Source organism: Lactuca sativa, chromosome 3 (genome assembly GCF_002870075.4).
Source record: "Lactuca sativa cultivar Salinas chromosome 3, Lsat_Salinas_v11, whole genome shotgun sequence".
Lineage (NCBI taxonomy): Eukaryota > Viridiplantae > Streptophyta > Magnoliopsida > Asterales > Asteraceae > Lactuca > Lactuca sativa.
Window position 1 is genome coordinate 135,633,873 of NC_056625.2, and position 144,179 is coordinate 135,778,051.

Consider the following 144,179-nt stretch of genomic DNA (forward strand, 5'->3'; position numbering starts at 1 on the left):
TTATCAAATCATTATTTAATATTTCTACTTTAAAATAAAATGTTAGTAGTAAAGCAAACATATAGTTAACATATTAGCTTTATTAACATTATAGTTTTTTATTTTTAAGTCGTTTTGATATATATACAATTATTTGATAATTTTATAAACCGTTTAAAATTGTGTAAATTATATATCAAATGAATGATAATATAAAGGGTAACAAAACGTATGAACAAAAATATGAACTGCAACTTTTAGTAACATAAAAATAGAAAAACATTTATTATAACATTTGTATTAAAATATATATATATATATATATATATATATATATATATATATATATATATATATATATATATATATATATATATATATATATATATAACGAATAATAAAAAATATGAAAAATAAACATTCTAACTTTTGATAACATAAAAACGTTAAAACATCTATTATATCATTTATATTAACTCTTCATATTTAAATTACAAATCTCTTCAAATACATTAATGTTTTTAGAGAGCAAAACTTTACAACCCTATCAAAGAAAGGAAAATAAAAAGTTATTAGTGATTACTAATTAATAATCATAAGTTAAAAACTCTTGAGTTGTAACTAATAAATATACATAAATTAGAAAACTCTTGAGTTGTAGCGTAAGTTTCAAATGAATGCGGTACATGGAAATGTATATTTATTATTATTATTATTATTATTATTATTATTATTATTATTATTATATTCGTCTAAATAATTGGTTTTGATGCACCATTTTAATCCCTTCAATTATTAAACATAAATGTATTTAATTATAAATTTATAACATACATAGGTGCATATACATGTTAAACAAACCACATAATATATATATATATATATATATATATATATATATATATATATATATTCGTAAATGTCATATGTAATTATTGTCGTAGTAATATGGATAAGTTACTTTTATATAAAGAACATATCATGATAAGTCTATCATAATTACATATCAAATGTTCAAAAATATGTTATCTTTTAAATATTGTCTTTTAAATATGTTGTGTAGGATAACCTAACAAAAAAAATAGAAAATAAACATAATCAAAATAGAAAAACTACAATAAAATAAATAAGAGCATTAGGTGGTTGAATATAAAGATATTACATATGCATACATTTAAATCAAAAGAAAAAACAAAATTCGTCAACTTTGCTCAAACAAAAAAACCTATATCCATTTTATGGATCTTCTTTATTCATTTAACATCATTCAAGCATAGAAACTTGATAACAATTTTTCACTAACCTGTAATAAAATATTTTCCTTGAAAAAGAAGAATCAGAATGATATTCCAAGCAAAACATTCAAGATTGAGTAATACACACAAATGACATATAAAGATTAAATGAGAAACTGAATATAAATAAAGAATATAAAAGATTCATTTTGTTTTGGTTGAAAGAAAAAATCATATTACAAGTACCATTGATGCGACATAACCCATTTCTTCAATTCATCATATTTGGATCATGAATGTCTCAATTATATGAAAACTTTTGAATCACAATATCTTCAAATCCTTCATACATGTAAGATTTTATATAACACAAAAGACACAAAAGATTAGTCTTTTTATAGTAAACTTTAAACTAAATGCTAATTGAACATAATATAAGTTATAAAACTTTTGAATGTTAAATCATAATTAAAAAAACTTTTGAGTTGCATTAGTTAAAAAAGGAAGTTTTACATGAATGTGGTTTGAGCAAGTTAAAAAGGAGGTTTCAAATGCATGAGATTCAAGAAAAAATGCTATCTTTATAAGTATGTATGAAGTTCGTGGCAGGTGGTTAAATCTTAGATTTCATATTAATTATCACGGACACAAGTTGCATGCGAACGCACCACGCCCAAAATATTGTGTTTGATGTTTGTGCCATTGACGAAATGTGTGGTGAAAATTGTCCTCGCAGTTCTCACTAAAATTGAACTATATATATATATATATATATATATATATATATATATATATATATATATATATATATATATATATATATATATATATATATATATATATATAAACATTAATCAAATAAAAGTAAATATTTGGTAGGGGGATTAATAAATATACGATTTGCATGTTTTTTGATCAACCAACAAAATAAATGATTAGATATTAAAAAATAACATGATATATATATATATATATATATATATATATATATATATATATATATATATATATATATATATATATATATATATATTAGCCATTTACCCGCGCAATGCGACGGGCGGCAATAACTTTGTTTCAGCAATTAGTCTCATTTCGGTGAATAGTTTTTAAACGAAAGTTAAAAACTTCAATAAATAGATTTCTTGTGACGATTTGTTTCATTGCGGAAACATGTAAAAATCCATAAATAACACAATGAAGTAGACGATGATTGTGCATTGTTGGGTTAAAATTAAAATTTTATTATTATCTTTCGTCAAAAATAAAGGTACGATTTTTAGTTTCAAAGTATTTTGTATGTTGTTTTCTTTTAACATATAAGTTGCATTATTATTTTGTGTTAAAAATAAAATTATATTATTGTTTTGGGTAAAATATTAAAAATCAAAATATGTTCATATTTTCGATTTTTTTTTTACAAATTACATATCTAGTCCTTTTACAAGATTTTTTTTTCATATTATCCACATTTTTCTATTGTTTTTTGTGGTATACATATTAAGTTATAATATGAAGTTTTTGTATTTAATAATTTATTGGGTATTAATCAATATAATATTATTAAAGTAGTTGGTTTCCGGTCAATTTAAATTAGACATGTTTGATTTTATTGTCAAGAATTATTAATCATTCAGCTTGTTTTTTTAAGACTTAGTTTCTTGTTTTGTCACATATTTTCAAATATAAAAATAATAATAATAAACAATGTAAAATGCATAGTTTTATTTTCTTTATATTGAAATTATTTTTGATAATTCTTATTTTTAGATTTGATATAAATGACGTGTATATATGTATAATAATTCTTATTACCACTTTATTTAAAAAGTATAAGTTTTAAATTAAAAAAAAAAAACAATGAATAACTTTGTCGGTCATTTTCGCTTTATATTAATAATCTATATTAATAACTAACTTGTATTTTTGTGTATTTTGTATAATAAAGATAAATATTATAATCAATATTATTTGACATATTTTAATTTATTATCCACGTATTAACCTCAATAATAAAAGCAGAATTGTAACCTTAAATTTGAAAATTTGAATCGCCGTCTAGGATTTTCAATTTTCCACAATATATGGGACACGTTTTTTATTTGGTATAATAGATAAAGATTTATTAACTTTATTTTAGGCATAATATATTTTTAGTTTGAATCATTGCCTATTTTTTCCACCTAAATAGGGTTAAGTTATAAATTTAATATTATTTTATTGGTTGTTACTTGTACTATTGGCTAAATGGTTTGGACGTCTTAGAAAAATAATATTATTAAATTGATGTTATTTTTAGAAACAGTGAGATTTCCTTTATAATGTATTATATATATATATATATATATATATATATATATATATATACACACACACACACACACACACACACACATATATATATATATATATATATATATATATATATATATATATACATACTTAAGTTTAAATGAGAATAATTATGTAATCGAGAACGCGAGAACAAATCTCGGCCATGCATATTTTTTTTTCACCACAAAACGCTCTAGCGTACAGACACGACAGGGGAGAGATAATATTCATATGCAAATATCTAAGTATATTCACATATGAATCCATCACCCCCTCTTATCTGCCATCACCATGTCTGCTACATACCCACGATTACCTCCACTGCCAACGACCAACAATCCTACCATCGGTACCAACCACCACCATCGCCGCCATCACCTCCAACACCATATCTGCTACTGTCATCGCTCCTGTCATTTTCATCAACACCTCTATCACCCAAAGAAACCACCATCACAATCACCACCATCAATACAACCATTGTTACAGCCACCGTGAAACATCCCAAAAATGCAGTCCAAAAATTTTGTTTTGATTATTTATAAAAACCATAGATACCAATTGTCATCTCATAAAAAGAACATAAGTAATGTATATCAGATTATCATAGTAAAATGTTGTATCAAAATCATGTGCCAAATATCAGAGTCTAAACATCCTAAGTTAAAACAATAGTGTGTGCACTGCAATCATCCCGAGCTCTTCCACTTGCTACCGGAAGTACCTGAAACCAAAACTGAAAACTGTAAGCACGAAGCATAGTGAGTCTCCCCAAACTACCACATACCATACACATACATGCAACTAAGAGATACAGGCCCCGCCCACACTTAATAGTCTAGGAGATTCGGGACCGCCCACACTCCACTGTTTAGGAGATTCGAGCCTTGCCCACACTCCGCTACTAACATGCATACAAGTATCACACATACAACAAGTATATCTATTCCTATCAACAGTCACATTATTATACTCAAATAATACTAAGAGATTCGGGACCCGCCCACACTCGGCTACTATGAGATACGGGCCCTGCCCACACTTAGCTACTAACATATCACATATACAGGCCGACCTTGGTGCCTTAGACTCGTTCCTACTAAAGGAAACTCACCTCTCAAGCTTGCGGCTAAAATCTCAAGTGGGGAATCTTTGATGGCTGCTCCAATGAATCCCCGACTATAAATTCACAAGGAGCACTTGGTCAAAAATTGAAAATCCTTCTAAGGGTAAAATGACCATTTTACCCCTGGTTAAAGTCAAAGCTTTGGTCAAAGTCAACCTTCGGGTTGACCCAACTCATCGAGTTGCTCCATCAACTCGTCGAGTCCTAGGACCTGAAATCACGATCTAACTCGTCGAGTATCCCCCCGACTCGTTGAGTTCCCTGGCTACTCATAGTCGCGATCTACCAAATCCACTCGTTGAGTCCCTTCACCGACTCATCGAGTTCTACCTTAAGTTAAAATAGGACAAACCAACTTAACTCGTCGAGTCCCTTTATGGACTCGCCGAGTTCCTCTGTCTGATTGAGCCATCCCAATGGATTAAGCTCCTACCTTTCAGCTCCAAACCCCATACTTCATCAACACATTGTGAATACACTTTTAAGAGTAAAGTTTCCAACTTTACCTGCTATTAGTCCTTCTTAATGGGTTTAGCTCAAACCTTAACTCTCTAAAACATAGATCTTTGTCCACAAGCCATAATACTCTAAACCAAAGCACATTATAATAGATCTAGGCCTTGGACATCAGTTGGACACGTAAAGTTCCCAACTTTTGTTCCATGCATGGCCTTTTAGGGCTAAAAGGCCATAATAACGTTTTTAAGCTTGCATGAGTCTTCTATGGTCATAAAGTTTGCACCTTTATGCCATGGAACCCTTCTTGATCCCAGATCTGAAATGTAAGTCACTTGGGACGTCTAAATACCAAAGACCAAGGTTCATGAATCAAAACCCTCATAAAAATGGAAGTAAGTAGATCTAATAAATGAATGATCAAGTTAGAGACTTGATTACCAGAAAGTGATGAGGATGGAAGGAAATCCCTGGATCTACTATCTTCTCCTTGAACCTTCTAGCTCCTTCTTCTTCTTCTAGCTTCAAGAAAACACAAAATTACTCAAGAATGCCTCATACACTCACAAAATGCTCTAGGGTTTCGTGGATTAGGGTTTGGGACTTGGAGGCTGGAAATGAGGCCATAACGTGGGGATTAAGTTGCTTAAATAGGATGCAAAACCCTGAAATTAGGGTTTTATTCTGGCAGGCCTACTCGCCAAGTTGAGGGCTCTCTACTCATCGAGTAGATGGCTTAAAACCCACGTCCAATCTTACTTCTACTCGATGAATTTGAGGATCCCAACTCATCGAGTAGCTCTACAAAAATAAACAATTTACCAATAAATGCGTACCAGGAATGAGGCATTACAATTCTCCCCCACTTGACTTAGGCTTCGTCCTTGAAGTCTGCTGCATCTGGAAATAACTCCGGGTAGTGCTCCCTCATCTCCTCGTCGGGATCCCAAGTCCACTCTCAACACCTGCGGTGTTGCTACTACACCTTCACCAACTCAAACCTTTTGTTCCTCAACTTCTTTGTCTTTCTATCGAGAATAGCCACTAGTCTCTCGATGTAGTTCAAGCTATCATCAACCATGATGTCCTCAAGGGGCACAACCGTTGAGTCACCCACTAAGCACTTCCATAGCTGGGAAACATGGAAAGTGTTGTGGATTTGGCTGAGCTCTGTTGGAAGATCCAATCGGTAAGCCACCATGCCCACCCGGGCTATGAGCCTAAAGGGACCGATATACCTGGGACCCAACTTGCCCCACTTCCGGAACCGGATGACACCTTTCCATGGTGACACCTTCAGGAGGACCATGTCGCCCACATGAAACTCGAAGTCTGATCGTCACTTGTTGGTGTAACTCTTCTACCAACACTGAGCAGTCTAGAGATTGCTCCAAACCAGCTGGATCCGCTCTGTAGTCTTAAGTACTACCTCAGTACTCCCCATGGCTCTCTGACCGACCTCTCCCTAACAGATTGGGGTCCTACACCTCCTCCTGTAGAGCATGTCGATAGGAGGTCGGTCTATACTGGTATGGTGGCTGTTGTTATACGAAAATTCTGCTAACGAAAGATACGTATCCTAACTGCCACCTGTAACAACCCGTTATTTTAGGTCAATGTAATCACTAAAAGTTGAGTCTTGAAACCTCTTTGTAAAGTAATAAGAATATTATCGAAAATGAAATGTTAAAAAAAAAAGATCTATTTGGGTACACTATGTGGTAGATATCGTGATAAGGTTTCCAAAAATATAAAGAACGCTAAAACCCAAGTTATAACGAAGGAGTTATGATCAATCAAAGATTCGTAACGCTACCGATAAAGCGCTGTTAAGCATAAAATGAGAAATTTCAATAAGATACTTTTCAACCTTAGGTGTCTAAATGAAAGTCATAGATATCCCAAAACCGTGAACATACACAAAAAGAACGCCCCAATCTGACTTCGTATGAGGAAGTTATGATTTTTCAAAGTTTCTGACCTAACAGTAGACAACTAAAAACTCGAAATAGAGATCGAGCGGTCTTTAACCGACACAACCTAAACAAAAGTTGAAGACCCCGACGATAGTAGTACCACAGTAAAAAGTCTGACGGAAATGGACATCAGATGAAGGAGTTACGAAATTTAAATGGACTTTTCCAGGTCCGGGCTGTTAAAAATAATATAATAAAAATAAATTGAAAATTAGCTGACGGAGTCTAAACGAGAGTTGTAGAGCCTTTTCACACCTACGCGTGCATATAAAGAACTTCGAAATCGGAGCTCGTACACGAAAGTTATGCATTTTACCATTTCGAGACCCGAAATCCGAGGTTGTCAGGTTGGCCACGACATGGCACAGTTGGCTGCGATGTGGAAACATGAATGATGGTGTCTTGTCAATGGAAGAGGATAGGATTTCTAACCACGACGTCGCACAGTTGGCCAGGACGTGGCACCAAAAATATGACCCTATAAATAGAACTCAAGGGTTCCGGGTTTCATTGCTCAGTTCTCTTCTTTCTCGCGTCGAGGCTCTACGTTTTTCCACTCGAAGCCATCCCGACACCCCGATTTTCACACTCAAGTCCCGAAGGAAGTTCTACACTCCCGAGAGTCCTGAGAATCTCGAGATTTTCCCGCGTTTTCAGCTTTTCCTGTCGAAGTTCTGCTCGATTCTTCTCTCGACTACTTCAAAGCAACCACTTCAATCAAGTGAGTTCATACCCCTTTTATACACCTTCAAATAATTTATAATGTAATTTTAATACATTTCAGGGGAGAATACAAGTAAACACCCGGTTAATCCCGAGTGAAAACGTGAAAAATCTTGTTATATCTTGCATGCCCTAGGTTTATACAAAATGCATAATATTCAGGGTAGCCATCCTTGTTAAACCATTTTATGCATTCACAGAACTTAAGATTTATGCTTAGTCAAACATTGTTAAAGAGAATAAACATTGTATACAAAACTATCACCTTAATACAGACTTAGTTGAGAACCCGTGAGACATTTACATCTTCAACGCTACCTTTTTGCGAAAAGGTACAACTTAAAGTCCTGTCTATTATAACCAGAGTCTCCTGTTGGGAGAGCGTGTCAAATATGTATAGATCTATACAAGAAGTCATGATCCCGCGCCCTGACTGTTAGCTACAGTCCTTTGGGTGACAGTTTGTCATAAACGTTTCGACGCCTGAAGACCGTCGCCGCCAGCATATTATGTTTAGTATGGTTATAAAACTCATCGGATAAACAATTATTATGGTATTTTGATTTTATGATTGAGTAGTTATTAAAACTATTCTTCATCTAACAAGTGCAATCTTCTAATAACTTTATTATATAAAACTATGCCTCAACCTTTTAAGCATGTCGGTTGCTTGCGATTTTCGGTCTTCGATATTAGAGACTGCCTGCTACTTTAGGAAAATAAGGTATTTTCCTGGTGCAACTATTTACAATTCACAACATGAACATCCGTATGCATTTCATACTTTTGTAAGAAAATAAGGGATTTTCTTGGAAAACGTACAAACTTTGGAATGGCTTACATTTTTCTCAAACCGCTTATGAACTCACCAACTTAAATGTTGATACTTTTTCTTTGAAATAACTTGTATTCTCAGGGAACCGTTAAGTAGGTTTGGCAACCAACTTTTGGGGATTAACGCTCCGACGTTAATTACTTCTTTTGAAATATGTTAATGTATTTATCTTTTGAACATGTAACAAATACATTTATGTAAACATTTTGAAACCTTTATATGTATGGTGGTGTGTACTTTCCCTACTATGAACTATTATGATACTGAACATGACGTCCTCCACCCCCGAACGTTTCTTCCGTTCTGGTTTGGGGGTGTGACAGATTGGTATCAGAGCATTGTTTATAGTGAATTAAGTATATCAAAACCATTTTTGGTATACAATTATAAACACAACTGGGCAATAACACTCTGAGAAAGAGTCATACTTTTTAAAATTAAATTTATTTAACTTTTGTAAAGTAGGCATGCACTCATTTCATATTAATAGCAGTGTCATAGATAAATCAATATAGAAGTATTATAAATAAATTGTGCAGTGCAAGTGTGCCTTGGGATATATAATCGGAACTGGGATGAATATAGTCTGATCAAATATATTTGACCGAGAGCCGACTAACGTATGCCAGGGAGTGTCTGCAGTGGACAACACGTTTAAAACTTACCAAGAGCATATCATTAAGAATACTATGGGAGTATTTGGATATCTTCAACCGTCAAACATAAGGGCAAAACTTTACATGCTTTAGCTTATAGTCAATTCTTAACCCTATTCTCGTATAGACTCATTGGCTGGATTTCATCACCCCGACGACCCCTACTACCCCAACCAAGGTAACGAGGGATGGATTGTAGACGACCCCGAGGAGGAACCCATGGAAGACGAGGAAGAGGAAGACTCAAATAGCTCAGCCTCAGAGCCCAAGGTAATCAATCTGCCAACCGTCCAACCTCCATCTGTTCGACCTCCTTTCCGGATGGGATTTCAAGGACCAACTCCTGTCTGGGGAAGCCACATCCATCATTGGAGCCAGCAACAAGGACTGCACACTCCTTACGGTATGTGTCGGGACTTCTACGATGTTAGCGGAGGAAGTTCAGCTGATCGAGCACCCCCAGTTATGGTAGGCAAACTTGCCAATCAGGCTTAACAATCTGGAGTCCAGGAAACCCGAATTCACGAGGTTGACATGAGGATGGAGGATAATGCAGCTGATATTCGACGCCTTGACATGCTACAAGGGAATGCTCAACTCCACACCAACTCTCTCCAAGAGCAAATGACTGCAGCTCTCTCCGAAATGAGAGATTTAAAGGAGCAACAAGCTGCCTTTGACAGGCGTCTCATGGGAACCAAGCAATCGGATGCGGAATCGAGCTCCAAGCGCAACCCGCGCCGCAGGTAGTGCTCGCCTAACTCCCAAATTTTGATATAGAACAGGACCATCGGCTAAAAGTCTTACTTTCTTTAACTTTCTGTAATCGGAGACCTTTAGAAAGGTCAATTGTGTTCTAACTTCGGATGTAACACAACCATATGTTTAATATATATATATATATATATATATATATATATATATATATATATATAAGGCATATCTCTTTCGTGTGTTAATTCTGTGCATTTCTTTCAAGTTCATGAGTTTATCTATTGCTATCCAAACTCTATTTGTGAATCAAACTCAAAGCCCGGTGTGGTCCAAACCAAAATTTTAAAACTATTAAAGATAACTAACTCATTCAACCCTCGACCACCAAAACTAATGATCTTTCATTTTTAATTCTTAGCAGCGTGATGCCTCCTCGTCCAAACCTAAGACCCAGGCTGGGCATAATACCAACACCACCTCCACCACTAACTTATGACCCGTCCATGGTCCAGGCTACTATCACAGCAGCAGTAACCGCCACTCTCTCTCAAATAAACTCCAATGGAAATGGAGGGGCGGGAAGCAGCACGAATCATCCCAATCGTGGAACTGGTCATGGTCAAGTAAGGGAATGTACTTACAAGGAGTTCTCCAACACAAAGCCAAAAACATTTAATGGCACAGGGGGAGTCATTTCACTAATGAAATGGTTCGAAAAGACCGAAATGGTCTTTGAGATCTGCTCTTGCCAAGAAGTGAGCAAAGTCAAGTTCGTCGCTTGCACCCTCACTGATCGCGCCCTCACTTGGTGGAAAAGCCATGTGAAGTCCGTGACTCTAACCTTCGCCAACGCCTTAAGTTGGGAGGGCTTAAAGGTCCTACTACTAGAAGAATACTTCCCAAGGGGCGAGGTACAAAATCTAGAGCAAGAGCTCTAGAATATGAAGATGACTGGGTCGGACCTAGTAGCCTACACGACCTGGTTCAGCGACCTTGCCGCCTTGTGTCCTGCCATGGTCAACCCAGAACTGAAAAAGGTTGAAAGGTACATTTGGGGGTTGTCACCCCAGATTCTAGGTCATGTCTTGGCCTCCAACCCTATCACTTTCAATAGCGCTAAGCGCTTGGCTCAACGACTCATCGACCATGGGGTCAAACAGGGTACTGTTGGAACTACTTTCGATCCATCAAAGGAGGTACAAGGCCAGGGAAGGCCTTGGAACAAGAGAAGGGGGCAAACCCTACAGGGGAACCCCAAGAAATAACAAGTGGTAGTGGCTCTCGTTGTTACTGTTCCTGCCACCACTGCACCGATAAGTTCTTACAGTGGGAGGTTTCCGAAGTGCAACCAATGCAGCTTCCACCACCACGGTCTTTGCAGTGACTTCAAATGCACAAGGTGCAATAAGAATGGGCATACGGCCCGCTTCTGCAAGGAGCCATCCCAACAAGCCTCCCCCACTACTAATGCCATAGTAAGCTGCACCTTCTTTGAGTGCGGAGCCACAGGACACTACCGCAGGGACTGCCCGATGGCAAACAACAGGGATACCGGCGGAAGGGGCCGAGTGTTCGCAATTGAACAGGATGAAGCCGTTGCAGAACCCACTGTTGTTACGGGTACGTTTCTTCTCGATAACTTGTATGCATGCATTTTGTTTGATAGTGGAGCGAAGAGGAGTTTTTTGAGTCATAACTTTAAAGGCCTGTTGAAACAAACACCCCAATCATTAAGTGAACCGTTTATAGTAGAAATGGCCAAAAGTAAAATAGAAGGCACTAGGGAGATATATTTAAACTATACCCTAACTTTAAACGATAATCCCTTTCCAATCAGCCTCATGCCACTCTCGATTAAGAGTTTTCATGTCATCATTGGCATGGACTGGCTGAGTTCTCATCATGCGGACATTTTATGTTACGATAAGGCCGTTCGCTTTAATCTGCCAACCGGCGAAACCCTCATAATCTATGGCGACAAACCCAGTACCACTCTTCGTATTATCTCATGTATCCAAGCTCAGAAGTTCCTACGCAAGGAATGACACATGTTTTTGGCACATGTCGTGGATGTGAAACGTGAAGTCCAGGACATCAAGAGCGTGCCATACATATGCGAATTTCCCGAAGATCTTCCAGGAATACTGCTAGCAAGACAAGTCGGATTCAGAATCGATCTGATTCCTGGGGCTACCCCAGTACCCAAAGCGCCCTATCGATTAGCCCCAACAGAGATGCAAGAACTATCCAGCCAACTGAATGAGCTACTCAGCAAAGGATTCATCAGGCTGAGCATCTCGCCTTGGGGAGCACCAATGTTTTTTGTGAAAAAAAAGGATGGATCATTTAGGATGTGCATCGACTACCGAGATCTCAACAAACTTACCAGCAAGAACCGATGTCCTCTACCACGAATCGACGACTTATTCGACCAACTCCAAGGAGCCAACTACTTCTCCAAGATCGATCTGAGATCGGGATATCACCAGCTGCGAGTCCTGGAGAGTGATATTCCCAAGACGGCCTTCCAAACAAGATACATGTATTACGAGTTTGTAGTGATGCCGTTCGGACTAACCAATGCCCTTGCCGTATTCATGGACTTAATGAATCGAGTGTGTCGTCCATTCTTAGATAAATTTGTGATAGTATTCATAGATGACATGCTCACTTATTCAAAGAGTAAAGAAGAGCATGGCGAACATCTGAGACAAGTCTTAGACACAGTACGAGCTGAGAGACTTTATGCGAAGTTCTCAAAATGCGAGTTTTGGATTAGGAAGGTGGACTTCCTAGGTCACGTGATCAGTGAAGAAGGAATCCACGTGGACCCATCTAAGATCAAGGCTATCGAAAATTGGTCTTTACCAACTACACCAACGGAGATTCGCCAATTTCTAGGCCTTCCTGGTTATTATCGAAGGTTCATTCAAAACTTCTCCAGCATCACAAAGCCTCTTACCTCCCTAACTCAGAAAGGTGTGACCTACAACTGGGGAGAAAAGCAAGATGCTGCATTTCAAACCCTGAAACATGCCCTATGCAGTGCACCCATTCTTTCTCTTCCAGAGGGGATCGAGGATTTTGTGGTGTATTGCGATGCCTCGAACCAAGGGTTGCGATGCGTGCTAATGCAGCGAGGAAAGGTTATTACGTATGCCTCACGACAACTGAAAACGAACGAAGTCAACTACACCACGCATGACTTAGAACTTGGAGTTGTGGTCTTCGCTGTAAAAATTTGGAGGCACTACCTTTACGGTACCAAGTGCACCATATTTACTGACCACAAGAGAATCCAACACATACTCGACCAGAAGGAGTTGAACATGAGACAACGATGTTGGGTCGAATTGCTCAACAACTACGAATGTGAGATTCGATATCATCTAGGAAAGGTGAATGTAGTAGCTAATGCCCTTAACCGTAAGGAGTACTCTGGTCGAAGAGTGAAGTCATTAACCATATCGATCCATTCCCATCTGTCGACACAAATCAAGGAAGCTCAAATAGAAGCCTTGAAACACGAAAATGTGACAGGTGAAACCCTTAGAGGGATGGAAAAGAATCTAGAAATCAAGAGTGACGGAGTGCGCTACCTCATGGACCAAATCTGGACACCAAAGTTTGGTGGGTTCAGAGAGATAGTTATGAAAGAAGCACAGAAGACCCCATACTCTGTACACCCAGGTTCAGATAAGATGTATCTGGACTGCAAACAACTCTACTGGTGGCCAAACATGAAAGCATAAATTGCTATCTATGTGAGCAAGTGTTTGACTTGCGCCAAGATAAAAGTAGAACACCAGAAGCCCTCATTCCTACTCCAATAACCCGAAATACCTGAGTGGAAATGGGAATAGATTTCCATGGACTTCATAACAAAACTACCCAAGACTCAAGGTGGTCATGACACCATATGGGTGATCGTCGACAGACTAACCAAGTCTGCTCATTTCTTACCGATCAAGGAAACTGATAAGATGGAAAAGCTAACGAGAACCTACATCCGAGAGATTATGCGACTACATGGAGTGCCGGCGTCTATCATCTTGGACAGAGACAGTAGATTGACTTCCAAATTCTGGAAATCATTGCAAAAATCCATAGGAACATGGTTGGATATGAGTACAACCTATCACCCGCAATCTGACGGACAGAGTGAGAGAACGATCCAAACCCTAGAAGACATGTTGCGAGCATGTGTAATCGAATTTGAAAAAGCGTGGGATGTTCACTTATCATTAGTCGAGTTCTCTTATAACAAAAATTATCATACTATTATCAAGACTGCTCTATTTGAAGCCCTTTACGACCGTAAGTGCATATCACCTCTGTGCTGGGCGGAAGTAACCGACACTCAATTGGCAAAAGGTCTAGTCCCTGATAGCATTCTCACTGGTCTGGAGATCATTAGAAAAACAACTGAAAAGATCGTTCAAATTCGAGAACGTCTGAAAGCCTCACGGGATAGGCAAAAGAGCTATGCCGACAAAAGACGCAAACCCTTGGAATTTCAGGTTGGTGACCGCGTTCTACTAAATCTCTCACCATGGAAGGGCATGATACGCTTTGGGAAGCGTGGAAAACTAAATCCAAGGTACATTGGACCCTTCAAAATTACTTCAAGGATTGGTCCAGTGGCTTATAGACTTCAACTTCCGATCGAGCTTAACAAAGTACATCCAGTGTTTCACGTATCTAACCTGAAAAAGTGTTTGTCCGACGAAACTCTTGTGATTCCACTAGACGAAATCGAACTAAACGAAAATCTTAACTTTGTGGAAGAACCCGTCGATATCATGGATAGGGAAATCAAACAAACTAAACAGAGTCACATACCAATAGTGAAGGTCCGCTGGAATGCTAAGCGGGGACCTGAATTCACATGGCAGCGAGAAGATCAGATGCAACAGAAGTATCCGCATCTCTTCCCTAGTCCCTAAAATTTTATTTTGTAATTAATTTCGGGACAAAATTCCCTCTAACGGGGGGATGATGTAACAACCTGTTATTTCAGGTCAATGTAATGACTAAAAGTTGAGTCTTGAAACCTCTTTGTAAAGTAATAAGAATATTATCGAAAATGAAATGTAAAAAAAACGCTCTGTTTGGGTACACTATGTGGTAGATATCGTGATAAAGTTTCCAAAAATATAAAGAACGCTAAAATCCGAGTTATAACGAAGGAGTTATGACCAATCAAAGATTCGTAATGCTACCGGTAAAGCGTTGTTAAGCATAAAACGAGAAATTTCAATAAGATACTTTCAACCTTAGGTGTCGAAATGAAAGTCATAGATATCCCAAAACCGTGAACATACACAAAAAGAACGCCCCAATCTGACTTCGTATGAGGAAGTTATGATTTTTCGAAGTTTTTGACCTAGTAGTAGACAACTAAAAACTCGAAATAGAGATCGAGTGGTCTTTAGCCGACACAACCTAAACAAAAGTTGAAGACCCCGACAATAGGAGCACCACAGTAAAAAGTCTGACGGAAATGGACATCAGATGAAGGAATTATGAAATTTAAACTAACTTTTCCAGGTCCGGCCTGTTAAAAATAATATAATAAAAATAAATTCAAAACTAGCCGACGGAGTCTAAATGAGAGTTGTAGAGCCTTTTCACACCTACGTGTGCATATAAAGAACGTCAAAATTGGAGCTCATACGCGAAAGTTATGCTTTTTACAATTTCAAGACCCAAAATCCGAGGCTGTCAAGTTGGACACGACATGGCACAGTTGGCCGCGATGTGGCAACATGACTAATGGCGTCTTGTCAATGGAAGAGGATAGGATTGCTCACCACGACACGACATGGCGTCTTGTCATTGGAATGGCTTACGTTATTCTCAAACCGCTTATGAACTCACCAACTTAAATGTTGACACTTTTTCTTTTAAATAACTTGTATTCTCAGGGAACCGCTAAGCAGGTTTGGCAACCAACTTTTGGGGATTAACGCTTCGACGTTAATTACTTCTTTTGAAAGATGTTTATGTAATTATCTGTTGAACATGTAACAAATACATTTATGTAAACATTTTGAAACCTTTATATGTATGGTGGTGTGTACTTTCCTTACTATGAACTGTTATGATATTGAACATGACGTCCTCCTCCCCCGAACGTTTCCTCCGTTCTGGTTTGGAGGTGTGACACCACCAAAGTCCAAAACCATGCACGAAGCATGTCCTTGAGATTCTTAATCGTCCTCTTGCTCTGTCCATCTGTTTGGGGGTGGAAAGCGGTGCTGAAGTGGAGACGAGTACCCATCTCATTGTGAAACCGCTTACAAAATCGGGAAGTGAAACAAATATCTCGGTCTGACACCACGGAGACAGGCACTCCATGTCGTGCCACTACATCTCGCACATAAATCTCGACTAACTTCTCGGCCGATATGCTCTCTTAGATCAGAATAAGATGAGCACTTTTAGTCAACCGATCCACAATGACCCATACCGAATCCACTCCACGTGCTGTCCTTGGAAGATTAGTAATGAAATCCATAGTAATGTCTTCCCACTTCCACACATGAATATCTAATGGCTGTGTCTTCGCGTGAGGCCTCTGGTGCTCTGCCTTACCTTTCCTTCAGTTCAAACTTCTCTCAAGGTACCAGGCTACATCCCGCTTGATGCAGGTCCACCAATAATTGGGACAAAGATCTATGTACGTTTTCGTCACCCTGGGATGGATGCAAAACATGGACTGTGGGCCTTATCCATCAGAATCTGCCGCACTCCGCCCTAGTACGATACCCAGACCCTCCCATGCAGAGTCAACAACCCATGATTGTCGTAATCAAAGGAGGCTACCTGGCCTATGATCTGCTCGCAATTTCGACGCTCCTCCTTGAGGCCCTTAACTTGTGCCTCTCTAATCTGCTCCAGCAAAGGGTTAATCATTGTCATCCTCAGATAGATGTCTCGAATCAGAGCCGCTACTGCCTTGCGGCTCAGTGCATCGGCCACCATGTTGGCCTTGCCCGGGTGGTAAAGGATCTCGCAATGTTAGTCCTTTATCACATCTAACCACTGATGCTGCCTCATGTTCAGATTCGGCTAATCCATGAGGTACCTCAAAATCTTGTGGTCCGTGTATATGGTACAATGGACCCCATAGAGGTAATAACGCCAAATCTTGAGGGCAAAAATCACAGCCCCCAACTCTAAATCATGTGTCGGATAGTTAGCCTTGTGAGGCTTTAATTGCCTCAAAGCATAAGTTATCACGTGACCCCGCTGCATCAACACTGCACCCATGCCTATGATATAAGCGTCACCGTATACCACGAAGTCATCAATGCCCTCTAGAAAAGTTATAATCGGTGCCTTGCATAAATGTTGTCTGAGAGTCTCAAAGGCTGCCTGCTGCTCAGGCCCCCAACGGAGGGTCACCGACATGTTGGTCAGTCGGGTCAACGGAACAGAGATCATGGAGAAGTCCAGAATAAATCTTTGGAAATAGCCCGCTAGACCTAGGAAACTCTGAATCTTAGTTGGAGACCTCGGAATATCCCACTGTATCATGGCCTTTATCTTTACCGGATCAACCAGAATGCCCTTCTGGTTGACAAGGTGCCCAATAAATTGCACCTCGTGCAACTAGAACTCACATTTGGAGAACTTTGGAAAAAGTATCTGCCTCCTCAGTGTCTCCAAAACCTCCCTTAGGTGCTCCTCATGCTGCTCCTGAGTCTTGGAATTGACCAAGATATCAACGATGAAGACTATCATAGACCGATCCAACATCGGTCTACAAACGCGGTTCATTAGGTCCATGAACGTGGCTGGAGCATTGGTGAGCCCAAACGAAATCACCACAAACTCATAGTGACCATATCAAGCTCTAAAAGGTGTCTTCTGCACATCCTCATGACTGACTCACATCTGGTGATAACCCGACCGTAAATCAATCTTAGAGAGTCAAGATGCACCCTGTAGTTGGTCAAACAAGTCATCGTTCCTTGGCAGGGGATAACGGTTCTTTATCATTACCGTATTCAGCTCCCGGTAGTCTATACACATGCGATGTGACCCATCCTTCTTTTTCAAAAACAGGATCGGGGCTCCCCACGGCTAACTGCACGGCTTGATAAATCCCATGTCTAGCAGATCTTGCAGCTACGTAGACAACTCCTGCATCTCGGGAGGAGCCAACCGATATGGTGCTTTGGCTATCAGAGCTGCACTAGGGACTAGGTCAATCCTGAACTCAACCTGTCTCTCCGGAGGTACCTAGGTAAATCCTCCGGGATTATGTCTGGGTACTCTTGCACAACCAGTACATCATCAGTTGTCGCCTTACCCTTATCCCGCGTATCCATGACCTAGATGACGTAAGCCACTCAACCCTGGAGAAGATAGTGCCTCGCCATCGCTGCTAAACATAGGGTCAGTCCACCCTATGACCTCTCGCTCTGAATCACTAACCTCCCCCACTAGGAGTGCGAACCCTCAATAGCTGCTGCTTGCTGTAAATCACTGCCCCGTTGGGGCTCAGCCAATCTGTACCATCGATGACTTTGTTCCCTCGCAAGGGAATAGGAACCAAATCTACTGAAAACTACTCATCGAATAACTATAGTATACATCCCCTGTGAACCTTCGCAACCCTAACGGTCCTGTCATCTGCTATCTCCACATCAAGTGGGCAATCCATCTCCCCTGGAGCTCCTACGAATCGCTTGCTGAGTGGAGCGACACAAAATATTGGGTATCCCACGAATCAAACAATACTAGATTAGATATACCGTTCACAAGGATCAATTGTATAACAAAACACATAAACATAAGAAATAATCCATATAAATAAAGATATAAGGAGAAGATACATACCCGTAATGACATCAAGAGCTGCACCTGCCTCCTTTGCTGTCAAATGGAAGGCTCTACTCTTCGCCACTGGTGCCTTTGTACGGACCTGTCGGCCATCTATAATCATCAATGTAGCAAGAATGGGTGCCGCCACCTGTCTTGCTGCTGCCAACCTCGGACATTGGGACCGCTTGTGGCCCCTCTGATTGCACTAGAAGTAAACCAAATCAGATGTTGTGGTGTTGTGGTAGTTGTATAGTCCCTGCTCACATGATGAGTTCGGTGGCACTGAAAGCAACCCAAACTACCTGCCCTACACGGCCCATCGTGCCCCCTCCCACACTTGCTGCAGGGGCCTCGACCCTGCTGGACCTTCCCTCGGGAATCTACCTTGGGCTTTTTGCCCGAGCCCTCCATGCCAAACACCGACTCTAGATTCCTCTTCCTCTCCATCACTAAATCAATCTCTCTCACAAGCCCTAGCAATCATATACTCCAGCGTCTTGTAGCTGGAGCTGCTCACAAACTGCCGAATGTCACTCTTGAATATCTCATGATGTCAGGCCTTTTTCATCTCCTCATTTGCCACATACTACGGAATGAGAAGGGACATCTATTGGGGTTTGACCATTCTAACACTCCTAAGTGTACATACAACCCTAAATACCTTGGATCTACATTTTCTCTATTATACATGCAAATATGAACTTTCCAAGGTATTCATCCTAACTAGCATAATAACATTTATTCATATGAATATATCAAGTTAGAATTACATACCTTTTTGATGCAAAATGTCTTCATGAAGCTTGAGTGCCTAGTGCCCCAAGTGTGACACCTCAAATGGTTCACACAACACCAAATACACTTGGAATATATTAGAGAGAAATCCACACTTCATAAAAATCGGCTAGCCCTTTCTCTCACACATAGTGGCCGATTTAGTCAACAATAAGATACTTATATAGTTAGTGACAATTAGGTTAAACCCTAATTGTCATGGCTTTCCATTTCCTTGGATCCATGGGTTCAAATAAACCATGGAGCATCCATGGAGCACCCTATGGGTTTTAGCCCAACTTGATAATCCATGGAGTCTTAGCCCACTATATAAGTATGGATGATTTACACAATCAACCCATGTATTTAATTAGTCTTCTTTTGATCACTTAATTAGTTCTAGATTAATTCTTGATCAATACTAATTAAATAATCTTATTAATATATTAGAACTTATAATATATTAACAAACCTTAAGTGTTATTTCTCTCATTATAGTCTATCCAAATGCATGATGCCATGCAACCCAAATGGACCATGCCGGGTCAGGTCAAGTCTTACCAATTATAGTTATGGACTTAGACATTAATCCAACAGTCTCCCACTTGGATAAGTCTAAAATTATTATTGCAAGTATGACTTCAAAAACTGACTGGCAATCGTAGCTCTCAAAAGCTTCTGTCAAACTCTGACCTGCCGATGATCTCTAACCCTTGTCAATGACTTGTGCATTAGATAAGGGATCATATATTCCTCCATTCTAGGTATCATATGGACCGAGACATGGATTATAATCATTCTCTCTGTCCATTTGTTGTTTCTCTATTTCCGATTTATGACGACTAACTAATTGAACAAATCAAATCAGTCCAGGCTCGGCCGAGCACTTACATTTGTCATCACAAAATCATCGAATGGCCCACAAGTATCGCTTTTATCCTGAAGGTAAAAGGAATGGATAAACTTCGACTCACATGGCTTGTTCTACTACTTGTTGAATCATACACAAAGGCATGTTTTATAACATCGAGTTACCAATGCGTTTTCGTGCAATCAATGTATAACTAACTCATAGTAACAACTCATATCTCTAGGTTTGAAGAATATAAGATATTATCGTCTCACGATCACTCATGATAAAATCCATGAAGTGATTCCAATGAGCGTGGGTTGAATGTAATACTCGGAACTTATGAGCACTCATGAGTTTTGTAGCAACACCTTGTCCAACATCTTAGACCTCTACAAGCCCAACCCATGAAAATCTTGATTCGTATCTACTTCTAACATATGACCGACTGTTGATGGTTTGAATAACTTAGTCATTTAGAAAAATGACCTAGTTATTCTGGAAGTCAAAACATGCAAAGTGAAATACACTAATAATCGAATCCAATATGGTCTCAGAACTTATGAATATAAATTAAACACCTTTTATTTATCGCCATATGATTACACATTATTCATTGTATATTGTTTCTGCTATCAACTTTATTCTTGAATTAAAACAATTGTTGTCCCATGCTCCAAGCATGTACACTATGTTTTCTAAACAATAGTTTTGCCATACACCAAGTATGCACTCTATGTTTTTCTAAACATTAGTTATGCCATACTCCATGTAAGCACACCAAGTTTGTCTATGATCTTTACTTTGTGGAATAACCAATTGAACCATGATTCTAATTTCACACTCCCAAGTCCTTATGGCAAATGCAGGAATTCCAAATTCATGCCATTTACCGAAATCTGTTAGATTCTAAACTTATATGCACTGATTCTCTTGTAATGATTATGCACAAAGTCATAAAGACTTGGCAACAAACATTACAAAGCATTCCAAAGGAGATCAACTCCTTGGAAACATCCTTCTTGCATTAAGTTTCCTAATCTTACAAAGATTTATTGAACCACTTCCACCTATGAGATCATTTCTATATTCCCCTTTTGACTATCACTTCTGAACAAGAGTTGCCTCTTTTCAGAATATCTCAATATGGTCCTTCCAACAATTAACACTATACTTCCAACTGTCCCTGAGCAACCAATCTTTGGTAAACCTTAGATTGTCCTCAACAATTGCTTAATCCTTTTAGTCATATCCAATTCTAGAACTTTTCCCTTATTAATGCCCCATACATTTGGAAAATTTTAGAAAGGATGAATATAGCACATGTAATCGATCCTATATCTGAAGCATATGGGACACGATTCATGATGTCTCACATAAAGACTAAACTAGTCTTTTGCTATAAGATTTCCATTTCTATTTGCCAAGTTCTCATAATTCAGATTATGAAAAGGGAAGCCGTAATCATAATCGAATTTTAGAACGCAAATAATGAACCCATATATAGAATTTCCTTATGTTGATCCATTCCAACATGAAATTCATATATATTTTTGACTAAATTTGATTAACACCTCAATCTAAGCTTTTAGATTTGAGATTAAGTATAATTTCCTCTCCCTTAATTATAGCAAAACAACTCTTTCCCAATTCAAACCTTTTTTTCTATAATTAACATTGCTAACTTGCAACCTTTATCATAATTATCATGCTCCCACTAACATGATGATTATTAGCTTAACACTTATGCTCCCACTAGCTTTGACATGTACTCAAAAATCAGTTGGACTTCTAGAAATCAATACTTTATTGACTTTCTTACCAAAGTTCAGATTTCTGATACTAGATAGCTTACAGGTGTGTCTAAACAACTTTAAGAACTATGAAAAGGGATGTCGTAATCATAGTCTCGATTGTTTTGACCTTTCCTATCTGCTTCAAATCTAATTGGTGGAAGAGTTACCTTACGATCATTTTCATGAATCGGAGAGAAACCTTATGAGCCTCAGATTTTATGGTATATGTGTTCCTTTCTGTGTGAATTTTTGTCAAAACCATAGTCACAAGACAAGATTAGTGACAATTCCAAATTCATATGGACTGAAGTTGTGCAATCTTAAATTCTTGCCACCTGGCAGCTCAAGGGCCTACCATTGCTTCCAAGCTGTTATGAAACCAATTGAGAACTCTAAGAACTCATATGCAAAGCCAACTTTAACTGGAATGGGCACAAAAAATAAAAATATGTCAACACGATAGGTTATAAACCTCACGTCGTATGCTAGAGATAAATTTACAGGTTTTTATTCTTGATTATCCTTTTAGGATCTTTAAGACTCCCACTATCCTCTTGACACATAAGACTCACTTTCCAAATATTCAAGAGATAGTTTGGATTCTTTATCAAGACAAACACTTTACACAATTGGCCTTAGTTGGTCTTTGTTTTATCCAAAACATCAGAACTTACCAATTTCAAATGTACAAGAGTAGGACACTTTTACTCTTACATTTGACAAGTGTTTTAAACCTTTCCTTAAGATATGCCACTCAACTTATAGTTTTGGAGTATGACTCTAAGACTTGTTTTGGAACGAAGTATGACTCATCTTCTTGATTTAACTACTTCAATAATTCATAACTCCTCTTCTTAAGTATCAGAATCCACTTAAAGGATGAATTGTGATAAGGTATCAAAATCATTAAGATGGTTTTAAAACATGATACTAAAGTACTCTCCCATCTTTTCAGATTTGAGAAACTTTTATCTTTCTGCCTAAGTTGATTCTTCTTATTTACTCTGTCATTCATTGGAACCTTTTCCAATGTCTCAGAATTACACTTAAGCTTGTAACTATAACCATATTTACTGAGCTATAGTAAATTATGATGAATAGTCTTATCGGTATTTTTTGTGGACTTAACTAGTGCACAAGAATGTGTACTGGATCCCTTAGTCCTTTACTTGACTCACACATCCATGTGAACAAGTAATTAGTATTAATTTTTCCAATGCTTGAAAGTTCTCATCCATCATGCTATACAACTTGCATGATTCCAAGTTTCTATCCAACCGAAACCTTGGGTGATGAGAATCTTTCCTTATTTGGTAAATTTAGACATTACCACAAATGAGAAATTCTAATTCACTTTCCAATATTGCTATCAGTGGAATCTTATAAGCAACAATTTTCCACAAACGCCATTGTAAGGATATTTTAAAACAAATAAAATCAAAAATTTCCCTTTTATTTTAAAAACTTTGCGGAAAAACTATCCTTACAGTGCCAAAGCACATGAAAACTTTGTTGTTATCTATTCCTAAGCAATATATCAGAACTCCTAAGAAGTACCTCATGAATCCGATCTTCAAACTATGCGATAGAAATCCATCTACACGATCAGATTCAACATATTCTTTCTTTAAGTTTCTTCACTTTTCTTTTAGTCTTAAAACATCAACATGTGACCCAGTCACATCATGTATCAAGAATCTTAGAATTAAAACTTAGCAGAGTTAGATAGTGGACTTTACCTGAAGTAGAGTCAAAGTTATTGACTTTAACATCCTTAGTTAAATTTGGCAGCTTCGCAACCAATGCCCCTTTCTTTGGCAATGGACCCTTGATACTGGGAGTATCTCACACTTAGCCTCTCTCTTTACCATTTGGTCAACTAAGTTGACTATGGCCGATCCCTTTCCATTGGGAAGAGAGCGCTTTACTGGATATCCAATGTCATCATTGTCAATGTCCATAAAGTTTTAGGAAGTTGATCTTAGCAAATGGATAAGATCATTAAGGGTCTTTTCATAGTCTGTTTCATAGGAGTCCTAAAGGAACTCACTATGTGACTTAGAAAGTAGTTTACCCAACAACTTGCTAAAGACTTTGACACCCAACTCTCCCGGCTTGTCAATATCTGACTACATCTCCAAGATGTGATCACACATAGACCTTTGCTTGCCAATAGGGCTTGAGTGACCTTAAACTTTTCAAGAACTTGTGGGTTAGGGAGAATAATTGGAGGAGGTGAAAGAAGTATGATTTCCATGGGACATCATCTTCATTTAGGAAAGCTTGTTTCAAGAAATTTGGGAAGATCATAAATGTCTAAACCAAACATCTTTTGGGAGATATTCAAGATAGTTGATTTAAAGTCCCTAATATAACACCCAATATGAAATATTAAGGCTAGCACCCAACACAATACTTTTATAACTTGGAAGAGGGATGCCGTAATCCAAGCTATAAAATATTTGAAGGTAGGTGAGTGACGTTTCACTAATTTACACCAAGATAAACAAAATATATTATTAGATTTTTATTGGATTTGAAACTCCTAGATCTTTTGAGATTCATTGAACTGTTCAATGGCATGTTTCAATCTCGAGTGTGCCCTTCAGTTTTTGCGACTGGGATGTCGAGGATCACAAAACAAGGTGTGAAGTAACCATGCAAATTACTTGGGACCCTTAAGTGTTTACCCCTCAATCGATGTGTCGGTTAACCACACACGCTCCATCGATACTATGATAAACATTAAGTTACCCTTTTCCTACCTTGTTAAATACGAGTTAGTGGGCCGGTTAACCACACAAGCTCCACTAACCGACTTAAACAAAGTGCAAAGTGTAATTTCATGGATTAGCACCTAATTCACATTTTCCTAAGTAACTAATATTGGGTATCTATAAAAGGTTTAGTTACTTAGTATTTATCATTAATACTTTTAATGAAGGGAGAATTATAGTCCTTGTCCTACCCGTTCAGCTAACGACCCTACACAGGTCAAGCAAACGGTAGGTGAGAGTGGACACCCATTATACTGACATTTTTTAGGAAGTCACCTTATACCCCCCTTATAGACCGACTTCGTGAATGAGGCCTACTAAAGGTAAGACTGACTTTACTCTTATACATATATATAAATATTATTAACTTATAATATTATAAAGTATAAGCGTTGAATTTTAACTTTAAAATTCTAAGGGCTAACTTGGAATTGAAGTATTCATAAGTGAAAAAATTTCAAATTCCAAAACTTTAGGGCAAGTTTTGAAACTATTCAAAACTAATTAATTCCATAACTTATGAGTTTAAAGTAGTTTTAATTAAAAAACTCTTCAAGTTCCATAACTTGAGGACAAGTTATGGAAGACTTAAAACTAATAAAAGAATGTAACTTTTCTTTATTTTGTAACTTATGCAATTAATTAAGGTTACACATTTTATTACTTAATGAAGTGACTCTTGAACCTCCATAACTTGAGGACAAGTTATGGAGTCATAAAACCATTTAATGAGGACAAGACTCTTCATTTTGTAACCTTTGCCATCTTTTTATGAGTTTTAAGAAACTTGAATGTGAGATTTCATGTAACTTGAGGACAAGTTACACAAACACATTTTAGAATCATCTCTTAGATTAAAATGGATTGAAAACACATAATCAATTAACTTATCTATTAATCTAAGCAACTCATATTAACAAAGATAATACACATCAAACTTTTTCATGTAATTAGCATAACTTTTAAACTAATACAAAACATGAATCTATTGAGAATTATCTTTGGATTTGGATTAGCATGAACATTACCACATCAAAAACAAGTTTCTAAATCCAAAAACATATTAGGGTAATGTTCCTAGTCCATTTCTAGCCAAAAAAGCTCAAAAATATGCTGTCTGGGGCTCCTACTCGTAGAGTGTATCAACCTACTCGACGAGTAGGATGATTTTCTTAATGGAATCGGCGAGTTCATCAGTGGAATCGGCGAGTCCTGTGCCCAGAAAGCTAGAAAATCGATTTTTTCAACATTTTTCAGCAATTTGCATCAAGTATAATTGAAAACAAGCCTAGGCTTCGATACCACTGTTGGGTTTTGAGCATTCTATCACTCCTAAGTGTACATGCAACCCTAAATACCTTGGATCTATGTTTTCTATAGTATCCATGAAAATATGAAGTTTCCAATGTATTCATCCTAACTAGCATAATAACATTGATTCATATGAATATATCATGTTAGAATTATATACCTCTTTGATGTAGAATGTCTTCATGAAGCTTGAGTGCCTACTGCCCCAAGTCTGACACTTCAAATGGTTCGCACAACACCAAATACACTTGGAAAAGATTATAGAGAAATACACACTTCATAAAAATTGGCTAGCCCTTTCTCTCACACATATGGCCGATTTTGTCAACAATAAGAAGCTTATATTGTTAGTGACAATTAGGGTAAACCCTAATTGTCATGGATTTCCATTTCCTTGGATCCATGGGTTTAAATACACGATGGAGCATCCATGGAGCACCCTATGGGTTTTAGCCCAACTTGATAATCCATGGAGTCTTAACCCACTATACAAGTATGGATGATTTACACAATTAACCCATATATTTAATTAGTCTTCTTTTGATCACTTAATTAATTCTAGATTAATTCTTGATCAATAATAATTAAGTAATCTTATAAATATATTAAAACTTATAATATATTAACAAACCTTAAGTGTTATTTCTCTCATTATAGTCTATCCAAACGCATGATGCCATGCAACCCAAATGGACCATGCCGGGTCGGATCAAGTCTTACCAATTATAGTTATGGACTTAGACATTAATCCAACAACCTCTCCCTAAACTTAGCAGTGATATCCATCACCGTCTCAATAGTCTACTGTAGATCCTGGAACTTTGTAGCAAGCTGCTGCACCTCTATCACAGGTGCAAACTCGGCTCTGAACCTAGCCGAAAAGTCACTCCAAGTCATAGCATCAAGAGCTGCAACATGACCAATGGCATGTCCGACCTCCTCCCACCAGTCACGTGCCATGTCCTTCAGAAGATAGGATACAAGTCGGACGTTGTCCCCCTCGGTACATCTGCTGGTGTGGATTGCATTAACGACATCCGCCAACCAATTGGTACTCGTAATGGGGTCCTGAGCCCCATGGTAATTGGGAGCTCCACAAGCTTTACACTCACTAAATCTCAGTGTGCACGACCCCATCATGGCCGCCACCTCGGTGCGGAAAGCACTATTCTCTCATCAGGAAGCTCCAATATACCCCCGTGATCGTGCCAAATATCACAGGAGTGTGAGCAAGGATACTAGGCGTGATCTCAGAGGAGATGAACTCCCTAGTCTGGTCGTCTAGCTGCCCGACTCCAGAACCCGAGCCTGATCCCTCACCGACGCCTGAACCGCCGACTGGTCTAGGAATAAAACCACCATTCTGAAAAACATATCATAGTAAACATCAGAATACTAATCGTATCTCGAGGGATCACATATACTACAAGTTCCTTGGAACCATCTCATCCTTCCTTGACTCGAGTACGGATCCTCTTCTTTCTTTAGTACGGGCCCATCATACCTTCCACATCTATCCATACTTTCCTCAAGAACTTCCTTGACTTCACTAATTCCCTTCTACTAGGAATGCTTCATACGCTACTCTCATCCTCGACTTGCCTTAGGGTAATCACCATCCCACTCTCCACCATCAGCTACATAAGAAGTCCCTACTATCTCCCCCTAACTAGCTCGTGAATACCGTTACATATCACTAAGATTAAATAATTCCTTGAATGAGAGATCCTACTTTATAACGGTCAGACTCAAACAAGAGCTACGAAATAGAGCTAGACCTAACCTTCCGAAATTACTTAGTCCTTGCACTGTGTAACTTAACATATTCGTTTACTAGTTAGTAATAGATAACTAGAACTCCTAAAAGCACAAAGCAAGCAACATTAGAACATTAAGTAAATATAGTCAAGCATATCCTAATCAGGCCATTATATCACTGGCAAATATGTTCTAGCATAGAGTTCATAAGCTCATACACATATATCAGGAACATAAGGCATCCTTCCTAGATCCTTAGCCCTAGTCTTGCATGCATTTCTCATAACATATCATAACATAAACTTGTATGGCTAATTTAGGAGTATTTACTAGAGCTCGACTGATTGCATGCACCACACTGTTTTCTCGTTTCAAAATTCATTTCTCTTTACAAAGTTCTTTTTACAACAAAAAAAAATTTCTTTTGAAAATTTTCATACCAATTCCTTAGTTTGACTTCAGACACAGCCGAGAGTGTGCCCGAATCCTCAAACCACTACTCTGATACCAACTTGAAACTTCCCAAAAATACAGTCCAAAAATTTTGTTTTGATTATTTATAAAAACCATTGATACCAATTGTCATCTCATAAAAAGAACGTAAGAATGTATCTTAGATCATCATAATAAAATACTATATTAAGATCATGTGCCAAATATCAGAGTCTAAACATCCCAGACTGAAACAATAGTGTGTGCACTGCAATCATCTCGAGCTCTTCCCCTAGGTACCAGAAGTACTTGAAACCAAAATTGAAAACTATAAGCATGAAGTATAACGAGTCTCCCTAAACTACCACATACCATACACATACATGTAACAAAGAGATACGGGCCCCGTCCACTCTCATGCAGATTTAGGCCCTTCCCACACTCTGCTGTCTAGGAGATTCGGGCCCCTCCCACACTCCATTGTCTAGGAGCTTTGGGCCCTGCCCACACTCCGCTACTAACATGCATATTAGCATCACACAGACAACAAGTATATCTATAACTATCAATAGTCACATAACTATACTCAAATAATACTACGAGATTCGGGCCCCGCCCACACTCGACTATTATGAGATTCGGGCCCCGACCACACTCAGCTACTAACATATCACATATATGGGCCTACCATGGTGCGTTAGACCCGTTGTTACTGAAGGAAACTCACTTCTCAAGCTGGCTGCTGAAATCTCAAGTGAGGAATCTCTGATGGCTGCTTTAATGACTCCTCAAATATAAATTCACAAGGAACACTTGATCGAAACTGAAAATCCTTCTAAGGGTAAAATTACCATTTTACCCCTGGTCAAAGTAAACCTTCGAGTTGACCCAACTCGTCGAGTTGATCCATCAACTCGTCGAGTCCTAGGACCTGAAATCGCGATCTAACTCGTCGAGTCTCCCCCCGACTCCTCGAGTTCCCAGGCTACTCATAACCGCGATCTACTGAATCAACTCGTCGAGTCCCTTCACCGACTCGTTGAGTTCTACCTTAAGCTCAAACTGGAAAAATCAACTCAACTCGTTGAGTACCTCTATGGACTCGCCGAGTTCGTCTGTCTGATAGAGCCATCCCAATGGATTAAGCTCCTACCCTTCATATCCAAACTGCATACTTCATCTACACACTGGAAATAAACTTTTAAGGGTAAAGTTTCCAACTTTACCCGCTATTAGTCCATCTTAATGGGTTTATGACCATGGAAGCCCCATGCAAGCTTATAATCGTTATTATAGCCTTTTTCTCCATAAAAGGCCATGCATACCAGGAATGATGTGTTACAATTATCCTTCACTTGACTTATACTTCGTCCTCGAAGTCTGCTGCATCTAGAAATAACTCCGGGTAGTGCTCCCTTATCTCCTCCTCGGGCTCCAAAGTCCACTCTGAACCCCTACGGTGCTACCACTGCAGCTTCACCAACTCAACCCTTTTGTTCCTCAGCTCCTTTGTTTTTCTATCAAGAATAGTCACTAGTCTCTTAATGTAGTTCAGGCTGTCATCAATCTGGATGTACTCAAGAGGCACAACCGCTGAGTCATCCACTAAGCACTTTTGTAGCTAGGACACTTCGAAAGTGTTTTGGATCTGGATGAGCTCTGATGAAGATCCAATCGGTATGCCACCTTGCCCACCCGGGCTCTGACCTTGAAGGGGCCAATATACATGGGGCCCAGCTTGCCCCGCTTCTGGAACCAGATGACACCTTTCCAACATGACACCTTTAGGAGGACCATGTCGCCCACCTGAAACTCCAAGTCTGATCGTCATTTGTTGGTGTAACTCTTATGCCGACTCTTAGTAGTCTGGAGCTTGCTCCGGACCTGCTGGATCCGTTCTGTAGCCCTAAGTACTAGCTTAGTACTCCCCATGAATCTTTGACCAACCTCGCCCCAACAGATTAGGGTCCTACACTTCCTGACATAGAGCATCTCCAAGGGAGGTCGGTCTATGCTGGCGTGGTAGCTGTTGTTATACGAAAATTACGCTAACGGAAGATACGTATCCCAACTACCACCGATGTCCAAAACACATGGACGAAGCATGTCCTCGAGAGTATGAATTTTCCTATCGCTCTGTCCATCTGTCTGGGGGTGGAAAGCGGTGCTGAAGTGGAGAAGAGTACCCATCTTGTCGTGAAACCGCTTCCAAAATTGGGAAGTGAAATAAACATCTCAGTCTGACACCACCAAGACAGATACTCCATGTCGTGCCACTACCTCTCACATATAAATCACTTCCAACTTCTTGGCCGATATACTCTCCTGGATCGAGATAAAATGAGTACTCTTGGGCAACCAATCCACGATGACCCATATTGAATGAACTCCATGTGCGGTCCTGGAAAGCTTAGTAATGAAATCCATAGTAATGTCTTCCCACTTCCACATAGGAATATCTAACAGCTATGTCTTACCATGAGGCCTCTGGTGCTCTGCCTTGGCCTTCCTGCAAGTCAGACGTCTCTCAATGTACTAGGATACATCCCACTTCATGTATCGCCACCAATAATCAGGAAGAAGATATTTATAAATCTTCGTCGCCCCAGGATGGATGGAAAATGTGGACTTGTAGGCCTCATCCATTAGTATCTACCACACTGCGCCCCAGAACGATGCCCAGAGCCTCCCATGAAGAGTCAACAGCCCACGACTGTCGTAATCAAAGGATGCCACTTGGCCTATGATATACTCACACTTCCGATGCTCCTCCTTCAGGCCCTCACCATGCGCCTCTCCGATCTACTCCAGTAAAGGGGTAATCACTATCATCCTCAGACATATGTCTCGAATTGAAGTTGCTACTGCCTTGCGGCTCAGGGAATCAGCCACTATGTTGGCCTTGCCCGGGAGGTAAAGGATGTCGTAATCGTAGTCCTTCACCACATCTAACCACTAACGCTGCCTCATGTTCAGATTTGGCTGATGTATGAGGTACCTCAAACTCTTGTGGTCCGTGTATATGGCACAACGGACCCCATAGAGGTAATGCCACCAAATCGTGAGGGTGATACCCATAACCCTCAGATCTAAATCATGCATCAGAAAGTTAGCCTCATGAGGATTTAATTGCCTCAAAGCATAAGCTGTCACGTGACCCCGCTGCATCAACAATGCACCCATGCCTGTGATAGAAGCATCACAGTATACCATGAAGTCATCAACGCCCTCAAGAAAAGTCATAATCAGTACCTCACATAACCGTTGTCTGAGTGTCTCGAAGGCTGCCTGCTGCTCAGGCCCCCAGCAGAAGGTCACCGACTTCTTGGTCAGTCAGGTCAACAGAACAACAGTCTTGGAGATGTCCAAAATAAATCTTCAGTAATAACCCTCTAGACGAAGGAAACTCCGAATCTAATTTGGAGAGCTCAAAATCTCCCACTGCATCATGGCCTCTATCTTGGCCGGATGAACCAGAACGCCCTTCTGGTTCACAAGGATCCAAAGAAATTGTATCTCACACAACCAGAACTCACATTTGGAGAACTTTGCAAAAAGTATCTCCATCCTCTATGTCTTTAGCACCTCCCTCAGGTGTGACAACCCGAAATTTCCATTCTGAACAAACCATATCAAGCCAACAGAAGTTAGAACAGCTACAATGAAATTCCAGACTTCGGGTATAAGTTTGGCAGTTTTTCAGGATTTACACTTAAGGAGATATCAGGAGAGTGGATGCACTAGGGTTTTGTGCAACACTATTATTCCAATACTATAGGATATTAGAGTTCATTCCGGGAATAAAAATATTTTCTGCCAAAAATCCCAGGACTATATATAGAAATCTGAACCAAAATAATTCATTAGTTACATTTCCAATTAGGGAAAAGCCATAATTCTCTCTCACGGATCTTCGGGTTTTTATCCCAAATTGTGAGTACTTCGATCTAGTTATATTATATAGCTTAGATTGTGTTTAGAAACATCAAAATCGGACCAAAACCCCAAGATTTGGGAGTTTACCGCCCAAGAACACTTGGGGAGTAAACTCCATTTTAAGGGACAAAAGTGTCCCAATGCCCCTCAAAGCCTTGGAACTCAAACTAGAAGCCTCCATTACATGTTTAGGACACCAAAATCAATTAGAAACAAGGATGAAAGTGAGTTCATGGCCAAGGAGGTTCTTGGGCCGTGAACTCCATGTTTAAGTGCCAAAATGCCCTAAATGACTTCATTTAGCCAAGAGACTAGCATAACACATTACCTTGATGTGTCTAAGACCCAAAACAATCAAAATACAACGAACTAGGGGTGTTCACGGCCGCAAACACATGGCCAAATGGTTCATGGGTCGAAAACTCTAGTTAGGGGTGTTTTGATGCCACAAACACTTCCTAAGGCTTAGGCTTGAGTTTAGACATGTACCCTAATGCGTTTAGGACTAGCTAACACACTTAGAACACCAAGAGTAAGGTGTTCACGGCCCAAAAGGTTCTAGGGCCGTGAACTCCATAAAATGGTGCCAAATGGTGCCATAAACTCTTCTAAAGCCAAGTACAAAAGCCTAGTTTAGTTCCTAGTTAATTTAGGGACTTGAAAACCTCAAAAACATCAAATGGTACTCCTTACCATGAGTTTATGGCCGTAAAATCATGGGGGAGTGGTCCCAAGGCCGTGAACTCCTAAATGGAGTTAAAAGGAAGCCCGAACACTTGTTTAAGCCTTGAAGCAATTCACCACTTGAGTTGTAATAAAGTTAAGCCTCATTTAGTGACCCAAAATAGAGTTTACGGCCAGGATTTTACTCTCCAGGGCCGTGAACTCCAAAACATGTGGTCATTTGACCAGAAACTCCCGTTAGAGGTCTTGCACTCCTTTGTTGCAACCCATTAGCCTCCTAGCACTTGACCAAAAGTGTTTTCCTCGCATTAGGATATTTACACATGTTTAATTAGTGTTATAATCACTAATTGTTTATATACATATGTCTTCATACTTAATTAGGATCATTGTGTGTGTCTAAAGTTTCCACTTGACACCTAGCAGCCCTACCTCTTCAGTTCATCCGTATCACCCACAACAGGTGAGTTCATACCCCTTAATCAAAGTTTTAACTATTTTTAAATGTTTTATGGGGGGGGGGATACAAGTAAAATCATGACACTTATTATATCAATCACATGTGATTAATAAGCAACATTTAAATGATTTACTACTCATTAGCCGTTTTACCAAACAGTTTCCTTCAAATGATTTTCATAAACATTTTATATGTTTTAAAACTCCTTATTACACTTTACATTTTAATCTGTATGTTTTATTTCAAACTTATTTACAATTGTATTTCAAACAAATGTTTCTTTATACTAAATTGTTTTATCAAGCCCATGCCTTTAAACCGTTTTATAGATCGACATCAAGTCGATCTTTTCTTAGATAATAATTATGTTCAAAGGTTTTACATAACTCATTTTATGCTTTTATATTATAAATTGCATGCCTCTATATGTATGGTTATATAAGTAATGTTTAAAAGACTTAGGAAGGCTATCCACCTTGTGTCCTTTTCCTCGATTTGGATGTGGGCTGATAGAATATCGGGTACTCGTCCAAAAGTCGTTTAAATATTAGTTATATATCATGTGTACATATATAGTCATAAAAGGGTCCTTCCAGTTCATCCAATGCCCTTGGGTAGCAAGGGTATACATCCATGTTCATACGTCCCAGTTAGATTACTAGAAAACTATCATATGGGTAGTCTAGGAAGATACTAGAACTACTACTAGAACACGATATCATACAAATAAGTCAGTTCATTCATGAGTCTATACTAGCTAGGTAGAGAGCACATACATTACAGCTAGAACATTACAGTACATTACTATACTTGCTAGGTAGAGAGCACGTATATTACAGCTAGAACATTACAGTACATTACTATACTTGCTAGGTAAAGAGCACGTACATTACAGCTAGAACATTACAGTACATTACTATACTTGCTAGGTAGAGAGCACGTACATTACAGCTAGAACATTACAGTACATTACTATACTTGCTAGGTAGAGAGCACGTACATTACAGCTAGAACAATTCATTACATTACATATACACGAATACGTTAATTATTGTTATATCAATCGGGGCATGGCTTAAATGTCATGGCCCAAGTTGTAGCTAGAGTCTCTTGAAGGGACAGTGTGAGTTTGCGTATAGATCTATATTGGATTGACTATCCTACACCTTGCTACTAGCTACAGCTGGACCTGCAGGTCTGTGGGTGCCTAACGTCATTTCTTTTTTTTTACGACCATTCTTATGTCGTTGTTACCAGTCAATAGTATGGTACAATTAATCACATGATGCCTTAATATAAATCCGGTTTAAGGTAGTTAGTACGACAGTAGTTCTTATAGCACTACATTTTAGTACTACATTAATTTTCCCTGTACATATATTTAGTGATCTTTTCACTTAAACTTTAAATGTAAAAACTATATTCTGTTAATGATAGTTACACTTGGGAAAATTACACACTTTTACAAGAAACGAACATTTAGATCAGTTAAGTCTTGGTAGAAGACTACATTGAGAACAATTAGGTCTTGGTAGAAGACACCCTTATATAATACTAGGAATCATAAGGATTTCTAGACTTTTTCAAACGTTTACAGTTGTTTTACAAACATTTTTATACTTATAGTTCATAAACTTACAAATTCTTACATACAAATTAAGGCACTAAAATACTTTTGATCTCACCAGCTTCAAAGCTAATACTCGCTTTCAAAATTACTTGTATCCTCAGGTCATCATAGACAGGTACCGATGCAAGGAGAAAGGAAGATGGAGCTCGTTCAAGAATCATCTTTCATTTTAATTTATGCTTTAGTGTTTATCAAAATTTGACAGAACACTTGTATAATAATTATATTATTAATGCAACGGATGATGTTGTTGCTTGTTTACTACTTTTCATTGTTGTGATACTGTACATGACGTCCTCCGCCCCAGAACGTTTCCGCCGTTCTTGGTTTTGGGGTGTGACAACAGGTGCTCCTCTTGCAGTTCCAAAGTCTTGGAATAGATTAAGATATCATCGATGAAGACTATCACAGACCAATCCAACATCGGTCTGCAAACGCAGTTTATGAGGTCCATGAACGCGGCTGGAGCATTGGTGAGCCCAAACGGAATCACCACAAACTCAAAGTGACCATAGCGAGTTTTAAAAGCCGTCTTCTGCACATTGTAATCCCTGACTCGCATTTGGTGATAACCCTACCACAAATCAATCTTGGAGAACCAAGATGCACCCTGTAGCTGGTCAAACAAATCATCGATCCTCAGGATGGGATAACGGTTCTTCACCGTTACCTTATTCAGCTCCCGCTAGTCTATACACATGTGATGTGACCCGTCCTTCTTCTTCACAAATTAGGATCGGGGCTGCCCATGGCGAACTACTTGTCCTGATAAATTCCTTGTCTACCAGCTCTTGTAGCTGTGTAGACAACTCCTGCCATCTTGGGAGGAGTGCACCGATATGGTGCTTTGGCTATCAGAGCCACACTAGGGACTAGGTCAATCATGAACTCAACTTGTCTCTCCTGAGGTACCCCAGGTAAATACTCCGGGAATACGTCTGGGTACTCTCGCACTACCAGTACATCATCAACTGTTGCCTTACCCTTATCCCGAGTATCCATGACATAGGCGACGTAACCCACGCAACCCTGCTGAAGATAGCACCTCGCCATCGCTGCTGAACATAGGGTTAGTCCATCATGCGACCTCTCACTCTGAATAACTATCTCTCCCCACTAGGAGTGCGAACGCTCACTAGCTGCTGCTCGTAGTCAATCACTGCCCCATTGGGGCTCAGCCGCTCCATACCCTATGAACCCTCGCACCCCTAACATTTATGTCATCTGCTATATCCACATCAATTGGGTAATCCAACTTCCTTGGAGCTCCTACGAGTCACTTGCTGAGTGCGAGAGACCCAAAAGATCAAGTAGCCCCCGAATCAAACAATAGTAGAGAAGATATACCGTTCACAAGGAACGATCCTATAATAAAACACATAAACATAACCAATAATCAATATAGATAAAAAGATAAGGAGAAGATACATACCCGTAACAACATCAGGAGCTGCACGTGCCTCCTCTGCTATCAACTACAAGGCTCTACTGTGACTACCCGAAATTTATCTCGTCATTTTAACCTTTTCTTCCGTTAATAAAAGTCACTTCATTAAATTTTCCGTTAACCTTTTGGATTAGGTTAATTAACTTGGGACATTTACTATCACTTCGTAAGGGTTGAAACAAATTAGAAACACCCTTAATATTCCCTTGAAAAAATTTAGTTACAACCAAGTCAAATTATGACCATTTAATCGGGTGCGACCAAAAGCCCCGTTTAACGTCAGTATCGGGTAGATTTCCACCAAGCCACAAACTCAACCCCTATATATGGGCGAGTGGACTCCATTTGAAGCCTTTACACCCTCTCTCTACTCTCTCTCTCTCTCTCTACAAGTTGGCTTCGATCCAAAAACGCCTCTTTCAAGCCCCAAACTAGTAAGTGATCCACCCTAACTTGTTGTTTAGCTCATTTAACATGCAAATTCATGTTTAAGACATCCAAAAGTGGTAAAATCATGTTTTTATGGCCCAAAAAAACTTTTGGACCGCAAACACCCATAAGTGGGGTTTTGAAGCCCCAAAACCCTTCTAAATCACTCCTAGGGCTTAGATATGACTTGTGGACTTGCACATATGAGTTTAGCACGCCGAAACCTTATCATATGTAGAGTAAACATGAGTTTACGGCCCAAGAACACTCTTGGACCGTAAACCCCTCTTCATGAGCCATGAACACCATTTAAGGTGTTCAATTTGCCCTTAAACACCTCCTAAGGCTTAGGTAAACGTCTAGAATCAACCACAAGTGAAGTAGGGCCTTTAAACATCAAAGAAACCAAGGACCTAGGAGTTTACGGCCGTAAACCCCCCAAGGATTGGTCCATGGGCCGTAAACTCCCTTAATGAAGCCAAATGATGCCCTAACTACCCCATATGGCTTGGAAAAATGCACAGAACTTTATACTCTTTCATTTAAGACCTTAAATCATGAAGGGAATGACCAAGTGAGAGTTTACGGCCGTAAAATCTAAGTTTACAACCGTGAACTCCCTTATATGGTCCATTTGGAGCCTTAACTCCTTCATATGACCTAGATTTGAACCTAGCCTAATTCTACGAGTGATATAAGACCTTAAAACATCCAAGAACACACCACCCATGAGTTTACGACTGTAAACTCATGGGGATATGGTCTTAGGACCGAAATCTCCATAAAGAGTTTACTCTTGAAGAGTAAACTCCCTAACTAGGCCATACACTCCCTTATTTCAACCCAAATAGCCTCCTAGCACTTGACCAAAGTGTTTTCCGCACATTAGGATGTGTATACATGTTTAATTAGTATTATAAACACTAATTGTATGTAAACATCTGCCTTCATATGTTACTAGGTCACTAAGTGTGTTCAAGTCTTCACTTGACACCGAGCACCCAACCAGCACCTCCATCCGTTCCACTTACAGCAGGTGAGTTCATACCCCTGAATTGACCTTTTAAATGATTTTAACTACTTTTATAGGGGGGAATACAAGTGGATCTATATAGTTATTATATAAATCACATGTGATTAATAACTATATAGCAAAATAGATTTTTGCATGATAACCGTTTTATCCAGCTTAAGTTGTTCCAATCTCGCTTTCAACTCTTGTTAAAGGTTTTCCTAAAGGTTTTTCTTCACTTAATATGTTTTATGAAAATCATTTTCAAAGTTGTTATGAAAGGTTATTCAAAGGATTCAAAAGATTTTCAAAACTTGTTTTACAAACTGACATCGAGTCGTAAATTTCTTATGTGCACAGGTTTTCCAAAGTTTTCATCAGAGTTTTCTTCTATGCTTTTATTTTGGTAAATGTATGCCTGTATTTGTATAGTTATATAAATAATGTTTCAAAGACTTAGGAAGGCCAGTTCGCCCTATTTCCTTTTCCTCGTTGGGATGTGGTCTAGTGGGTATCGGTTATCTGTCCGAAGGTCGTTTAAACATTAGTTATATATCATGTATACATGTATAGACATAAAGGTTTCCATCGACCAGTTCATCTCCCTTGGGTAGCAAGGGCATCCTTCCAGTCATCGTCCATAGACCAGAGACACTAGTAACTATTATAGGAATAGTTAGGAGATGCTATTTACTCTTTCTAGTACGAGAATTCCAAAGAAGTCAGTTCATTCGTGAGTCTATATCATTAGTCCAACACCTCTAATAGAATTCAGAATACGAGGTGCATCTTATGGACACAAATTTCCCCGATGTTAAGTTGGTAACCAGAGTCTCCTGGAGGGAGAGTAGGCATTGTGTGTATGGATCTATATGGGACTGACACTCCCACACCCTGACTGCTAGCTACAGTCCCCGGCCGACCAAGCTAAGGGGTGACAAATGTCACATTTATTCTGACGCTTGCAGGGCGTCAAGTACTCTAGTGTCAATCAGTATGGCTATGAGTATCTCCATGTTTACCTTATATTCATGGCCTTAAGGTAACAATATTTATCATTGTGTTTCCTTGTTTTAGACTTTGCTAGATGTATCGTTCATTTCATACTGTATGGAGACTGTATTTCCTTGTTTTAGACTTTGCTAGCTTTATCGTTCATTTGATACTGTCTGGAGTCTGTATTTCCTTGTTTTAGAGTTTGCTAGCTGTATCGTTCATTTGATACTGTCTGGAGTCTATATTTCCTTGTTTTAGACTTTGCTAGTTGTATCGTTCATTTGATACTGTCTGGAGTCTGTATTTTCTTGTTTTAGACTTTGCTAGTTGTATCGTTCATTTGATACTGTCTGGATTCTGTATTTCCTTGTTTTATACTTTGCTAGCTGTATCGTTCATTTGATACTGTCTGGAGTCTGTATTTTCTTGTTTTAGACTTTGCTAGCTGTATCGTTCATTTGATATTGTCTGGAGTATGTATTCTCTTGTTTTAGACTTTGCTAGCTGTGTCGTTCATTCAATAGTGTCTGGAGTCTGTGCTTCGTTTTGTTAGACAGATCCAGGCGTATCATTCAATCGATACTCTCCTGGAGTCTATGATTTCTTTTTCCTTAGTCATCAGTATCACTGCTAAGGCATATGTTATTTTCCTTTGGTATTTTTACATGTGATTTTCTCATTATTCCTTTAAAATTCAATACTGCATTCTGATAATAATAGTATTTTTGGGGAAAATTACTCCTTAAAACGTAAATCCATCGGATCTTGGTAGAAAACTTCTTTTATTTAGAAAATATAGGATTTTCTGGAAAGAACGCTAATACACTGTAGATTCTAAACTGCTATCTTACATAAAGTTATTTTGAATAAAAATACGTATTTATACAAATGACACTAAGGGGCTGTTTGTTAGGATCTGAATTATTAAGATCTGAATTTTTAAGAGATTTGAATTTCTAAGAGGGTCTGAATTTTTAAGATCTGAATTTTTAACATGTTGTTTGGTTGGAACTTCTAATTTTTGTGCTAAACAATAAAATGACCATTTTACCCTTCTGTACTAATTTTTTTTGAATTCAATATTCTGTTTTATAAATAAATAACCAAATCAACTTCTTAAATAATTATAAAAATAAATATAAACACCATATAAAATCCAAATTAAACATAAATAAAAAATTACACAAATCCAAATGAAACATAAATATTTTTAAATTGAAAAAAATCGTAATAAATCCAAATAAAATCTTACAAATTTAATTTGAAGCATCTTAAAATATTTGTAGCATTGAATTCAATCTAAAATCAAAATAAAATCTTGCAAATGGTCAACAACAATCCTTGAAGGAATTTATAACCTTCTGCTACAATAATTGGATGAATACCATGTTCTAATAGCCCTCAGCTTGTTCTAGAAGTGTACCAGCCATAACAACTCCTGTTCAACCATCAGCTTACGAATTTGATTGTCAACACCCATTTGATCCAAGATTGTTGCACTATTGATAAGCTATGCTGAAAACATCAATCCAGTTGTATTATAGCCATGTTACATAACATAGAATAAAAGACCAATCAATCAAACCCTAATAAACAATTACAAGTAAAAGAATTCATGAAAAATACATGTTAAAAAAATCAATCCACCCTCTAAACCTTAGGATCTTTAAATTACCACATATCTCTATATTCTTCTCCCCTGCAAATATAATTGTAGCTACATATTACATCTCAATTTCATGAATTGAACAGATAAACAAACAATTTCATCATATGTGGAAGAGATAAACAAACAATTTCAGCAAACAAACGATTTAGTAGCAAACAAACGTTTTCAGCAGAAAATAATAAGAAAATCAGCCATTTCATCATGATTTCACGCCATATTTTCCTCAATTTCTTCATCAACAAAAAGGCACAAGGAACCAGGAGCTATGATTTACGATGATGGGCACTAGAGATGTGTTGTGTAATGCAAACTGATTTCAAATCCGGAGAAGAAAAGCTTACTAGATGTTGGAGTGGCGGCCCTGGCAGAGGAAAGCAAGTGGCCAGGGTGGGGTTCGATGAGTAACAGAAGAAAAAGCACGTACCTTGATCGAAGACGGAAACGAGGAAGGAACAAGCGGAGGCAGCGGTGGTTGGAGTGCGAGGGGAAGAAGGAGGCAGCTGCGACGGTCGAAGTACGAGGGGAAGAAGGAGGCGTCGATCTGCGTGGAGAGGGGGGAGGATAATGAAGTGGTTATGCATTCAAGAAAAATAGGATACGTACGTATGAGAACAAGAGGAGGTTTGCTTTATAAAGGGGTATATAGGTCTTTCTTTCTTTTTTAGATACGGGTAGATATATGAATTTTTACGAGGTAATTTTTCAATTAAGAGGTTTTTTATAAGAAGCTACCAAACATGGTATATCTGAATTTTTAAGAGGTACCCTCTTAATTTTTCAATTAAGAGGTAAACAAACAGCCCCTAAATACTTATGAACTCACCAGCATTTATAAAAATGCTGATACTCGCTTTAAAAATAACTTGTATTCTTAGGTCAGCGATAGACAGGTACACCCCGAGAGCTTTTGCGAAGTCAGCCTAGAACCGAGCTGCATCTATCTTAGTTTCTGTATTTCTTTGATGTCTCTATGAAATGTAACCTATGTAAAACTATTACTATTAATGCAATGGTTGTTGTACTTTGATTACTATACTACATATGTTGTGATACTTGACATGACGTCATCCACCCCAGAACGTTTCCACCGTTCTGGTTTTGGGGTGTGACAGATTGGTATCAGAGCATTGTTTATAGTGAGCTCAGTATATCAATTCATAAAAGATATACAGCCTATAAATACATAGGGATAAAACACTCTGACCAAGAATTATACTTTAAAATATAACCATATTTTACCAAAGTATAAGAACATCCAGAATCTAAACACTAGAACAAAAGTATCACAAGAAGAACAAGAATAAAAGTTTTCGGATGTTGAACAATACCGTCAAGCCTGGGCAGTTATGTAATCGTAAGATGGAATAAATGTAACCTGATCAACTAGATTTATTCGAGATGCGATGAACGTGTGCTTGGGAATGATGGTGGTGTTGCAACAGGTCTGAAACTTACCAACTAGAAATGCTAGAGCCAAACATAAAGTTTAAAAATACTATGGGAGTATTTTGGAATACTAAAAGACTCACATTAATTCCAGAATCATATTCAGAAGTTAAGAATCAATCAAGAAATTAAAATACCATAGGGGTATTTTAGGATCCATAGATAACCTTGTGTGAAAAACTAAAAAGATCCTTACTGATATACCTACGATTACAGAGGGTATACTCCCAAGGTTATAAATAATAAGGATCCCATAGACTAAGAATGTGTGGTTTCGCTCTACTTCCTTTTCCTCGTTGGGATGTGGATATAGAGTAGTATCACATATTCGAAGGCCTATCGGATCTAAGTTATATATAATTTGTGTACCCTACGTAATTGTAGCAGGAATCGATATGGATCACCCAGTGGAATGTTTTAATAATCTCTTAGGATTCTTTAGACATCTCCATTCTCGCATGAACCCTATAGAAAACCTTATCCACTTCAGTGTTCGACAGAAGAGTTGATTCAGACCCAAAAGAGGTTCATTGAGATGATTTCCAGTTCGGAAATAAATGAACTAGGACGAGACTATCGAAACCACCAAGTGCCTATACCTTCTAGGGACATTGGTGTGAAATCCGCCTGAACTCCCAAAGATTTCCAGTCATCCACCATACAACGATGACACTCAGAGTCAGAATCAGAAGTAAGACGGAGTAGAGATTCAGTATGTCTACAAGAGAGGAGAACCCTAGGTAACTACCCGAAGAGAACCAACGCCGGTCCCAATCAAGGATAAGAGGTAATCTGAGGGAGCTAGTACATGGAACCCGAGAAGTGTCTTTTCCTCGTTATAGTCACACTAATACACCCATAAAATAATACAATTTAGTGAGTTAGTGATCACACTACTCACACTATGTGTTAGGTAAATCGCCTTTTCCCGTCGTAAGTAACACGATTAGATCAGATTTCAAAACCTCGATTGAGAATGTCTAGCCATAAGCCTTCATGAGCCTCTTCTTCTGTGATTTTCGTTCTGAATTTCCCTCAAATCTTTCCAAAGCCGGAGAGTGAACCTTTCCAGCATAAAGATAACTTAGTAGGAACGATTCCCATCTTATGGCTTTCCGATAATTTTAATCCTAACTTGAATACCCAGACTACATCATAGGGATGTAGGTCGACACTCAGATAAACAATATCCAAGGCGTGGGAAAATTTATGCCTATTATAGTAAGGATAGATACGTCTAGAGTTAAACATCGTCTCTCATCAGCTTGTGTTCCTTTTCGTGTAGGAAAACCATGCCTCCGAAGAAACGTAACCATTTCGCTGGCAAGAAACCGACTCTCCTATTCGATGAAGCTACGTTCCAAGCTGCAGTCTCGGCAGCCGTAGCAGCTGTCATGACTCATCTGAATGCTAACAACGCCAATGTTAGCAAGAGCCCTATCGGGATTTCCGATGCTAGCAATGGATGGCAGCAACCAACTTCTGCGTACCCAACCACCCAAGAACCTCAACCAACTGTACTGAAGAGAAATTTCAAGAACGAGGAGGGAAGTACTTCAGCTCAAGGACCTTCCGAAGGGAAACGAGCTGAGTTAGTCAATATCCCTGCCAACCTTTCCATCCCGACACCTGGAAGACCATACCAAGGAAACCTTCCCCGTTGTAGCAAATGCAGCTACCATCATCATGGTGTGTGCCGGGAACTCTTTTGTGCTAGGTGAAACAGGAAGGGGCATACCTATCGTACATGCAGAGCCCTGGTTGAGTTCATTACATCAACCACCAATGTGGCGACCAATCCAGTTTTCCATTTGTGTGGTGAAATTGGGCACTTCAAGCGGGACTGCCCAACTAAAAGAAACGACAAAGGCGCAGGAGGAGTCTAGCTCTAATGCCTAGGAAGAAGCATCAAGGAACCCGGTAGAATTTTGGTACGTCTCTCAAATCCTAAATAACTAACCGAAAATATTAAATAACTAATTCCAATTTGTGATTACCCTCCAGTTAAGGCGAAAGTCGCAGCACTGTAGTAGGAATTCAAAATTTTCATCAAGTAAACCTATAATGGCTTGGTATATACGTTAAAAGCCATGTATAATTAAGATGGATAGACCTCAAGTGAGTGATGCTGCCTCATTTCCTGTTCCTCGTTTGGTTTTGGATTTAGGGCGGAGTCGCTCAGTCAACAGTCCTTCCCACCTTAATTATACATGACTAGTGTATGCTAAGCGATTATAGAAAGACCTCGTGAGAATCCATTCATGAAAAGTACATTATTCCGAAACCTCAGGACCCTCTATAGTTCCGCGTCGACTCTATCGGTCCAAGTATCTGTGATAGTGATACACGGGACGAAACCCGGGACGCCAAGAACTTGTGTGTGTAGTGGTGTTGATTCTGATGGCATGTGCGGAATTAGAAAAGATCTAGTGATTCATCATACAAATTCAAGAACACAAGGAGTAAATAATTCTTTGTAAGCTCTTATTAGATCTAGAAAGATTATACAAATGCGTCTTGTATACAAATTCTCTCTCTAGTCTAACACTCGATATGGACTCTTACATAATGGGAGTCACTCACTTCCTATTTATAGGAAAAGACTCAACCCATTTACACATACAAAGAGGAAAGCCTAAAACAATACATCTAAGTATGACTTTGCACCCTAACATTCTCCCCCTCAAAGTTAGGATTGGATGTCTGGCTTAAATCTCCAACGAGCTAGCGCGATCAAGACCAAACTCCCCCGCGAAGTAACACCGGTCTTCAAATCCGCAAATGAATATTCAACAAACCCGAGAAGCTTCGAATACCCATCATTCTCGCTCTTTTTATAATCAAAAAATGATTATAAAACCCACTAAGGATGAGAAGCACCCGAGGAATAATCTTCACAATACTCCCCCTTGATGTGTACCAAAAATGAATTACCAAAAATCTTGCATGGAAAAACAATCACGAAAAAGCCACAAAAATTTCCAATTTATGAAAATTTTTGACTTTTTGGGTGAGAGTTGCAAGATTTTTCAAAATCCGAGTAGATATTGTCACTTTCTGAAACTTGCAGGGACCCGTTGCGCCAATAACAGTCAAATATGCGAAACTCTAGCCCATTTGCGAAACCGGGCATAAAGCGTTAATTCGCACAAACTGCAGGGACCAAAAATGAAAATTCTGCATTTTTCAGCTTTTATTGCCATTTTGCGAAGTTGGGTATAAACTGTCAAAAATGCGAAACTGCAGGTACTCGTTTTGACAATTTTTGTATGTTCTTTAAACTTGCGAAGTTGGGCAACTTGTGTTATTTCTTGAAAAGAGCAGGGACCAAATGCGAAACTGTTAGCCTTCTTCCCCAATTCACTTATACTGTAAAAGACTTCGCATCTTGTTAATACTTCGCATGTTTCATCAAATGTTTCGCATCTTTTAAATCACCAAATGCGAGCTGAAATTTAACCATAATGACCTTCGCATCTTTAACCCCAATCCATATAACCTCATATGCGAAACCCAATTTTGATTTGTATTACCAAAATGCGAACATTTTTGCTTTTTCATGTGAACAGTTCCCAAATGCGAATTCTATATCCCATCTTTATATGCGAATAAAAAAAAATCAATATGCGAATCCAAAATCAAGACCCAGATTCAAACTTACGCCATCGATTTCTTTAGCCTTCCCAAGTTCGTTCCTGTTGGACTTCCAAAATCATCAGTTTCTGCTTTAATCGATTCTTTAATATCAATCATGCGAACATTACTCCAAAAACAAAATTTTCAATCAATCACCATCGATTGCAAGTCTCAGTTCGTCCTACAAACCATCGATTACGATCGAACGACTCCAAAATTGAAATCTTTTTCTCAATCCAAATCACATATTTCGTTTTTATATAACCTAATTCTTCCCGTTCCTGTAGATGCGAACGAACACACATACACATACAGGCAAGAAATCGACTTTTATGATTCGAAATCAAAATCATATTTCATCATCTGTTGTTCATCAATCGTCCAAACCTTCGACTTCATAACCATTGAAACACAGAAATCGATACACAAAACATTTACACAACACCAAACGTCAACATCAACAATCGATAACTGTTTGTTAATCGATCGTACTTTGACTTTCAGTTTTAACTCATCAACATTTGCATATAAGAACAACGATTAGAATTTGATTTTGACGATCAATTTGACTCGATATTCAAACGATTTCAAAATAAAACCAGTCAAAATCGAATTCAGCTTCTATTACTCACAAATTCCTGTCAAAATTGATTTTAAACAAAGATTATGATTCGATAGAAGAGATGATTAATTCCTAGTGAACTACAATGAGAAACATGAACTCGATCTAGAAGAAAGCAACGAAGGTACAAGTCCTTAAAGCGTATGATAAAGTGTACTCAATCAGTGAATATTAGAAGTTTGATGAAATCACTTCCTGGGCTAAATCACGAAATGAACAGTGTGTGGATTTAATATTTTCTTTGATTTGGGCTCAGTCATCGGATCAATGAACAGTAACAAGTTCTTTTGATTTGGGCTCAAACAATCGAATAAGAATAACAATATGTTGGGCTTAAACATCAATTCAAGAAATCTGTGATGAACAGTACATTTCGGAAAAATTTGAGAATTAGATTTTTAAGTTTTGATCAAAAAAAAAAATTAATTGGATCAATCAACGGAGTTTGAAACGAATTTGATCCAACGAGGCAAATCGATCAAAAATTGAAAAACGCAAAGCACGAATCGAAATCATGGACGTTTTGGAATCCATTTGAGAATTTGAGATACCTTTTTGACGAATCGAGATCCATTTTCAACGAACGAATCAAATTTGGAAGATCTTGGTTCTTTTGTCGGAATGAGAAAATCTCCAAATCGAACATTGTACCACCCACCATGCGAGATGTACAACTCGTTCTTCGTGTTCTTCGTGTTCTTCATCAATCCAAGAACATCTTCAAAAGAACCACCAACACTTTTGGGTTTTGACTTCAAATTCAATGCAACTTTTGGAGATTGTTGCTTTGGAACCCAAATTTGCTTCACGGATTTTGGCTTCACAACATTTGACAATTTTTGTGAGTAAACCCGCTTATTCTTCCGATTCATCTTCTTCTTCTTTTTCTTTCTCATCTTTTTGCATCTTGAAGACTTGACTTCATGAACAAACCCACTTTCAACAACATGAACATTTTGATTTTGAATCAAATCTTTTGGAGTTTGATACTTGTGATTTTCTTGGATCACCGGCTTTCGATACGGAATCATTCCTTCAAACGAATCACAAGAACACAAAATATCATCGGTTTGAACTCCAATTGAGCAAAAAACTTTTTCATCATGAGAATCAACTTGAACTCCTTTTTCTTGAACATCAAGAACATCACATTGAACTCCATTATCAAGAACTTCAAGAAATTTAAGAGCACGAAGATCATTTGGGTCTTCAATAAGAGAAACATATTTCTTATTGAAAAAATCTCTTTCTTCTCCTTCCTTTTGATTTCTACTACAAACTAATATGGACAAGGCAATTTTATTCAACCACGCAATCTTACAAATTGGTTGAAATACCAAGCTTCCATGATCATCCTTCAAACCTCGATAAGAAACCAAATTACCCCATGAAATCAATTTGCTTAAAACCAACCCATAAAATTGATCTTCATTGACTTTGTATTTCACATCTTTAACAATCACAATCCAAGAATCATATGGCAAACCCACCATGATCACAAAAACTTAAAGAATTCTAGAGAGAGAAAGTGATTTTGAATGGGTTTTCTAGAGAGATAAAGTGATACACTCTCTAAACACGAAGATCAATGAACAAAAAGAATCACCAATTCAAAATAGCCATCAAGGATCAATTCTTGATAAGAATCAAGAACACCCGCTCTGATACCAATTGTAGTGGTGTTGATTCTGATGGCATGTGCGGAATTAGAAAAGATCTAGTGATTCATCATACAAATTCAAGAACACAAGGAGTAAATAATTCTTTGTAAGCTCTTATTAGATCTAGAAAGATTATACAAATGGGTCTTGTATACAAATTCTCTCTCTAGTCTAACACTCAATATGGACTCTTACATAACGGGAGTCACTCACTTCCTATTTATAGGAAAAGACACAACCCATTTACACATACAAAGAGGAAAGCCTAAAACAATACATCCAAGCATGACTTTTGCACCCTAATAGTGTGCCCGTTCAACAGATGGCCTTAACGACCCTCATTCTATATCATGTCGATGTATGCCAACTTCGACGTCTCTATCAATCATGGTTCGACTTAGTGCAACCATGTGTAAATTCCTAATGTTGTGTAAAAAGAACTTTCATTGTAGCCATTTCGGCAAATAAAGGTCCTTCCGAACCTAATAATAAAACCTAATGCAATCTGTCAGTCGTCTCTCTTATATAAAACTATCCGAAATACCCCTGTGTAGGGTATCGCGCGCTGTTAACCAACCCTTTCTTAGATAGATAGAACCCGAAGCGAAAGACACTACATGTATTCCAGAAGACGATAACCACCCGAAGCTTACTCCGTAGATCCCCCAGAAAAACCCTTAGCACCTCACTATCAGGTTCGTGAATGAAGAGCAAAGAACTCATGGGACTGACTACTATGACTCAGTACATGCATAAGGGTGGTATATAACTGAGATCAAAAAGATTAAAGATGTGTGCTTCCTCCCTACTCCCTGTTCCTCGTTGGGTTGTGGGTCTGGGGTGTAGTCGTACAACTGAACATCTGGTCGACCTCAATTATATACGGCTTGCATTCACCAAGTATTAGTGGTTAAGCCAAGTATGAGCTCTACTATGAACCTCATAGTAAAACCCTTCATCCTATCCCATAGAATAGGAACTAGAGTCAAGAGAACCACTGCAGGTTGAGCAGCTATAATGACCACAAATCCGAAATTTGTTGTCATCCCAGCTAAGGCAACATAGTAGCTAACATCCTCAGTTGGTAAAGAAATCTGAGTCATAAGAGTCGAGGACATTGACTACGACCATCCATTCACACTTAATCCGACGAATTAAGCATCTCAACGGATATCCCAGAAACCTGGAAGCTGCAATAAGTTAAACTTTGAGAAGAGTTGATGAGGAGATTAGAGTTCCGAGTGACGGAACCCTATACTCTCTAGATTTGACTTAGATCGAGAAAACTCAGAACCTTCGGAAGAGTAGTTGCAAAAGACGCTCGCACTACTCAGGCACTTCGTCCACCCCATTACTGACGAGTAATGCCTAGGACACTCCGCCTCCCCACATGGAAGAAGTCACTGCCGCCCTGTAGACAATAGACTGCATTCTCAGAAGTGAATACTAGAATGCCAAGAATCACAGGATAACCTCCGCAACCAAGAATACTTAAATAAAGTCCGAAAGTAAGTTGCGTTAAGCCTTGTAACCCAGATCCCGAAAAGACTTTAGACTCAACAACAGTCTAGGTGTTAGTCGATGGGTTATACAAGAAAACGCGCTTTCTGGAACTGGAATAAACGGACACCTTGGAGAATAGGGAATGTCTTAGAGATTCATTGGACTACTAGTTGTTCCAAGAATACTATCTCACACAGAAATAGTAGAACCAACTCCCGAGATAGTCCAACACTTCAAAAAATCTCTAAGGATTGAGTTAGCCCTGAGCAGAGCTTGCTATTCATGAAATAGAAAGGCAAGTAAGAGCATGGTTCTTTCCCGATAAAAATCATAAGTAGAAAGCGTCAACTAAACGAGGATGAAAAGGTTACAAATTTTCTAAGCACTCGTCTGGTAAAATCCTATCTCATCGACTACAAGGGTTTTCATTAGAAACACCTCAAGAGTTAGAGTGCAGGTCCATCTTTGAACTAAATCAAGATAGATGTGCCGTAACCAATAGATGCCAGAGTGTAGCTGATACATCCGATGATCCCCAAAAACCTCCGAGGGCCAATCAGCAGGAAACACGAATCCGAGGATAACCTGAACCTTCTAGGAACCAACCTGAAGGACTACACTCCCAGTATGAAAGAAAGTTTGGAACTTCAGAATGGTGATCACGCTAGTGATGACCTCGCCATAGAAGTACACTAGTTCTAAGTACAAAAAATCTCTACCTTTCCGAGAGCTTAGAACCATCCGAGATTCTTTACAAAAATTGGTCCAACCCTCGTCAGACCACGACTACTTTCGGAAATTCCATAAGTTTCAACCCAAATCAATCCGCTTCTTAGACTTGAAAAGTGTTTGCCCGATGTCACTCTTTGTATCCCACTCATATTGATAGAAACCATTGGGAACCCTAACTTCGTAGACGCACCTGTGGGAATCGCTAACTGAATGAAACGGAATCCGCATCCCGTAAGTGAAGGTTTGTTAGAACGCCAAGCAAAGGCCAGAGTTCGCTTGGGAGCGCAAGGACCAACCGAATAGGAAGTACCCTCACCTCTCCACCTGATTATTCATGCAACTTCCTTGCCTAAACCCAAATTTTGGGACGAAATTCCCTCTAACGGGGGGATGATGTGACAACCTAAAATTTATCCCGTCATTTTAACTTCTTCTTCCGCTAATAAAACTCGCTTTATTAAATTGTCCGTTAACCTTTTGGATTAGGTTAATTAATTTGGTACTTTTATTACGACTTCATAAGGATTGAAACAAATTAGAAACACCCTCAATATTCCCTTGAAAAATTTTAGTTACAACCAAGTCAAATTATGACCATTTAATCGGGTGCGACCAAAAGCCCCGTTTAACGTCAGTATCGGGTAGACTTCCACCGAGCCACAAACTCAACCCCTATATAAGGGTGAGTGGGCTCCATTTGATGCCTTTCCACCCTCTCTCTACTCTCTCTCTCTCTCTACAAGTTGCCTTCAATCCAAAAATGCCTCTTTCAAGCCCCACACTAGTAAGTGATCTACCCTAACTTGTTGTTTAGCTCATTTAACATGCAAATTCATGTTTAAGACATCCAAAAGTGGCAAAATCATGTGTTTACGGCCCAAGAACACTCTTGGACCACAAACACCCATAAGTGGGGTTTTGAAGCCCAAAAGCCTTCTAAATCACTCCTAGGGCTTAGATATGACTTGTAGACTTGCACATATGAGTTTAGAACGCCAAAACCTTATCATATGGAGAGTAAACATGAGTTTATAGCCCAAGAAAACTCTTGGACTGTAAACCCCTCTTCATGTGCCGTGAACACCATTTAAGGTATTTAATTTGCCCTTAAACACCTCCTAAGGCTTGGGTAAATGTCTAGAATCAACCACAAATGAAGTAGGGCCTTTAAACATCAAAGAATCAAAGGACCTAGGAGTTTACGGCCGTAAACCCCCCAAGGATTGGTCCATGGGCCGTAAACTCCCTTAATGAAGCCAAATGATGTCCTAACTTCCCCATATGGCTTGGAAAAATGCATAGAACTTTATACTCTTTCATTTAAGACCTTAATTCGTGAAGGGAATGACCAAGTGAGATTTTACGGCCATAAAATCTAAGTTTACAGCCGTGAACTCCCTTAAATGGTCCATTTGGAGCCTTAACTCCTTCATATGCTCTAGATTTCAACCTAGCCTAATTCTACGAGTGATATAAGACCTTAAAACATCCAAGAACACACCACCAATGAGTTTATAGCTGTAAACTCATGGGGATACGGTATTAGGGCCGAAATCTCCATAAATAGTTTACTCTTGAAGACTAAACTCCCCAACTAGGCCATACAATCCCTTATTTCAACCCAAATAGCCTCCTAGCACTTGACCAAAGTGTTTTCCGCACATTAGGATGCGTATATGTGTTTAATTAGTATTATAAACACCAATTGTATGTAAACATATGCCTTCATCTGTTAATAGGTCACTAAGTGTGTTCAAGTCTTCACTTAACACCGAGCACCCAACCGGCACCTCCATCCGATCCACTTACAGCAGGTGAGTTCATACCCCTGAATTGACCTTTTAAATGTTTTTAACTGCTTTTATAGGGGGGAATACAAGTTGATCTATACAGTTATTATATAAATCACATGTGATTAATAACTATATAGCAAAATAGATTTTTGCATGATAACCGTTTTATCCAGCTTAAGTTGTTCCAATCTCGCTTTCAACTCTTGTTAAAGGTTTTCCTAAAGGTTTTTCTTCACTTAATCTGTTTTATGAAAATCATTTTCAAAGTTGTTATGAAAGGTTATTCAAAGGATTCAAAAGATTTTCAAAACTTGTTTTACAAATTGACATCGAGTCGTAAATTTCTTATGTGCACAGGTTTTCCAAAGTTTTCATCAGAGTTTTCTTCTATGCTTTTATTTTGGTAAATGTATGCCTGTATTTGTATAGTTATATAAATAATGTTTCAAAGACTTAGGAAGGCCAGTTCGCCCTATTTCCTTTTCCTCGTTGGGATGTGGTCTAGTGGGTATCGGTTATCCGTCCGAAGGTCGTTTAAACATTAGTTATATATCATGTATACATGTATAGACATAAAGGTTTCCATCGACCAGTTCATCTCCCTTGGGTAGCAAGGGCATCCTTCCAGTCATCGTCCATAGACCAGAGACACTAGTAACTATTATAGGAATAGTTAGGAGATGCTATTTACTCTTTCTAGTACGAGAATTCCAAAGAAGTCAGTTCATTCGTGAGTCTATATCATTAGTCCAACACCTCTAATAGAATTCAGAATACGAGGTGCATCTTATGGACACAGATTTCCCCGATGTTAAGTTGGTAACCAGAGTCTCCTGGAGGGAGAGCAGGCATTGTGTGTAGAGATCTATATGAGAATGACACTCCCACACCCTAACTGCTAGCTACAGTCCCCGACAGACCAAGCTAAGCGGTGACAAATGTCACATTTATTCCGACACTTGCAGGGCGTCAAGTACTCTAGTGTCAATCAGTATGGTTATGAGTATCTCCATGTTTACCTTATATTCATGGCCTAAACATAACAAGATTCATCACTGTGTTTCCTTGTTTCAGACTTTGCTAGCTGTATCGTTCATTTGATACTGTCTGGAGTCTATATTTCCTTGTTTTAGACTTTGCTAGATGTATCGTTCATTTGATGCAGTCTGGAGTCTGTATTTCCTTGTTTTAGACTTTTCTAGCTGCATCGTTCATTTGATACTGTCTGGAGTCTATATTTTCTTGTTTTAGACTCTGCAAGCTGTATCGTTCATTTGATACTGTTTGGAGTCTGTATTTACTTATTTTAGACTTTGCTACCTGTATCGTTCATTTGATACTGTCTGGAGTATCTATTTTCTTGTTTTAGACTTTGCGAGCTGTATCGTTCATTTGATACTGTCTGGAGTCTGTATTTCCTTGTTTTAGACTTTGCTAGCTATATCGTTCATTTGATACTGTCTGGAGTCGGTAATTTCTTGTTTTAGACTTTGCTAGACGGACCTTATCATTGTCGGGACTTCTACTGGTGCGGAATGCATTGGCAATATCCACCAACCATATGGTACTGGTAATGGGGTCCCGAGCCCCAAGGTAATCAGGAGCTCCACAATCTCTGAACTCTCTGAATGTCAGTGTGCACGACCCCATCATGGCCACCACCTCGGTGCGACTAGCACTCAATCTCTCATCTAGAAGCTCCAACATACCCTCCTTGATCATGTCGAAGATCCCAGGAGTCTGATCCAAGATACTACGCGTGGTCTCAGAAGAGATAAATTCCCTAGTCTGGTCTTCTAGCTGCCCGGCTCCATAACCTGAGCCTGATCCCTCACCGACGCTTGATTCGCCGACTGGTCTAGTGCGTAAAACCACCATTCTGAAAAACACATTATAATAAACATCAAAATACTAATCGTATCTCAAGGGATCGCATATACTACAAGTTCATTGGATCCATGTCAACCTTCCTTGACTCAAGTACGAATGTTATGCTTTCAGTAGTATGGGCCCATACTACCTTCCAAATCTATCCGTACTTTCGTCAAGAACTACCTTGACTTCACCAAGTCCTTTCTACTACTAATGCTTCACGCGCCACTCTCATCCTAGGCTTGCCCTAGGGTAATCACCATCCCACTCTCCGCCATCAGTTGCATAAGAAGTCCCAACTATCTCCCCTGACTAGCTCGCGAATACCATTACATATCATTAAGACTAAATAATTCATTGAATGAGAGATCCTACCCTACAACGGTTGGACTCAAACAAGTGCTGTGAAATAGAGCTTGACCTAACCTTCTGAAATTATTTATTCCTTGCAATATGTAACTTAACATATTCATTAATTAGTTAGTAAAAGGTAACTAGAACTCCAAAAAGCACAAACCAAGCAACATTCGAGTAGTGAGTAAACATAATCAAGCATATCCTAATCAGGCCATCATATCACTGACTAATCTATTCTAGCATGCAGTTCATAAGCTCATACACATATATTAGGCACATAGAGCATCCTTCCTAGATCCTTAGCCCTAGTCTAGCATGAAGTTCTCATAACATATCATAACATTAACTTGTATGGGTAATTTAGGAGTACTTACTTGAGCTCGACTGTCACACCACAAAACCAAGAACGGCGGAAACGTTCTGGGGCGGAGGACGTCATGTAAGGTAATCACAACACAGTAAATGTAAATAAGCAAACAACATCATCCATTGCATTAAATATATAAATTTAATACATGCGTGTTTTGTACAGTTTTTGACACCAAAAATATAACGTAAATCAAAATAATAAAATGATGAGTCTTGAATGCGCTCCATCATCTCAAAAGCTGGCATCGGTACCTGTCTACTGATGACATGAGAATACAAGTTATTTTGAAAGAGTTTATCAGCATTAAGCTGGTGAGTTCATAAGTATTTTTAATGTAGGTGTCTGTTATCAAAAACGTTTGAACATGTCTCAAGTATAAGTTCATGTATGTAAGTGTTTGTAAAAGTTTGAATCTCTCAGAAAAACCTATATTTTCTAAAATAGTAGCCTTCTACCAAGGCTTTAACTGTTTTGTAGGGTCGCTTGTTGTAAAAGTGTGTAAATTCCCAAGTGCAACTATCTTTTAACAAAATATAGTTTGTACATTAAAATTCAAGTGAGGTCATCACTAAAAATGTGTAATGGGGAAAATCATTGTAGTACTGTAGCTTGGTTTTATAGTGACTACTGTTGTACTAATTACCTTAACCGGATTTATATTAAGGTATAATGTGATAATTGCACCATACTATCGACTGATAACAACGACATAAAGAACGGTCGTAATAACGGAATGACGTTTGGCACCCGCAGACCTGCAGGTCCGGCTGTAGCTAGCAGCAAGGTGTAGGATAGTCAATCCAGTATAGATCTATACGCAAACTCAACGCTCTCCCTCCAAGAGAATTCTGGCTACAACTCGGGCCATGACATTTAAGGCATGCTCCGATACAGTGGATCACATTTGTTATCGTATTCTTGCATATGTGATGAAATGTTTCTCGTTCTAGTATAGTTGTATATGTTCTCATAATACAGTTGTATATATTCTCTTCCTAGTATAGACTCATGAATGAACTGACTCATTGATCTAGCAGTTGTAATAGTATGATTCTGTGTTACCCCGATGGTAACTTGTTAACGGTGCGTCTAGTACGTATGATTATGGAAGTACTTTTATGTCTATATATGTATATTTGATATATAATTAATATGGAAACGACCTTCGGATGGTCACCCGAAATCCCACCAGACCACATCCAAATCAAGAAAAAGGAAATAGGGTGGATGGCCTTCCTAAGCCTTTTAAACATTATTTATACATCTATACATATATGGGCATGCAATTTATAATATAAAAGCATAAATAAGTATTTATAAGACATTTGAAACATAAGTATTATTTTTAAAGAAAGATTGACTTGATGTCAATCTATAAAACAATTTGAAGGCATAGATTTGATTAAAACAGTTTAAGTATAAGGAACATTTGTTTAAATCACAGTTGTAGTATAAATTTGAAAAGCAAATGGGTTTGGAAAACATTTTGAAGTAAAACAGTTTGATAGATAGTTTGAACAGTGATAAAATCACTGGTTTCCCTAGTTATTAATCACATGTGATTAATGCAATCACATGTGATTGAGGCAATAACTATAAGTATTTAACTTGTATTCCCCCCCTTGAAAGCATATAAAAGAATTTATAAAGTATTTAAAAAGTAAATTAAGGGGTATGAACTCACTTGATTGATTGAAGAAAACGAGATGGAAAACCGGGCAGAGTTTCGTCTCGGAAAATGGATTTTTCTCGGGATTCTCGAGAATCTCGGGAGTAAAATCGACCCTCGGGACTTGAGCAAAAAGACCAGAGCTTCGGGTTTTAACGGGCACGGAAATCGAGGCAAGATCGTGAGAGAAAAGAGAGAAGTGAGCAAAATTCTCGGAAAGCCTCGCATTCTATTTATAGGAAGGCTGAACCGCCTCGGTATGCGGGGCGTACGCTCGTACGCAGCGCGTACGCGTACGTCATGCATGACCGAAGCCTCGACTGCCTCGGCTTCGGATGGGACGGGTCGCTGGGGAGGCGGGTCGGACGGGACAGCGGGTCGGATGGGACGTCGGGTCGGACGGGTCGGAAACCTCGGATAGGGCGACGTGGACGATCCGAGGCCCTTGATCTCAGTACGCGGGGCGTACGAAGGTACGCAGGGCGTACTTCGGTCCTATCCGGTGACTCCCCTTCGGATAATACCGGGAGTTTATAATTAAATTTATATTTATTTTAAATAAACTTCAAAAATTCATATCTCCCTCATACGAACTCCGTTTTTGACGTTCTTTATATCCACGCGAAGGTGAGACCATGATCTACAACTTTCGTTTAGATTCCGTTGGCAAATTCCAAAATTATTTTTATTATTTATTTATTAAAATGACGTGATTAAGGAATTTCTTCAAAATTTCATAACTTCCTCATCCGAAATCAGATTTGGACGTTCTTTTTATGTATGCAAACCTTGATATGATTCCTACTACTTTATTTATCCCAAATAAGATTTTAGGAAGGTTATATTTTGACCTAAATTTGATTGGTTTTACATTACATTGACTCGAAATATCGGGTTGTCACATCATCCCCCCGTTAGAAGGAATTTCGTCCCGAAATTAGAATTTAAGCAAGTTAAAATTACAAATAACTAAGCAAAAAGGTGAGGGTATTTCAGTTTCATCTTATCCTCACGTTCCCAAGTGAATTCCGGTCCTCGCTTGGCATTCCAGCGAACCTTCACGATAGGGATACGACTTTGCTTTGTCTGCTTGACCTCACGGTCCATGATCTCTACAGGTTCTTCCACGAAGTTGAGGCTCTCGTTGATTTCGATCTCGTCGAGTGGGATTACAAGAGTCTCGTCGGATAGACACTTTTTCAAGTTAGATACGTGGAATGTAGAATGTACGTTACGAAGTGCGTCTGGTAGTTCGAGTTTGTAAGCTACGGGGCCGACTCTTGCAAGAATCTCGAAAGGCCCTATGTACCTCGGATTAAGCTTTCCACGCTTGCCGAAGCGTATCAAGCCCTTCCAGGGTGAGACTTTGAGGAGGACTCGGTCTCCCACTTGAAATTCCAAAGGTTTCCTTCGTTTATCAGCGTAGCTCTTCTGTCAGTCTCTAGAGGCTTTCAATCGTTCACGGATCTGAACGATTTTCTCTGTTGTTTCCCGAATGATCTCCGGACCGGTGAGAGTACTGTCGGAAGTTTGCCCCCTGGCTAATTGGGTATCACCCACCTCAGCCCAGCACAGAGGGGATCTGCACTTACGGCCGTAGAGGGCTTCAAATGGAGCAGCCTTGATGCTCGTGTGATAACTGTTATTATAGGAAAACTCGACAAGGGGTAAATGAGTATCCCATGCCTTCCCAAAGTCAATCACGTAGGCTCGCAACATATCTTCCAGAGTTTGGATGGTCCTCTCACTCTGTCCGTCGGTCTGAGGATGGAAGGCTGTGCTCATGTCCAGCCTTGTTCCTAAGGAATGTTGTAGTGATTGCCAAAATCTTGAGGTGAACCTACTATCTCTATCGGAGATAATGGACATAGGTACACCAAGTAGCCGTATGATTTCCCGAATGTATGTTCTCGTAAGTTTCTCCATCTTGTCGGTTTCTTTGATAGGCAGGAAGTGTGCAGACTTGGTCAATCTATCAACGATGACCCATATGGTGTCAAGTCCACCCGTCGTCTTGGGCAACTTGGTTATGAAATCCATAGTGATCCGCTCCCACTTCCATTCCGGGATCTCTGGTTGTTGCAGTAAGCCAGAGGGCTTCTGGAACTTGACCTTAACCATTGCGCAAGTAAGGCATCTACTTACGAAGGTAGCAATTTCTGCTTTCATATTAGGCCACCAGTATAGCTTCTTAAGATCCAGATACATCTTATCTGAACCTGGGTGGACGGAATACCGAGTGTTGTGCGCCTCGGTCATGACCAAGTCTCAGAAACCACCGGGTTTCGGTGTCCAGATCCGGTTCATGAAATATAAGGCTCCGTCACCCTTGGCTTCTAAATTCTTGTCCATTCCTCTAAGGGATTCATTTGTCACATTTTCAGGTTTCATGGCTTCAAGTTGAGCCTCCTGAATTTGCTTAGACAAGTGTGAATGGATGGTTATTGACAACCACTTGACCTTGCGACCAGAATATTCCTTCCGAATTAGGGCGTCTGCTACTACGTTGGCTTTACCCGGATGATAACGAATATCGCATTCGTAATCACTGAGTAGCTCGACCCACCGTCGTTGTCTCATGTTGAGCTCCTTTTGATCGAAAATGTGTTGTAAACTCTTGTGGTCGGTAAAGATAGTGCTCCTCGTTCCATACAAGTAATGTCTCCAGATCTTCAGAGCAAACACCACTGCTCCTAGTTCAAGATCGTGGGTCGTGTAGTTAACCTCGTGTGTCTTCAATTGTCTCGAGGCGTAGGCGATGACCTTACCTCGCTGCATCAGAACACATCCGAGCCCTTGATTCGATGCATTGCAATAAACTACGAAGTCTTCTATTCCTTCGGGAAGGGATAGTATTGGTGCGGTGCACAAGGCTCGTTTGAGCGTTTGGAACGCTCTTTCTTGTTTCTCTTCCCAGTCAAAGGCCACGCCTTTCTGGGTTAGGGTTGTAAGAGGTTTCGCTATTCGAGAGAAGTTCTGAATGAATCTGCGGTAGTAGCCCGCGAGACCTAGAAATTGACGAATTTCCGTAGGCGTCTTTGGTGCTGACCAGTTCTCAATGGCTTTAATTTTGGATGGGTCCACGTGGATTCCCTCTTCGCTTACTACGTGTCCTAAGAATTCAACTCTCCGGATCCAAAATTCACATTTCGAGAACTTCGCATAAAGCTTCTCTTTTCGTAAAGTCTCTAGAATTTGCCGCAGATGATCGCCATGTTCTTTCTTACTTCGGGAGTAGATCTGGATGTCGTCAATGAAAACGATGACGAACTGATCCAAGTAGGGTCGGCATATTCTATTCATCAGATCCATGAAGACTGCGGGCGCATTGGTCAATCCGAATGGCATCACCACGAACTCGTAATGTCCGTAACGAGTTCGGAAGGCGGTCTTCGGCACATCCTCCTCTAGCACTTGTAACTGGTGATATCCGGATCTCAGATCAATCTTAGAAAAATAGTTCGCCCCTTGCAGTTGGTCGAATAGGTCATCTATGCGAGGCAGAGGGTAACGATTCTTGACCGTCAGTTTGTTGAGTTCTCTGTAGTCAATATACATACGGAAGGATCCGTCCTTCTTCTTAACGAACAACACCGATGCTCCCCAAGGTGAGAAACTCGGTCTTATAAAGCCCTTGCTGAGCAGTTCGTTAAGTTGACCAGAGAGTTCCTGCATCTCAGCTGGTGCTAAGCGGTAGGGCGACTTGGCTACTGGGGTAGCTCCTGGGACTAAGTCGATTCTGAACTCGACTTGTCGTTGCGGAGGTAACCCGGGTAGTTCTTCTGGGAAAATGTCGGGGAAGTCGCTCACTACAGGGATGTTCTTTAGTTCTTTCGTTTCGAGGCTCGTGTCGACGACGTGAGCAAGGAATGCATGGTATTCCTTACGCAGGTATTTCTGTGCTTGAATACTTGATATGATGCGAAGACTTGCACCGGGTTTGTCGCCATAGACTATAAGAGTTTCGTTAGACGGAAGGTTTAGACGGACTGCTTTCTCGAAGCACATGATGTCGGCACGATGAAGGCTTAACCAGTCCATGCCAATGATAACGTCGAAACTTTTTATTGAGACTGGCATGAGGTCGATTGGAAATGAATGGTTATCTAGAGTTAGGGTGCAACCTAAGTATATGCTACTCGTATTTTCAGTTTTTCCATTAGCCATTTCTACTGTGAATAGTTCTTTGAGTGCGTGCGGTGGTTGATTAAGCATGCGAGCAAATTTATGGTTTACGAAGCTTCGCTCCGCTCCACTATCGAACAGAATGCATGCATAGGAGTTATCGAGGAGGAACGTACCGGTCACCATTGTCGGGTCAGCAACGGCTTCCCCGTGGCCTATAGCTAGTACCCTCCCTGCTCCTCCCGCATTCCTTGCTTTGGGGCAGTCCCTCTTAAAGTGGCCTGCTTCGCCACATTCATAGCAGGTTGGGCTCGCGCCAGAGCCAGGGACTTGGTTGATAGGTTGTGCCGGGAACTTACAGAATCGGACGGTGTGTCCTTTCCTGTTGCAGTTAGAGCACTGCATTTCACGGCAGGGGCCGTTGTGGTGGTAGTTGCATTTGTTGCACTTGGGCGAACTTCCAGCATACCGACTCACCGGAGCAGTAGTAGCAGCAGTAGGGGTTATTGCGGCATGGATTGCCACCATTTGCTGCTTTTTGGCAGTCTGCTGCTTCTTCCTTTCATCCCAGAATTTCCGCTTAGTATCGGCGGGTTTGGAGGGTTCCGGGATGGCTAGGGTGGTTGTGGTTGGAGGGGTTTTGACTCCATGGTCAATGAGTCGTTGTGCCAATCGTTTGGCACTGTCGAAGGTAGCGGGGTTTGACGCTAGCACATTCCCCTGATACGGAGGCACTAGCCCCCATATGTACCTCTCGATCTTCTTCCCCTCGGTGGGAACCATATTGGGGCAGAGGGCCACCAGCTCGCTGAATCGGGCAGTATAAGCGACCACATTTGTGCCCTTCATCGTCAGGTTCAAGAGTTCCTGCTCCAGTTTCTGGATCTCGCCCCTCGAGCAGTATTCCTCAGTCATGAGGTCTTTCATTGTTTCCCAGCCCATGTCGTTGGCTACGACGAGAGTTAGTGCCTTAACATGGCTGTTCCACCATGTCAGGGCCTTTCCTTCAAAAGTGCATGCGGCGTACTTGACTTTACTCGCCGCAGGACATGAACAGATTTGGAAGACTGATTCAGTCTTCTCGAGCCATTGCGAGAGGGCAATGACTCCGCCGGTGCCGTAAAAAGGCTTCGGTTTGCCATTTGTGAAATCCTTGTATGAGCACTCTCTCGAGCGCACAGGGGTTTCAACCGGTGTTGACTCCACAGGGGTTCCACCACTGCTGCAGCTACGGCAGCATTCAGGGCTATAGTATCGATGACCGGAGGCGGAGGAGGTCGTGGTGCAGGATTATTCCTGGGAGATTTGCGAGGAGGCATCTTTCAGCTATAATTTTAAAAAGATAAGAAAACGGTAAGAATCAATTTGTAAGCAACATGAGAGTAACACATGGACTAACTAAACATAGTCCAACAGTTGAAAGAGTGCTTGGAACCATAATAAGAAATATTAGTAGGAAAGCACAAGTGTATAGATTCTTCCCCAGATAGATAGATCAAAGAAAAATACTGGTATTACCGATGTAATAAGTTCAGGGAAAATCGACCTAACAGTAGGTCATACATCATACCATATAGAAAAGTTTGACAGTTCTTAGATTTCAAATTTGAGTACGGAAAGTTAGAAATATTTTACACACAAGTGCTACTTGGAGCACAGATGTTAAAGGCTATCCTTTAATTAAAAGACGGAGATGTACTAGACATCAACCAACGGCGATGGGAAAATCCCGGGCGAGTACTGCGGTCGGGCACTTGACGAAACAACTCCTGAATGTGTTGATCCTGAGTCCTCTGACGAGCTCGAAGTTCCAAAATTTCAGCTCGTGAGGCAGCCAACTGCTACTGCAGGGTTTTATTTGTTCTCCGGGTCCGTTCCATGTCTCCTTCAAGACGGCGGATGCGGACTGTGTTGACACCTGAGATGGCATCAAACTCTATGACCCGGTCGATGGCTGCTCGACCTTGCTCGACTTCACAAGTTATTCTGTGGATAATGACAGGCAGAGTCCGGTCAGCAGAGCCACTATCGCTGACGTTGTGAAAGCTTCGGTCCCCCAAGTATGGTAAGGGTTGACCCTGTTCATCACTCCAGTGATTCAAGTTGTTTGCCCACAAGGGAGTAGGACCTGGAGATGCTGGTCGAGGGTTGTTGTTCGGGGCTTGACCTACTAGCGGTAGGTTGTTGACTTCAGTATATCTTTTATGGGTTGATATACTCAATTCACTATAAACAATGCTCTGATACCAATCTGTCACACCCCAAAACCAAGAACGGCGGAAACGTTCTGGGGCGGAAGACGTCATGTAAGGTAATCACAACACAGTAAATGTAAATAAGAAAACAACATCATCCATTGCATTAAATATATAAATTTAATACATGCGTGTTCTGTACAGTTTTAGACACCAAAAATATAACATAAATCAAAATAATAAAATGATGAGTCTTGAATGCGCTCCATCATCTCAAAAGCTGGCATCGGTACCTGTCTACTGATGACCTGAGAATACAAGTTATTTTGAAAGAGTTTATCAGCATTAAGCTGGTGAGTTCATAAGTATTTTTAATGTAGGTGTCTGTTATCAAAAACGTTTGAACATGTATCAAGTATAAGTTCATGTATGTAAGTGTTTGTAAAAGTTTGAATCTCTCAGAAAAACCTATATTTTCTAAAATAGTAGCCTTCTACCCAGGGCTTTAACTGTTTTGTAGGGTCGCTTGTTGTAAAAGTGTGTAAATTCCCAAGTGCAACTATCTTTTAACAAAATATAGTTTGTACATTAAAATTCAAGTGAGGTCATCACTAAAAATGTGTAATGGGGAAAATCATTGTAGTACTGTAGCTTGGTTTTATAGTGACTACTGCTGTACTAATTACCTTAACCGGATTTATATTAAGGTATAATGTGATAATTGCACCATACTATCGACTGATAACAACGACATAAAGAACGGTCGTAATAACGGAATGACGTTTGGCACCCGCAGACCTGCAGGTCCGGCTGTAGCTAGCAGCAAGGTGTAGGATAGTCAATCCAGTATAGATCTATACGCAAACTCAACGCTCTCCCTCCAAGAGAATTCTGGCTACAACTCGGGCCATGACATTTAAGGCATGCTCCGATACAGTGGATCACATTTGTTATCGTATTCTTGCATATGTGATGAAATGTTTCTCGTTGTAGTATAGTTGTATATGTTCTCATAGTACAGTTGTATATATTCTCTTCCTAGTATAGACTCATGAATGAACTGACTCATTGATCTAGCAGTTGTAATAATATGATTCTGTGTTACCCCGATGGTAACTTGTTAACGGTGCGTCTAGTACGTATGATTATGGAAGTACTTTTATGTCTATATATGTATATTTGATATATAATTAATATGGAAACGACCTTCGGATGGTCACCCGAAATCCCACCAGACCACATCCAAATCGAGAAAAAGGAAATAGGGTGGATGGCCTTCCTAAGCCTTTTAAACATTATTTAAACATCTATACATATATGGGCATGCAATTTATAATATAAAAGCATAAATAAGTATTTATAAGACATTTGAAACATAAGTATTATTTTTAAAGAAAGATTGACTTGATGTCAATCTATAAAACAATTTGAAGGCATAGATTTGATTAAAACAGTTTAAGTATAAGGAACATTTGTTTAAATCACAGTTGTAGTATAAATTTGAAAAGCAAATGGGTTTGGAAAACATTTTGAAGTAAAACAGTTTGATAGACAGTTTGAACAGTGATAAAATCACTGGTTTCCCTAGTTATTAATCACATGTGATTAATGCAATCACATGTGATTGAGGCAATAACTATAAGTATTTAACTTGTATTCCCCCCCTTGAAAGCATATAAAAGAATTTATAAAGTATTTAAAAAGTAAATTAAGGGGTATGAACTCACTTGATTGATTGAAGAAAACGAGATGGAAAACCGGGCAGAGTTTCGTCTCGGAAAACGGATTTTTCTCGGGATTCTCGGGAATCTCGGGAGTAAAATCGACCCTCGGGACTTGAGCAAAAAGACCAGAGCTTCGGGTTTTAACGGGCACGGAAATCGAGGCAAGATCGTGAGAGAAAAGAGAGAAGTGAGCAAAATTCTCGGAAAGCCTCGCATTCTATTTATAGGAAGGCTGAACCGCCTCGGTACGCGGGGCGTACGCTCGTACGCAGCGCGTACGCGTACGTCATGCATGACCGAAGCCTCGACTGCCTCGGCTTCGGATGGGACGGGTCGTTGGGGAGGCGGGTCGGACGGGACAGCGGGTCGGATGGGACGTCGGGTCGGACGGGTCGGAAACCTCGGATAGGGCGACGTGGACGATCCGAGGCCCTTGATCTCAGTACGCGGGGCGTACGAAGGTACGCAGGGCGTACTTCGGTCCTATCCGGTGACTCCCCTTCAGATAATACCGGGAGTTTATAATTAAATTTATATTTATTTTAAATAAACTTCAAAAATTCATATCTCCCTCATACGAACTCCGTTTTTGACGTTCTTTATATCCACGCGAAGGTGAGACCATGATCTACAACTTTCGTTTAGATTCCGTTGGCAAATTCCGAAATTATTTTTATTATTTATTTATTAAAATGACGTGATTAAGGAATTTCTTCAAAATTTCATAACTTCCTCATCCGAAATCAGATTTGGACGTTCTTTTTATGTATGCAAACCTTGATATGATTCCTACTACTTTATTTATCCCAAATAAGATTTTAGGAAGGTTATATTTTGACCTAAATTTGATTGTTTTTACATTACATTGACTCGAAATATCGGGTTGTCACATCGACTGATTGTATGCACCACACTGTTTTCTCATTTGAAAATTCTTTTTTCTTTACAAAGGTCATTTTATAACAAAAATTATTTTCTTTTGAAAATTTTCATACCAATTCCGTAGTTTGAGTTTAGACATAACTGAGAGTGTGCCTGAATCCCTCAAACCAAGGCTCTGATACTAACTTGAAACATCCCAAAAATACAGTCCAAAAATTTTGTTTTGATTATTTATAAAAACCATATATACCAATTGTCATCTCATAAAAAGAACATAAGTAATGTATCTCAAATCATCATAATAAAATGTTGTATCAAAATCATGTGCCAAATATTAGAGTCTAAACATCCCAGGCTAAAACAATAGTATGTGCACTGCAATCATCCCGAGCTCTTCCCCTTGCTACCGGAAGTATCTGAAACCACAAATAAAAACTGTAAGCACGAACCATAGTGAGTCTCCCCAAACCACCACATACTATACACATACATGCAACTAAGAGATACAGGCCCTGCCCACTCTCATGGAGTTTCGGGCCCCGCCCACACTTTGTTGTCTAGGAGATTCAGACCTCGCCCACACTCTGCTGTCTAGGAGATTCGGGCCCCGCCCATACTCCGCTACTAACATGCATACAAGTATCACACAGACAACAAGTATATCTATTCCTATCAACAGTTACATAACTTTACTACAAACACTACTCAACAGATTGAACTTAATTTAGGGATTAATTACAATATATTTAGAATGCAAAATTTGTGTATCTTGGTATTTGATAGTTTTTTGTCGTTTTTTGTGTTGCAATGGCATGAATAATTGGTATACCCATTTTTTATTTCCTTCCATGTATAATTTTTGTCATGTATACTACCGGTGACGAGGAAAGTTATTGTACTTTAACTTGATGTAGTTTTATTGAAATTGGTCATTTTATATTTTTTGAGCTTATGTTCTTGCACTTTGGTATGGCGTTGTATTCTTGTAATGCGATGCTTACCGTTAGTGAGCTTGGCTTCTCTTATTTGTTAAATAACTTGTTCATTTGTCCACTGTCATCATCTATCCGTCACTACTACTTGTTCATCGACAACATACTCTTTAAGAATACAACAAAGCCATTTTGAAGTTGAATATTGAAGAATGGAGATCATAAGAATGAAACACGGGAACTGATTGTTGAATGGAGTTGCAATTTGATCATGGGTACATCAGGAATGTTTCATGTATTTGTAATATTTTCATTCTTTTGTTTTCATGTATTATTCTTAAAGATTGTATTTTATTCTTTCAATAATACTTATTTATTCTTCAATAACACCAGTTATGCATTCGTAGCTCATGGGTAATTCTTCAAGAATTCCAATTATACATTTATAGTTTATGTATTATTAATAAAGAATATTAATTATATACTTTTAATCATCTGTATGCTTTCATTCTGATTGAATATTATTTCTTTTAGAATGTCTAATTATTTTCTTGAAAACGTATGATTTACATCGTCATATTACATTATGATTTGTATTGAATTTTATTTTATTTAAATTTATTAATTAATTTGACTTAGTTGCCTACAATGTAAGTAATTTTCATTTTCTCTCATTATAAAATATCTTATATGCAAGTGTATTCTTTAAGAATGATAATTCTAAAAAAAATCACTTGATTAAAATCATTCTCTTTAAGAATGAAAAGAAAATATGAGTTCATTGTAATATCATACGAACTTGCTCTTTAAACAAATGATGCAATTATCCATGTTTAATTTTATAGAATAAGGTAAAATAACATTTAATCCAATGAACAAAAGATGGTCATAAATTCACAAAATATTTGTAGTTCATATTTAATTCTAACTATATATATAGAAAAACTAGATATACCTTACATTGTATGTAGGTACCAAAACTCACCACACAACATCATATTATATCATATATGCATTGTAATCATCCAAAGTTCTTAAATTCAACTCCTATTTTGATTTTCTTCCAAGGTTTTAAGAAATTTCACCATTATCTTGCTCTTACATAATTTTTTTGGAACTATAATATATATATATATATATATATATATATATACACATACACACAAATGTATATATATATATATATATATACACACACACACACACACAGAGTGAGAGATAGCTAGGTTCAAATGTTTTTAGCAAGTAATGTGTGCCTAAATGCACCAATGAGAATTCAAGTAATAATAAATCATTAAAGGGTATTGTTGACATTTTGTACTTTTAATTAAGGAAATCATTTAATATAAATCTTGCAATAAGGAAATAAAGTAATATATTTGACCTAGTCAGTTGTGTTCTCGTTTATAGGCGTGCATATTGTTCCGTTCCAACCCTAACACATCTATTTCTTTTTTGCGGCCTTCTTTAGCAACCTGTCGAAGTTGTAGAAGACAACCGGAGAGAAGAAAGGCTGGAAGGTCTAAGGTAGATTACTCGTTTGGCAAGTCTATTATGTCCCTATTTCTTATTCTGTCTTCTACCTGTCGAAGTTGTAGAAGACAACCAGCGAGAAGAGAGGTCCGCTCCTTTTTTGCAACAGCTCTTCTGCTTCGTTTTACCTCCACGAACCGTAAATGGCATCTTAGGTATCACGTTATCTTCTTTATTCAAGTATCATGTTTATTGTGGGTATTTGGAAGAAAGTAGATTAACAAAGATAGCCCCATAAATTGTCAATTCTCGATTCCAATCAACTGAGATTTTTATAAGGTTCAATTTTTCTCTAAATTCTCAGTTCTTGATTTTAGGTTCGAAGATATTGAAGAATATCATAAACAATGGCATCCCTATTGGTGGAATTCAAAATATTCTGATTTGCACACCAGCTGTTTGTTAATATGTCTCAGTGAACTTCAGTTACTTATTCCAAAATTTGTTCTTTTTTGCTTAATGAGTTATTTTCAGTTAGAAGGAAGCATATATAGAAAAAGATGTAAGTTCGTATGGTTCCAGCTCTTGTATCAGGGCCTTATAATGTAAGTAACATTCTTTATTCATGTGTTCAATTTGATGAGTTTCAATTTCTCTTATGTGGATTCTCTTCTTTCTTACAAAATATTGTTTTCAAATCTTATATGAAAACCACGTTCTTATGCTTTATTGCGTCTGACATATATTTTTTTTCTTTCGGTTATGGAATACAATTCTAGGTTGTTTGTGCCTTTTTATTTTTCATCAACACTAATTAATTTACTCTTTTAATTTGTGGTATGCATTCTAAATCAAATGTGTTGCTAGAAATTATGTATTCTACCATAATAAAATCGATGTATTTTTCTAGAATGTATTATATGTATTGTCATATTCTATTTACTCTACCTGAATATATTAAGTGTTAGTTAATATCAAGTAACATGTTTTTAACAATTATTAGTTTTTGTTGTATTTGTGATAGGAATGGCTAGAAGAAGGCATTGAAGACCTTGATATTCTTTAAGAATATGTATAATTATATTAAAATGTATAAGGATTTTAGTCGATAAGAATATGTATGGATTTGTATTTAAGTTCGGATGTATAAGAATATATTAGAATGTTTGTTATTTTTCAACATCTGATTCAACAATTTTGATTTTCTTCAATGATATTCTATTAAAATAAAATTCTGAAAGAGCATCATTCTAACAAAATAGTATTCTATTAGAATAAAATTCTGAAAGAGTATCATTCTAACAAAAAATATTCTGATAGAATATAATCGATAAAAATTGAAATTGAATTAATTAAAAAATACATTTTTTTTAAATTATGAGAATTAATCATCCCTAAAAATCCGAAAATTTCCTTTTATAAATGTAGTTAATTGTCCAAAATACCCTTTTGCTAAAAATTATATGACTATATGGTACATGTTACCCCATTGTAATATCATCATACACTCCTAAATCATGTCTATTGATTAATTTCATCCGTTGATCTAGATCTGTGCATTCTGGCACACAATACTTAGTAAAAACGAAATAACCTAAGCCTATATATATATATATATACATATATATATATATATATATATATATATATATATAGTGTAATAGGTGTACATCCAAAAGATGTGATGTAACTTGAAGGAAATATTGAAATTTCAAAAATATTGGAAATAAATCAACTTAAGGGTTGGAGTTTAAGAAGATTATAATGCATATGTGATACAAACGAGCTAGTATAGTGACTTTGTATACATAAGTTTAGATACTTTGTAGGTATATTAACTTTTCCATTATATATATATATATATATATATATATATATATATATATATATATATATATATATATATAAGCTTAGGTTATTTTGTTTAAAGTAATTATTGTGTTATTGTATGACTAAATGTGTGCCAATCAAATTTACTTATTTTAAGAAAGTGATTAATGTATATATATTATTGAATTAAATATAATTGAAAAAACCATCTTAATTAGATACAAGGGTAATTTAGTCAATTATTATAGATTTGATGAAGGAAAATTGCATTTTTTAAGGGATCATAGATTCTATTAATTTTAAAAATCCGATTTTATGAATTATAATTCTTTTAATTCGGACATTCTGAAAGAATATGTTTATGAGTATATTCAAAAATAAAAATATTCTTGAACCAGAAATAATAAAAATATTTTTGAACCTATTTCTTGATGATGACTTTAAAAACTTCTTGAAGAATAACAACTTCTAGTAGAATAACAAAATCTTGAATAATCAATTGAAGAATAAAAACAAAAAATATATTATTTCTTATAAAATACAGGTAACAATTGTTAAGAATTACATTTATTGTTAAAGAATAAAACTAAAAAAACAATCAAAATAGGGAAGAAAACATCAAAATCTAACAACGACTAATACATTCTAATAGAATAATATGGCCCGTTCTTCAAACATCAAGTTCTGTGATTCCAAGAGAATTGGAATTCGTCATTCCATTCCAACAAAATTGGAATTCGGCATTCCATTCCAATAGAATTGGAATCTCACCAATATCATCCATTGAATCATCTACATAAATGAATAAGATTATTCCAAGATTCACAATTTACAGAAAGCCAAACAGGATCTCAAATAACAAGAAAGATATTAAGCCAACAACAAATTTATGTAATTATCAAATACTAAATGCATGTAAAAAATCAACTGGGCAGGATACAACTGGCCTCCTGTAACATATTGTATGCCACCTTCCTTCTTTAACAACAAAATCGATAAATAATGTTTAAAATATATATGAGAAAATGAAAGAAAAACCATTGAAATATGAATTTTAAACCTTAAAACAGGTTCTTGAGCTTTTTTTTCTATTCTTTGACATTTTATGGTCAACCCATTGAAGTCTGAATTGAGTCCGCTGAAGTAGTCCTGTTTTCAGAAATGGTATAACAAATTACAATTAGGACCTGTATACTAAAAATAACGGAGAAAATGTTTGGTAGATTGTTTTAATAATTCTTGTTTCCTTTTAAGATTTGTGAGAAAATATCAATAACTACATCATACGTTATGATGAGTGAAACTATGAAAGACATTGCATTGTACCTATTAGGTTCACTGAGTCGAAATGAAAACAACACTTAACAATGTCTTTTTAGTATACTAAATCCTGAAAAGTAAGAAACTTGCCATGATTTATGAATTCAGGCTTGATGATGTTGCTTCCAGTGCCACTAAAGCGGCTGAGACTATGATTCGAAGTACATATATTGATCTCGATTTCGCCTCTGATCGTTTCAACGGATTCGGAATCTGTATCGTTGGGGTCGATTATGGACCTATCGAGAACTGAATCTGTGGGAAGAGTTGTCTCTTGGGCGTAAGAACCCACCTCCGGGCTTGCGTAATCCAGGACATCTCAAACTTTGCAGAAATAGATTCTTATTGAAAAAAAAAACGTAGAAATAGACACAGTAGTACCGTAGGCGATGGGGGAAGAAATCGACATTCGAAGTAAGGAAGAAGACGTGATGATCAGTAAGGAAGAAAGGGAGAACATCGATTACCACCACCAAGACCACCTCTGTTCAATGCTTGATTTCTCGATTCTTCTCCCTCCCGATCTATTAAGAAGACGATGAAGGGTCGTTGGTGTCGATTTGTTCCATTTAGGGTTTTCATAATCGGTTTTTAGATAAAGAGGAGAACGGGATTTAAACTGGAGAGATACCATGATTATATGGATTATTTTTGGAATTTATTAAGCAAACTACTAAATTACCCTTATTTATTTATTTAATTATTTAATTTTGATTGCCCACATTTATGCATACAATAACACAATACTTAGTTAAAACATTCGAACCTATATATATATATATATATATATATATATATATATATATATATATATATATATATATATATATATATATATATATATATAATGAGGTTCAACAATGAACTCCATTTTTATGTAGCGAACCAACAAACTGATATTTGATTCATTTGATTTGTCGATTACATGCAAAATCTTACCTGTAAACCACAAACTCCAATTTTTAAATAAACCAATATTTTACACACAACGATGATAATCATGAAATTTGGTCAATTTTTACTGAATGAAAAATGAATAGGAGAAAAAGCAGTTCATCAATAAAATGCATAATATATTTTGAAAATATCACTTTTAAAATAACGGGGATGTTTTTAATGTATGTAGTTCTCATCACCTCCACCACCCACTTCCCTAACTGTAATTCCACACAAGTTCCTTACCTATCAATACTGGACCTAGTTACGGTGACCACCCTTACAGAATCTAATGCATCAATCAATGTAAATTAAAAATGTAGATTTAAGATATACATGATGAGGTTTGAGGTTTGAAAAAAGCAACAACCTCTTATTTGATGTTATTTGTTAATATTAGTGATTTTAGGTTGTTGTTTTGTTAGTTTAATTTACATATTAAATTTAGTTAGGATTTGGCTATTTTGAGTGCTAATCATTAATCTTTTTCTTGGTAATTTGGTAAAATAGTTGGTGGCTACACTTAACAGTTGTTCTGTAGTTATATGTGAGAGAATTAAGCCCTCATCAGAAGGTGATATACAAGCAGTCATCGAGTTTGTTACAAAAAAGGAAATGAGCTTAATGAAACTGATATATCAGGGTCATTTTTGTTATTTATATTGACCTATCTCTTAAACCTTTCATTTATTTATATTTTTGTTATTTGAAATTTCTGTTTTTCTTCAAACCGGCCAACCTTTGCTATATGCTACAGTTCATATGTCTGAGAAATATTTACACCCTGAAACACTTATTTTTTTTATCCTTGGAAAATTATAATGTATGTTATTTTTTTTTCTTTTTTAAGTATTTCATTCGTTATTACTATTTTCTTTGAATTTTTTTTTATAAAGATCTATAAGTCTAGTTGAAAACATACGTCCTAGAGTTGATTTCAAGAAAGTGAACGGAAGAGGTTTGCTTCCTTGAATGTTCGAAATCTTATCTTCTATTGGAATAAACACCCTATACCCTTATAAATTCCATTGTTCTCCCCTTTTGACATATATACCCCTGCATCTATACCTCCAAAACTGACTTTAGTATCCTCTTCTTTCTTCCCCCGATTTTTCTTTTTGATTTAAACTGAGTAGAACTTGATTGCCCTTGTTCAATGTTGAACCCATTTACTTGATACTCTCCATTCACGTTCTTCTTAAAAGTATCTGCCATGTTTCCTCTAATTCCACTTTTATATCCAGAGTTTTGGCAGTTTTCCCATTAGACCGCTGCTAATTATTGTGAAAATTCACCTACTATTTCCCTTTGTTCTTCTTTTGCACTAGTTAGAACCCATCAGCATCCATAGTGACTTCTTTGGATACCTAATGAAGCTTTTCTATAAGATTAATTTTAACACATTTTCAGATCTATTTCTAATTCTTTCTTAGCATTCCCTTCCAAAATTTTATTCTATTTAGAAGTTTTATTCAGAAGAACAAAAAAATTTCTAATCTTACGCATATATTTATATTAATATGCATATGCATATACGTCATATTCCTATTCATTACATCCATATGCATCATACGAATATTGTAACGTCCCCAAAAATACTGACATAAAATTTCGTTCTAGTTATAGAAGAAGAATCAGCAATTACTTGTTTAAACACATCTGATACATTGTAATCAAGTATAAACCCGAGCTCTTCCTTTTGAAAAGTGATATAACTAAAAGATAAAATAAAAACCGTAAGAACAACACTTAGTGACTTTCCGAAGATACCACATACCCCACATTCATAAATCACATACTGGGCCCCCGCCCTCCGTTGGGCCTCGACCGGTCTTGAGTCCCACTCGGCCTCTGGACCTGCCTGACATCGAGCCTCATTCAGCATCGAGCCCCGCTCGGATTATAGATCTGTTATGCCCAGGCTCCGCCTGTCACTGGGCCTCGCCCGACATGACACATACAAAATATCACATAATCATGCTAACACATAAAATGATCATAAACACTAGCATATGTTCTAGTCATCAGGCCTCGCCCGTCATTGAGCCTCGCCCGATACACACATTACCATATAACCATATAATCATATAGACATATAACCACAATAGCACATGCGAGAATCACAAAGACTATAGCACATCATACATTCATCGGGCCCCACCCGACATTAGGCCTTGCCCAGTAATCATAAGACACATACTGATAATTAACATACGATAACCTCAGGCCTCGCTTGGCTTCGGGCCTTGCCCGGTAAGCATATCATCATATAACACATGCAATATTCGAACATACATCTAACTTTCTAACATAAAACCATGGTCTGAAATTGGTGCCTTCGACCCATTTAACCCAGTGAGGAGACTCACGAATAGATCTCTGACTGATGATCCACTAGAATCCCCGCACCATCAAAAAAAATAACACCCAATTAATGATTGGGTTCCAAACCAAATCCGATACTCCACAAATAAATGGGGTATAATGACCATTTTACTTCTCTCCTTGTTGGTCCAAGACTAAGGCTCAAATCACAATCATCAATGCCCTCAAACCAATAATCATCCAGAGCCCAACAATGGCCAAATTTTCCAAATTGAGCACAAACCCTTACATGAGCCTTACCATTAAGCCCATTAACCTTTCCTAATCCAAAACAAATATTCTTAGTTGGGCCAGCAAAAGCCCAAGCAATACAAGCCTACACGATAGTCCAAACCCGCAATGACCCACAAGGCCAATATCCAAAATGTCCCATGGTTAACGCTAGTCAACTGTAAAAGTAAAATTCAAAGTCAAGGTCAACAATCCATGTTGACTCAACACGCCGAGTGCACTAATAAACTTGTCGTGTTTCTTTATCAACTTCAGATCGGGGAGAAACGAAGCCAACACGCCGGGCTTGCCAACAAATTTTCCGTGTTCGCCTAAAGTCCAACAACTTAATGCATTAATATTTTCAACGAATTCAAGAGTTTCAAAACTTAGATCTCAAAAAAAAATGAAATCTAGAAGGGTAAAGTTTCCTACTTTACCAATAGGGAACACCGAAATGGGTCCAAACCCAAACCCTAGGCTTAAAAGAGTGAGGGCCTAATTTTTAAGCGCCTAATCTTCGAAGACATAGCCCTAAAATGCGGATCTGGTCCTCCAAACCTGGAAGGCCATGTAAAGTTTCCAACTTTATGCTCATGCATGACTAGGAGAAGCTCAAATGCTCAAAAGGGGCCAAATGAAGGACTTAATGAACACATGATGCCCTTAAACCCATTAAGTTGGCACATTTATGCAAAAAGAGTTCATGTAGACCTTATATCGGAAAGAACGAGCATTTGAGACACCTTAATCCCCAATATCCACCCAACCATGGCTAAAAGCATACAATCTAACCCAATAAGAGATCTAAGCAACTAACAAGCAAGGTGAGAACTTGATACCTAAAGAACTTGGCAAATAAGGTGGTGGTTCTGGATCCAAGACCTCTTCTTCAAGCCAAGAAACTCCTAGCTTCCTTAGCTCCTTCTAAATGCACAAAAAATGATCACCCAAGGTTCTTCACAAGCTTACACACTCAACAGTGGAAAATGATACTAAATTTTAGGGTTTCTAGACACAAGAGGCTGGTAAGGAGGACAACCAAGGCACTTATGGCCTTTAAGTAGGGCGCAACACCCTAAAAATTTAGGGTTACCTTTCAACCGCCAACACGCCGAGTTGAGGCACCTCAATTTCCCGTGTTTCTTCATTAAACCCCGCGACCAAATACATCTCGACACGCCATGTTGAGCCTCCAACACGTCGAGTTCTAAAAAGAAAACCTAAATAACCTGGAATAAACTTCATACCGGATACCAAGTGTTACTATTCTCCCCCACTTAAATTAGATTACGTCCTCAAAATCATTCCTTACCAAAACCAGGCATACCAGACAGTCTGAACGACACAACCTCAATTCCGATCATACAACGGCCATCCCAAAGTTACCTAATCCAACCCTAGCAGAGCTCGCAATACCCGAAGAAGACGAATCCATACTCCCATGCAGACCATCAGCCCTATCTTACCTGAAGCCTGAAATCTCGAATTTTCAAATTGGAGAGGCTCCCTGAAAGACCGCCCCTACTGAATCATTTAGCATAAATAGTTGTAGAGCACTTATGCTTGATAGGAGGCTCAGATAATCCTTCGAGTAGAAGATTCATCCCTGCAACAGTTAGACTTAGAAGAGAGCTACGCAACAAGGTCAAATCATTTACTCTGAGATTATTTAATCCAATCTGCAAGTGACCTAACATATTCTCCATATATCAAGCGACTCCACATTCGTGTTCCAAATCAACAATACCACCTTGTCTTACCTTGATGCACCTCATAGTTAGAACCCACCTCAAAACACAATCACACATGCTTGATCTATCAACAAAACTAAATTCATTCCGTACCGTCAACCCTTCGACTGATGCCCTCAACATATAAAATATCCGAATCCATATTCCAGTGACACGAGAATCCCGCATAAGACACTTGCGATACCCGACTCGAGATATTTCCCAAAGGTAGCCCATTACACATATCATAACCCCAGATCCATATATCTGCACTTGCATTTCACGCGAGGACTTCTGATAACGACAATCGTTGCTAGACCCAGGTATAAAGGTTCCCAACCAAGGCTGAAACTACCTGTCTCGCACGTGGTCCAACCATTAGGTTCCTAAGAGTCCAAATAACAAGGCTACCCAACTTATAAACCTCTCTGCATCACGCACTTACCACCCACCTGATTCTGCTACTCAAGATCCAAATCCTTGACACAACGGTCTCGACCAGGTGCCATCTCTATTTAAAAATCACACGGGTGTCACCCATGGATGCCACCTAACTATAGCATGGAGATGCCTCGCTCATGGTTCCCACCCGCCAAGAGCTATACAAGCCCGACTCCGCTACGGATCCTAATTGTCCTCAACCCAAAATAGAGAAATACTGCTTGGCAGGCCTGGCCGGTGTGCGAAAGGCACAAATGATTTCCCCTTTACAATTAAGACTATCGCCAATGTTCTCCTACTTTATTCTGGAGAATGATACAGTCTCATCGCAGTCTTACAACACTTCAAATTGACCATGGTTGCTACCCATGGCCTTACTACACCTTAACCATCACAACCCCATGCACCTGAGTCGAAACCCACATCCAACCAGGTGCTCGGGTCATACTTAGAATTCCTCAGCCCCCATCAGACAAGAACATGCAGTGAGGATCTAACACGACTCTGGATATGGATCCATTCACATACCTGCTATGCATAACTAGAAGATTCCGACCAGCTGCTGGCAGTTTCCAGAACTCCCACTTACAAAACCTCAATGAAAACGGCCACTTGGTTCATCTGGATTCTTGACCAGGATGTGAAACTTGCCCAAGTTCCACACCCGACCCAACTCTCGGAAATTATGATAGATTCTCCCCTACTTGCATTTGACGGGGGTCTTTCATCCCATAAGTCGGATGAATTCCCAACCCATCAAACCTCATAAAGCATGAACCGCCTAGGACCTGTGCCTACCAAAACTAGCGTTCCATTACTAGCCAATCTCAACGATTGCTCAAATCCTGTAATCTAGAGGAATACGCTTGAGACCTTAACCAGTCTGATGATCCAAATCACCACCCATGATATCATACCAATTCCTTGAGTTTTAGGCCGGAAACTAAGAACAAAAACCCTTGCCATGCACTAAAAACATCCCCTCTAATTTCCATCCTTAAGGGATCACTAAAATCTAACCCACTATAGAGCATGAGGAATTAAAATTCCCTTGAGACATCCAATGATCAAACAACTCATGCAACTAACACCACTATCTTCCTGCTATCATTCCTTTCATAGCAATGGTAGTGCGTTGAACTCCAAAGTTCTTCCACATGCAACTACCGATCATACCTGGACAGATGATAGATACACTGAACCCTGACTTCACTGGAGAACTATCATGCTAACTCTAGCCAAAGATGCTCCAAGAAATACTCCTGAACTGATCTCGAAAATTACACGGAACAAAAACGGAACACGTGGAACCCACTCGACAAGAGAGAGCCCTCTGAAGATTCGTCGAAAGCTCCCAAAATGTAGAATAGCATATCCAGTCCTTGATAAGATGATCCAACACTAACAGAGAACCAACCCGAGATATATCTTATCCCAAACCATCAAAATTCCATCGCAATTAAATTTTCACCCACTTACAAAACCTCAATCAAAATGGCCACATGGGTCGTCTCTATTCCTGACCAGGATGCAAAACTTTCCCTAGTTCCATACCAGATCCAACTCCCAGAAATTTTGATTGATTCTCCCCCACTTGGATTTGGCAGAGCTCTTTCATCCCATAAGTCTGATGGATTCGCAACCTATCAAACCTCATAAAGCATGAACCGCCTAGGACCTGTGCTTACCAAAAGTAGCATTCCATTACTAGGCAATCTCAACGATTGCCCAAATCCGGGAATCCGGAAGAATACTCTTGAGACCTTAACCAGTCTGATGATCCAAATCACCTTCCATGATATTGTTGGATTAGGTGTCTAAGCCTATAACTATAATTGGTATGTACTTGACCCGAGAGTAGCATGGTCCATTTGGGTTGCATATCATCAGGACAATTTGTTAGTATGGACTTTTGAGAAGAGGTTATTTATGATTTATTAATATATTATAAGTTATATTATATTAATATGAAATCATATGATTTAATTAGTATTGATCAAGAATTAGTTTGGAATTAATTAGTGATAAAAAGGCTAATTAAATCTATGGGGACTAATTATGGTACTTAGTGAAACCTATGTATTGGGCTGTTAATCCATGTTAGACTAAGAGTTGGGCAACATGAACCATGGATCATAAACCCATGGGTATGTGTTTGGGTTAACCCATGACCTTTGGAATCCCACATATAAATATCCTGCTCCATAGCCAAAATTGCCACTCATGTTCTTGGAATTCATATGGATGGTTTTTATGTGGCTAGTATTCCCTCTCAAAATTTCATCCTTTTTCCATGGTGTGTTGTGATTCCATTTGAGCCATCCACACTATTTGTGCTAAGTTCTTAAAGGCCAAAAGCTTCAAGGTTTTCAAGCAACATGAAAGGTATGTCATTCTAACTAGTATTTCATATTGTTTATGCTATTTTCATGCTAGTTATAGGCTTATTGCTTTGAAAACATCTATTACATGTACAATTAGAGAAACATAGGCCCAATGCATTTAAGGTTGTATGTGCACCATAGGATGTTGTAGTATACAAAACCCTATAGATATCATACCAATTCGTTGAGTATTTATGCTGGCAACCAAGAACCAAAACCCTTGTCATGCACTAACGAACATTCCCTCTAATTTCCATCCTCAAGGGATCGCTGAACTCTAACTGACTTCAGTCCATGCGAAAATACAATTCCCTTAAGACATCTAATGATCAAACTACTCACGCAACTGACACCACTATCTTCCTGCTACCGTTCCATTCATACCAATGGTAGTGCCTTGAACTCCAATGTTCTTCCACAAGCAACTACTGATCATACCTGGACAAATGATAGAACCACTGAACCCTGACTTCACTGGAGAACTATCATGCTAACTCTGACCAAAGATCCTCCAAGCAATACTACTACACTGATCACTAAAAAGACTTGAAATAAAAATGAAGCACGCAGAACCCACTTCACAAGATATGACCCTCTGAACATTCATCGAAAGCTCCCAACATGCAGAAAGGCATATCCCAGTCCTCAATAAGATGATCCGACACTAACAGAAAACCAACCCAAGATATATCTTATCCCAAATCCTCAAAATTCCATTGCAATTAAATTTTCCCAATATAACCCCGAAGAATACCAAAGATGACATACTCACTAGGGATCATAAGAAATCCAGACCCCCTCCACCTGAATTACCCCGACCAACCTGAGAACATGGAACAAAACTCACTTCCCATCCCAATTAATGAGAACTAACAATAGGATCCTTCTTCCTGAAGGATCCTAGGGGTTCACAAGCTTTGTGCTCCAGAAGAGCCCCCAATCACCCTAAAACAACCTCGGTTGAAAGGCCCGAAGATGATCATCCAAGTGCTCCAACATTCCTTCCTTGACTGAACCGAATACCACCAAGGTCCAATCTGAAGCACTACGAGTAATTCCAATGCGATGAATCCCATGACCGCGCATTGATCGACTTAATACTTGTTATTGAACCTGAACCAGAACCTGGACCCCACTCCTGAGTGCTCAACACGATACCGAGACGAAACACAACATATCTGAATATTCTTAAGAATCCTTATCCCACAAGCTTCCTACATTCTCCAAGATGCTCCCCGATTCAAGTATGGATCCTATTCTTTCAGTAGTATGAGCCCAATACTACCTTCCACACCTATCCATACTTTCCTCAAGAATCCTCCCGAATCCTCTAAGTCTCCTTCTCAAATCCATACACCAAACACTATCTACCCAACATAATAATGTTGGATTAATGTCTAAGTCCATAACTATATTTGGTATGTACTTGACCCGACCCGGCATGGTCCATTTGGGTTGCACTTCACCGACACAATTTATATGGATAATCTTTTGAGAATAGTATGTTTATGATTAATATTAATATATTATAAGTTCTAATATATTAATATGGAATCATATTATTTAATTAGTATTGATCAAGAATTAATTTATAATTAATTAAGTGATCAAAAGGAACTAATTAAATATGGACTCTTATATATATGGAATGGGCCAAGTTCATTTAGGTTGGGCTAAGCTTTCATGGATAGTCCATGGAGTGTTTAACCCATGGATCCTAGGAAATGAAAGGTCATGGGTGTTAGGGTTTAACCCTAATCCTCCATACTATATAAAGATGTCTTTGGTTGGTGAAATTGGCAATAGTGTGGATACACTAAGAGGGCTAGCCGATTTTACTAAGAGAGAACCAAGTAATCATATTCTCTAAAGTCTTCCAAGGTGTCTTGGTGATTTGTGATTCCACTTGAGGCTTCCACACTATTGGGGCTAAGCTCTTAAAGCTTGAAGACATCAAGCTACATCAAAAGGTATGTCCTCTAACTAGTACTTTGTAGATTAAGAACATCATAATATGCTAGTTAGGATTAAAGCCTTGGAAAGTTCTTATTTGCATGTATAATAGAGAAAACATAGATCCAAGGTATTTAGGGTTGCATGTACACTTAGGAAGTGTTAGAATGCTCAAAACCCAACAGTGGTATCAGAGCCACGGGTTGTTTTCTGTTATATTGATGCAAATATTTTATTTTCAAAGTTGGAAAAAAAAGAAAAAAAAACATGAAGTTCGTCAAATTTTAAGATAATTACTTGTTCTTGTGAAAAACTAATTATTTGTAAAATTTGAATAATTTGCTTTATGAGTTGAATTAGGTCAAATTTAATAAAAGATAAAATAATATGATTATTTTATTAGTTTTAAAAGTTTGATCTAAAGAGTTTTATTTTTTTGAAACCTCCATAAGTTATGGATATGAAAAGGTTTTAAAAAAAAAAATTGATTCAAAGTTTTATGGAGTTACAAAATTTGGTGTTAATGTTTTAAAGGATTCCATAACTTAAGAATAAGTTATGGATCACCAAAAGTTTTTTGTGTTACCTTGTTTTATGAGTGAATTTAGATTAATGAATAAAATTATGTGATAGTTGGTTTTAATCCAAATTAATCTAAGAATTGATTCTAAAATGTGTTTTTGTAACTTGTCCTCAAGTTATATGGAAAGTCACATTTAAGAATCATAAAACTCATAAAAATTGGCAAAGGTTACAAAAATGAAGAGTCTAGTTCTAATTAAATGGTTTTATGACTCCATAACTTGTCCTCAAGTTATGGAGGACCAAGAGTCTCTTCATTTAATAAAATAAAATAAAATAAAATAAAAAGGTGTAACCTTAATTAATTCCATAAGTTATAAAATAAAGAAAAGTTAATTCTTTTATTAGTTTAAAGTCTTCCATAACTTGTCCTCAAGTTATGGAACTTGAAGAGTTTTTGGATTAAAACTACTTTAAACACATAAGTTATGGAATTAATTAGTTTTGAATAGTTTCAAAACTTGCCCTCAAGTTTTGGAATTTGTAAAGTTTTCACTTATGAATACTTTAATTCCAAGTTAGCCCTTAGAATTTTAAAAGTTAAAATTCAACCCTTATACTTTATAATATTATAAGTTAATAATATATATATGTATAAGAGTAAAGTCAGTCTTACCGCTAGTACGCCTCATTCACGAAGCCGGTCTATAAGGTGGGTATAAGGTTGTTGCCTATAAAATGGCAACTTAATGGGTGTCCACTCTCACCCACCGCTTGCTTGACTGGTGGAGGGTCGTTAGCCGAACGGGTTTGACAGGACTAGAATTCTCCCTTCATTAAAAGTATTAATGATAATACTAAGTAACTAAACTCTTAATAATACCCAATCTTAGTTACTTAGGAAAAATGTGAATAAGGTGCTAATCCATGAAATTACACTTTACACTTTGTCTAAGTCGTTAGTGGAGCGTGTGTGGTTAACCGGCACACTAACTTGGACTTAACAAGGTAGGTAAAGGGTGACTTAATATTTATCATAGTATCGATGGAGCGTGTGTGGTTAACCGGCACATCGATTGAGGGGTAATTTATTAAGGGTACCAAGTGATTTGCATGGTTACTTCACACCTTGTTTTGTGATCCTCGGCATCCCAGTCACAAAACCTGAAGGGCACACTCGAGATTGAAACATGCCTTTGAAAAGTTCAATGAATCTCAAAGATCTAGGAGTTTCAAAACCAATTAAAACCTAATAATACATTTCGTTTATCTTGGTGGAAATTGGTGAATCGTCATTCACCTACCTTCAAATATTTTATAGCTTGGATTACGGCATACCTCTTCTAGGTTATAAAATAGTTTGTTGGGTCCTAGCCTTAATATTTCATATTGGGTGTCATATTAAGGACTTTAAATCAACTATCTTGAATATCTCCCAAAAGATGTCTGGTTTAGACACCTATGATCTTCCCAAATCTCTTGAAACAAGGTTTCCTAATGAAGATGATGTCCCATGGATATCATACTTCTTCACCTCTTCAAATTATTCTCCCTAACCCACAAGTTCTTGAAAAGTTTAAGGTCACTCAGGCCCTATTAGGCAAGGCAAGGTCTAGGTGTGGTCACATCTTGGAGATGTAGTCACATATTGACAAGCCGGGAGAGTTGGGTGTCAAAGTCTTGAGAAAGTTGGTGGTTCAACTACTTTCTAAGTCACATAGTGAGTTCTTTTGGAACACCTATGAAAAAGACTATGACAAGACCCTTAATGATCTTATCTATTTGTTAAGATCAACTTCCTAAAACTTTATGGACATTGACAATGATGACATTGGATATCCAGTAAAGCATTCTCTTCCCAATGGAAAGGGATCGGCTATAGTCAACTCGGTTGACCAAATGGTAAAGAGAAAAGCTAAGTCTGTGATAGTCCTGTGTACCATTATCAAAGGGTCCATATGTTTGTATTGCCAAAGAAAGGGCATTGGTTGCGAAGCTGCCAAATTTACCTAAGGATGTTAAAGTCAATAAGTTTGACTCTACTTCAGGTAAAATCCACTATCTAACTCTGTTAAGTTTCTATTCTGAGATTCTTGATACATGATGTGACCGGGTCGCATGGTGATGGTTTAAGAATCAAAGGAAAGTGAAGAAACTTAAAGGAAGAATATGCTGAATCTGATCGCATAGATGGATTTCTATCGTATAGTTTGAAAAATCGGATTCTTGAGCTACTTCTTAGGAGTTATGAGATATTGCTTAAGGAATAGATAACAACAAGTTTTCATATGGATTGTAAGGATAAGTTTTTCCGCAAAGTTTTAAAATAAAAGAAAATTTTTTATTTTATTTATTTTAAAATATCCTTACAATGGCATTTGAGGAAAAATTGTTGCTTATATGATTCCATTAAGAGCAAGAGTGGAAATATGAAATTGATTCTTTCATCTGTGGTAATGTCTAAATTCACCAAATAAGGAAAGATTCTCATCACCCAAATTTCAATTGGACCGAAACTTGGAATCATGCAAGTTGTATAGCATGATGAATGAGAACTTTCAAGTTTTGGAAAATTAAGACTAATTACTTCTTCACATGGATGTGTGAGTCAAGTAAAGGACTTAGGGATCGAGTACACATTCTTGTGCACTGATTAAGTCCACCACTAAAGATCGATAAGAAGAATCAAATAAGGCAGAAGGATAAAAGTTTCTCAAATCTGAAAAGATGGGAGAGTACTTTAGTATCAGTTTTGTGATCATCTTAATGATTAAGAAACCATATCACAATTAGTTCTCTAAGGAAATCTTAGTGCATTCTTATGACTAAGAAGAGGAACTTGAATTGTTGAAATGGTTAAATCAAGAAGATGAGTCATACTTCGTTCCAATACAAGTCTTAGAGTCATACTCCAAGATTGTCATTTGAGTGATATGTCTTAAAGAAGGTTTAAAACACTTGTCAAATGTAAGAGTAAAAGTTTTCTACTCTTGTACATTTGAAATTGGTAAGTTGTGATGTTTTGGATAAAACAAAGACCAACTTAGGCCAATTGGGTAAAGTGTTTTTCTTGATTAGAATCCGCACTATCTCTTGGATGTTTGACAAGGGAGTCTTATATGTCAAGAGGACAGTGGGAGTCTTAAAGGTCTTGAAAGTCTCAAGAAATAATCAAGAATAGAACCTGAAATTCTTCACTAGCACACGGCTTGAGGTTTATAACCTATCGTGTTGACATATCTGTGCCCATTCCAGTTAAAGTTGGCTTTGCATATGAGTTCTTAGAGTTCTCAGTTTGTTGCACAACAACTTGGAAGCAATGGCAGGCCCTTGAGCTGCCAGGTGGCAAGAAGTTAAGATTGAGTTCAATCCCTATGAGTTTGGATTTGTCATTATCCTTGTCTTGTGACTATGGTTTTGACAATTCACATGGATAAGAACACATACGCCATTAAATCTAAGTGTCATAAGGTTTCTCTCTGATTCATGAAAATGATGGTGAGGAAACACTTTCACTAAGTAGATTTTAGCTAGATAGCAATTGTGATATTTGCATTCTCAAAGTCGTTAGTGGAGCGCGTGTGGTTAACCGGCACACTAATATGGACTTGTGAGAAGTGGCAAAAAAGGTCTAAACATTATGATTACGGCATCCCTCTTCATAATTGTTTAGATACACAAGTGTGCTATCTAAGGGAAGGTGTATGATTTTGATACAGCCTTATCAAAACAATCTAGTATCAGAAATCTGAACTTTGGTAAGAAAGTCAGCTGATTTCTGAGTACATGTCAAAGCTAGTGGGAGCATAAGTGTTATGCTGATAATCATCATGTTAGTGGGAGCATGATAATTATGATAAGTATTGCAAGTTAGCAATGTTAATTATAGAAAACAAAAAAATTTCAATTGGGAAAAAGTTGTTTTGCTATAATTAAGGGAGAGGAAATTATACTTCATATCAAATCTATAAGGTTTAGATCTGAGGTTTTAATCATTTAGTCAAGGATATATATATGAATTTCATGTTGGAATGGCTCAACATAAGGAAATTCTGTATATGAGTCCATTATTTGCGTTCTAAAATTCGATTATGATTACGGCATCCCTTTTCATAATCTGAATTATGAGAACTTGGCAAATTGAAATGGAAATGTTATAGCAAAAGACTGGTTTAGTCTTTATGTGAGACATCATGAATCGTGTCCCATATGCTTCGGATATAGGATCGATTACATGTGCTATAATCATCCGTTCTAAAATTTTCCAAATGCCTGGGGCATTAAGAAGGGAAAAGGTTTAGAACTGGATATGACTAAAAGGATTAAACAATTGTCGAGGACAATCTAAGGTTTACCAAAGATTGGTTACTCAAGGACAATTGGAAGTATAGTGATAATTCTGGAAGGACCATATTGACATAATCTGTAAGGAGGCAACTCTTGTTCAAAAGTGATAGTCAAAATGGAATCTGGAAATGTTTCAAAGTTAGAATTTTCAATCTGTGTAAGATTAAGGAAACTTAATGCAAGAAGAATATTTCCAAGGAGTTGATCTCCTTTGGAATACTCTATAATGATTTTTGCCAAGTCTTTATGACTTTGTGCATAATCATTACGAGAGGATCAATGCATATAAGTTTAGAATCTAACAGATTTCAGTAAATGGCATGAATTTGGAATTCTTGCATTTGCGGTAAGGATTTGGGAGTGTGAAAAGAGAATCATTGAAGTGATGTTCAATTGATCTAGTTCACAAAGTAAGGATCATAGACAAACATAGTATGCATACTTGGTGTGTGGCATGACTAGTGTTTAAGAAAACATAGTGTACATGCTTGGAGCATGGGACAACTATTGTTTTAAATTCAAGAATAAAGTTGATAGCTGAAACAGTATACAATGAATAATGTGTAATCATATGGTGATAAATAAAAGGTGTTTTATTTATGTTCAAAGAGTTGATACCATATTGGATTCAATTATTATTGTGTTTCACTTTGCATGTTTTGACTTCCCGAATAAACTAGGTTATTCTTCCGGAATGACTAAGTTATTCAAACCATCCACAGTCGGTCATATGTTGGAAGTAGATATGAATTAAGACTGTCATGGGTTGGCTTGTAGAGGTCTAAGGTGTTGGACAAAGGGCTACAACACTCATGAGTGCTTATAAGTTCTGAGTATTGGATTCAACCCGCGCTCATTGGAATCACTTCATGGATTTTATCACGAGTGATCATGAGATGATAATATCTTATATTCTTCAAACCTAGAGATATGAGTTGTTACTATGAGTTGATAGTACATTGATTGCACGAAAACGCATTTGGTAACTCGGTGCTATAAAACGTGCCTTTGTGTATGATTCAACAAGTAGTAGAACAAGCCATATGAGTCGAAGTTTATCCGTTCCTTTTACCTTCGGGATAAAAGCGATATCTGTGGGCCCCTCGATGATTTGATGATGACAAATGGAAGTGCTCGGCCGGGCCAGGACTGATTTGATTTGTTCAATTAGTCAGTCGTCATAAATCGGAAATCGGGAAACAACAAATGGACAGAGAGAATGATTATAATCCATGTCTCAGTCCATATGATATCTAGAATGGAGGAATATATGATCCCTTATCTAATGGACAAGTTCGTTGACAAGATCAGAGTTCGACAGCAGCTTTAAGAGCTACGATTGCCAGTTAGGTTTGAAGTCATACGCAATAATAGTTTTAGACTTATCCAAGTGGGAGACTGTTGGATTAATGTCTAAGTCCATAACTATATTTGGTATGTACTTGACCCGACCCGGCATGGTCCATTTGGGTTGCACTTCACCGACACAATTTATATGGATAATCTTTTGAGAATAGTATGTTTATGATTAATATTAATATATTATAAGTTCTAATATATTAATATGGAATCATATTATTTAATTAGTATTGATCAAGAATTAATTTATAATTAATTAAGTGATCAAAAGGAACTAATTAAATATGGACTCTTATATATATGGAATGGGCCAAGTTCATTTAGGTTGGGCTAAGCTTTCATGGATAGTCCATGGAGTGTTTAACCCATGGATCCTAGGAAATGAAAGGTCATGGGTGTTAGGGTTTAACCCTAATCCTCCATACTATATAAAGATGTCTTTGGTTGGTGAAATTGGCAATAGTGTGGATACACTAAGAGGGCTAGCCGATTTTACTAAGAGAGAACCAAGTAATCATATTCTCTAAAGTCTTCCAAGGTGTCTTGGTGATTTGTGATTCCACTTGAGGCTTCCACACTATTGGGGCTAAGCTCTTAAAGCTTGAAGACATCAAGCTACATCAAAAGGTATGTCCTCTAACTAGTACTTTGTAGATTAAGAACATCATAATATGCTAGTTAGGATTAAAGCCTTGGAAAGTTCTTATTTGCATGTATAATAGAGAAAACATAGATCCAAGGTATTTAGGGTTGCATGTACACTTAGGAAGTGTTAGAATGCTCAAAACCCAACAAATAAAACCAGCTGAAGAAAGCCCTAGGCTTTCCTAGGTTCCCGACCTCACCCTGCCATTAGCTGCTGAAGAACTGCTCATAATATTAGCTAGCTACCTCATGAATTCGATCACATGCAACGAAGGATAGATAATCCTTCAAGTAACATACTCATCCCCCCAATGGTTGGACTCAAACAAGAGCTACACATTAGGATCAAATCCATCACTCTGAGATTATCCAACCTTTGTCACATGTGACTTGACATATTTACCTATGAGTTCCATAAAGCACAAAGAAAGAAGCATTCGAGCAGTATCACTTCAATATTACATACTACAACTTATACTAGGAGCTCCCACTCCCACTACTATTTTCCTTACACGACAAGATCATACCCAATCCAACATCCCATGCTTCCTAGACTACTAGGCGTCACATATCAGGCCAACATATTACTGGCTAATCAGAACTAGCATGCAAGTCTACATGCTCATACAATAGGCAAACAAGGCATCTCTCCTAGCATTCTATCATGCAGAAAATGAGTAGATCCTTAAACCTAACTAGCAAGCGATTCACAGATTCATAAATCAATTCATAACAGATAACATGTGTGGGTATTCTTGGAAAACTTACTTGAGCTTGGTCGATTGCATGAACCACACCGTTTCTTATCTTAGAAAAATATTTTCTTAAAAATACTTTTTTTTAGAACTTTAACAAATCCTCATTTTGAGTTCATATACACCCGAGAGTATGCCCGGGTTCCTCAAACCATAACTCTGATACCAACTTGTAACGTCCCCAAAAATATTGACATAAATTTTCATTTTTGTTATAGAAGAAGAATCATCAATTACTTATTTAAATAAACTCGATATATTATAATCAGAGTATAAACCCCCGAACAACTCAAATATGGAACATAAAGTGTGCATGCCATGCAGTCAACTTGAGCTCTTCCTTTTGAAAATCGAAGTACCTAAAACATAAACTAAAAAACGTAAGAACAAAGCTTAGTGAGTTCCCCAAGATACCAGATACCACAGATTCATAAATCATGTACTAGGCCCCCGCCCTCCATTGAGCCTTTCCTGGTGTCGAGTACCACTCGGCCTCGGGCCCCGCTTGACATCGAGCCTCGCTCGGCATCGAGCCCCACTCGCATTACACATCTGTTATTCTTAGGCCTCGCTCAACATGACACATACAAAATATCACATAATCATGCTAACAATTAAAATGATCATAAACATTACCATATGTTCCAATTATCTGGCTTGGCTCGTCTTCGAGCCCCGCCCGATATACACATTACCATATAACCATATAATCATATAGACATATGACCATACTAGCACATGAAATAATCAAAAAGACTATAATACACCATCAGACATGTACTGATAATTAACATACAGTCATCGGGCCCCGCCGGGCACCTGGTCTCGCCTGGTAATCATAAGACATATTATCATAATTAACATACGATAACCTCCTCAAGTCTCGCCTGGCTTCGGGCCTTGCCTGGTAAACATGTCATCATATAACACATGCAAGAGTCTAAAAATCATCTAGATTTCTAAAATAAAACCTAGGCCGAAATTGGTTCCTTCGACCCAATAAACCCAGTGAGTAGACTAAACTCGACATATGAACCCACGAATTGATCTCTGACTGTTGATCCACTAGAATCCCCGCGATATCAAACAAATAACACCCAATTAACAATTGGGTTCCAAACTAAATCCAACACTCCACACATAAATTGGGTAAAATGACCTTTTTACCCCCTCGCATAGTTGGTCTAAGACTCAGGCTAAACTCACAATCATCAATGCCCTCAAACCAATAATCATCAAGAGCCCAATAATGGGCTTATTTTCTAAATTGGTCACAAACCCTTACATGGGCCTTACCCTTAAGCCTATTAACCTTTCCTAATCAAAAAAACATATTCTCAGTTGGGCCAGCAAAACTCAAGCAATACAAGCCCACATGATAGCCGAAACCCGCAATGACCCACAAGGCCCAATAAGGCCCAAATCCAAAATGTCCAATTTTTAACCCTGGTCAAGTGAAAAAGTCAAAGGCAAAATCAAGGTCAACATTCCATGTTGACCAAGCACGTCGAGTGTACTAATATACTCGTCTTGTATCTTTATCAACTTCAGATCGGGGAGAAACGAAGCCAACACGCCAAGTTTGCCAACAAACTCGCCGTATTCACCTAAAGTGCAATAGCTTAATGCATTAAGCTATTTTCTATGAATTTAAGAGTTCCAAAACTCAGATCCCGACCAAAAATGAAATCTAAAAGGGTAAAGTTTCCGACTTTACCCCTAGGTACCACTAAAATGGGTCCAAACCCAAACCCTAGGCTTAAAAGAGTGAGGGCATCATCATTAAGCAGCTAATCTTCAAGGACATAGCCCCAAAATGCGGATCTCAACCCCCAATGTTGGAAGGCCACTTAAAGTTTCCAACTTTATGCTCATGTATGACTAGGAGAAGCTCAAATGCTCAAAAAGGGCGAACTGAAGGACTTAATGAACACATAAAGCCTTTAACCCATAAAGTTGGCACCTTTATGCCAAAAGAGTACATATAGAGTGTAGATCTGAAAGAATAAGCATTTGGGACGCCCTAGTCCCCAATATCCACCAACCATAGCTAAAACCAAACAATCTAACCCAAGAAGAGATCTAAACATCTAACAAGCAAGGTAAGAACTTGACACCTCAAAAACATGCCAAATAAGGTGGTGGTTCTAGATCCAAGACCTCTTCTAAAATCGAAGCAACTCCTAGTTTCCTTATCTCCTTCAAAATGCACCAATAATGAACACGCAAGGTTCTTCACATCGTTACACACTCAACAATGGAAGATGATACTCGATTTTAGGGTTTTTGTACAGAAGAGGCGTGTAAAGAGGCAAACCAAGGGACTTATGGCCTTTAACTAAGGTGCAAAACCCTAACAATTTAGGGTTTCCTTCCCAGCCGCCAACACACCGAGTTGAGGCACCTCAAATCGTCGTGTTGCTTCATTAAACACCGTGGCCAAATACATCTCGACACGCAGTGTTGAGGCTCCAACATGCCGAGTTCCTAAAAGAAAACATAAATAACTTGGAATCAACTTCATAGGAGATATCAAGTGTTAGAGATATGCGTCATGGGCATATGTATACATTCATATGCCTATGATTATGTATAAATTTATAAGCATATATGGTATTCATATACATATCCGTCATATGCATATGTATATATTTATATGCATATATGCATATTAATATATGTATATGTATACATTTATATGCATATATGCATATGTATAGATTAATATGCATGTGCATCACATGTATATGCTTATATGCATATTATTTTTCATATGCATATGTATATATTTATATGCATATTAATATAGGGAAACTGCAATAAAGTCCCTACATATTGGCCTCATAATTGATTCAAGTCTATATCAACTTTTTATTTAATTAAGTCTCAAATACCGGTAATCATATTCAATTTAACCCTTTGACCCCGGCAACAGGTCATCCAACTTTCAAAAATTACATTTTTGGCCCAGATTTCAAAATTTATTATAAATTTGGTCCAAAACTTACACTTTTGGCCCAAATTTTAAATTTCGTTAAAAATTTGGTCCAAACATTACCCTTTTGCTCAAAATTTAGAATTTTATTATTAATTCATCCTGACTTTAGTTTTTTTTTTTTTTTACAAATTTTTTTCTCAAAAAATCGTTTCTAATATGTTTCTTCTTTATAACATCATATTTATTCAAAACAAATGTATTTTCACATAAAAATATTATATTTTCTATATAAAAACTTTTTTTTCAAAAGTTTTTTGTATATGAAATATCTAGTCTTAAAAATATATATTTATTAAGTATATAAATATATATAAATCTGTTTTTATAAAAAAATGCATACAAAAATGTATTTTTGAAAAAAATTATATACAAACACCTATCACTTATATATATATATATATATATATATATATATGTATATATATGCACACAAATAGGTGTGTATCTATATTTTTTTTATAAATACGTGTTTGAATAATTTTTTTTATGTAATACGTGTTTGTATACATTTTATAAAATATATACGAATACGTATCATATAAAAAACTTATCCAAACAAGTTTTTATAAAAAAAATGTAAACAAACACGATTTTATAAAAAAATATAGATAAAATAGGTGTTTGTATACATTTTTTTTTGTAAAATACGTTTTTGTATACATTTTTTTTTATAAAAACGGATTTGTATATATTTATTAACTTAATAAATATTTATTTTTATAACTAGACATTTCATATAAAAAAAGTTTTTAAAAAAAGATTTTATATAGAATTCATAATAAAATTCTCAAATTTGGGCAAAAAGGGTAAAGTTTGGACGAAATTTGTAACAAAATTTAAAATCTGGGCCAAAAGTGTAAAATTTGGACCAAATTTATAATAAATTTTTAAATCCGGGCCAAATATGTAATTTGTTAATGTTGGATGACCTGTTGACTGGGTCAAAGTCTTAAATTGAATACGATTACCGTATTTGAGACTTATTTGAATAAAAAAAATATATAGGGACTAAATCGATTATGAGGCCAATATGTAGGAACTTTATTGCAGTTTTCCCTATTAATATATGTATATATCCATATTAATATGCATATGTGTATACATCATATCAATATGTATACATTTATATGTATATATGTATATTAATATATATATATATATATATATATATATATATATAAATATATATATTAATATATATATATATATATATATATATATATATATATATATATATATATATATATATCATATGAATATGTATGCATCATATACATAGACAAATCTATGTATGTATATACATATGTATATGTATACATTTATATGAATATATACATATTACCATGAATATGTAAACATTTATATGTATATAAGCATCATAGTGTGCATCATATATGTATGTATACATTTATATGCATATATGCATACCCATATGCATCGTATGTATATGTATACATTTATGTACATATGTACATGCATGATATGAATATGGATACATTTAAATGCATATACGTATATTAATATACATATGAATAGTTATGGTGATATAAATTACAGTAATGGCTATGGCCATGTTGATACTTCAGAAGATGAAAATGAAGATCTTCTTGCAAATTTTATTAATGAGGATAGTCAACTACCAACTTAAATTTTTATGCCCAAACATTCAAAAAATCACTCTTTATATTTAAGTCATGAGGATATTAGAGCACACAAAGGGTCATCGTTATGTGTTCTAAGGTGATATTTTTCTGAACACATAATAAAAAAGTGTTTTCGGTGTACTCAACTTGTGATACCCCTCATTTTTCAGAACCAATTGAAACATTTTGTTTACACTTTATAAATTGAGATGCGAAAATTCTCAGTTAAACAAAACATTTAAGAGATAACTGAATTTATTTTATTTATTTAAAACCTCGAGGATGTCATCATTCTTATCTAAAACATACATTACAACGTAAATATTAAAGGTCCTGACACTAGTTATTTATAGGCACATATCTCTATTCAATTCAGCATCCTAACTATACTTTGATAGCCTTACATCCGCTACCTATGATGCATAAAATGAGTGGTTTAGGTTTGCGAAAACCTAGTGAGATGCATAAGGTTTTCAATCACATAATAATTTCATGATAATAAATGATATCATGTCCTACAAACAATGTTATCAGATAACCTATATAAATCTTACCTAAGACCATGTACCCAACCCAACCGATCCTTACCGATTCTAAAGCATAATTATTTAGAGGAATCACCCAACCTATTGAATTGTTTGAGCAACTGCTTGGCTATACTTCTAGAGGAGTAATTGGCTAGTGTAAGTCATATAAAGGCAACCATTGTTTAGAGATATGATAAATATGGTATTCTGTTTTATCTACGTCCATGGGATATAAGTCCATACTAGCAACGTAATCCAGTAGATCGCCCGTAATAGTCAAGTGATGTCATCTACTCTGGTTAATGACGTAGACATACTTTCTGGTTGTTTTCTGTAGACCCACCATTTATGGTCATCCAAGAGATAGCAGGAATTCGACACTCCGCTATCTAATCCCGTACTCCGCTATCAGGTACAACTTTGCCTTACACCATTTCCAAAATACCTAGATGTACATAACGCTAAGGGTTTACATTCCTCAAGAATTCCAATGAATACTAAGAGTTGTATCAAATAAGGATCAACCAAGCAGGAAACTTGGTAGGCATGACCATTTCTGATGGATTTTAATCAAAAGAACATCATATGTGCTCATGCAAAACCCTAAAGCTTGGATCTAGGCTTCTCTAATGAACATGTAATTAATCCAAGACTTGCAACCCTAGATCTAGTGTGCATAATTCGAAATTAACACTATAAGAACAGATCTTAGTGATTACCTCTTTCAATTAGCTTGAAATCCTTTGAATCTTCTTGTTCTTGAGCTTAGAGTCACAAGTGTAACTCCTCTAATGGCTTACAAGCACCACACAAGCAAGAAGGCAATTATGAGTGAGGTGGAAGGATGCTAAAATCGGCCCTTGGGTATCTCTTGGAATCAAGTGCCGCAAATTGCAAGCAACGGTCTCTATTTATACTGTAGCCCCTAGGGTTTCAGGTAAAACCCTAAAGGACAACTTAATCATCAAACAACCCATGGAACCTTCTGGAATGTGGCCTATGGACGAAAATATGATGGATCCCCATCATAATTTCATTCCTCCTTTGATCCATAAGGTTTCCCAACCCTAAATCCAACTATCACACATTTGACAGTTTAAAGACCTTTATTTAATTAATCTCTTTTAGTCTCCAAATTAATTCCTAATTAATTTATGACTAATATTAATTAAATAATATGATTTCTCCTTTAATATATTATTCTTATAATATATTAATAAATCATAATATCTTCTCTCTCTCTTAATTTACCTTGTCAAGTTGCTTTGGTGAAGGCAACCCAAAAGGACCATGCACAACCGGGTCAAGTACATACCAAATATAGTTATGGGCTTAGACACTAATCCAAAAGTCTCCCACTTGGATAAGTCTAGTAGCTATATCTCACATATGACTTTAGAATCTGGTTTAGCAATCGTAGCTCTTATACGCTGCTGTCAACTCTGATCAAAATCTTGTCCTTTAGATAAGGGACCATTTAATCCTCTGTTCTAGATATGATGCTGACAATCACATGGAACATATTCATACTTATTGTTCAACATATTTTTCCTCGATCTCTGACTTGTTTGACATAGAACTTAGTTGAACACATCAACTTCGTCCTGACTGGGCACGACACATAAGTCAAACCAAATCATCAAGTGGCCAGACATCGCTTTTATCTTCTTAGAATAAAAGGAACAGATACAATTTGACTTATATTCTTTTATTATTTACTAGCTAAATCATACACAACAATGTGTTTTATAACATCAGGTTACTGATGCGTTCAAGCATTATCAAGGCACAACTCACCAATAAACAATAACCATATCTCTAGGTTTAAAGATTATATGATATTATCGTATTGCGATCACTCGTGATAAATTCCATGAAGCGATACAAGCAAGCGCGGGTTTATTCCAATGCTTAAATCATAATTCATAAGCAATCATGAACTTCGCAGCAAACCTTTGCCATGCCTAAAACGTTTTAGACAATCTACAAACAAATTCATGACAGTCTTCTTTCATATCTACTTCCAACATATGAGCGACTGTGGACTGTTTGAATAATCTTATTATTCAGGAAGTCAAAACATGCAAAAAGTTGAAACAATAGATAAATAATCAACACAAGATAGTATCTTTACTTATAAATAGCACACCTTTATTCATTCATCAAATGTCAAGTACAAATTTATCCATTACACGTTTCATATCTAATCTAAACTTATATCGTCCTTCAGCCCAATGCTCCTAGCGTGCTGCAAGTGCTTAACCCTGCTCAGTCCCTTCGTAAGGGTATCTTTTGGGTTATGTTATGACGATACCCTCTTCGTTATGAGGAGTCCCTCTTCTACTATATGTCTAATGAATTGGTATTTCCTGTCGATATGCCTGGATCTACCATGATCCCTTGGTTCCTTGGTTAAGGCAACCGCTCCTTCATCATCACAGAAAAGCTCCATCGGCTCCTTATGGATGGCACAACTCCAAGGTCTCCAATGAAGTTCTTCAACCATATTGCCTCTTTCGACGGTTCACTTGCTGCAATGTACTCTGATTCAAAGGTTAAATCAGCCACAATCTCCTGCTTGGAACTTTTCCAAGTCACTGCTCCTCCATTAAGGGTAAAGACCCAGCCCGACCGTGAATGGTAATTATCCCGATCCATCTGGAAACTAGCGTCACTGTACCCTCGTACCCTCAAGTCGTCACTCCCACCGAGGACTAGAAAACATTCCTTGTTCCTCCAAAGGTATTTAAGAATATTTTTAACTGCACTCCAATGGGATCTACCAAGGTTTCCCTGATATCCGCTGACCATGCTTAAAGCGAAGGCCACATCAGGGCGATTACAAGTCATTGCGTACATGATTGAGCCAACTGCGGAAGCGTAAGGTACTCGGCTCTTATCAGCTATCTCTGCCTCTGTACTCAGGCTTTCAGACTTACTCAACTTGGTCTTGCTTTGTATTGGTAACTCCCCTTTCTTGTAATTTTCCATACTAAAACGAATTAGTACCTTATCCAAGTATGTATCCTAACTGAGTCCTATCAATCTCTTACTTCTGTTTCTCATTATCCTTATTCCCAAAATATAGGCAGCTTCTCTGAGGTCCTTCATAGTGAAACACTTCCCAAGCCAGGATTTAACTTCCTGCAGTGTCGGGATGTCGTTTCCTATGAGTAGTATGTCATCGACATACTATACGAGGAAGCTCACTATACTCCCACTGGCTTTGAAATATACACATGACTCATCTTTGCTTCGCAGAAAGCCAAAATCTTTGAACTACTCGTCGAAACAAAGATTCCATCTTGGAGACGCATGCTTCAATCCATAAATGGATTTCTCAAGCTTGCACACTCTATTGGGGTGCTTCGCATCGACAAAATCCTTTGGCTGATTCATGTAAACATCCTCAACCAACTTCCCATTAAGGAAAGCAGTTTTAACGTCCATCTACCATATTTCATAGTTATGAAACACATCTATTGTGAGCATCACCCTAATAGACTTTATCTTCGCAATTGGTGAGAAGGTCTCATCATAGTAAACTCCAGGAGTTTGAGTAAAGCCCTTCGCAACCAATCGTGCTTTATAAGTGTGTACATTCCCATCCATGTCTGTTTTCTTCTTGAAGATCCACTTGCACCCGACTATTTTACGACCCGGTACATTATCAATCAAATTCCAAACTTGGTTTTCGTACATGGGCTGAATCTTGTTGTCCATTGCCTCTTTCCATTTAGCAGATTCCGGGCCTACCATGGCTTCCTTGTAGCTGCTAGGTTCGTCCAAATTTACTAGTGTACTATCACTAATAAATATATCCCCTTCAGTAGTAATATGGAATCCATACAACTAAGGTGGAACACTAGATCTACTAGAACGTCTAAGAGGTAAGGACTCGTCAACAGGTTCAACAGGAGTTTCCTCCTCAGTTTGATTTCCAGTGTTAGAGGTTCCTTCATCGCTCGACTCTTGAAGCTCTTCAAGATCGATTTTCCTCCTACTGTCTCCTTGAGTTATGAGTTCTCTTTCTCGGAAAACCCCTCTTCTCGCAATGAATACAACATTGTCACTCGGTCTGTAGAAGAGATAGCCAAAAGACTTTTATTGATAACCGATGAAATAACACTTCTCACTAGGAGGTTCGAGCTTGTCATGAGTCTCTCGTATTATGAAAGCGTCGCAACCCCAAACCTTGATATGTGACAACGAGGGAGCTTTCCCTGTCCACATCTCATGAGGTTTTTTGGCAACCTTCTTGGTGAGAACTAGATTAAGGATATGGGCAACAGTCTCTAAGGCATACCCCCAGAAGGCTATTAGTAACGAAGCCCAACTCATCATGCAACGAACCATGTCCAACAAGATCCGATTACGTCTCTCAGCCACACAATTCAATTGTGGCATTCTCGGAGGCGTCAATTGCGAAACAATTTCGCATTCCTTAAGATATTCGTGAAACTCAAGACTTAGGTACTCTCCTCCTCAGACTGACTGAAGCATCTTGATTTTCTTGCCCAACTAATTTTCCACTTCATTCTTAAACTCTTTGAATTTTTCAAACGTTTCTGACTTATGCTTGATTAAGTAGATATATCCATATCTGTTATAATCATCTATAAAAGTCACGTAGAAGCGGCAAGCATCCCTTGTGGTGGATATAAAGGGCCCACACATGTCGGTGTGTATGAGATCCAATAGACCCTCACCCTTATCACAAGTGCCAGTAAAGGGTGACTTGGTCATCTTCCCAAGCAAACAAGACTCACACACGTCATTGTCCCTATGGTCGAATGACTCCAACACTCCATCCTTTTGGAGTTGGGCTATGCGTTTGTTGTTCACATGGCCAAGGCGACAAGCCACAAGCATGCTTTGTCTAAACTATTAGACAAGTTAGCATTCAACACATCATTTCCTAAATTGTTTACAACCAACACAAATTCATATATTCCATTACAAGGAAATGCATTGAAATAAAAAACCACCATTCAAATAAACATTAATAGAACCATTACTCTTATCAAATGAGTATCTGAAACCTTGTCTATATAATCCATGAGAAGAAACGATGTTCCTTGCCATATATGGCGAATAGCAACAATTATTTAAATCTAATCCTAACATATTACTCAACACTAAAGAATAAACTCCGACTCTGGTCACATGTGACGATCTTCTATTTCCCATAATCAAGTTTATCTTCCTACGTTCCACCTCCCTACTTCTTCTTAGTGATGGGTTTTAGCCATAAGAACTTTCCTATGTGCTCATGCAAAACCCTAATGCTTGGATCTAGGATTTCTAATTAAACATGCTTTGAATCCAAGACTTCTAGTGACTAATTAGGAATAAGAACAATACTAAATCAGATCTAGAATCATACTTTTGAATCTCTTGTTTGATCTTGTTGTCTTGGAGCTCTAGAGTCACAATTGTCACTCCTCTAATGGCTTAAAAACACCAAATAGCAAGGAGGATGATTTGGGAGAGAGGAGAGGGGAGGAATTCGGCCAGGGTTTCTCTACTTTAGATCAAGTGCCGATTTCCCTTTGCGATAGGGTCTATTTATACTTGTAGACTCCTTAAGGGTTACAGCTTAAACCCTAATTGGATAATCTTCTCTTAAAGCAATACAAATCCATTCCTTAGATAACCTTGGACGATTTGAAGCTATCCATAGCTTCTAGAATCCGTCCACTATCTATCCAATATGGATTTACAGTCTAAAGTTTAACTATCAAACAATTGACAGTTTATACCCTCTTATTTAATTAATCTCTTTAAGTCACCAAATTAATTCTAATTAATTCTATGACTTATATTAATCAAATAACAATATTATTATTCTTTATATTATTCCCATCATATATCAATAATATTTATTCTCTCTTAATAAATCATTCTATCAAATTGCTATGGTGAAGGCAACCCAAAATGACCATGCACAACCGGGTCAAATACTTGCCTAATATAGTTGCAGCCTTAGACACAATTCCAACAGTCTCCCACTTGGATAAGTCTAGTAACTATATGCACTAGTACAATTCGGTTTGCAATCGTAGCTCTCAAAGACGCTGTCAAACTCTGATCTAATCAATCTTGTCCTTTAGATAATGGATCGTACAGTCCTCTGTTAAATATCATGCTGACAATCCTATGGAATGGTTAGTCAAGCATTTAGGTTTCTCGATCTCTAATTTATTTGACATAGAACTTAATCGAACACATCAATTTAGTTCTGACCGGGCCCGGCACATAATTCAAATCATTGAGCGGCCGAGATATCGCTTTTACCTTCTTAGATAAAAGTTACAGATCAACTTCAACTTATATGCATTTACTCATTCATTAACCAACTATACACAACAATGCGTTTTATAACACCGAGTTACTGATGCGTTTTCGCATTAGCAATGTACAATTATCGTCTTGCGATCACCCTTTTATATCATATTCCATAAGGTGATTCCAGCAAGCGCGGGTTTGTTCCAATGCTCAAAACTAGTTCATAAGCACTCATGAACGTTGCAACAACCCTTTGCTATGTCTAACACCATTTAGACAATCTACACACCAATTCATGACAATCTTCATTCATATCTACTTCCAACATATGAACGATTGTGGACAATTTGAACAATTCGATTATTCATAATAAACTCAATTATTCTGGAAGTGAAAACATGCAAAGTGAAACAATAGTTAAACAATCAACATAAGATAGTAACATTACTCATAAATAAAAATCCTTTATTTAATCATCAAATGTTAATTACATTTACCTATTACACGTTTCTACTACTATCTAATCTATGCTAATATCATCCTTCAGCCCAATACTCCTAGCATGCTGCAAGTGCTTAACCCTGCTCAGTCCCTTCGTAAGCGGATCTGCTGGGTTATCTTCTGATGATATCCTCTTCACTATGAGTTGTCCTTCTTCTATACGATGTCTAATAAGGTGATATTTTCTATTGATATGTCTTGATCTACCATGATCTCTCGGTTCCTTGGTCAAGGCAACCGCTCCTTCGTTATCACAGAAAATTTCCATGGGCTCCTTTATGGCAGGTACAACTCCAAGATCACCGATGAAGTTCTTTAGCCATATTGCCTCCTTCGACGCTTTGCTCGCTACAATGTACTCTGATTCGCACGTTGCATCAGCTACGGTCTCCTGCTCTGAACTCTTCCATGTCACTGCTCCTCCATTCAGGGTAAAGACCCAGCCCGACTACGAACGGTAGTTGTCCCAGTCGGTCTGAAAGCTGGCATCACTATACCCTCTCAACTTCAAGTCATCACTCCCTCCGAGGACTAAGAACCATTCCTTCGTCCTCTGAAGGTACTTAAGGATATTCTTCACTGCAATGCAATGGGCTTTGCCAGGATTCCCTTGATATCTGCTAACCATGCTCAAAGTGAAGGCTACATCAGGGCGAGTACAAGTCATAGCGTACATGATTGAGCCAACTGCGGAAGCGTATGGTACTCGGCTCATTTCTGCTATTTCAGCTTCGGTACTCGGACTTTGAGTCTTACTCAACTTGGCATTACTTTGTATCGGTAATTCTCCCTTCTTCGATTTTTCCATACTAAAACGTTTTAGTACCTTCTCTAAGTAAGTGTTCTGACTAAGTCCAATTAGTCTCTTACTTCTTTCTCTTACTATCCTTATTCCCAAAATGTAAGAAGCCTCTCCAAGGTCCTTCATAGCGAAGCACTTCCCGAGCCAGGACTTAACCTCCTGCAGAGTCGGGATGTCGTTTCCTATGAGTAATATGTCATCGACATATAGAACAAGGAAGCTTACTATACTCCCACTGGGATTGACATATACACAAGATTCATCTTCGCTTCATACAAATCCAAACTCTTTGACTTTCTCATTGAAGCAAAGATTCCATCTGTGAGACGCTTGCTTAAGTCCATAAATGGACTTCTCAAGCTTACACACTCTATTCGGATGCTTCGGATCCACAAACCCCTCTGGCTGAGCCATGTAAACATCCTCAGCCAACATTCCGTTAAGGAAAGCGGTCTAGACATCCATTTGCCAAATCTCATAATCCTGAAATGCGGAAATCGCCAGCATCACTCTCATAGTCAACTCCGGGAGTTTGAGTAAAGCCCTTCGCGACCAATCGCGCTTTATATGTGTGTACGTTTCCATCCACGTCGGTCTTCTTCTTGAAGATCCATTTGCACCCAACGGTCTTACGTCCGGGCACATTATCAACCAAATTCCAAACTTGGTTATCATACATGGATTGGATCTCGCTATCCAATGCCTCTTTCCATTTCGCAGACTCCGGGCCTGCCATGGCTTCCTTATAGCTATTAGGTTCATCAAGATTTATTAGTGTACCATCACTAATATACATGTCCCCTTCGGTAGTAATATGAAAACCATAAAACTGGGGTAGAACTGTAACTCTATCGGAACGTCTAAGAGGTAAGGATTCGTCAATCGGTTTAACCGGAGTTTCCTCCTCGGGTTGAGTGCCAATAGAGGTTCCTTCATCTATCGACTCTTGAATCTCTTCAAGCTCGATTTGCCTCCCACTGTCTCCTTGGCCTATGAGTTCTCGCTCCCGAAAAACTCCTCTCCTCGCAACGAAAACAACATTGTCCTTCGGTCTATAGAAGAGATATCCAAAGGATGTCTGCGGGTAGCCGATGAAAATACATCGCTCACTTCGAGGTTCGAGCTTGTCGTGAGTATCTCGTCTTACGAAAGCCTCGCAACCCCAAACCTTGATATGTGCCAACGAGGGAGCTTTCCCTGTCCACATCTCGTGAGGTGTTTTGGCAACCTTCTTAGTAGGGACTCGGTTAAGGATATGGGCGGCAGTCTCTAAGGCATACCCCCAAAACGAGATAGGTAGTGAAGCACGACTCATCATAGAGCGAACCATATCCAATAAGGTTTGATTACGCCTTTCTGCCACACCATTCAACTGTGGTGTCCTAGGAGGCGTCAATTGCGAAACTATTCCACACTCCTTGAGATAATCGTGGAATTCAAGACTTAGGTACTCTCCTCCTCGATCGGATCGAAGCATCTTGATTTTTCTACCCAATTGATTCTCCACTTCATTCTTGAACTCTTTGAACTTTTCAAAAGTTTCTGACTTTTGCTTTATTAAATAGATATACCCATATCTACTATAATCATCGGTAAAAGTCATGTAGAAACGGTTCCCATCCTTCGTGGTTGATCTAAACGGTCCACATACATCGGTATGTATTAGGTCCAATAGACCCTCACCCCTTTCACACGTACTTGTGAACGGTGATTTAGTCATCTTTCCAAGTAAACAAGATTCGCACGTGTCATCTTCCCTAAGGCCGAATGACTCCAACACTCCATCCTTTTGGAGTTGGGCTATGCGTTTCTTGTTGACATGTCCAAGACGACAATGCCACAAGGATGCTTTATCCATACTAGTGGAAGAATCTATATTCAAAACATCATTTCCTAAGTTATCAACAATCATAACAGTTTCATAAATTCCATTACATGGTATAGCTTCAAAGTAAAAGACACCATTTAGATAAGCCAAAATAGAACCATTCTCATTATTAAAAGAAAATCTAAAATCTTGTCTAAACAAACCATGAAATGAAATGATGTTTCTAGCCATTTCTGGCGAATAGAAACAATTGTTCAAATCTAAACATAAATTATTCCTAAGCACTAAAGAATACACTCCAATCTTGGTCACAGGCGACGATCTTCTGTTCCCCATGATTAGATTGATTCTTCCTTGCTCCACATCCCTACTTCTTCTTAGTCCCTGCACATTAGAACAAATGTGGTAACCACAACCGGTATCAAGAACCCAAGAAATACCATGATTAGAATCGTTAGATTTAATTGTATATATACCTGCGAAAGATGGCTTGATCTTTCCTTCCTTGATGGCTTGCATGTATTCTGGGCAGCTTCTCTTCCAATGTCCTATCTTGTGGTAGTGGTGGCACTCTGCCTCCTTCGGGTTAGGGCAGGGCTTAGCGGGATCAACTTTGGTCCCACTAGAAGAGGCACCATCTCGGGCTTTAACCTTGCGATAGTTCTTAGACGAAGCCTTCCTCTTCTTTCCCTTTCCTTGACCAATAGCCAAGACAGGAACAACAGGTGGATTGGGAGTTGGCGCAACAGACTTGTCATTGAAGTTGCTCTCAGCGACCCTCAAGAGACCTTGGAGTTTGCTTAGGGTGACCTCCTCTTTATTCATGTGGTAGGTCATCCTAAATTGATTGTACATCGGAGGCAAAGAGTGAAGCACCATGTCGATCGCCAAGTCTTCCCCAAAGTCAACATTTAACTTGCGAAGGCGGTCGACATACCTTTGCATCTTTTGCAGGTGCACGGTAAGAGACTCTCCATGACCCATCTTAGCGGAAGCCATGTTAGTGAAAATCTCATAACGCTCTTGTCTCGTGTTCTGGTGGTATCTCTCCAATAAGTCTTGATGCATCTCGTACGGGTACATGTCCTTGTAGGACTTTTGGATTTCGGAGTTCATGGTGGCTATCATGATGCAATGTACCTTCGTTGCATCTCGCTCATGAGTTTCAAAAGCGGTAATTTCAGCCGGAGTAGCAATTTCAGGGTTGATTTTCTCGAGCTTCTCATCGAGGACATACTCCTTATCCTCATAGCGAGCAATGGTGCGAATGTATCTTATCCATTCGCTAAATTTCGTTCCATCGAAGGTGACCTTTTGGCAAAGGCTCATCAACGTGAAACAACTAGCAGCAGCGTTGTTTGCGTTCGACATCTACAATTAGAAAGGACAAAGATAGATTAGAATATGAATCCCTAATTATCACCCAATAAGAAAAATTAGGGCTAGGATCCAACAACAACATTTACATATTAGAAAAGGGATGCCGTAATCTAACATGCAAATAAATTGAAGGTAAGTGAATGACGATTCACTAATTCTCCATCATAAAACCTAACTATTAGTCCTAAATGTATTGAGAATTACTAGGTTCGGATGAGATTCATTGAAAACTATTCAATGGCATGTTTAAATCTCGATATGCCCCTCTAGTTTGTGACTGGGATACCGACGATCACAAAGCGGGTGTGAATTACCATGCAAATTCACATGGTGCCTTCATTGTAACGATCACCAATTCGATGTGCCGGTAAACCACACACGCTCCATCGAACTATGATAAACAATGAATCACCCTTTGCCACCTTTGCTTAGAACCAATTAGTGTGCCGGTAAACCACACACGCTCCACTAACTTCTTAACAAGGGTGCAAAGTGTAATTTCATGGGATTGCATCAATTCACTTTTCCTAAAGTAACTAAGATTGGGAAATTTTTAAAAAAAATGTAGTTACTTTGTGTTACTTATTATACTTTTAATGAGAGGATGAGGTTTCCCTATCCTACCCGTTCGGTTAACGACCCTCCACCGATCAAGCAAGCGGTGGGTGTGAGTGTACACCCATTAAGCGTCATTTTATAGGCCACAACCTTATACCCACCTTATAGATTGGCTTCGTGAATGAGGCCTACTAACGGTAAGACTAGCATTTTAGTTATACATATATATCTATATATATATATATATATATATATATATATATATATTAATCTTGTAATATTATATTAGTATAGGGTTGTATTTTAAACATTTTAAAATCTAGGGTTTGAAATTTAAATTGTCTAAATTAAAACTTTTAATCACAAAATATAAATTTCAAAACTTGAGGACAAGTTTTAAACATTTAAAACATAGAGGATCAAATAACAAATAATTTCTATTAACAATTAATTTCCTAATTATCTATATTTGATTTATTTAAGATTTCTTGCAAGATAATTACCAAAATAATCAAAATAATTAATCAATTATCATATAAGGAAATTAAATATTTTATTAGTTGACAAATATCTTTAATTAGATCAAGATAATAGTCATATATATCAAAAAATCGGATTAGGGTTGATCTAATATGATTAAGGTAAGTTTCCATAAGATAATCATGAAGAAATCCCGAATCTGGCCATTCCTGACGCTTGGACTCGCCGAGTGCACCAAGTGACTCGCCGAGTCAGGCCAACTCGCCGAGTCCACTATGGAACTCGCCGAGTCCATGACTCAGAAACACAAAAATCGAATTTTGCAGTTTAGTTTCAGACAATTAAGCAACAATTTAATGAAAACCAAGCTAGGCTCTGATACCACTTATGGGTTTTAGCCATAAGAACTTTCCTATGTGCGCATGCAAAACCCTAATACTTGGATCTAGGCTTTCTAATTAAACATGCTTTGAATCCAAGATTCTAATGACTAATTAGGAATAAGAACAATACTAAATCAGATCTAGAATCATACCTTTGAATCTCTTGTTTGATCTTGTTGTCTTGGAGCTCTAGAGTCACAATTGTCACTCCTCTAATGGATTACAAACACCAAATAGCAAGGAGGGTGATTTGGGAGAGAGGAGAGGGGAGGAATTCGGCCATGGTTTCTCTACTTTAGATCATGTGCCGATTTCCCTTTGCCATAGGATCTATTTATACTTGTAGACTCCTTAAGGGTTACAGCTTAAACCCTAATTGGATAATCTTCTCTTAAAGCAATCCAAATCCATTCCTTAGATAACCTTGGACGATTTGAAGCTATCCATAGCTTCTAGAATCCGTCCACTATCTATCCAATATGGATTTACAGTCTAAAGTTTAACTATCAAACAATTGACAATTTATACCCTCTTATTTAATTAATCTCTTTAAGTCACCAAATTAATTCTATGACTTATATTAATCAAATAACAATATTATTATTCTTTATATTATTCCCATAGTATATAAATAATATTTATTCTCTCTTAATAAATCATCCTATCAAGTTGCTATGGTGAAGGCAACCCAAAAGGACCATGCACAACCGGGTCAAATACTTGCCTAATATAGTTGCAGCCTTAGACACTATTCCAACACTTAGGCCCTGCAAATCAGAACAAATGTGGAAACCAGATCCTGTATCAAGAACCCATGAAGTAGAAAGTGATGAATTGTTAGATTTAATAGAATACATACCTGCATAGGTGGGTTTTATTTTCCCATATCTAATGTCCTACAGATATTTGGGGCAGCTTCGTTTCCAGTGGCCCTTCTCGTGGCAATAAAACAACTCTGCTTGCTTAGGGTCAGAGGAGGGTTTAGCAGGACCTGCTTTGGTTTTAGTAGAATAGAAACCATCTTGGGACTTTCCATTTTGGTGGCTCTTAGAAGGAGCCTTCCTCTTCTTACCCTTCCTTGCCTAATTGCCAACACATGGGCCGAATCAGTAGGAGTTGATGCAATAGATTTATCCTTTAGGTTGCACTCAGCAGTTCTCAACAACCCTTGAAGCTTGCTCAAGGTGACCTCCTATTTGTTCACGTGGTAGGTCATTCTGAACTGGTTGCAGCATGGAGGCAAGGATTAGAGAATGATTTCGATAGCCAAATCGTCATCAAACTTAACATTCAACTTTAGAAGATGATCAACATAACTCTGCATCTTCTGCAGATGCGAGGTTCAGGATTCTACGCTCCCCATCTTAGTGGTGATCATGTTAGTGATGATCTCATAGCGCTCTTGCCTCGCGCTTTGGTGGTACCTATCCTTTAAATCTTGATGCATATCGAATGGATACATGTCCTCATAGGAGTTATAGAGTTTTGCATTCATAGTCGCGAGCATGATGCAATGAACCTTCGTAGCATCACGTTCATGAGCCTCAAAGGCAATGATTTCTTCAGCAGTGGCAGCTTCTGGATTGATCTTTTCAAGCTTCTCATTGAGGACATACTCTTTGTCCTCGTATCGAGTGATCATTTGAATTTTTGGGATCCACTCATTGAAGTTGTTACAATTAAAGATCACTTTCACACACAAATTCATGAGTGAGAATCCACCGGTAGCTGCAGGAGCGTTGTTGTTCGCGTTCGACCTCTAAAAATAGAAAAGGACAAGTTTGATTAGAAAGAATCTCTAATTAAAGACCCAAATGAAAAATTAGGGATAGGATCCAACAACATTATTCACAACTTAGAAAAGGGATGTCGTAATCTAAATGCAAATAATTTGAATGAAAGTGAATGACGATTCACTAATTTCCACCATGAAAAAGGAAAGGAAATTAAGTTTTAAATGTTTTTGAAAACTCCTAGATTCTTTTGAGATTCATTGAACTTTTCAATGGAATGTTTAAATCTCAATATGCCCTTCAAGTTTGTGACTGGTATACCGAGGATCACAAACAAGGTATGAATAACCGTGCGAATCAACGTGGTACACCCAATGTCTCTATTACCTAATCAATGTGCCGGAAAACCAAACACACTCCATTGATTTATGACAAACATGGAGCCACCCTTCGCTACCAATTTCAATCCCAAATTAGTGTGTTTGTTAACCACACACGCTCCACTAACGTTTGACAAGGGTACAAAGTGTAATTCCATGGAGTTGCATCAATTTTCACATTTTACCCTAAAGTAACTAAGATTGGGAATTTGTAAAAACATTGTAGTTACTTCGTATCATTCATTATACTTTTAACGAGGAGAGGATTCCCCTATCTGACCCGCTCGGCTAACGACCCTCGACCAATCAAGGAAGCAGTGGGTAAGAGTGGATACCCATTAAACGACCATTATATAGGCCATAACCTTATACCCCCCTTATTGATTGGCTTCGTGAATGAGGCCTACTAACGGTAAGACTAGCACTTTAAGTTATACATACATACATACATATATATATATATATATATATATATATATATATATATATATATATATTAGTCTTGTAATAATATAATAGTATAGGGTTGAATTTTAAACTTGTAAAAATCTAAGGGTTTGAAATTTAAATCATTCATAATTAAACTTTCAATCAAAAATTTAAATCTCAAAACTTGAGGGCCAGTTTTGAACTTTTCAAAACACAAAGGATCAAATAAAAAATAATAAAAATTAAACCACTAATTTTGTGATTATCTATATTTTACCTAATCCAATTATATTCACAAGATACATACCAAATAATTTAAACAATCAATATTTATCATATAAATAAACTATTATTCAAATGATTTGAAAAAATCTTTTGTTTTGGAAAGGATAATCATCAAAATAGAATAAAATTCGGATCTTATTATTAAAAAACGATTTTGGCATTTATCCTATAGCAAAACAGCAAGAAAATCCCGAGATAACCTCTGTCCGACTCCCAGACTCGCCGAGTCACAACCTAGACTCGCCGGGTTTAGCAGACTCGCCGAGTCCAGATACTGACTCGCCGAGTTGAGTCGGGAAGAGGCCAGAAAAACAATTTTCAGCAAAAACTCGACAATTACATCACATACAATAGAAACAAATAAATGCTCTGATACCACTGATGGATTTTAATCAAAAGAACATCCTATATGCTCATGCAAAACCCTAAAGGTTGGATCTAGGCTTCTCTATTGTACATGTAATTAATCCAAGACTTGCAACCCTAGATATAACATGCATAATTTGAAATTAAGACTATAAGAACAAATCTAAGTGATTACCTCTTTCAATTCGCTTGCAATCCTTTGAATCTTCTTGTTCTTGAGCTTAGAGTCATAAGTGTAACTCCTCTAATGACTTACAAACACCATACAAGCAATAAGGCAATTATGAGAGAGGAGGAAGGATGATAAAATTGGCCCTAGGGTTTCTCTTGGAATCAAGTGCCGAAAATTGCAAACAAGGGTCTCTATTTATACTGTAGGCTGCTAGGGTCTCAGGTAAAACCCTAGTGGACGACTTAATCACCAAGCAGCCCATGGAACCTTCTGGAATGGGGCCTATAGACGAAAATATGATGCACCCCCATCATAAGTTCGTTCCCCCTTTGATCCATAAGGTTTCCCAACTCTAAATCCAACTATCACACATTTGACAGTGTAAAGCCCATTATTTAATTAATCTCTTTTAGTCACCAAATTAATTTCTAATTAATTTATGACTAATATTAATTAAATAATATGATTTCTCCTTTAATATATTATAGTTATAATATATTAATAAATAATAATATTTTCTCTCTTTCTTAAATTACCTTGTCAAGTTGCTTTGGTGAAGGCAACCCAAAAGGACCATGCATAACTTGGTCAAATAAATACCAAATATAGTTACGGGCTTAGACACTAATCCAAAAATTTCGACCTACATCCTTTCTAAAATCCAACAACCAAGCCAACATGACTATTCTAGACACATCTCCCATAAGCAGATCAATCAATATAACTACTTGGAATCGTTGATAAATCTTTATTATAAGTTCTTAATAACGACTTATACTATAATCTTAAATTATATAGAGGCAAAGTAAGTGTACCTTGCTTATAGAGTTCTCTAGACGAAAACCTGGAAATAGGTGGTCAAAATACTGACTCAGGAACTTCTACTCGAAGGTTACAACTAGCTGAGCACTCAAGGATGTCACAGGGCTTGGCCGTAGACTAAAACTAAGGGAAACATGGCTATAACTCAAAGAATATTGAAAGAGAAAGTTTTTAGGGGTGAGAGATTTGGACAAGAGACTGAATGCTATTTACTGGAGAGAGAATTGGCTTGCGAGCCATGCGTAGGGCAGGTGCACGCTACACACCTGACATGGTCGGCCTCTTTGTGCCTAACACGAGTTCGAATACGGGTGGGTTACATGGCAGCTTGTAGAAGGCCCTTGATGAGATTTACAACTTTCCTTTAGAGTCTGTCGGCTAGTTTTGAATTTTCTTTTACACACAGGCTTAGACTGTTAAAGTGCGTATAAAATGCATAACTTTCTCATCCAGTGTCCACTTTGGATTGTCCTTATATCGTTGGGCTCCTATTAACAAGTGTTCAACTCTCGTTTAAATTCTTTCGACTAACATTCAACTGATGTAAAATTTGACTTTTTGTGTCCGCACTACTATGCTGAAAGTTCGAAAAATTATAACTTCCTCTTATGAAGTCAAATTAGGACATACAGTGTATGGACGCTCTCCGTTTAATGAATACTACCATTTCCTTTTAGATCACTTAGGCTAGAAACTAATTGATGAAAAATATACCTTTTAGGATACACAGGGTCATGCCGGTTTAATCACAAAACTTCAAAGAAGCATAACTTCTTTGTTCTAAGTTGGATCGAACATTCCTTATTATGTATAATACAAGTTTGTTAAGATTAATTTTCCTTAATAGTCTTTATCTTCGACATGTATTTTAATTGTCTTTATTTTATTATTAAATATTTATATAATTTACATCAAATATCATATAAAACACATAGTCACATAAATATGTGAGTAATCCTTTCTTATTCATTAATATAAAGATAAAAATAGTTGATCAAGGTGATTATAGACAATGATTAATCTAGCAGGAAACACGGACGTTACAATTATCTCCTCCTTCTGATGATTCCTTTCAAAATCATGCATCAGCAAACAGATGAGGATGGCGACTCTTTATTTTGCTTTCGGTTTCCCAGGTGAGGTTCGGCCATGTCTTGTGTTTCCATCGCACTATCACTAAGTCAATCATCGTATGTCACAATTTCTTCCTCATACGGTTAACGAATGCTTTAGGTTCTCTTACCAGACTTCTATCTTCATTAGTATTTAACACTGAAAGTGGGGGCACATCAATTTCTTCTACCGAGTAATTCCTCAAATAACAAACATGAAAGGTATTATGGATATCTTGCAGTTGATTGGGAAATTCAGGCTTGTATGCTTGGTTCTGTAACCTTTGAAGTACCTTAAACGGTCCTATAAAACGAGGACTCAACTTTCCACACATTTTGAATCTAATAAGTCCCTTCCATGGTGAGACTTTTAATAAAAGTTGATCCCCCACACCAAATGTTATTGGTCATTGGTTTTTGTCTGCGTAGCTCTTCTGATGACTTTGAGCAACTAATATCCTCTCCCTGATGAGTTTTAGCTTCTCAACGGTCTGGTGTACTAACTCAGGACCCGTAAATTGTCAGCTTCCAACCAACACGATGACGTATGACACTTTCTTCAGTACAGTGCTTCATAAGGAGTCATCTTGATGTTAGAGTGATAACTATTCTTGTAGGAAAATTCAACTAGTGATTGGTGGTCATCCCAACTACCAGGAAAATCGAAGGCACATGCTCACAACATATCTTCTAAGGTTTGGATAGTTCTCTCACTATTTCTTTCTGTTTGTGTATGGTATGTAGTACTCAAACACAACTTCATGCCTAATTCTTCCTGCAAACTCTATTAGAATTTGGAAGTGAATCGACTATCCCTATATGAAATGATAGACAAGGGTACTCCATATATCCTGATGATTTCCTATATATAGGTCTAAGCCAACTTCTCCATAGACCAATTCTCTCATATGGCTATGAAATGTGCATTCTTCGTAAGTCGGGATACTACAACCTAGATCATGTCGTGACCTCTCTTTTTCTTTGGAAACTTTATTATAAAGTCTATTTTAACATCATTCCACTTTCCAGACGGGTGTCGATAAGGGTTACAAATCAACGTATGGCATCTGATGCTATGACTTTACTCTTGCACAAGTTACACATTCTGCTACGTACGTTGCCACATCCATCTTTATTGTCGGCCACTGGTAATAGGGTTGTAAGTCCAAGTACATTTTGGTGCGGCCTATGTGTATAGAATACATGGTCTCATGAGATTCTTCTATAATAAGACCTCGTATACCACCCAACTTTGGTTCCTAAATGTGATTTTTAAATGTATTTAACCCTTTCTTATGTTCCCCAAATAGTAAGGTCTTGTCTAGACATTCTTCTCTCTTATCACCTTATGCTAAAGCCTTTTTCTAAGCTTTTTTGATATTTTCTACAATCGTTGAAATTACTTCAATATTTAATGATCTAGTTATTTTCCCTTCTGGAATCTCCTTTCTACTTAAGGCATCGGCTACGATGTTCGCTTTAGTTGGGTGGTAAAGTATCATGAAATCATAGTCCTTGAGTAGCTCCATCTATTTTCTTTTTCTCATTTTAAATTCTTTCTAAGGAAAGAGATATTGAAGGCTTTTATGATCTGTATAGAGTTTGCGTTTGGTTCCGTAAAGATAGTGTCTCCGAATGTTAAAAAAAAACCACTACTGTAAGTTGTAGATCATAAGTTGGATAATTTTTCTTGTGGGGCTTCAATTGCCCCGAGACGTAAGGTACTACTTTGTATGTTTGCGTAAGGATACATCCCCATCCAATTTTAAAAGCATCACTAAAAACAGAAAAGTCATCAGTTCCTTCCGGTAGGATGAGGATTGGTTCTTCATAAAGTCTCTTCTTCAATTCACTAAAAGCTTTTTCTTTCTTTCCACTCCAAGTGTAAGCAACTACCTTTTTGGTCAGAGCTGTCAATGGAGCTGCAGTAGAAGAAAAGTTTTTGATGAATGTTTGATAGTAACCTACCAATCCTAAAAATCAACAAATTTCTGAGGGACTCTTTGGCAACTCCCATTTCATCAGAACTCCTGTATTTTTGGGGTCAACCATAATGCCTTCGTAGTTAGCTATATAACCCAAGATTTGTATCTCATGTATCTAAAAGTCACACATGGAAAACTTTTCATAAATCTTCTCCCTCTTTAGGACCTCCAATACTTCTCAGAGATGTTTACCATGATCAAGATATTAGCAATGAACATTATTACTGAATTATCAAGAAAATGTTTACAAACTCGATGCATTAGATTTATGAATGCCATTGGATCATTTTCAAGTCCAAAGGACATAACAAGGAATTCATAGTGTCCATACCTTCTTCTAAAGGTTTTCTTTTCAAAGTCTTGCTCTCTTATCTTCATTTGGTGATAATCTGACCTACGATCAATCTTGTAGTAGATGGTCGTTCCCTAAAATTGATCGAACAATTCATCTATTGTAGGTAAGGGATATCGATTATTTATCGTAGCATTGTTTATCTCTCTTTAATCAATGTAAATTCTCATCGTACTATCCTTCTTCTTTATGAACAATATGGAGGCTCCCTAGGGTGATGAACTAGGTCTTATAAAACCTTTGTCCAACAAATCCTAGAGTTGTGTCGTCAACTGTTTCATACCCATGTATATGATAAATGATATAGTGCTTTCTTAATCGGTGTTGTACCTAGCGGTAGGTCGATCCTGAATTCTACCTGCCATTCTGGTGGCAATCCTGGTAATTCATCTGGAAATACCTCAGGAAAATCTCGCACCATAGGTACATTAGTTATTGCCCTCCTCTCCTTCTTCACGTCTATCACATATGCTAAGAATTCCATACATCCCTTTACTAGGCATTTGTTGGCTCACAATCGTGATGATTCCAAACTTTAATATACTTTGATCTCCATACACCAAGAATGGATCTCTTCCAGGGGTATTAATATTCACCATCTTTCTTTCACATAGGATGTTTTCAAGGTTTTCTCCCTACCAGTCCGTGCCAAGAATTACGTTGAACTCACTTAACTTGAAGGGTAAAATCTCTCAACAAAATTCATTTCCATCTAGGTTAATGAGTACGGCACCATTGAAGTTATAGAGATAGCATGGACTATCATATATTGACATTTATATTCTATAGTGTACATCCGTAAAATATTATGACATAGATATATGAACATTACGAGTACTTTGTTATGCCAGCACAACTAACTAGTATCAATGAAATTTATTGAATCAAATGAATTGGAATTGTAAAAGTTTTCTTGCTTTAATTGGCATAGTGTTGATTGGTGTCATCCTAATATGATTTAATGGTAAAAAAGAACATTGGAAAAATGATTGTAAGAAATGTTGGAAGTTTAAAAAGGGAGAAATCATTTGAAAAGTTATCAAAATATGGTTTTTAAATGCAAGAAGGGTTTAGGGTTTAGAGAACTACACTTTGGTGTACAACAAATAAAATAACCACCCTCTCTCTGTTTATAGAGAGAGGTGCCTTACAAACAATAAAGGGTAATAAAATAACCTAACATATCACTCATAATTTGTAGCGCATTTCCATGATATAAAAATCTCTCCCTAAACACTTGCAAATGATTAGGGACACAAATACTGTGATAAAAGGCTAAAATACAAAGTAATCAACTATTATGTGCAGCAATAAAAAAATGGATCATAATGAGAATCAAATGATGAAATGTCTTTGAAACCCTTAAGTTTTTGTGATGTCTGAAACTGGGCGATGAAATCTCTGTAGTCAAAGTATTCTAAGAAAGGAATTCCATAATCTCTGATGTTGAAAAGTGAGCTTCCAATCTACATATATGATCAGTGAACCAAGTTGATGAACTTCAAAAGTGTACCAATAACGCTTGAACTGAACATCCCATAATCAGGTCACACTTCGGCTTCAAAAAAATCTGAAACATCTCTAGGTCCCAAATGATAATACACCTAAAACTCTTCAAAATAATAACCTACTAAAAATACGAAACATCATGTGGTAGAGTCTGAATGATAAATAATCTCGATCCAAGAAACATCTAGTGATGCCAAAAATTTGATCAAGATGACCAAAAATTAGTGTCACGTCACACCACTAAATAAATCTTTATCTTCAGAAACCTCGAAAATCCAATCTCAAACAATCATAAAATTTTATATGGATGATAACATAATATTCACTCCCTTTTTTGATAACCAATGACCAGATATCAAAAATAAATAAATCAATCAATTTGGATGGAAAGTGTCAGATACCAAGAGCTTTGCGTGCTCTCACTATATGTATGAAGGGTCTCTATTAAACACGAGAATGAGAGTAAAGTAAATACTCTTCGATCATCTATATTCGGCTAATTATGTTGCTGAAAACTGCTCGATCAAATACCGTAGTAACAAATAAGAACTCTACAAGAAAAATCCTTGCTCTGTTGAAAAAGACTGATGTAGCCAAACTGCGGTGCCAAAACTCCTGAAGTGTTCTTTAATAAATAATGTACACATGCTCAAGATACATGTTTCGTCAAACGACGATCAATAACAAAAAAGTCATAAAAAGTATTCATGAAGCGAAGATTGCAAAGCAACTTTGTTGATCAGACGGCGTTGTGGTGCAAACATTGCGACGAAAAATATGATGTCCGACTCTGGTATGGAAGATAAGAAGTCCAAAGACACTTATCCAAGGACTACTGGTCAACGAAAATTGATTAAAGAGCAATCCTTATGGAAAGAATAAAATTCTTCCAATTTAATTAGCAAAAAGTAATCCAATGTGACGATCGAAGTTTGAATAAATCTTCAATGATAATCTCTTTCGTAAAGACAATAAATCGAGTCTTGTAAAAAAAATTGTCACAAAAATGCTTCCTATCATGGGTTCGGTTGCGGTAAAAATTGGTGTTAAAAGAAAATAATTGGCTTTAAAATAAAATAAAGAAATAAATTGGTATTAATAAAAAAATAAAAGGCTAATGTATTTGTTGGGTTTCAGCAAAAAATAAGCTAATAAAAAAATTGGTTGAATAAAAAAAATTGGTGTATAAAAAATAATTAAGTGTTAATTATAAAAAAGGTAAAGGTTTAATCTCGATTCGAGAAACACCTAAAACTCTTCAAAATAATAATCTGCTAAAAATATGAAACATCATGTGGTCGAGTCTGAATAATAAATAATCTCGATCCGAGAAACATATAGTGAAGATCAAGAGGACCAAAAATCAGTGCCACACCGCATTACTAAATAAATCATCATCTTCAGAAACCTCGAAAATCCAATCTCAGACAATCATAAAATCTGATCTGGATAATAACATAATATTCTCTCCCTTTTTTTGATAACCAATGACCATATATAAAAAATAAATAAATCAATCAATCTGGATGGAACGTGTCAGATACCAAGAGACTTGCATGCTCTCCCTATATGTATGAATGATATCTATGAAACACGAGAATGAGAGTCAAATAAATACTCTTCGGTCATCTGTATTCGGCTAATTATGTCGCTGAAAACTGTTCGAACATATATTGTAGTAACAAATAAGAACTCTACGTGAAAAATCCTTACTCAATAAATAATTTACACATTCACAAGATACATGGTTCGTCAACCGAAGATCAATAACAACAAGTCATAAAAAGTCGTCATGAAGTGAAGATTGCAAAGCAACTTTGTTGATCAGACGCCGTTGTAGTGCAAACATCGCAAAGAAAAATATGATGTCCGACTCCAGTATGGAGGATAGCAACTTCAACGACACTTATCCAAGGACTACTGGTCAACGGAACTGGATTAAAGAGCAATCCTTATGGAAAGAATAAAATTCTTCCAGTATAATCAGCAATAAGTAATCCAATGTGAAGATCGAAGTTTGAATAATTCTTCAATAATAATCTCTTTCATAAAGACAATAAATCGAGTCGTGTAAAAAATTTTCTTCACAAAAATGCTTCCGATCATGGGTTGGGTTGCGGCAAAAATAGGTGTTAAAATAAAATAGATGGTTTTAAAATAAAATAAAGAAAAAAATTGGTTTTAATAAAAAAAATAAAAGGCTAAGGCATTTCTTGGGTTTCAGCAAAAAATAGGCTAATAAAAAAAATTGGTTGAATAAAAAAATTGGTGTAAAAAAAATAATTGTGTGTTAATAAAAAAAAGGTAAAGGTTTAAAGGAAATGAGAGGCGCTGATTGAGAGGGGAGGTAGTGGGACACGAGCAGGGAGGGATGAGGAGGAAGGAGGCTAAAGGGCGAGGAGGTGATGGCTATCGAGCAGGGGATACCGAAGACTAAAGCCCACGAGTTTAGAAGGGTAGACTGCACTGAACGTAAGCAGGGAAGATGGACTACCAAGGACTAAAGGTCTTCATATGTTGCGAGGGTGTGTGGATAGGCGAAGAGTTGAAGGAAAGGTCGCGAGGTGCTGAGGCGAAGTAGAAGAAGAGGTCTCCAGGTATGCTGAAGGTCTTCGGTGGCATGTCTTCGGGTTGAAGTCTGTGGTCTACGAGGACCGTAGAGGCTTCACATAAAAGGAGACAACAGAATTTGGATGTAATCTTAGGTATGGACTTTATCTCCTCGGATAAGGTAAGTCCTTGTCAGCTTTTGGTCCTTGATATTGAGCTCCGAGGATGAGAAGGTTGACGAAGAAAAGAGCCTTTTTTATGATTTTTTGATATCGTAGAGGCCATAACTTCAGGTTTATCCAAGGAAATCTTTCCTAAAGCATGTAGGGATGAAATAGAGTCTTGGGAAAGGTAAAAATGGTAGAAAGTAGGATAGAGAAAGGTAAAAGGTGAGGGCCAGAACAAGACATGGGTTAAACATAAAAGGTTGAGTGTGCAATGGACTAAAGGTGAGTCGATGCGTCAAAGTCACATGGTTTTGAAAGGAAAAATTAGTGGTGGAGCACTCTATCTAAAAAGAGTAATAAGGACAAATGCTTTTTTCAAAACACCTTTATAAAATCCAAGATCTCTAATAAGGATCTATTAGCAACAAATGAAGAACAAAAGAACTTCATACATACTGTGATGAACAAAAGTGATCTATAACATCTTCAAAAAAAACTTCTCCAATCCCTTAAAGATAATAATTTCCAAGCTACAAGAACTCGATTTTTTTTTTAATTTTCAAAAAGAACCATCTTTTTCATAAGAAGGCCAAGATAGTATGTCTACATTCCCAAGCAAAAAGGTACCTAGAGCAAATTGTTCAATAGTTTTAGACAACAAATATCTTCTCCCTTTTTTTTCTACTTCTCCAACAGCAAGATAAAAACTTTGTAAACCCAGATTTTCAGCAGACAAATGAATAGGACAACAAAAAAATTTATTCTTGAAAAATTGAAGAGCTTTGAATCAATACTCAAAAATCAAAAACTCATCATAAGAATATCCGATTGCGATCCCAGAAATTCTTGGTATAAAATTGATAAATCATCAAGATAAGATAACCGATCGGGAGTACTTCCATTGAAATAATCGCTTAAATCTTCAACGTAAGACTCTAATACTAATTTTAGTTGCCCATTTTGACGATCGAATTTTGCAGAATAATATGATCTTGAGGTTTAACGATAACAAAAAATATGAAGATCACAAAGAGATGAGTAATCCGATAATTTTACTAGAAAGAAAGAGTTACAATATGAAAGTGAAGAACAATTATTGGGAGAGATCTCATCACACTCTCTCTAACTAGAGAACTACATTTTGGTGCACACTAAATAACTGAACTTATCACTCATAATTTATATAGCATTTCCATGCTCCAACAATATCTTTTGATTAGATATACTCAAACATGAGGCAAATGCGATGGAGGGAATTACCCAAGAGTTGTTATTGAGAAATAATTTACCTCCATAGTATAATTAGTATCATAATTGATGCAATTGTAGCTGCTCATTTTGACGATCGACTTTTGCAGAATAATATGATCTTGAGATTTAACGATAACAAAAAATATGAAGAACACAAAGAGATGAGTAATCCGATAATTTTACTAGAAAGAAAGGTTACAATATGAAAGTGAAGAACAATTGGTGGGAGAGATCCCATCACTCTCTCTAACTAGAGAACTACATTTTGGTGCACACTAAATAAGTGAACTTATCACTCATAATTTATATAGCATTTCCAGGCTCCAACAATATCTTTTGATTAGATATACTCAAACATGAGGAAAATGCGATGGAGGGAATTACCCAAGAGTTGTTATTGAGAAATAATTTACCTCCATAGTAAAATTAGTATCATAATTGATGCAATGAGCGGAAGGGTAAAACTCGAGTAATCAAAGGATTAGAGCATGGAGGTTTGAAGTAGTCGTCATGATCATAGAGAGGATTTGAGAAGTTCATAAAAGATCCTTAAACAAAAGTAAGGTGAAAAAGGAACCTCTAAATAGCATGCCGGTGATTGAAGGTATGGTAAAGATATCAATCACAAAGGATAGTTCAAGGAAATTTTGTGAAATAAGGAGATGCAAATCATACAATCCAATTTAATGTTTGAATCTCTGACTAAATTGATAAAGCGTTTGTCTAATTCGTCAAAGATCATGGGATAATAGATAAGCTACATACTCCGGCTTCGACTAAAGTATGATCTCTAGATCGTCATAATTTATGCTAGTTCAATAAATCCAAAAGGGAATTTACCACTAAAAATCCTAATTTAATTGATGAAGTACTAGATATTATGACCCAGGATCCTTTGGTAGAACACAAGGATTCCATTTTAGTTTCGGAAGAAACTATAAGTCATGGAGGAACTTAAATACCTTCATGTTGGGTTTAGAGTGTTACGTCATATGGGCTTAATGTTTATATTTTGATTAACCGGTTTGGGCCTGTTCAACCGTGGTTTAAGCTTAGGGTTAGTCTACATATTATGCATCCATGTATAACATTAAAGATGTCGTTCTTATTATTAGCTTTTGCATTGTAACCCTAAACACACCTCTACAGTTGAAGTTCTTCATCGAGCTCTTCTGAGGTGTGAGATATTAATCATTCAACATCATTTGATCCATTGTTGTGCTCTTTGATTACTTCATTTCTATTTATCTGTTTTGAATCTGTCGATCTAATAGCGCAATAGTCTCATCAATTGGTATCAGAGCAGGAGACTGTGTAATATATACGCATCTCTTCTGTTTGAAGAATCCGTTAGGGTTTCTGCTTTTATCGAATATATAAAAGCTATCTTCTTCATGTCGACGATGTATTTAGTGTTCGATAAAATACTAGTCTCATCTTTACAAGTCTAATTCAAGCAGTTTAAAAGAAGAAGTTTTCCATCATTTCTCATGACAATTCGCAAGTCAATCTAATCAACATCTCCAATAATATAGGATCCATTACAATTGTTCCCATTCGCTATACTCAAGATTATGAAGTATGGGCGCATCACTTTAAAGACTACGTCGTTGGATCTAAAGACAATGGCTATCTAATCTGGGAAGCAATAACATTGGGTCCGTTTTTTCACTCTGGAATGAAAAGAACAATCAAAACTCAAAAGGAGTATAACCAACTCTTGGTGGACGCAGAGAAGATCCCTCTAGACGAAAAGGACAAGGTGTTATGCAACGTTAAAGCCATGAGAATGATCAGATTCACTTTTAGTCGCACCCCAAAACCACGAACGGCGGAAACGTTCAGGGGTGTAGGACGTCATGTACAGTATCACAACAGTGTAATATAATAAACAAGCAACAACATCATCCATTGCATTATAAGTAAAGTTTTATACATGTGTGTTCTTTCATTGTGGTAAGACACCAAAAATATACAATCAAAATAAAAGACGAGACTTGACTGCTCCGTCTTCTCAAAACCTGGCCTCCGTACCTGTCTACTGGCGACCTGAGAATACAAGTTATTTTGAAAGCGAGTATCAGCTTTAAAGCTGGTGAGTTCATAAGTATATAAGTGTCATTGCTTTGTTTGTGAAAACCTGCTATGAATGCCATGAAAAACCTTTAAGTGAAAATTTTGAGGTAAGTATGAAATCCCTAGAAAAACCCTTATTTTCTATAAGTATGAAGTGTAGTCTTCTACCAAGACTCGAATGTTTTGTATGAATGAAGTGTAGTCTTCTACCAAGACTCGAATGTTTTGTATGTATGAAGTGCAGTCTTCTACCAAGACTCGAATGTTTTGTATGTATGAAGTGCAGTCTTCTACCAAGACTCGAATGTTTTGTATGAATGAAGTGTAGTCTTCTACCAAGACTCGAATGTTTTGTATGTATGAAATGCAGTCTTCTACCAAGACCCGAATGTTTTGTATGTATGAAGTGCAGTCTTCTACCAAGACTCGAATGTTTTGTATGAATGAAGTGTAGTCTTCTACCAAGACTTGAATGTTTTGTATGTATGAAGTGTAGTCTTCTACCAAGACTCGAATGTTTTGTATGTATGAAGTGCAGTCTTCTACCAAGACCCGAATGTTTTGTATGAATGATATGTTTTTCCTTTGTGTAGACTAGTACTAAAAGTGCTTAGTCTAACTCATCGTTTATGTGAATGTGTCACAGAATAAAGTAAACAGGAAAAATATGATATGGTAAGTGTTGTCACTGGGTACTAGGACCAACACTACATCGCATGAAGCGAAAGTTAGACCCTAAGGAACATCCGAAGAGTGTCCCCTCATCCTCTGTAGCAGCAGCAGGATGGAAGGAGGGTTAGTCCCTGCATCGATCTCTTGACGTAGATCGTTAACTTAATGATCCTCCGAAGATTCACATCTCGTCCACTGTTGCAACAGCGGGCGGAGGGATAGTTAGTCCCGTCACTGACCACAAATCAAGTGACTACCTTAGACATCCGTAGACGTCATCGATCACTGGCGCTAATCAGTGAGATTCGGAATGGTAAGTCCCGCCGAAAACATCCCCTCGAACGGGAATAGGAAAGACAATTTATACAGTAAATACTAATAAATCATCCTCTTAGATCTAAGTTCTAGTATCCAAGGTAAGTAAGTACAGAATAATGTACTTATTAAGAAGTGTCCATGTCTAGAATTCATGTAAGTGTGTTCATGTAACAGGTAAGTATATGTAAACATATTCATGTATCATAGAATCCTAAGTACGTGTAATCATGTATCATGTAAGGCATTAGTATAGACTCATGAATGAACTGACTCTTGTTTGATATTATCTGACTATCCCTATGATAGTTAACTGGAAAGTATGTTGTTGTTCAAGTAGGTTTATGCAAGGTATCTAGGAGCTTTGAACAATAATTTAAAGTGACTTGAAGTCATTATACATTTCAAAACTAATACTTCTGTTGTCCAAGTATTTTAAGATAGAAAACCATTTCACGTGACTTCTGTTGAAATATGTGAAATCTACTGAGTGAAAACATAGTTATAAAATACATGAAACTGATTTAATAACATATTTGTTTCTACTTGTATTCCCCCCCATTAAAGCATTTAAAATCCTTTAAAACATTGATTACGGGGTATGAACTCACCTGTAGTTGGTGATTGGAATGAACTGAACGGTATCGGATTGCTAGGTGTCAAGCGAGGACTTGTGCACACACTACGATCCTAATGAACATATAATCACACATATATGCACTCAATTAGACACAAAAGACTAATTGATAATGTTTAAGACATCTTAAACATAGATAACACTTTATGTAAGTGTTTTAAGCCGTAAGGACTTCATCTAAGCTATTGTGGGACAGGGTACTTGACTTTTGGGTTTCCAAAGGACCCTACAATAGTGTTTACTCTCCATAATCCATCACACATGGAGTTTACAGTTGTAAACTCTTGAGTTTACGGCCGTAAACTCCCAAACATGTGTGTTTGGTGTGTTTTGAAGTCCAATATGCTTTCTAGAATTATTCTAATCTAGTGGCTATGTTCTTGGAAGGGTTTAAGGCCTAGAAGTACTCCAAATAGGAGTTTACGGCCTAAAGGACATTTCCCCTTGGAGTTTACGGCCGTAAACTCCCTTGGGGTGATTCCTTGGTTGCTTTCAAGCCTCTTGTACTAGTGGGATGTGTTCTAGACTTTTAATCCTAGCATATGAAGGCATTAGGCACCATTTAGTGCCCTTTATAGGAGTTTACGGCCCAAGAACCATGTCTTGGCCGTAAACTCACTTGTTTAAGTGATTTTGGTGTGGTTTGGTCCTTCCATTTAGTGGGTACAATTTCTTGTAAAGGGCTAGGGCCTTAGGTGTCATGAAAACACCCTTTGTGACCATTTACATGGAGTTTACGGCCTAGGAGAGTTCTGGGCCGTAAACTCACTTTCATTTGAGTCATTTGATGTGTTTAAGACCTTAAGCTACATGGGGAAATAACCTAGATGCAAGCCTTAAAGTCCTTAAGTCCAAAAACCACCATTTAGGCCTTTGAAATGGAGTTTACGGCCTAAGAGAGTTCTGGGCCGTAAACTCCCAATCTTGGGTGGTTTTGTGTGTGATTTCATGTCCCTATTGTGTTTACCTAATGTCCTAAGGCCTTATTCTAGCATCAATGTCGGTTTTGGCTTTGTTTCGGGAGTTTACCGCCCAAGAACACCTTGGGGAGTAAACTCCTAGATCTCATGTTTTAGCCCACTAAATCATGTTATATGCATCTAATATGTAATCTAACACTACTAGAAAGAGTTACTCACAATCTGGGATAAAAACCCGAAGATGTGTCAGAGAGAAAATGGCTTTTCTCTAGTTGGAATTGTGAATAATGAATTAAATAAATTCAGAAAACTATTTATAGTCCTGAAATATTTTGACAGAAAATATTTTTATTCTTGAACTTGGGATGTAACTTTATGAAACTTGAAATGTTCAAATTTCACAAACCCAGGAGCATCCACTCTCCTGATATCTCCTAAAGTGTAAACCCTAAGGTACACTAACTTGTTCGGAAAAGTCTAAAAATCACTGAAATTGGACTGACTTCTATTGAATAGATATTGTTCGTACAAATGGAAATTTCGGGTTGTCACATCATCCCCCATTAGAAGGAATTTCGTCCTGAAATTAGAATGTAAGCAATTAAGAAATTACAAATAACTAAGCAAAAAGGTGAGGGTATTTCAGTTTCATCTGATCCTCACGTTCCCAAGTGAATTTCGGTCCACGCTTTGCGTTCCAGCGCACCTTCACTATCGGGATACGGCTCTGCTTTGTTCGCTTGACCTCTCGGTCCATGATTTCTACTGGTTCCTCCACGAAGTTGAGGCTCTCGTTGATCTCGATCTCGTCGAGTGGAATAACAAGAGTCTTGTCAGATAGGCACTTTTTCAAGTTTGACACGTGGAAGGTAGGATGTACGTTACTGAGTTCTTTCGGTAGATTGAGCTTGTAAGCCACAGGGCCGATTCTTGCGAGAATCTCGAAAGGCCCTATGTATCTTGGATTGAGCTTCCCACGCTTTCCAAAGCGTATCAAGCCCTTCCAGGGTGAGACTTTCAGTAGGACTCGGTCGCCCACCTGGAACTCCAATGGTTTCCTACGCTTGTCGGCGTAGCTTTTCTGTCGGTCTCTAGAGGCTTTTAATCGTTCACGAATTTGAACGATCTTCTCTGTCGTTTCCCGAATGATCTCCGGACCCGTGAGAGTGCTTTCGGGAACTCGTCCCTTAGCTAACTGGGTATCACCCACTTCAGCCCAGCACAGAGGGGATCTGCACTTTCGGCCATAGAGGGCCTCGAATGGAGCTGCTTTGATGCTCGTGTGATAACTGTTGTTGTAGGAGAATTCAACAAGGGGTAAATGAGTATCCCAAGATTTTCCAAAGTGTATCACACAGGCACGCAACATATCTTCTAAAGTTTGGATAGTTCTCTCACTTTGCCCGTCGGTCTGTGGATGATAGGCTGTACTCATGTCCAGCCTAGTTCCTAGGGAACTTTGTAATGACTGCCAGAACCTCGAAGTGAATCTACTATCTCGGTCTGAGATGATAGATAAAGGAACACCGTGCAGTCTTACAATCTCCCTAATGTAAGTTCTGGTAAGTTTCTCCATCTTGTCTGTTTCCTTGATCGGTAGGAAGTGTGCAGACTTGGTCAGTCTATCGACGATGACCCATATGGAATCAAGTCCACCCGTCGTCTTGGGCAACTTGGTTATGAAGTCCATAGTGATCTGCTCCCACTTCCATTCTGGTATCTCCGGTTGTTGTAGAAGACCGGAGGGTTTCTGGTACTCGACCTTGACATTTGCGCAAGTAAGGCATTTACTCACGAAGGTAGCAATATCTGCTTTCATGTTAGGCCACCAGTATAGCTTTTTAAGATCCAGATACATCTTATCTGAACCCGGGTGGACGGAATAACGAGTGTTGTGAGCCTCCGTCATGACCAAGTCTCTGAAACCACCGTGTTTCGGTGTCCAGATCCGATCCATGAGGTATAAGGCTCCGCCACCCTTGACTTCCAAGTTCTTATCCATCCCTCTAAGGGATTCACCCGCCGCATTTTCAGGTTTCAAAGCGTCGAGCTGAGCCTCCTTTATTTGCATGGACAAGCGTGAATGGATAGTTAGAGTCAAAGATTTGACTCTACGACCAGTATATTCTTTCCGACTTAGGGCGTCGGCTACTACATTGGCTTTACCCGGATGATAACGAATTTTGCATTCGTAATCACTAAGTAGCTCGACCCACCGTCGTTGTCTCATGTTGAGCTCTTTCTGGTCGAAGATGTGCTGTAGACTGTTATGGTCTGTAAAGATCGTGCTTTTGGTACCGTATAGGTAATGTTGCCAGATCTTCAGAGCAAACACAACTTCTCCTAGCTCGAGATCGTGGGTTGTGTAGTTAACCTCATGTGTCTTCAGCTGTCTCGAGGCATAGGCTATAACCTTACCTCGCTGCATTAGAACACATCCGAGTCCTTGATTGGATGCATCGCAATAGACAATGAAGTCTTCTATTCCTTCGGGAAGGGATAGTATCGGGGCGGTGCACAAGGCTCGTTTGAGCGTTTGGAACGCTCTTTCCTGTTTCTCCTCCCAGTCGAAGGCCACGCCTTTCTGGGTCAGGGTTGTAAGAGGTTTCGCTATGCTGGAGAAGTTCTGAATGAATCTGCGATAGTAGCCAGCTAGACCTAGAAATTGATGAATTTCGGTAGGTGTCTTTGGTGCTGACCAGTTCTCGATGGCCTTAATTTTGGAAGGGTCCACGTGTATACCTTCTTCGCTAACCACATGGCCCAAAAATTCAACTCGCCGAATCCAAAATTCACACTTCGAGAACTTTGCGTAGAGCTTCTCCGTTCGCAATGTTTCTAAGATTTTACGGAGATGTTGACCATGCTTCTCCTTACTTCGAGAGTAGATGAGTATGTCATCAATGAAGACGATGACGAACTGATCCAAGTAAGGACGACACACCCTATTCATCAGATCCATGAATACTGCGGGCGTGTTCGGTAATCCGAATGGCATCACTAAAAACTCGTAGTGCCCGTAACGAGTTCGGAAGGCTGTCTTGGGAACATCTCCCTCTAACACTCGTAGTTGGTGGTATCCGGATCGCAGATCTATCTTCGAGAAGTAGTTGGCTCCTTGAAGTTGATCAAATAAATCGTCAATGCGGGGCAAGGAATAACGATTTTTAATGGTAAGTTTGTTGAGTTCTCTATAGTCGATGCGCATGCGAAACGATCCATCTTTCTTCTTGACGAACAAGACCGGTGCTCCCCATGGTGAGAAGCTTGGTCGAATGAATCCCTTCTTGAGAAGTTGGTTAAGTTGACTGGAAAGTTCCTGCATTTCAGCCGGTGCAAGACGGTAAGGAGATTTGGCTACGGGGGTAGCCCCTGGCACTAAGTCGATTTTGAACTCGACTTGGCGTTGTGGTGGTAAACCGGGAAGTTCTTCTAGGAATATGTCGGGAAAGTCGCGTACTTCTGGGATTTTCTGGATGTCTTTCTGTTCTTGGCTGGTATCGACGACGTGTGCGAGAAATGCATGGTACTCCTTCTGCAAAGACTTTTGTGCTTGAATGCACGAAATGATGCGAAGGCTCATACTAGGTTTTTCGCCGTAGATAATTAAAGTTTTGTTGTTAGGAAGGTTAAGACGAACTGCTTTTTCGAAGCACATAATGTCGGCACGCAGAAGACTCAACCAATCCATACCGATGATAACGTCGAAACATTTAATGTTAACTGGCATAAGATCTATCTTGAAAGTATGGCTATCTAAAGTTAAAGTACAACCTATGTATATGCAGTTTGTACTCTCTGTTTTCCCGTTAGCCATTTCTATCGTGAATGATCTATCTAATGCACATGGTTTTTGTTTAACCAGATGTGCAAATTTGTGACTTACAAAACTTTTCTGGGGTCCACTATCGAAAAGTATGCAAGCATAAGAGTTATCGAGGAGGAACGTACCAGTAACTATCGTTGGATCAGCTACTGCTTCCTTGTGGCCTAGAGCCATAACTCTTCCCACTCCTCCAGCCATCCCTGCTTTAGGGCAGTTCCTCTTGTAATGGCCCACTTTGCCACATCCGTAGCAAGCTTGGCCCAGGAAAACAGCTTGAGCTGTTGGAATTTTGCAGAAGCGGACGGTGTGTCCCTTCTTGTTGCAGTTAGAGAAATGCATCTCCCTGCAAGGTCCGAGGTGATGGAAGTTGCACTTGGTGCACTTCGGGAGGGTTCCAGCATATGCCCTTGCTGGTAAGAGGTTGGCAGGGGCAACAGGAGTAACTGTGGTAGCATTGATTGCCACATATTGTTGTTTCTTGGAGGACCCTTGCGGAGCCCCTCCTTTCCTCTTATTCCACCCCTTCTTGTGGTAGTCGGGGTTGGACTTTTGTGGTACAGGGGTAGGGATTGTTATGTTCTGAGGTTTCCGGTGATCGATTAGAGATTGTGCCAGTTCCTTGGCACTATCAAAAGTAATAGGCCTGGAAGCGATCACACTTGACTGGATCTGGGGTGACAGTCCCCAGATATACCTCTCGATCTTTTTGCTCTGGAGAGCAACCATGCCGGGGCATAAGTTTGCCAAATCACAAAACCTATTTGTGTAGGTAGTGATGTCGGATCCAACCATTTGAAGACCCCAAAATTCCTGCTCTAGTTTTTGTACTTCGCCTCGAGGGCAGTATTCTTTCATGAGCATCTCTTTCAATTTCTCCCAGCTGATGGAATACGCCACCACTAGAGTTAGATAGTTAACATGGCTGTTCCACCATGTTAGTGCTCGGTCAGAGAAGGTACAAGCTGCGAACTTAACCTTGCTGCCTTCTTGGCATGCGCAGATCTCGAAGACAGATTCCATCTTCTCGATCCATTGCCTCAACACCATTACACCCCCAGTCCCGTTGAAGCTGCGGGGTTTGGCGTTAGTAAAATCCTTGTAGGTGCATTCCCGAGGGTGTCCATTGCTTTTGCCGTGGTTTGAGGGTGGTGCACCTGTTCCTGATCCACTAGGGGCGGGAGCGTTGATTGCTGACACAGCAGCGGCAACTGCTGCTGTGAAAGCTGCCTGGAACATAGTGGCATCAAAAGGATTTGGTGGTTGAAGAGGTACAGGTGGTGGTGGAGGTGGTGGTATAGGTGCTTCGTTGTTTGAATTCCTCCTAGGATTCCTGCGTGGCGGCATCTTTAACTATATGTTTAAAAGATGACCACATGGATAAGAATAGATGATAAATGAATGTGTCTCATGGACTAAATCGCCATAGCCCAACAACAGAAAGAATAGCATGACTAAATGAAAAATATAGCAGTTGGATAATAATTTCCATAAGATTAGATATCTGTCAATAAAACTGGAATTACAGATGTAACAAGTTCGGGAAAAATGGCCTAGAAATAGGCCTTACATCAACCAAGATGGAAAATTTTGATAGACTCAAGATTAGACAAAGACCTAACAGTCCTAAGATTTATATAGATAGGAAATTAGACCATAGTTTTACATAACTAGGTTATATCCAAAAGGTAAGATAACGATATTCTATCGGCGATGAGAACTACTAGCATGAGTCCTTGATTCCGACAGTAGACGTTCGATGTCCCTTATACACCTGTTCGACCTTGCTTGTTGAGCTCGAAGTTCTCTAACTTCAGCTCGGGTTTCAGCAAGTTCCCTTTGCAGATTTGCATTACGGACCAGAGTCCTTTCATGAGCAGACTCTAGCTGGCGAATGTGGACAGTGTTAACACCTGAGTTGGCGTCAACTTCCAAGACTTGATTGACAGCCGCCTGGGCTATTATCGAGTTCCTAGACATCCTACGCACCATGATTGGTAGGACTCTATCGGCAGAACCTCCTTCTGTGAGGTTGTAGAAACTTCGGTCTCCGTTGTAGGGAATGGGCTGACCCTGCTCATGACTCCATGTTATCAAGTTAGTGGCCCACAGGGGTGTGGGTCCTTGAAACACAGGGCGATGGTTCAGGTTTGGGTTTTGAGCAGCTGGGGGTAGGTTATTGACTTCTGGCTCCGAGTTGGAACTATCGGAAAAGCCCTCAGCATGGTGATCATCCAAAGGAATTGGGTGATCATCTTCTGGCTCTGCCTCTAGCCAACCAGCATTGCCTTGGTTCAGAAAGTACGGATCGCCGTGGTGAAATCCATCCATCTTAATCTACGCGAGAAAAGGGATGTAAGAAGTAGCTAAAAATAGACAAACTAACTAATATAGTTATAGTAAGATCAAATACCCATATGGTATTTCTTTATGGTTGTGTTGATAAGTTTTTAGACTTGTTGCCACATCACAACCATTCTTGGGCATATGCTAATCACTCCTTGGACCAGTATAGTTGATCAGGCTATGCCATTCCCAAGACTGACTATATATCCCCAGGCTTACTTGTGATATCCAACAATCGTAATACTTTTGTTCTTGTCGTTGTGACACTGATTTTAGTATGAATGCAAGCACGTATACTTTGTTAAATATTTTATTATTTAAAAGTATAACTCTTAGACAGAGTGTTTTAATCCCATGTATTTATAGTTAGTATATCTTTTATGGGTTGATATACTATATTCACTATAAACAATGCTCTGATACCAATCTGTCGCACCCCAAAACCACGAACGGCGGAAACGTTCAGGGGTGTAGGACGTCATGTACAGTATCACAACAGTGTAATATAATAAACAAGCAACAACATCATCCATTGCATTATAAGTAACGTTTTATACATGTGTGTTCTTTCATTGTGGTAAGACACCAAAAATATACAATCAAAATAAAAGACGAGACTTGACTGCTCCGTCTTCTCAAAACCTGGCCTCCGTACCTGTCTACTGGCGACCTGAGAATACAAGTTATTTTGAAAGCGAGTATCAGCTTTAAAGCTGGTGAGTTCATAAGTATATAAGTGTCATTGCTTTGTTTGTGAAAACCTGCTATGAATGCCATGAAAAACCTTTAAGTGAAAATGTTGAGGTAAGTATGAAATCCCTAGAAAAACCCTTATTTTCTATAAGTATGAAGTGTAGTCTTCTACCAAGACTCGAATGTTTTGTATGAATGAAGTGTAGTCTTCTACCAAGACTCGAATGTTTTGTATGTATGAAGTGCAGTCTTCTACCAAGACTCGAATGTTTTGTATGTATGAAGTGCAGTCTTCTACCAAGACTCGAATGTTTTGTATGAATGAAGTGTAGTCTTCTACCAAGACTCGAATGTTTTGTATGTATGAAGTGCAGTCTTCTACCAAGACCCGAATGTTTTGTATGTATGAAGTGCAGTCTTCTACCAAGACTCGAATGTTTTGTATGAATGAAGTGTAGTCTTCTACCAAGACTCGAATGTTTTGTATGTATGAAGTGTAGTCTTCTACCAAGACTCGAATGTTTTGTATGTATGAAGTGCAGTCTTCTACCAAGACCCGAATGTTTTGTATGAATGATATGTTTTTCCTTTGTGTAGACTAGTACTAAAAGTGCTTAGTCTAACTCATCGTTTATGTGAATGTGTCACAGAATAAAGTAAACAGGAAAAATATGATATGGTAAGTGTTGTCACTGGCTACTAGGACCAACACTACATCACATGAAGCGAAAGTTAGACCCTAAGGAACATCCGAAGAGTGTCCCCTCATCCTCTGTAGCAGCAGCAGGATGGAAGGAGGGTTAGTCCCTGCATCGATCTCTTGACGTAGATCGTCAACTTAATGATCCTCCGAAGATTCACATCTCGTCCACTGTTGCAACAGCGGGCGGAGGGATAGTTAGCCCCGTCTCTGACCACAAATCAAGTGACTACCTTAGACATCCGTAGACGTCATCAATCACTGGCGCTAATCAGTGAGATTCGGAATGGTAAGTCCCGCCGAAAACATCCCCTCGAACGGGAATAGGAAAGACAATTTATACAGTAAATACTAATAAATCATCCTCTTAGATCTAAGTTCTAGTATCCAAGGTAAGTAAGTACAGAATAATGTACTTATTAAGAAGTGTCCATGTCTAGAATTCATGTAAGTGTGTTCATGTAACAGGTAAGTATATGTAAACATATTCATGTATCATAGAATCCTAAGTATGTGTAATCATGTATCATGTAAGGCATTAGTATAGACTCATGAATGAACTGACTCTTGTTTGATATTCTCTGACTATCCCTATGATAGTTAACTGGAAAGTATGTTGTTGTTCAAGTAGGTTTATGCAAGGTATCTAGGAGCTTTGAACAATAATTTAAAGTGACTTGAAGTCATTATACATTTCAAAACTAATACTTCTGTTGTCCAAGTATTTTAAGATAGAAAACCATTTCACGTGACTTCTATTGAAATATGTGAAATCTACTGAGCGAAAACATAGTTATAAAATACATGAAACTGATTTAATAACATATTTGTTTCTACTTGTATTCCCCCCCCCCATTAAAGCATTTAAAATCCTTTAAAACATTGATTACGGGGTATGAACTCACCTGTAGTTGGTGATTGGAATGAACTGAACGGTATCGGATTGCTAGGTGTCAAGCGAGGACTTGTGCACACACTACGATCCTAATGAACATATAATCACACATATATGCACTCAATTAGACACAAAAGACTAATTGATAATGTTTAAGACATCTTAAACATATATAACACTTTATGTAAGTGTTTTAAGCCGTAAGGACTTCATCTAAGCTATTGTGGGACAGGGTACTTGAGTTTAGGGTTTCCAAAGGACCCTACAAGAGTGTTTACTCTCCATAATCCATCACACATGGAGTTTACGGTTGTAAACTCTTGAGTTTACGGCCGTAAACTCCCAAACATGTGTGTTTGGTGTGTTTTGAAGTCCAATATGCTTTCTAGAATTATTCTAACCTAGTGGCTATGTTCTTGGAAGGGTTTAAGGCCTAGAAGTACTCCAAATAGGAGTTTACGGCCTAAAGGACATTTCCCCTTGGAGTTTACGGCCGTAAACTCCCTTGGGGTGATTCCTTGGTTGCTTTCAAGCCTCTTGTACTAGTGGGATGTGTTCTAGACTTTTAATCCTAGCATATGAAGGCATTAGGCACCACTTAGTGCCCTTTATAGGAGTTTACGGCCCAAGAACCATGTCTTGGTCGTAAACTCACTTGTTTAAGTGATTTTGGTGTGGTTTGGTCCTTCCATTTAGTGGGTACAATTTCTTGTAAAGGGCTAGGGCCTTAGGTGTCATGAAAACACCCTTTGTGACCATTTACATGGAGTTTACGGCCTAGCAGAGTTCTGGGCCGTAAACTCACTTTCATTTGAGTCATTTGATGTGTTTAAGACCTTAAGCTACATGGGGAAATAACCTAGATGCAAGCCTTAAAGTCCTTAAGTCCAAAAACCACCATTTAAGCCTTTGAAATGGAGTTTACGGCCTAAGAGAGTTCTGGGCCGTAAACTCCCAATCTTGGGTGGTTTTGTGTGTGATTTCATGTCCCTATTGTGTTTACCTAATGTCCTCAGGCCTTATTCTAGCATCAATGTCGGTTTTGGCTTTGTTTCGGGAGTTTACCGCCCAAGAACACCTTAGGGAGTAAACTCCTAGATCTCATGTTTTAGCCCACTAAATCATGTTATATGCATCTAATATGTAATCTAACACTACTAGAAAGAGTTACTCACAATCTGGGATAAAAACCCGAAGATCTGTCAGAGAGAAAATGGCTTTTCTCTAGTTGGAATTGTGAATAATGAATTAAATAAATTCAGAAAACTATTTATAGTCCTGAAATATTTTGACAGAAAATATTTTTATTCTTGAACTTGGGCTGTAACTTTATGAAACTTGAAATGTTCAAATTTCACAAACCCAGGAGCATCCACTCTCCTGATATCTCCTAAAGTGTAAACCCTAAGGTACACTAACTTGTTCGGAAAAGTCTGAAAATCACTGAAATTGGACTGACTTCTATTGAATAGATATTGTTCGTACAAATGGAAATTTCGGGTTGTCACACTTTTCAAGTCGATACTTTCCGTTTTGTAAGTTCATACACTACAACTAAAGAAATATGGAATAGGTTGAAAGAATTATATTCAACCGATGAGGATCTAGAGCACTCCATCCAAACCGTATTCCTCTCTGAGTTCGGCGCTTTCTCACAAAAACCTGAAGAGAAACTCATTCAGATATTCGATCCTTTCAACCATCTACTAAGCAAGATGATGAAGTATGGTATTGAAAGGAAGTTTATCAAACAAATGCTAACATTCATGAATGAATTAAGACCCGAATGGATGGTAGTGGTCTTGACTGTAAAGGCACATGAAGCATTTAAGTCCTACTCATTGGCAAAATTGATGGTATACTTAAATCTCATGAAAGTGTGGTGTCTAAGGAAGGAAAAGTAGTTTTGGGTGTGGGTTCTCTGGCCCTTGTTTCGAAAAGCAAGAGTGTGGCAGACGAAGAGGAAGAATCTGATATATTAGAGTGCGATCTGACTAATGAAGAATATGTAATGATGGTTATGAACCCAAAGAAGTTTGCTTGTAAGAAGCTCCCTGTCAACAAGAACCGAAACTAGCAGGGAAGCTATAGCTCTGAAAAGACGAAAAAGGAGAGCAAAAAAACTACTCAGAAGGATGATGAGAAAAAGGAGGGCAAGCTTGTGGTAGATTCAGGATATGACTGCAACTACTATCACGACAAGAACCACTTTGCCAAGGATTTCATGCTAAGAAAGATGTCTGAGAAAAAGGATGATGAAGATGACCAAGCCTACCACATGTGAAAGTTGGAGGAGATAAAGAAGAAGAAAGCATCTAACGTTTCTATGAATGTTTTAATTGTGCAGGAACATGTTATTGATGATGAGTTTGTTGGAGTACAAGTCTGGTCTACAGACTCTAAAGACGAAGAGGTATGTAGATCCTCGCATGGAAGAGATTATGTGGCGAGAGAAGGAGTCACTGAGTCAGTTGGTAGATGCTTAATGGTGACAACCGAACGTAAGCATGAGGAAGCGAAGCTTAAGGAAGAAAAATCTTTTGTTGCCAAGCCTATGAGTAAAAGGATCAGCGATTGTGATCAATTGATCTAAAAGGTACAGTCTATCATAGAATCAGTTAAAATACCAATAACAAATTATGAAAAAGAATTAAACGAATTAAAATTCAAGTTTTCTAACTTAAGTGGCAGTCTTATGCAAACTCGCTTAGCAAACTCTAACCTAACTGACCAACTCAGCAGGGAGTCTTCCAAGAGTGAAAAGAGAAGGATATGGATACAACAGAAGGATTCAGAGTTAGTTAGGGCTAGGGATGAACTTATTTATTTACAATTACGCAATTTGAAGTTTTTAAAACAAAGAAATATTTTCTGATTGATTGATCAACGCTTATATACTAATATCACCCAATTGCATTTAGATTGTGAGATAGGTAAAAAGATTCATAAAATGATTTTGCCTTTCCTTGAATTTAAGGAGGACGAAGTCATCGCTAAGTGTGAATCTATAATATCATCAGATGAGCTTTCTGTGACCTATAAGTATGGACTAGACAAAATTGAGGCTTTTATTGAGTACAAAGAACATAAATATATGTTAAAGAACTTACTGGATGAAAATAATAAATTCCAAATCAAAACCGAGACCTTACATAAGTTTGACTAATCCAATGCCAAATTAAGTTCAGAGAATAAAATGAATTTAGAAACCACTTCAGAATTTGATGAGGAAAATGAAATGAGTGAAATTTCAGTAGAGGACGAGATTGACTGTTCAGAATTTCTCAAGAGCGAATCAGAAACAACAAAGTCGCTTGCATCTAAAAATTTTGTTGAATTCGCTCGCATTTCCAAAGATAAGTCCAAAGTCCTCAAATAAAAGATGGTAGTTTATCGAAAAGTGTAAACAGTGTCGAACCATGTCTATGTCGTTGAAGGATAAAACTAAGAAACAAACGGCAGAGTTGACCTCCAAGGTTGATAAAGATAACGCTAAAGGTTGTGACAACTACTTCTGGTCTACTCCAATAGACAATGCAGATGAAAAGGTAGGCCTGTCGGAGCGAACCTCATGGAGAGTCAATGGTAAATACGTGGCTGAACCCATCAACAAGCCCTTAAGCTTTTTTAAACCCAGTTCAAGTGGTACAAAAGAAATACCAAACGAACCACTAAAAGCTTCCAGCGAATCATCAACAACAACCGAAACTCATACGAAGAAAAAGGAACCTAAGGCCAACATTCACTTTACTCAAGAACAACTTGTAGAGTAGAAACGTTAGAGGAACAAAAGATACATGAAGAAACTTAATGATAGAAAACAGTTTTGGCAATCCCAAAAACACACTTATGTTCGCTCTGAAAAAGCTTCTAATCTGAAGATGAAAAAGGGAACACAAGTCAATCACAGCCAGTCATGCAGTCAGGAGAACCGAACAGCCTGTTTCGGTCCCAACTCTTAGTATGCCAAAAACCGAATGTCCGGTTTCGGTCCCAACACAAGTGATCAGAAACGAAAGAGAAGTTTCGGTCCAAAATCCAATCCTTCTCACTCTCAACCAAAATCAAACCCGGTGAAGGATATCAAAGGAAAGGGAAGGCTTGTCTTTAATAATGAAGGACAAGTTAAGAAAAAGTCAGCTAACCATAGGTCATCAAAGAAAAACTCAACTAAAAAACCAACTAACAAAACCATACCCCAAATAAAGAAAAACAATAATTAAATAAAACTCTACACCATCAAACGAAAAGATGAAACCACATTAATAAAAAGAACATATGTGGTTGATCGTTCGATTGTAATTCCCTATTATGTGAAAGACTCATCAGGGCCCAAGAGACTTTGGGATCCTAAATCTGCTTAATTTTGCAGGATATAGGTGATGAGCAGTTTGACGACGAATGGTATACTGACAATGGCTACTCTCGTCACATGACAGGAAGGAGGGAAGAGATTAGGGAGTTTTGGTCCCTTAAGGATGGTGTAAGTGTAAAATATGGAAACAACACTTATAGCACGATCAAAGGATATGGGATGATTACAAATGGCGAATTTTCAATTTGTAAAGTAGCTTATGTGGAAGTATTACAACATAATCAAATTAGTGTCTCTCAACTAGTTGTGGGAACAGATTAAAGGTTTCGTTCGATAACGAGGGTTCAGAGATCATTGAAAAGAAATATAAGAAAGAATTTTTGAAATCCATGCGTAAAGGCAAGATGTATCTGCTGAATATCAATCCAATCAGAGGAAACCCAAGTGTATGCCTTCTAACAAAGGCGAACTCAGACGAAAGTTGGTTGTGGCACCGAAGACTCTTGCACCTGAACTTCAAAGATATTAATAAACTTGTTCTTGGTGATCATGTGAATGGACTTCCAGTTCCTAAATTTGACAAAGAACACCTCTGCACAACAGGCAAGATGGGAAAGTAGAGCAGAAAGAGTCACCCTTCTCATATCAACACAAAAATCATCAAACCACTTGAACCGCTACACATCGACTTATGTGGTCCTTCGGCTAGTGAAAGCATCGGTGGTAGTAAGTTTATACTTGTTATTGTAGACTTTTTTTCACTCTTTACCAGGGTTTTCTTTCTTAAACAGAAATCAGAGACTACTCCCAAGCTGATGGTTTTCATCAAGTAAGTGAAATTGCAATTGCGAAAGGTGGTAAGAAACATAAGAAGTGATAATGGTCTAGAGTTCAATAATAAAGACCTTGAAGAGTTTCTGGTTAAAAAGGGATTAACTCACAACTTCTCTGCTCCCTACACTCCATAACAGAATGGGATCATTGAAAGGTGATATCGTTCATTGTGTGAAGCAGCCCGAACCATGTTGAGTTTCACTTCTCTTCCATTATACTTTTGGGCAGATTTTATAGTTGTTGCTTGTTACACGCAGAACCGGTCTTTCCTCAACAAGCGATTTTCCATAACCCTGTACGAAATCTTGAATAATTGCAATCCAAATGTAAAGTTTTTCCATGTGTTCGGTTCGAGATGCTTTATTTTCAACTCCAAAGAGAACCAAAATAAATTCAATGTAAAGGCGAATGAAGGGATCTTTCTTGGGTATTCGCTTACTTCAAAAGCATATAAGGTTCTGAATAAAAGCTCAAGGAAAATTGAAGAAACCTACTATGTAACATTTGATGGTAATTATATGAAGAAAATTCAAGCAAGCAGAGGTCCAACGGAAGAAATATTTCCGGCATCAGGTCAAGTCTCAGTTCCCATTTCCAATCTGTTTGAAGAGTACATGTTGCTCCTTGATGAACCAGAGAAGGCAATCAACTCAGAAGCGAAAGCAACAGATAACAAGATCGATTCCTTGAAGAAAATTATCGATGAAGCTGCTAAAGCCATGGAAAGCGAACCTCAACAACCAACCAAAAAGACGACTGAAAGCGAACCTACTGGATCAAATGATCATCCAACCACCAATGACGCTCCAAGAGAAAGCTCAATACTCCAAGGGAGGGTTCTTCAACACCATAAATAACCGAATTTCCTTTCCAGGGGGAGACTCCATCAAAAACACCAACCCATGAAGATATATCTGAAGGGGAGAGTACTGAATCTGACATGGGATTCGGTTCGCCATTTGAGGGGGAGAATGAAAATGCAAAGGATGAAGGCGATCTGTCAGAACTGGAAGAAGAAGTCAATCCTGAGCTGGATCCTGCCTATGATCCAAATAACCCTCCTCTCATAAAGTGGACAAAGGATCATCCTAAAACTAAAATACTTGGTAAATCATCTGAGGGAGTTCTCACACGCTCTCAACTGAAGGCGAAGCAAGCTGCTTTATTCTCTCAAGTAGAATTTTGCATGTTTAATTCGTTTGTGTCCAAATTTGAACCGAAACTGTACATGCTATTCTTGATCACTCTGATTGGGTGCAAGCTATGCAAAATGAAATTTATGAGTTTGAACGAAATCGTGTTTGGAGGTTGATTCCCACACCAAAGGATGCATCTGTAGTCGGTTTAAAATGGGTTTTTAGAAATAAGTTTGATAAAGAGGGTAACGTCATCCGCAACAAAGCGAGGCTGGTGGTGAAAGGATATTGCCAGGAAGAAGGAATAGATTATAAAGAGCCCTTCACTCCTGTAGCAAGGTTGGAATCAGTAAGAATCTTCTTGGAATATGTTGCACATAAAAACTTCAAAGTTTTCCAAATGGATGTAAAATGTGCTTTCTTCAATGGAGAACTAGAAGAAACGGTATATGTTGACCAACCACCTGGACTGTGAATGAAAAGTATCCTGATCATTACTACATACTGGATAAAGTAGTCTGTGGTTTGAAGCAAGCCCCAAGAGCCTGGTATGAAACTCTAACACGTTTTCTCAAAATGTTAAAATTCAAAGAAGGTTTCGTTGACCTAACCTTCTTTCGCACGAAAGAGGGCGAACACTTAATGATAGCGGAGATTAATGTCGATGACATCATCTTCAGCTCCATGAATCCTAGCTTAATAGTTGAATTCAGGAAGGTGATGGAAACTATATTTGAAAAGAGCATAATGGGAACGATTAACTTTTTCCTTTTATTGAATATAAGATAGGGACCAAAAGGCATCTTCATTAATAAGGAAGCGTACAAAAAGACTTTGCTGGCGAATTTCGGCATGACGGGAGATTCCAAAGTAAAGGTTCCAATGGCATTTGGAACGAACCTGACTCCATCTCTTGAGAACCCAGCCGTTGGTGTGACTCTCTATCGACAGATAATAGAATCTCCAATATATTTAACAAGTAGTAGACCAGACATAATGTTCTCTGTCTACTATTGTGCAAGGTTTCAAGAAAATCAAAGGGAACCTCATATGGTTGCAGTAAAAAATATCTTTTGGAATTTGAAGCAAACCTCGTCTCTCGGTCTTTGGTATCCTGCAAGTTTCGGCTTCTTTGTTCAAGCATTCTCTGATGCTGATCTTGGTGGATGTGGATTGGACCGAAACAACACTACTAGTGGATGCCAGTTCCTTGATGGCAAACTTGTCAGCTGGCAGTCAAAGAAACAAACCTGCGTGTCTCTTTCCACAGTCGAAGCTGAGTACATCGTTGCAGTATCCTGTACATCACATGTCATATGGATACAAAGTCAACTTAGAGATTATGGCTTAAGCATGAAGAAGATCCCTCTCTACTGTGACTAAGAAAGTGCGATTCGTATATCTCACAATCCAGTGCAACACTCGAAGACTAAACATATTGCACTAAGATACCACTTCATAAAGGACCATGTGGAAGACGATAACGTTGAAGCTCACTTTGTTCGGTCCTCAGATCAACTGGCTGACATCTTCACTAAAGCCCTACAAGAAGCAAGCTTTAATAAAATTCTACAAGGTTTGGGAATGATGGAAGCTGAGTCGGTACCAAAACCCATTTTGTTTCACTAAAAATTGTAGAAGCGAAATAGAGCGGACGCTCGGTCTATTTCGGCTCCGAAATTTTCAGGAACTGAAATGAATCGAACGCTCGGTCTATTTCGACTCTAGATGTTTCTGGAACCGAAATGAACCAATCGCTCGACCCATTTCTCTTCATCTTTTATAAGTTATGGTTTCGATTGTATATTCTTGTACAGCTATTTTATTCTCTCGTGTGTTTACATTTAGTATTTATTTTCTAATCTGTCTTTATTATTTTTCAGAAATTTTCAAAAATCCAAAAATATTTTTTTTCTGTTTTTATTTTTTTTTCAGAAGTTTACAAAAATCCGAAAATATTTTATTTTTTTTTCTTTTTCTACAATTTTAAAAAATTCAAAAATATTTTTATTTCCATTTTTGTTTCGTTTCTATTCTTTTGGTTTGATAATCACAGATAATCACAGATGCTATCTCGATTGGAGCCGGTGCAGGTATAACACTCTTGTCTTTGTACTAGTTAAGTGTCCCTTGAAGCATCCTTTTGCATGTAGACCGAAGCCTCCTAGACTCTGAGTGAAGCCTTAATGATTCGATCGACACCTATCGTTTCTTCCCAATTAGGCTGTTAAATTCACTCAAGTTACGAGCTACCTTACTCTTCTCACAACGAGATTAGAGTTTTCTGCTTTGTCATTCTTAATTAGTAGAGGTACTTTCGGCTCTTGAACCACCTCATTTTTCTCCGTCAAGTTTCGCTTCACAATCGTAACCCTTGAGACTCTCAACAATTACCACTAAGGTTTATGGTTACATAACATCTGTGTTGATGAGCTTAGTCACGATCACCACGTGCTGAGTGAAACCCAAAATCCAACACCTTGAATGAATTAACGGTGAACGCTAATATCTTCAAGCTATTACTTGTACCTTACGAATTCTTTTTTTTATTTTTTTTATTTTTGTGTGATCTTTATGATATTTTCAATCACAAAGACGTTTCTTCCCAAAAGATCCAGTTTCAATTTTGTTTTTGAGATTTCTTTTTATTATCTAGTCACAAAATAAATTCTCCAAACCTACTTGTTCAATAGATCACATCGGTCTTACAAGTACTTCATCTTACTTTTGGTCATATTTTAAGTATCAAAGTTCAGTTGCAGCTAAACCACCCATTAAAGCCTATACTTGAAAAGATGTCTTTCAATGTTTCTTAACAAACATTAGATCGTATTTTATGGGAAACCACACCGACACTTCTCAGTCTCTCTTGACTTTGAAGGAAGAGATTCGTGCCCGGGATCATTCGTTTTATGTCTTTCAAGACATCACTTTTATCTCATACACATCTTGCTTTATTTCTTTTTCCTTGGCATACCCTTGCACGAAAATCTTTATGATTTTCCAAAACCTTGATTGTGGTACTAATGACACTTTTCATATTTGTGCATTCGATTCTAAAAAATATGGTGGTTGAATTTCTTATGGAGGAGCGAAGGTGGCTTAACATGAACCTTTTTCATAATTGAAGAGACGGTATTTGGATAAGGACAAGAGTTCGTTTTTGGGCGCGTAAATTTGAAAGGGTATCTACACCCACGCCTAGTGATATAATTCTATGGAAATCAACCTGTCAAATTGCACTTTTACAGGCGACGTTTCAGAAATTGTATCATCACAGCCGATATTTTCTCTCTCATGGCAACGGTATAAAAGGAAGTTCTCACGCCTATTGTACCTTCTTACCTTCCTCAACTTCTCTCAAGAATACACCAGGTAATATACAATTGTTTATCCTTTTAAGTGCTTCAACAATGGCGAAATCATCCTCAATCCAAGATCAAACAACTTCTTCAACCTTTCATAAGATAAAGTCGAATCAAAATCTCATCATTCAACTGGATCCTTTTCTTTATGATTCGTACATGCTTCACGTCGTAGAGTGTCTCAAGTATTCTCCATTGGTGATTGCTCTAACACAAGTCAAATCCGTTCCCATGTATCTTTTGTCACAAGTCTATTTCACTGCTTCCTACGACAAACGCAGGGAACATATATTTTTCGAAATCTTTAATCACAAGACATCGGTATCCAAAGCACGCTTCTGTTCTCTGCTAGGGCTTGCTGCTGATGCTTCTGTCATCTCTCCGGATTTCATAACAACCACTCAGTTGTTTTCAATGTTCTATGACATGGCATACATGGATGTTCTAACTACGGTGATGAAATTCAAGAAGTCCTGTTTACCACCTCAAATGAATGGTCTACTTACTCTTCTCTACAAAGGGTTAGCAGAACGGGTTGCAGGGTCAGATAGGGAAAGTAAAGGATTCATGACCATTCTTTTTGATCTCTACCAGGGAATCAATTTGGATTACGGATCACTACTCTTGTCACAACTGGTGCATATTCTCAACTCCTCGACCAAACATTCTGAGATTTCATGTGCGCGTTTCTAGAAATTAGTCACTCGCAGGGCCATTGAGACCTTTCAGGTTCCTGTCATGGCAGATGCTCTGAAGTCTTCTACTGTAATGTTTCACACGGTTAAAAGTATTGTTACTGACCCTACCAAATTCATATTCATCTGTTCTGTTCCTGAATCGATGAGCCGATGTGTCACCAGTGAAAGTAGAGTCATGGCAGATTACAGGAAATTGACGCCTTCGGGTCGAAGACAACTCACTCCTGAGATGCATAGTGCTGTGGAGGCTGCTGACAAACTTGCAAAGAGGGGGAAGAAATTAGAGTCTAAGAAAGCTGAAAACGAAGGTCCCACATCTCCTAAAAAGTAAAAGGATGATACCGCTGCACCTTCGGTTCCAAAAAGAAAAAAGTTAAGAAGATGGCAAAACGACCTAAGGCTCCAACACATTCTGATTCCGATGAAGAGGACCAACCATCCAATGATGAATAGGATGTTCAACATGAAGGCTCACCAAGGGGAAACACTCCTCCCCAATCTCCAACACCTGAAGTACATATTCATGTTCCCACTCTTCCTATTTCTCCAAAACAAACCACTATACCAATCTCAGTTGCTCCCATTCCACCACATCTATCTTCTCAAACCACTACTACTGCTCCAATACTACCACCCATCTTTTCTCAAGCAACAATAACGACTACTGGTCCTTCGGTGAGTGTCAACGTATCTGATACGGGGGAACATACTGTTGACATTGACACCCCTGTTACCACTAAACCTCTCTCTCACAGTCAGCTTCGACAAACTTTGAGCCTTTTATGGGAGGCGAAAACTTTGATTTTGATTCCACTTATTATAGTCCTTATCGCATTCCAAGTGAAGATGATGATGTTCCGGTGACAAAGTAATATTTAATAGATATTAATCATAAACTTGATAAGTTGTTTAGTTCCTCAGCATCTTATTTAGAAGTTGTGTTAAAATCTTTTCTTGACACTGCTCCTCAACAATATACAACCTCAATTGACAACTCCACAAAGGCTATGGATGCCTCCACATCTACCTGCAAGAAAGAAGCAACCGAAATAACTGATCTAGTTCAAGATTCGAAGATCTTCTTGGACTCGTTGAAAGGCCATGCCAACTCCAATGCTGTGAAGGTTAATGCTTCGGTTGATTCTCTCACCAAGTCCTTTCAAGAAGAGACAGCAAAGTTTAATTCTATTCGAACTGCGCTGCAAGCTGATCACACTTCTCTTCTCACTTTGGTTAATTCTCACATTGATAAGCTTCAGACTGACCTTGCAATGGAAAACAGGGTTGTGGACGAACTTTCTCTAAAGACTACACAAGTTGATGTTCGTAATGCTCACCTTGCCAAGCTCAGAAGGAGATTGCTTCACTCAAGACTGAGCGGGCCATTCTTAAAAGCAGTGTTGGGGATGTTCTTTCGATTCTCAGTAATCTTGTCAACGCTCATGATCCTGTTCTCACCCTCACGACTCGAAATCATTTGACAGCAAAACTTTTTCCTGTTATTCAGATTTTAAGTCAGATTCTGGGTGTTACGGAGCCTGCGGTCACTCTGCAATAAGGGGAGAAGCTATTCAAAATCCTCCAGTTCCACCCAAAGTCACTATCAAAACC